General features: G+C 48.6%; 52 protein-coding genes across 52 annotated transcripts; 25 read left to right on the top strand and 27 right to left on the bottom strand.

The window, feature by feature from the left end:
- Positions 1 to 972: 972 nt before the first annotated feature.
- FTJAE_1783 (c6 zinc finger) lies at positions 973 to 2375 on the top strand (the record flags this gene model as incomplete). Its single annotated transcript, XM_037347908.1, has 3 exons — positions 973 to 1332; positions 1392 to 1529; positions 1584 to 2375. The coding sequence occupies 3 exons, from the start codon at positions 973 to 975 to the stop codon at positions 2373 to 2375; spliced, it is 1290 nt and encodes a 429-aa protein (XP_037210992.1).
- Positions 2376 to 2500: 125 nt separating this feature from the next.
- FTJAE_1784 (BAHD acyltransferase DCR) lies at positions 2501 to 4113 on the bottom strand (the record flags this gene model as incomplete). The annotated part of the gene is made up of 5 exons (XM_037347909.1): positions 2501 to 2772; positions 2899 to 3602; positions 3662 to 3735; positions 3792 to 3858; positions 3908 to 4113. 5 exons carry the CDS (start codon positions 4111 to 4113, stop codon positions 2501 to 2503), a joined length of 1323 nt encoding a protein of 440 aa, XP_037210993.1.
- Positions 4114 to 4700: 587 nt separating this feature from the next.
- On the top strand, positions 4701 to 6276 carry FTJAE_1785 (uncharacterized protein; the record flags this gene model as incomplete). Its single annotated transcript, XM_037347910.1, has 3 exons — positions 4701 to 5647; positions 5706 to 5756; positions 5814 to 6276. 3 exons carry the CDS (start codon positions 4701 to 4703, stop codon positions 6274 to 6276), a joined length of 1461 nt encoding a protein of 486 aa, XP_037210994.1.
- A 39-nt stretch (positions 6277 to 6315) lies between these two features.
- On the bottom strand, positions 6316 to 7567 carry FTJAE_1786 (benzoate 4-monooxygenase cytochrome P450; the record flags this gene model as incomplete). The annotated part of the gene is made up of 5 exons (XM_037347911.1): positions 6316 to 6506; positions 6560 to 6661; positions 6708 to 7006; positions 7058 to 7182; positions 7235 to 7567. The coding sequence occupies 5 exons, from the start codon at positions 7565 to 7567 to the stop codon at positions 6316 to 6318; spliced, it is 1050 nt and encodes a 349-aa protein (XP_037210995.1).
- Positions 7568 to 8904: 1337 nt separating this feature from the next.
- FTJAE_1787 (n-terminal binuclear Zn cluster-containing protein) lies at positions 8905 to 11302 on the bottom strand (the record flags this gene model as incomplete). Its single annotated transcript, XM_037347912.1, has 6 exons — positions 8905 to 9511; positions 9572 to 9748; positions 9801 to 10417; positions 10468 to 10548; positions 10597 to 11074; positions 11139 to 11302. 6 exons carry the CDS (start codon positions 11300 to 11302, stop codon positions 8905 to 8907), a joined length of 2124 nt encoding a protein of 707 aa, XP_037210996.1.
- A 1137-nt stretch (positions 11303 to 12439) lies between these two features.
- FTJAE_1788 (acid phosphatase) lies at positions 12440 to 13967 on the top strand (the record flags this gene model as incomplete). Its single annotated transcript, XM_037347913.1, has 2 exons — positions 12440 to 12557; positions 12604 to 13967. 2 exons carry the CDS (start codon positions 12440 to 12442, stop codon positions 13965 to 13967), a joined length of 1482 nt encoding a protein of 493 aa, XP_037210997.1.
- A 124-nt stretch (positions 13968 to 14091) lies between these two features.
- FTJAE_1789 (heterokaryon incompatibility 6 OR allele) lies at positions 14092 to 16059 on the bottom strand (the record flags this gene model as incomplete). The annotated part of the gene is made up of 4 exons (XM_037347914.1): positions 14092 to 14631; positions 14675 to 14920; positions 14967 to 15089; positions 15136 to 16059. 4 exons carry the CDS (start codon positions 16057 to 16059, stop codon positions 14092 to 14094), a joined length of 1833 nt encoding a protein of 610 aa, XP_037210998.1.
- Positions 16060 to 16996: 937 nt separating this feature from the next.
- On the top strand, positions 16997 to 21626 carry FTJAE_1790 (major facilitator superfamily transporter; the record flags this gene model as incomplete). The annotated part of the gene is made up of 12 exons (XM_037347916.1): positions 16997 to 17678; positions 17735 to 18000; positions 18054 to 18302; positions 18358 to 18474; positions 18522 to 18682; positions 18872 to 18897; positions 19285 to 19415; positions 19481 to 19548; positions 19601 to 19769; positions 20036 to 20487; positions 20598 to 20641; positions 20707 to 21626. The coding sequence occupies 12 exons, from the start codon at positions 16997 to 16999 to the stop codon at positions 21624 to 21626; spliced, it is 3285 nt and encodes a 1094-aa protein (XP_037210999.1).
- Positions 21627 to 21712: 86 nt separating this feature from the next.
- On the bottom strand, positions 21713 to 22568 carry FTJAE_1791 (enoyl hydratase; the record flags this gene model as incomplete). The annotated part of the gene is made up of 2 exons (XM_037347917.1): positions 21713 to 22328; positions 22387 to 22568. The coding sequence occupies 2 exons, from the start codon at positions 22566 to 22568 to the stop codon at positions 21713 to 21715; spliced, it is 798 nt and encodes a 265-aa protein (XP_037211000.1).
- Positions 22569 to 22771: 203 nt separating this feature from the next.
- On the top strand, positions 22772 to 24861 carry FTJAE_1792 (Malonate ligase; the record flags this gene model as incomplete). The annotated part of the gene is made up of 4 exons (XM_037347918.1): positions 22772 to 22854; positions 22927 to 23384; positions 23457 to 24282; positions 24354 to 24861. The coding sequence occupies 4 exons, from the start codon at positions 22772 to 22774 to the stop codon at positions 24859 to 24861; spliced, it is 1875 nt and encodes a 624-aa protein (XP_037211001.1).
- A 546-nt stretch (positions 24862 to 25407) lies between these two features.
- FTJAE_1793 (alpha beta hydrolase fold family) lies at positions 25408 to 26202 on the top strand (the record flags this gene model as incomplete). The annotated part of the gene is made up of 1 exon (XM_037347919.1): positions 25408 to 26202. One exon carries the CDS (start codon positions 25408 to 25410, stop codon positions 26200 to 26202), a length of 795 nt encoding a protein of 264 aa, XP_037211002.1.
- A 691-nt stretch (positions 26203 to 26893) lies between these two features.
- On the top strand, positions 26894 to 27747 carry FTJAE_1794 (carnitinyl dehydratase; the record flags this gene model as incomplete). The annotated part of the gene is made up of 3 exons (XM_037347920.1): positions 26894 to 27088; positions 27148 to 27207; positions 27283 to 27747. The coding sequence occupies 3 exons, from the start codon at positions 26894 to 26896 to the stop codon at positions 27745 to 27747; spliced, it is 720 nt and encodes a 239-aa protein (XP_037211003.1).
- Positions 27748 to 28048: 301 nt separating this feature from the next.
- FTJAE_1795 (short-chain dehydrogenase) lies at positions 28049 to 28992 on the bottom strand (the record flags this gene model as incomplete). The annotated part of the gene is made up of 3 exons (XM_037347921.1): positions 28049 to 28416; positions 28509 to 28733; positions 28827 to 28992. 3 exons carry the CDS (start codon positions 28990 to 28992, stop codon positions 28049 to 28051), a joined length of 759 nt encoding a protein of 252 aa, XP_037211004.1.
- A 448-nt stretch (positions 28993 to 29440) lies between these two features.
- Positions 29441 to 32355, top strand: FTJAE_1796 (cutinase transcription factor 1 beta; the record flags this gene model as incomplete). Its single annotated transcript, XM_037347922.1, has 6 exons — positions 29441 to 29484; positions 29778 to 30234; positions 30285 to 30365; positions 30424 to 31106; positions 31178 to 31378; positions 31443 to 32355. The coding sequence occupies 6 exons, from the start codon at positions 29441 to 29443 to the stop codon at positions 32353 to 32355; spliced, it is 2379 nt and encodes a 792-aa protein (XP_037211005.1).
- A 1207-nt stretch (positions 32356 to 33562) lies between these two features.
- Positions 33563 to 35817, top strand: FTJAE_1797 (uncharacterized protein; the record flags this gene model as incomplete). Its single annotated transcript, XM_037347923.1, has 3 exons — positions 33563 to 33813; positions 33863 to 34765; positions 34818 to 35817. 3 exons carry the CDS (start codon positions 33563 to 33565, stop codon positions 35815 to 35817), a joined length of 2154 nt encoding a protein of 717 aa, XP_037211006.1.
- Positions 35818 to 36512: 695 nt separating this feature from the next.
- On the top strand, positions 36513 to 38137 carry FTJAE_1798 (transporter; the record flags this gene model as incomplete). The annotated part of the gene is made up of 4 exons (XM_037347924.1): positions 36513 to 36685; positions 36738 to 37192; positions 37246 to 37441; positions 37495 to 38137. The coding sequence occupies 4 exons, from the start codon at positions 36513 to 36515 to the stop codon at positions 38135 to 38137; spliced, it is 1467 nt and encodes a 488-aa protein (XP_037211007.1).
- A 166-nt stretch (positions 38138 to 38303) lies between these two features.
- FTJAE_1799 (benzoate 4-monooxygenase) lies at positions 38304 to 43296 on the bottom strand (the record flags this gene model as incomplete). Its single annotated transcript, XM_037347925.1, has 14 exons — positions 38304 to 38769; positions 39118 to 39501; positions 39560 to 40537; positions 40591 to 40788; positions 41347 to 41481; positions 41532 to 41695; positions 41747 to 41878; positions 41933 to 42071; positions 42139 to 42281; positions 42337 to 42426; positions 42477 to 42574; positions 42632 to 42819; positions 42876 to 42919; positions 42970 to 43296. The coding sequence occupies 14 exons, from the start codon at positions 43294 to 43296 to the stop codon at positions 38304 to 38306; spliced, it is 3486 nt and encodes a 1161-aa protein (XP_037211008.1).
- A 1867-nt stretch (positions 43297 to 45163) lies between these two features.
- On the top strand, positions 45164 to 46699 carry FTJAE_1800 (carboxylesterase 2; the record flags this gene model as incomplete). The annotated part of the gene is made up of 1 exon (XM_037347928.1): positions 45164 to 46699. One exon carries the CDS (start codon positions 45164 to 45166, stop codon positions 46697 to 46699), a length of 1536 nt encoding a protein of 511 aa, XP_037211009.1.
- Positions 46700 to 47078: 379 nt separating this feature from the next.
- Positions 47079 to 48104, bottom strand: FTJAE_1801 (heme-containing protein; the record flags this gene model as incomplete). The annotated part of the gene is made up of 1 exon (XM_037347929.1): positions 47079 to 48104. One exon carries the CDS (start codon positions 48102 to 48104, stop codon positions 47079 to 47081), a length of 1026 nt encoding a protein of 341 aa, XP_037211010.1.
- Positions 48105 to 48967: 863 nt separating this feature from the next.
- FTJAE_1802 (cyanide hydratase) lies at positions 48968 to 50033 on the top strand (the record flags this gene model as incomplete). Its single annotated transcript, XM_037347930.1, has 3 exons — positions 48968 to 49125; positions 49182 to 49311; positions 49413 to 50033. 3 exons carry the CDS (start codon positions 48968 to 48970, stop codon positions 50031 to 50033), a joined length of 909 nt encoding a protein of 302 aa, XP_037211011.1.
- A 335-nt stretch (positions 50034 to 50368) lies between these two features.
- On the bottom strand, positions 50369 to 53551 carry FTJAE_1803 (uncharacterized protein; the record flags this gene model as incomplete). The annotated part of the gene is made up of 9 exons (XM_037347931.1): positions 50369 to 50602; positions 50658 to 51118; positions 51328 to 51450; positions 51507 to 51543; positions 52195 to 52217; positions 52270 to 52485; positions 52552 to 52847; positions 52894 to 53383; positions 53446 to 53551. The coding sequence occupies 9 exons, from the start codon at positions 53549 to 53551 to the stop codon at positions 50369 to 50371; spliced, it is 1986 nt and encodes a 661-aa protein (XP_037211012.1).
- A 746-nt stretch (positions 53552 to 54297) lies between these two features.
- Positions 54298 to 55407, top strand: FTJAE_1804 (uncharacterized protein; the record flags this gene model as incomplete). The annotated part of the gene is made up of 4 exons (XM_037347932.1): positions 54298 to 54451; positions 54510 to 54660; positions 54717 to 54792; positions 54853 to 55407. The coding sequence occupies 4 exons, from the start codon at positions 54298 to 54300 to the stop codon at positions 55405 to 55407; spliced, it is 936 nt and encodes a 311-aa protein (XP_037211013.1).
- Positions 55408 to 55712: 305 nt separating this feature from the next.
- Positions 55713 to 57275, bottom strand: FTJAE_1805 (Purine-cytosine permease FCY21; the record flags this gene model as incomplete). Its single annotated transcript, XM_037347933.1, has 1 exon — positions 55713 to 57275. The coding sequence occupies one exon, from the start codon at positions 57273 to 57275 to the stop codon at positions 55713 to 55715; it is 1563 nt and encodes a 520-aa protein (XP_037211014.1).
- Positions 57276 to 58653: 1378 nt separating this feature from the next.
- Positions 58654 to 60212, top strand: FTJAE_1806 (l-sorbosone dehydrogenase; the record flags this gene model as incomplete). The annotated part of the gene is made up of 3 exons (XM_037347934.1): positions 58654 to 58947; positions 59012 to 59783; positions 59836 to 60212. 3 exons carry the CDS (start codon positions 58654 to 58656, stop codon positions 60210 to 60212), a joined length of 1443 nt encoding a protein of 480 aa, XP_037211015.1.
- Positions 60213 to 60355: 143 nt separating this feature from the next.
- Positions 60356 to 62028, bottom strand: FTJAE_1807 (uncharacterized protein; the record flags this gene model as incomplete). The annotated part of the gene is made up of 2 exons (XM_037347935.1): positions 60356 to 60676; positions 60730 to 62028. The coding sequence occupies 2 exons, from the start codon at positions 62026 to 62028 to the stop codon at positions 60356 to 60358; spliced, it is 1620 nt and encodes a 539-aa protein (XP_037211016.1).
- Positions 62029 to 63596: 1568 nt separating this feature from the next.
- On the bottom strand, positions 63597 to 64091 carry FTJAE_1808 (uncharacterized protein; the record flags this gene model as incomplete). The annotated part of the gene is made up of 1 exon (XM_037347936.1): positions 63597 to 64091. One exon carries the CDS (start codon positions 64089 to 64091, stop codon positions 63597 to 63599), a length of 495 nt encoding a protein of 164 aa, XP_037211017.1.
- Positions 64092 to 65035: 944 nt separating this feature from the next.
- On the top strand, positions 65036 to 65941 carry FTJAE_1809 (uncharacterized protein; the record flags this gene model as incomplete). Its single annotated transcript, XM_037347937.1, has 5 exons — positions 65036 to 65086; positions 65152 to 65262; positions 65323 to 65436; positions 65500 to 65682; positions 65735 to 65941. 5 exons carry the CDS (start codon positions 65036 to 65038, stop codon positions 65939 to 65941), a joined length of 666 nt encoding a protein of 221 aa, XP_037211018.1.
- Positions 65942 to 66723: 782 nt separating this feature from the next.
- On the bottom strand, positions 66724 to 68715 carry FTJAE_1810 (cutinase transcription factor 1 beta; the record flags this gene model as incomplete). Its single annotated transcript, XM_037347939.1, has 4 exons — positions 66724 to 67219; positions 67279 to 67464; positions 67530 to 68056; positions 68425 to 68715. 4 exons carry the CDS (start codon positions 68713 to 68715, stop codon positions 66724 to 66726), a joined length of 1500 nt encoding a protein of 499 aa, XP_037211019.1.
- Positions 68716 to 69794: 1079 nt separating this feature from the next.
- Positions 69795 to 70751, bottom strand: FTJAE_1811 (uncharacterized protein; the record flags this gene model as incomplete). The annotated part of the gene is made up of 2 exons (XM_037347940.1): positions 69795 to 70586; positions 70644 to 70751. The coding sequence occupies 2 exons, from the start codon at positions 70749 to 70751 to the stop codon at positions 69795 to 69797; spliced, it is 900 nt and encodes a 299-aa protein (XP_037211020.1).
- A 739-nt stretch (positions 70752 to 71490) lies between these two features.
- On the top strand, positions 71491 to 74807 carry FTJAE_1812 (tyrosinase central domain protein; the record flags this gene model as incomplete). The annotated part of the gene is made up of 6 exons (XM_037347941.1): positions 71491 to 71644; positions 71744 to 72137; positions 72200 to 72322; positions 73444 to 73535; positions 73965 to 74106; positions 74204 to 74807. 6 exons carry the CDS (start codon positions 71491 to 71493, stop codon positions 74805 to 74807), a joined length of 1509 nt encoding a protein of 502 aa, XP_037211021.1.
- A 745-nt stretch (positions 74808 to 75552) lies between these two features.
- FTJAE_1813 (pantothenate transporter liz1) lies at positions 75553 to 77646 on the top strand (the record flags this gene model as incomplete). Its single annotated transcript, XM_037347942.1, has 10 exons — positions 75553 to 75630; positions 75701 to 75776; positions 75827 to 75904; positions 75954 to 75964; positions 76023 to 76119; positions 76205 to 76239; positions 76278 to 76446; positions 76497 to 76891; positions 77166 to 77562; positions 77615 to 77646. 10 exons carry the CDS (start codon positions 75553 to 75555, stop codon positions 77644 to 77646), a joined length of 1368 nt encoding a protein of 455 aa, XP_037211022.1.
- Positions 77647 to 78208: 562 nt separating this feature from the next.
- On the bottom strand, positions 78209 to 79778 carry FTJAE_1814 (cytochrome p450 3a17; the record flags this gene model as incomplete). Its single annotated transcript, XM_037347943.1, has 3 exons — positions 78209 to 78464; positions 78516 to 79135; positions 79185 to 79778. 3 exons carry the CDS (start codon positions 79776 to 79778, stop codon positions 78209 to 78211), a joined length of 1470 nt encoding a protein of 489 aa, XP_037211023.1.
- A 735-nt stretch (positions 79779 to 80513) lies between these two features.
- FTJAE_1815 (TKL kinase) lies at positions 80514 to 81377 on the bottom strand (the record flags this gene model as incomplete). The annotated part of the gene is made up of 1 exon (XM_037347944.1): positions 80514 to 81377. One exon carries the CDS (start codon positions 81375 to 81377, stop codon positions 80514 to 80516), a length of 864 nt encoding a protein of 287 aa, XP_037211024.1.
- A 1065-nt stretch (positions 81378 to 82442) lies between these two features.
- Positions 82443 to 83643, bottom strand: FTJAE_1816 (platelet-activating factor acetylhydrolase; the record flags this gene model as incomplete). Its single annotated transcript, XM_037347945.1, has 2 exons — positions 82443 to 83021; positions 83077 to 83643. 2 exons carry the CDS (start codon positions 83641 to 83643, stop codon positions 82443 to 82445), a joined length of 1146 nt encoding a protein of 381 aa, XP_037211025.1.
- A 995-nt stretch (positions 83644 to 84638) lies between these two features.
- On the top strand, positions 84639 to 85376 carry FTJAE_1817 (uncharacterized protein; the record flags this gene model as incomplete). Its single annotated transcript, XM_037347946.1, has 1 exon — positions 84639 to 85376. One exon carries the CDS (start codon positions 84639 to 84641, stop codon positions 85374 to 85376), a length of 738 nt encoding a protein of 245 aa, XP_037211026.1.
- Positions 85377 to 85696: 320 nt separating this feature from the next.
- FTJAE_1818 (uncharacterized protein) lies at positions 85697 to 87310 on the bottom strand (the record flags this gene model as incomplete). The annotated part of the gene is made up of 3 exons (XM_037347947.1): positions 85697 to 85892; positions 85948 to 85981; positions 86740 to 87310. The coding sequence occupies 3 exons, from the start codon at positions 87308 to 87310 to the stop codon at positions 85697 to 85699; spliced, it is 801 nt and encodes a 266-aa protein (XP_037211027.1).
- A 1201-nt stretch (positions 87311 to 88511) lies between these two features.
- Positions 88512 to 89292, top strand: FTJAE_1819 (dehydrogenase; the record flags this gene model as incomplete). Its single annotated transcript, XM_037347948.1, has 2 exons — positions 88512 to 88942; positions 89004 to 89292. 2 exons carry the CDS (start codon positions 88512 to 88514, stop codon positions 89290 to 89292), a joined length of 720 nt encoding a protein of 239 aa, XP_037211028.1.
- Positions 89293 to 89527: 235 nt separating this feature from the next.
- Positions 89528 to 89791, bottom strand: FTJAE_1820 (uncharacterized protein; the record flags this gene model as incomplete). Its single annotated transcript, XM_037347950.1, has 2 exons — positions 89528 to 89712; positions 89767 to 89791. The coding sequence occupies 2 exons, from the start codon at positions 89789 to 89791 to the stop codon at positions 89528 to 89530; spliced, it is 210 nt and encodes a 69-aa protein (XP_037211029.1).
- A 315-nt stretch (positions 89792 to 90106) lies between these two features.
- On the bottom strand, positions 90107 to 91760 carry FTJAE_1821 (transcriptional regulatory GAL4; the record flags this gene model as incomplete). Its single annotated transcript, XM_037347951.1, has 5 exons — positions 90107 to 90551; positions 90612 to 90890; positions 90956 to 91280; positions 91354 to 91669; positions 91740 to 91760. 5 exons carry the CDS (start codon positions 91758 to 91760, stop codon positions 90107 to 90109), a joined length of 1386 nt encoding a protein of 461 aa, XP_037211030.1.
- A 502-nt stretch (positions 91761 to 92262) lies between these two features.
- On the top strand, positions 92263 to 93228 carry FTJAE_1822 (cyclase; the record flags this gene model as incomplete). Its single annotated transcript, XM_037347952.1, has 2 exons — positions 92263 to 92386; positions 92918 to 93228. 2 exons carry the CDS (start codon positions 92263 to 92265, stop codon positions 93226 to 93228), a joined length of 435 nt encoding a protein of 144 aa, XP_037211031.1.
- A 905-nt stretch (positions 93229 to 94133) lies between these two features.
- Positions 94134 to 95214, top strand: FTJAE_1823 (retinol dehydrogenase 12; the record flags this gene model as incomplete). The annotated part of the gene is made up of 3 exons (XM_037347953.1): positions 94134 to 94631; positions 94691 to 94912; positions 94963 to 95214. 3 exons carry the CDS (start codon positions 94134 to 94136, stop codon positions 95212 to 95214), a joined length of 972 nt encoding a protein of 323 aa, XP_037211032.1.
- Positions 95215 to 95454: 240 nt separating this feature from the next.
- On the bottom strand, positions 95455 to 97086 carry FTJAE_1824 (general substrate transporter; the record flags this gene model as incomplete). The annotated part of the gene is made up of 1 exon (XM_037347954.1): positions 95455 to 97086. The coding sequence occupies one exon, from the start codon at positions 97084 to 97086 to the stop codon at positions 95455 to 95457; it is 1632 nt and encodes a 543-aa protein (XP_037211033.1).
- A 493-nt stretch (positions 97087 to 97579) lies between these two features.
- On the top strand, positions 97580 to 98464 carry FTJAE_1825 (uncharacterized protein; the record flags this gene model as incomplete). The annotated part of the gene is made up of 3 exons (XM_037347955.1): positions 97580 to 97655; positions 97708 to 97775; positions 97832 to 98464. 3 exons carry the CDS (start codon positions 97580 to 97582, stop codon positions 98462 to 98464), a joined length of 777 nt encoding a protein of 258 aa, XP_037211034.1.
- A 707-nt stretch (positions 98465 to 99171) lies between these two features.
- Positions 99172 to 100943, top strand: FTJAE_1826 (cytochrome P450 monooxygenase oxidoreductase; the record flags this gene model as incomplete). Its single annotated transcript, XM_037347956.1, has 6 exons — positions 99172 to 99373; positions 99422 to 99513; positions 99568 to 99831; positions 99883 to 100503; positions 100556 to 100690; positions 100749 to 100943. 6 exons carry the CDS (start codon positions 99172 to 99174, stop codon positions 100941 to 100943), a joined length of 1509 nt encoding a protein of 502 aa, XP_037211035.1.
- A 50-nt stretch (positions 100944 to 100993) lies between these two features.
- On the bottom strand, positions 100994 to 104615 carry FTJAE_1827 (uncharacterized protein; the record flags this gene model as incomplete). The annotated part of the gene is made up of 10 exons (XM_037347957.1): positions 100994 to 101132; positions 101183 to 101898; positions 101949 to 102206; positions 102257 to 102571; positions 102737 to 102759; positions 102809 to 103203; positions 103283 to 103295; positions 103346 to 103460; positions 104113 to 104343; positions 104418 to 104615. 10 exons carry the CDS (start codon positions 104613 to 104615, stop codon positions 100994 to 100996), a joined length of 2403 nt encoding a protein of 800 aa, XP_037211036.1.
- Positions 104616 to 105883: 1268 nt separating this feature from the next.
- Positions 105884 to 107113, bottom strand: FTJAE_1828 (ankyrin repeat domain protein; the record flags this gene model as incomplete). Its single annotated transcript, XM_037347958.1, has 1 exon — positions 105884 to 107113. One exon carries the CDS (start codon positions 107111 to 107113, stop codon positions 105884 to 105886), a length of 1230 nt encoding a protein of 409 aa, XP_037211037.1.
- Positions 107114 to 107645: 532 nt separating this feature from the next.
- FTJAE_1829 (uncharacterized protein) lies at positions 107646 to 108524 on the bottom strand (the record flags this gene model as incomplete). The annotated part of the gene is made up of 2 exons (XM_037347959.1): positions 107646 to 108162; positions 108220 to 108524. 2 exons carry the CDS (start codon positions 108522 to 108524, stop codon positions 107646 to 107648), a joined length of 822 nt encoding a protein of 273 aa, XP_037211038.1.
- A 945-nt stretch (positions 108525 to 109469) lies between these two features.
- FTJAE_1830 (alcohol dehydrogenase) lies at positions 109470 to 110702 on the bottom strand (the record flags this gene model as incomplete). The annotated part of the gene is made up of 4 exons (XM_037347961.1): positions 109470 to 110227; positions 110276 to 110401; positions 110454 to 110530; positions 110575 to 110702. The coding sequence occupies 4 exons, from the start codon at positions 110700 to 110702 to the stop codon at positions 109470 to 109472; spliced, it is 1089 nt and encodes a 362-aa protein (XP_037211039.1).
- A 240-nt stretch (positions 110703 to 110942) lies between these two features.
- FTJAE_1831 (amidohydrolase 2) lies at positions 110943 to 112118 on the bottom strand (the record flags this gene model as incomplete). Its single annotated transcript, XM_037347962.1, has 4 exons — positions 110943 to 111070; positions 111121 to 111314; positions 111364 to 111418; positions 111470 to 112118. The coding sequence occupies 4 exons, from the start codon at positions 112116 to 112118 to the stop codon at positions 110943 to 110945; spliced, it is 1026 nt and encodes a 341-aa protein (XP_037211040.1).
- A 580-nt stretch (positions 112119 to 112698) lies between these two features.
- FTJAE_1832 (beta-carotene 15 15 monooxygenase) lies at positions 112699 to 114387 on the top strand (the record flags this gene model as incomplete). The annotated part of the gene is made up of 1 exon (XM_037347963.1): positions 112699 to 114387. The coding sequence occupies one exon, from the start codon at positions 112699 to 112701 to the stop codon at positions 114385 to 114387; it is 1689 nt and encodes a 562-aa protein (XP_037211041.1).
- Positions 114388 to 115114: 727 nt separating this feature from the next.
- FTJAE_1833 (aldehyde dehydrogenase n-terminal) lies at positions 115115 to 116731 on the top strand (the record flags this gene model as incomplete). The annotated part of the gene is made up of 4 exons (XM_037347964.1): positions 115115 to 115171; positions 115225 to 115294; positions 115345 to 115778; positions 115832 to 116731. The coding sequence occupies 4 exons, from the start codon at positions 115115 to 115117 to the stop codon at positions 116729 to 116731; spliced, it is 1461 nt and encodes a 486-aa protein (XP_037211042.1).
- Positions 116732 to 117122: 391 nt separating this feature from the next.
- FTJAE_1834 (benzoate 4-monooxygenase cytochrome P450) lies at positions 117123 to 118791 on the bottom strand (the record flags this gene model as incomplete). Its single annotated transcript, XM_037347965.1, has 6 exons — positions 117123 to 117281; positions 117369 to 117630; positions 117691 to 117932; positions 117986 to 118109; positions 118165 to 118519; positions 118566 to 118791. 6 exons carry the CDS (start codon positions 118789 to 118791, stop codon positions 117123 to 117125), a joined length of 1368 nt encoding a protein of 455 aa, XP_037211043.1.
- Positions 118792 to 120431: the final 1640 nt, after the last annotated feature.

A 120431-nucleotide genomic window follows, 5' to 3' on the forward strand; every position in this document is an offset into this window, starting at 1 on the left:
AATTTATAGGCTATTTTATTCAAGCCTTAACAGTTTATTAATTTCTATCTTACGGTCTAAGTAACTGCTAACCTCTAATTAAAGTAAAAAGACATACTAGGCTAGTTTTACTATAGGGTAGCTAATATTATATTGCTATTCTAAGGAGGGTAGCCTTAGGTAAACTTATAGAGCCTTAATTTTATCTAAAAATAAAAACCAGGGTTATATATTAGCCCTCTGCTTTTCCCTAACTATTTAGTAATTTATTAGCGCGTTTTTATATACTATATTTTCAAGCTCAGCACCTATTAGCGGAATATAGGAGATAAGCAGGGCTTAGTTATCGTTCTAAAAGGGCAGTATTTTGTTGATACTGGTTTTGCTGATGTTTTTAGGGTTTTTCAAAGTCATCTGCCGTAACAGGACTGTCTGTAAAGTGCCATGGAGTTGAAGAGGAATGCAGGGTAGTTTGTGGATTCGCTTCATAGATAAGATAAGATAAAGATAAAAGGTAGATCCACTACCCCTTTTTACTTCTGGAGTCCGAGAGAGACCTTTGTTCTCAATCCAATTTAGCACGCTTCCATGTGCCTTGAGCTCTCACTGTCTAGCAACAGGCTCGCTACTACAATGGTGTACCGCGGTATACCGAGCAAAGCCTGTGAAGACTGCAGGTAAGCTTGACTATGGTCAATTCGTCCCCTGTACAAAAGTACAGGATCTCACAAGATTCACATAGGAAAGCACATAAAAAGGCAGGCAACATAGGCAGTGCCTGTTCAAGCAGATACTAACAGCGTCAAGTGCGATGAAAAACGTCCACAGTGTTCGCGATGCTTGGATCTAGGCAAGATCTGCTCTGGTTATAGAGATCAATTAACCCTATTGTTTCGAGATGAAACATCCAAGACAAAAGACAAAATCCGGCAGCGCAGGACATTAAAACATGGTCGGGAAATCAAGTGGTTGAAGAACGCCGATTCGTTAGTTATGGAGACATCTTTCAAGTACGGCACCCTTCATCCTCCATTGCTCCCCTCTAAGGAAGACATCGCCATATGTCACTTTTATCACTCTACAGTCGAGATTCTATCGATCCATGATCCAACACTTTCTCTCCAGGAGCAGCTACCGCGCCTTCATGCTGCATGTAGGCAGGATTCGGCTTTGCGCTTGGCATTGGAGGCAGTGTCGCTTGTCGCTTCTGCGAAAATCATACCCCAAGCTGTCCAACTGGGATTGAAAAGATACCTCAAGGCTGTTCGAGCCCTGAGGGAAGCAATGCAGAGCGAGGAACGAGACCCATATTACCAAGCGTTGTATAGTGTTCTGCTCCTTTGTGGGTATGAGGTCAGACTCTGAGCCTTCATTGTTCACCAATCTCTGGGTTCTGTACTGACACGTCTTAGACCATGACTGGCCATTTGTGTATGCCTTCGGCATGGGGTACCCATGTGGACGGGGCGCTAGCTCTTCTTAAGCTCCAGACAACTCACGTTGACTCTCCCCTATTCCGCGGCATGTACTTCTTTGTCCAGAAGAACGTGGTAAGAGACAGTTTTCCTATGCTTGCACCAGAAGCTTTATACTTACTCCAGTAGGTTATGAGCCAGATGCAGATCTGTCAACCTGTTGATGAAATCTTCACTCAAGGGCTTACCTCTTCATTTCATGACCCAGAGACCCGCCTGCTTTCAATAGCAGCTGGCATACCACGGCTTCAACACCAAAGTATCGATCTTACACAACTCAGGGCGAACGATATAGAAAGAATAGTCTACGATGCTAATGCGTTGGATTTCCTTCTGTCCACTTGGGGTAAAGGGCTCCCAACTGCTTGGTCTTACGCCACTGCACTGAATATCAACAGTGATGCATGCTCAGAATACTCTCCGCAAAGCGTCCACAGATATGCCCACTTTTACACGGCTCGCGTATGGAACTTTTGCCGTGTCTCGCAGCTTATCCTTCTTTCAATTCAACTTCGCGCATCCTCTATCCTAACTGCATCATTAGATACCAGCCAGATCAGAAAGCGAATGGCTGCATTGGTGGATGATATATGCGCAACTGTGCCTTATCTTCTGGGCAAGGATCTCTGCAAGATAAACCACCATTTCGTCACCAGCCACCGAACGCCGGACGCCTCTTTGCTGACCTCAGGTTCTACTGTTAAGAAAGTTGGGAATGTACAAAATGGGAAGTTTTCTCTCGTCTGGCCTTTATATGTCGCTTGCAGTGCTTCGGAAGTACCACAGGGACAAAGGAATTGGATACGCAAGCAGCTTCAATATCTTGCACAAGGCGGTGTCCCTATTGCCCAGACGCTCTGCAACACGGAGAGCCAGATACTCCTTGGTAGACCTGAGGTGTTTCGTTTTGACTGCGTATGAAGCTATGGGCTACACTTAAAGGAACGGACGATCTTGAACGCTTAAGATTTAAAAGAACATAAGAGATAGTATGATTGATAGATGCTATACTCGCAGAAGAATGCTAGTACATAGTCATTCGTCATTTAAAAGTCTGCAAATGAAGCGAATTCTTCATCCTTGAGGAGCTTCTCCATTGCTGCTGTCGACAACCCAACAACAACATCCAAACCGCCATCCTTCAATCTGGGCAATATCATCATAGTACCGTCTGAGCCTTCACCTGGTGTACGAACTGCGTCCAGTGTGCCAACAGCATTGCCCCATTGGTGCCCATAAACGCCAAGGTCTGCCCATGAAGACTCAACAACGTCTGGTCCTAAGAAACCATTGAATGACAGCTTGAAGTCGGTAGGGTCTGGTCGCGACTTCAATAGCCCAATAGTTCAAGCAACTCGTCTGGGTCTGTTGAAATCGTTCAAGGACCTTCGTATCGTGGCCGAAGCTTGCTTCAACCCATTGTTCGATATAATAGAAGCCACACTGATTTTCTCAGTAACGCAGCCCATGGAAGCATTGCCCATATAAGAAGGTGGCAGCGGAGGGCTCATTCGACTGCGAACATTCACAGCAAAGCAGAAGCGCGATGTTGAGTCCCTTCCAAGGGGATCACTAAACACTCCGGAATGCATTCGTGCCAAGGTCATGCGCTGCCATGTGAAAGCACAGAGAGCATCATGAGATGAGAATGCCCCTGCCTCTTCTTTGAGCCTCGTAAGAGACTCTGACGAGAAGTGGAAAAGGTGACTCGAGAGGGGAGGCAGCTGGAATCCAGACATGCTTGACAGATCACCCTCCGTAGAGTGAGGAGTAGGCATCAGAACGTACTCAGGAAAAGCAGCCACGTCGACGTTGTCGAGATCGCCTTCCATCAAGGGGCTGCGGTCGTTAGATGGCACATCAAGCGTGGAAAAGGACCCAGAACCACCGCTAGCTACGGCAGTATTGTGTGACCATGTGCTCAGGATAGCGTCCAAGGCCGATGCGTCACATGCAGAGTGATGAACTCCTACCGTTAGCAGAAGGCCAGCTTCGACAAAGTTAGCTTGAGCTGCAAAGACAGGCTGGTCTGGTCCCTGTGGCATGACATCAATCGGGCCGACCTGGGCTGTAGTGAACTCTGCCAAGGGAAAGTTTCTCTCGCGCAATTCTGCATAAGATGGCAGTGTATCGGTAAGATCCTTGTACCTACATAGCGTATCAGTTAGTGAGCGTTTTTATGATTTTTCTATGAAGTTAACACGTACGGGAACCTGAATCCACCTGGCGAGTCGAGAATCTGCACCTTTCGGGCCTTGGGATCTTGTGCTTCTTCTGGACCCTGATCAAGACAATGAAATTAGCAACTATAACACTAAATATTATTTCAATACTTACAATAAGTCCCGATATCCAAGGAATTGAAGTGACAGTGTGAGCTAAGCCCTTCTTTAAGTTCTCATATCTGTTTCCGTCAGTCTTTCGTTTGGCACTATGACATACCCAAGACTTACATCTGCTGCTTTTCCACGCCAGGTTTTGTCGCAAAGCAAAGAATCAAGCGGATTCCATACAGCCTGGGCATATTCATGTCCAAAGGCGTAAGCTTTTGTTTTGCAGAGAGTGGCTGCAGGCCATAATGCTCCAAGGTTACAAGAGAATGATCTTGATCACCCAGAACAGCAGATGTCTCTGACTGGAAATTGAAAGCGGAAGGCATTTTGATGACAGTTAAAGATGAGAGGACGATAGACAAAGAAGGGAAAAACAGGTAGAAAGATGACCCCTTAAGTAGATAATTCGACGACACTATGGTGATTGTTTAAGCTTGTCCATGCAGCTGGGTTTGGAGTTTCTCGATGATGATTGGACAGCTCAGTGTATACTACATTTGGTTAGTATGCTCATTCGCGAGCCGTATCCCTTTCTAATTTGGACCAGGACCAGTAGACACCCTTGGAATCAGCCGCTGTGGGGACTACCAGATCCCATGGGTATTGCTCCCTCAACGCGACAGAGCCGATAACCTCGCATTTCTGAGGTGACTGCTTCTGATTGAATCATTTTCTCTTCAATCAGGGAGCACCGACCATCAATAGAACGTACTAATAAGAGTCCCTACAACGATTCTGTATTAGATGAATATTTAACGTTTAATATGAAACTCTATTGTGTGAGGACTAAGCCCAATCAAGAAATGCCGGCGAGCCAGCCCCTCATTACCCCAGACACAGACCCGAGGCATAAGATGGGCCGACTTCCCTGGACTCCTTAGCCAGTGGAACCCAAACCATTTCAAATTCCGCCATGTCCGCAAACACCCCTGCCACCTGTAGACAGGCTCGGTCGCCCACTGTCGACTCCCAAAGGCTCAAGAAGAGGGAGTCTGACCGCAAGGCCCAGCGCGTCTCGCGCGAGAGGACCAAGAGTCGCATTGCATATCTCGAGGACCTTGTACAGAAGCTGAGTAGCGGAGATGATCACGATAAAACCTTGTCCTTGATGGCTCAGCTGTCCGAGGTGACCAAACAGCGTGACTCCCTGGTTCGCTTTCTCGATTCTACGTCTCTGTCCTTTACTAGGCGCCTCTCCGAAGCTAAAAAGTGGGAGAGTAGCACTACACCCCAAGAACAACCTCAAGAAAAGCAAACAAGCGTGTCGGGTTCTGTCTGCAGGGAATCTCCGGCATTGCTGCCGGACTTGCTGGAGACACCTCCGGCTGGCAATGAGCTTAGTTTGTTTTCGCCCGACTTCACCGGGATCCTCCCGGGTGATATGGCATTGGAAGGCGGTCAGGCCTGTATGAATCTTGACTCTGCAACGTACAGTGCATCGTATGGTCACGCCGCCGATGAGAAGACTTCAGCAACGTCGTCGCCCTGCGATTGCACTTCTTCAGAGACAAGGCGCCTCTCGGACGGTTCGGTAGTCAGCCGTAATATATGGCAAGCGGGCAATCAGGTCTTGAAAGGACCCCCTGGTAACCTATCAACCTCGATGCTTGATTTAGAGTACGAAGCTAGCGAAGACATTCCAGTACGCGTTGTACTTTATGGTTGGGACCATCTGGAGAAATCAGGGAGGATGACACCACTTTGGAGGAGGATTCGGCACCTCGATGAGATTTGCTTTTCTGCTTGCGGCCAGGTCGAGCGTCTTGCCGTGATCCACATGGTTCACCGGTACATGCGCGCCTACGCTAACCCAACATCGGCCAATATCAGTACCATTCTACCACGATGGTATATGAAATCGTGAGTCTTTGTGTCTCTTTCAGCTTAAATTGCTTCTTGACTAACTGGCCTACTCAAGTACGTCATCACAGGATGTCTCTGGCCATCCAGCTGTTGACTACTTTGCCTGGTAAGATCGAATTACCCTTCGTTAAACCCATCTTCGAGAGCTTACGTCTCTTAACAGGCCGTCTTTTCGGCAGCAATTTTCGCGATACCCGCATCGATACTGTAGCAACTTGTTCTGGCACATGTTCAAAGAACATCTTCGTATCACTTGGCCATACGAGTTCCGCGATGTGTATTCCCTCAACGTAGGGCTGGGCAGGTATGGCCTTTCATCCTTATTCAGGGATACGATCTCCAATCTCGGCTGCTGGACCATGCATTCCGATTTCTTCTATCATTTTCCTGCACTCGTACATGACGTGCCCAAGTCTCCGCAAACCAGTTTGCCTGTCACAGTTCATCCTTTGCCCCTTCAGACCAACTCATTAGGTTACCTATCTCGAAGCCGAACTCCATCTCATGACCACAGCAGGTTCACGGAGGGCACGATCTCTGTCCCTTCACAAGGTGGCGAGGATGATCAAAGGTGGAGCTACGATGCTACTGTTGGGGAGTATAACTGGGATTTGGATAACATTTAAACTCATAATTATAAAATGGTGTTCGACTCATCCTCCAAATTAACTGACCCGTGCTTCAAAAACCATTTCCAACTTGGGGCAGAGAAGTGTGAACCCGTCTGCTAGCCCTTCTTGGAACGCCTCAACTGTTTGGTTGGGTGCAAGGCGAATATCAAACTTGGAAACAATTTGGGTCAGAACATGCCGAACTTCAAGAAGCCCAAGCTGCTTCCCAGCACAGGAATAACGGCCTTCGAATAATGTTAGAGAATCTATGATCCGGTCAGGTAGGTGCCGGACTTACCGATTGAGAAAGGGGCAAATGCTGAAGCATCTCGGACAAGGTCGGGTTGTGTTGTCCACCGCTCAGGAATGAAGTCGTTGGGTCGCACAAAGCATCGTTCGTCTATTCTGGTCAGTTATATCTTTAGGCATTTTGGGGCACAGCTTACCCCGGTTCAATGTATATGTCGGTGTCTGAATAATCGTGTTCCCCGGGATAAATGTTCCGTCGATTTGCAGACCCTGCGGGGGTGTGATTCTCTGCAGGCCTGATGGAATAGCTGGGTACAGCCGCATAGTCTCATCGATGATAGCTTGAAGGTATTTGAGTTTGGCAAGAGCACTGTGGCTATGAGGCGATTCCCCTTGTTTCATGAACTCGTCGACTTCATTCTGTAACTTCTGATAGACCTGAGGATGGCGGGCCAGCTCAAACAGGGCACATGTCATGGTCGTGGAAGTAGTGTCGCTATGCAAATAAATCAGTCAACTATTATCATAGCCGAATTTAAAGTCATACCTCCCTGCAACCACAATAAGGTGGGCATCACCCAAGAGGTTGAGATCGTCTTGCTTGGTATGGACTGATTGTTCTTTGTAGGCACCAAGGAGCCAAGAGAACAAGTCTGGGATGTGCGGCTCGTTCTGCCATCTAGTTAGAAGAGACAGGACGGATACGAATTGGCAGTAGCCCTACCTTGGTCCTCTGGTTCACATGTTTTCGTAGCCATTTTAGGAACTGTACAATCTGGCGATTCAGGATAGGTATATCCTTCACAAGCAAATAGAGCCAAGAGGCTCGGCCAATCGGGCTGCCCCATAGAGTAGACATCTGTGTCAGCTCCATGTAGTAATGCTTGACACCATCATTCAGCATATTGAAGCTCTTGCCAAATGCGAGGTCGCCCATGACATCGAAACCATAAAAGCCGCACCAGTCCGTGATATCGACAGGCTTACCGCATCTCTGTTGCAACTGATTCATCAACAAACCCGTGTATTTCTCGATCCTTGGCTCGTAATCTCGCATGGCTTTTGGAATAGTTAGCCTTGCTTTCTAATAATTAAGAGATGAACTTTTCTATACCTTTAGCATTAAGGCCTCTATCCCATACCTTTCTTCGGAGTGTATGCTCCTGCCTATCCCTTGTTGCATGCAGAGATATAGTAGGCACAAAAACATTATACCAAGGACCCTTTTGACAAGGAGATGAATTTTGGTAGATTGTGGCCACGGCACTTGGTGATGCAACCGAAATCTCAGATGGACCTTTGACGTGGTTAGTGTTGGGTCGATATGGGGCAGAGAGGTAAGGAAATAAGTCAGTACCCAGCCTGATGAAATCGCCGTAGGTCTTATGTAGTTTCTGCACTTCCGAAAACATATGAAACTTCTTCATGGACATCGATATCGCGCACAAAGCAGACAGGGGAGCAAAAGTTGGACCAGGGAATCGGCGCAAGGGGTGAAAGAAAAATCTGTAGATAACCATGCTGCCATATAGCCCTGCTATGAAGGCTGCCAGGAGCTCAGAAGCAATGTACCAGGCATCGAGAAGGCTTCGGCGTTCCAGATCACCATGATAAGCCAAAAGGCCAAAGAGCGTTGCATAGATAAGACTAAAGGAAGCAATGATGCGATGAACGGCAACGTCCCACTCGCCAATCCGAAATATAGCGAGGTGGGTGGCGACGCCACATAAAGCTACACAACAGAGTGCAGAAAGGCTGTCAAGTTGTATATTGGAAAGAGAAATCATGATGAAGATCGGGGGTTGGCAGTCCAAAGAGAGTGAGTGCTATTGTTATCACGCACCGACTTAAATAATATAGACTGTCTCTATACTATGACTATTTAACTATACGCAGTATGCTGACATCTGACATATTGACTCAGGGACAAGATCATTACCCCGCACGATCTACAAAGGCAATTGCTCACTTATGCAAGTGTACTATGCAAGACACATGAGACTTTCTTGCCCTACCCCAGACATTTGATGATCCTGAGTCAGTTGGCCCTGAGTAAGCCGGCTGGCTGGGAGAATACACAGAGATCGTTTGAGAGGTAATGTTGCTCCGGAAAGCGGGTGAAATAGAGTCATTGGATTATGGTACCTAGGCTGGGTGATAACGTGACGCCATATTTGAGGTTTATGGTAAAGTTCATATATGTTTAGAAGATAATTCCATAGACCTGACATCGCTCCCATTCTCTCGGTGTGAAATGCTGACCTATTATCAGGTTATCACAACAGCCTGTGCTATTTTACAGAGTTATGCACCAGCAGCTGATATTCACTTCTTCCCAATCCCCTCATCCTTTATTCCATGTATACCGGATACGCTGACTGTCCAGTACTACTACTACAGGTCATTCAATATCTCATCTAGGAGGTCCACTCTGTCTTCACTCCTGTCCGGCTCTTCGTCTTCAATGTCCATGCTGGAGAACGGGTCCCAGTCAAGGCTACATAAGTCAAATAACTCTTGCTCAGACAGCGAGGCCTTGGATCCGTCCATCTCCATTACGAAATCAAGAGAAGCAAGAGAGTGAATACTTTCAAGACCCTCAACAGCGTCGGAAACACTGGATGGGATCCCGAGCTCAGGGCGACAGTATTCTATCATAGCAGACCAGCTACTGCTCGGCATGGAACCGCCTTTCAATTCTTGTGAAGAACACAGAGCTCGTTCCATGACTGACGTACAGTTCAGATATTGGTATGGCTGGTAGGCTATAACGTCTGTCCAGCTTCGTAGGCAGCCCTTCCGCTGACTCACCAGACCACTCTCGACTGAGGTGACAGTTTGGCGAACAAGAAGGCTCAGGGGTTCGATTCCCTCAAATCGTGGCTGATGTGCCTCCAACATTTCAATTAGTATCCGAAGCCTCCTCTGGTTCGCAGTGGTTTGACCACCGAGCCTGGCTTCAAACACATGCATCGCCATTGGGACAGCGGCATAAACAGCCCTAAAACGATAGATCATTATTATCTATTCCGTCTTCACTCACTAAAAGGGTTGCACTCACACGCTGATGGGTAGAAATCGTGCAAGACCAAGTCGGACAGGCTCTGACAGATGGTCGATAAAACGAAAGGTGGAAGAACGAACCTCGTCGATGAGTGCACAGGGAAGAGATTTATTCGAATCACACACACCAACATCAGCGATGAGCTTCTGATGATGGAGTAGCAATTTCGCTGTACTTGAGTCTTGTTAGTTTCCATGGCTTTAGTTAAATTTCCAAGTTAACTTACTAGTATTGTATGTATACAAAGTTCGTGTAGACAATAACAGACGGATGCCGTTGCTGACTTCCGTGACCCAGTGTAAGGAATTCTTCTCCGGTGGCACTGAACCAAGTCGAAAGATCCTCTCTGCATGTAGATAGAATTGCGTGGTCGTCAGCACATACAGTCTCCAGCTGATGTGAAGCATTGCGATGCCGAGCCATAAGCTGAAGCAAGTCTCCTACTGTGTAGCTTAATGCCACCAGTCGACGGAATATTCTGAATAGCTGGACTTTAGTGTGTGGCGTATAAACCAAAGACCCGTTAAACTCGGAGCTGAAGACATCTTCCGCTGGTAGCGGGTATTGCCCAGCGATTTGTACACATCGCCTTTGACCAAGAGAGATACTGCGGTCGCGGAGGATACAACACCACCAGAGCCGCTTCAGTGAGCCTGTGTCAGCCCCACCGATATATTCCGCATGGCTGGCACCAAGGCTTTCGGCGTATTTGATCGCTCGGGTCAACCATACTGAGTTGGGTGTTGGGTGATCGCTGCCCAACGAGACGGGTAAAAATGTGAGCAGCAAAGCTCCCCGCGCTAGGTCGACGGTAGAGGGTTCGATGTCGAAGACATAAAGAAGCTTGCTCAGGTCAGCTATTATCCTCAGTTATTGGGACAGAGTAAAAGTACCTTGGCTCGTTGATAAAACCTAGCAGCGGCAAGGCGAGGACTTTCAAACCCCAGTTCTTTGGTTGCAGATTCAGACACGAACTAAAGCAATGTCAGCAACATCTCCAAAGCGCAGTCAAGTTCACCCACGCTGCAAGCAGCAAAGAGCATTGCCTGAACCAAAAAGAGCGACAGCTTATTCGTTTGCTGTCTGTAATTTTCCCAAAACACAGACTCATCCATCAAGGGGAGCATCGGGTGAACGTGTAAGAAGTATTCTCGAATAAATTCGTCGAGTATAGGTCTGGGCGGGACGCTCAAGCATCCTTGTTGTCGTAAGAAGCCGACATCATCTGGAGGAAGTTTACTTAGGTCTGGGTCATTGATGAAAGCAAGACAGTTTTCTGCCGGCTCCAACTCGCCTTTGGACCCAGCATCAGTCGACTCTATTTGCACGTTATCGAGATGACATGGCGAGGGATTTGAGGAAGAGAATTGGTAGACTCCCAATGACGAGTTGTTGTCAGCTGTAAACATACCATCCTGGAGCCAAATGTTGTCGGGAGTAGTGGTCGTGGAGCCAGCGTTGGTCTTGATCGTGACTCTCGCGTTTTTTGTGTCGAGCCTTCTGCTATCAAAGGAGTAAGCTTCACTGGTGTTATTGATTACCTGCCGGTCGATGGATGACTTACCGCTTCGGCTTCCGGCCCCTGACCTCACAGTGGACCTCATCCAAACGGCAGTTTAGGCAGGGTGAACCTCCAAAGGCTAGGTCGCAGCGGATCTTTCTGGCCCTACAATGGAGGCATGCTTGCTTGGCGCGACGTGTTGGCATACCGAGGTTGATGAAGCGCATCGGGAACCTTTTTCAACAGATCCACAACAGGTAACTGAGTTTACAGTTGTTGAGAGATGTGAGAAGCTGAGACTACAGCCGGGAACTGAACAGCTTGTGTTTCCCCAGATCACATTACCCCATACCCCACAATCAGCTAATGCATCTTGACTCAGGAAACGCTGCCTCAGCGTTTTCCCCAGAATACGGGTCTTACCAGGTGCGCACAGGACGCACTGACCCTCGGAGATGACATTAGTCAGAATTTTATGACGCAGGCTATTTCTGGGGGTTGCGATGTTAGCCGAAGATCAGCCGAAAGATTAGATTAGACCTTAGCCCTTCCTGTTTTTCACACTGGGTTTGTTTTAGATGCTTGCTATACAACTTATTTTTCCGTCCATTGCACTCAAGACAGCAGCAGTAGTAGGAACAAGATCCCAATTAAAACAGCATATATATAATTTTTTTATTATTTTATTTTCAGACATTACTAGTATTATAACAAGCTTCCTTGAACTGATGAGAATAATTTGTTTAGGTAACTATGCTGCGCCGTGAAGCGCGTTACCCTGCACTCCTGGGTCGTTCTTCTACCAATCACAGCGGCTCCTGCGACTGACCACAAAACGGAAATAGACGCAGCCTAGGCCAAGCGGGACACCGATTGCTTAGGCTCTCAACTCAGAGAATATACAGGCCAGACTGACCCAAAATATTTGACTTTACATAAACACCAAGAGACAGATTGGGCAGCTGGAACTTTTGCCGATAAATACATCAGGCGCCTCGGCCGAAGCAGTGGAGTTGCATAATGATAGACATTTGCCTGCCGTTTTGGGTGACCGACTAAACCAAGGTGCCCAACCAATGAGATGCTGCTGAATAACCACGCGCTGATTGGTATTCACAAGTAAAGATCAAATCGCAACAGACCTCGTGCATATGGCCTCGGAGCACATTCTTAATCAGGATCCTCACAGAAGCTAAGGTATCCAGTCGGCTATGCGGCACAATTATCTGAAATGCAGACAAGGAGAATAAGTATAAATTCCAAGATGAAGGACCTTAGTTGCGTCAATGGCGACCGTTCGCATTGGCAAGTTTGAGTGGAAGACTTCAGATTGATTTGACGACAAGGCGACATCATCTCAAGATATGATTGCTGGTCTATTTCTTTTTGCGGCCGGCGCTCTAGCCAAGGTCAGCTTCCCGCCTATCCCATCCGATCTCTCAACTCCGGTACAACAAAGACTGTCGCTGGATGGACCAAACAGTAAGTTCAACTTCAAAGTACAAGTTTTATCACTCAACTCTGTTAGGTGTAACTATTGGCTGGAATACCTATGCCAAGCAATCTAAACCTTGCGTGCAGTATGGCTTGTCAAAAGACAAGCTTGAAAAGCAAGCATGCTCGGATATATCATTGACATATCCGACTTCTCGCACCTGGGCCAACGCCGTGACTATTGACAATCTGTCCCCAGCAACGAAATACTACTACAAGATTGTGTCTAAAAGTTCGGTTGTTGACCAGTTCCTCAGCCCTCGGGCAGCTGGAGACACAACCCCATTCGCCATCAACGCCATCATTGACCTTGGTGTGTACGGAGAGGATGGTTTCACTATCAAGATGGATCAAACTAAACGAGATGTTATCCCCAACGTTCAGCCTGCTTTGAACCACACGACCATCGGTCGTCTTGCAACGACAGCCGATGACTACGAATTTATCATCCATCCTGGAGATCTCGCATACGCTGACGATTGGTTCCTGAAACCCAAGAATCTGCTTCACGGCGAGGAGGCCTATCAGGCCATTCTCGAGACATTCTACAATCAGTTGGCCCCTATCTCTGGTCGAAAGCCTTACATGGTCAGCCCAGGAAACCATGAAGCAGCGTGTGAAGAGATCCCCATCCTCAACAATCTCTGTCCTGAGGGCCAGAAAAACTTCACCGATTTCATGTATAGATTCGGCCAAGTGATGCCTCTCGCCTTTCCTTCGACCTCTTCTAGTGACGCGGCAAGAGTGAGCGCAAACAAGGCTAAGCAACTGGCAAACCCGCCATTCTGGTTCTCCTTCGAATACGGCATGGCACATGTCGTCATGATTGATACTGAAACCGACTTCCCCAATGCACCAGACGCACCAGGTGGCTCAGCAAACCTGAATAGCGGACCCTTTGGCAGTCCCAATCAGCAAATCCAATTTCTTGAAGCCGATCTTGCATCAGTTGACCGTACAGTCACACCCTGGGTCATTGTTGCGGGTCACCGCCCTTGGTACACTACTGGCGATGAAGGTTGCAAGCCTTGCCAACAGGCATTTGAAGGGTTGTTCTACAAGTATGGCGTCGACTTGGCTGTCTTTGGGCACGTACATAACTCACAGCGCTTCTACCCCATCTACAACGGGACTGTTGATGCTGCGGGAATGAAAGACCCCAAGGCGCCTATGTACATTGTGTCTGGAGGTACAGGAAACATCGAGGGACTGAGTGCTGTGGGGAAGAATGCTACTGGCAACGCATTTGCGTATGCGGATGATTTTAGTTACGCGACTATTCGGTTCCAGGATGCCCAGAACTTACAAGTCGACTTCTTTCAGTCATCGACAGGGAAACTGCTGGATCAGTCCAAGCTTTTCAAGTCCCACAACAAACAATTTGTGAGGCAGAACTAGAGAAAAAGCGGAAATGTTATTGCGTTTGACACCTTTCTTAAGTAGCATGATTTCTATAGTCCCTTGTTGAAAGTCCGGGACAGATACTTTAAGATGGACGACAGGACAATTGAAATTTATGCCCTTATCGCGGTACATAGTCATCCACTTTCCTCCCCCTCTTCCTAAGGCCTTCCAGTGAGACTCTTGGATCAAAATTGGTCCAGCGATCTTCTGTAGCAATGTACCAGAACGGGGTACCATTATCTCTCCAGCGTAGTTCCCATCCCTCTGAGATCGGGATGCCATTCAGTCGTGGGTCTATATGATGTCGCTTTCCATCTGGATCCTCAAGGATAGGCTTTTCACCACGTTTGGGATAGCTCAGGCGCCAACCGTTGGGCAACTCGCCGAGAATAGCTTCGCCGCCCAAGAGTGATGGGTGAACACATGGCCCTCTGAGTTTGAACTCGTCATCTTCTATCGACCGAAGCACCATAGGCAGATGGCAGCCAAGAAAGATAACGACTGGGTCGTCAGGCTGGCAGCCTCGAGGACCTAGTACGATGTAACCCATCTTGGTTAGATATATAGAGCGATTGTGCATGTAGTAAGTCAAGTGTGCAAGTTGACCACCAAGCGTCTTGCTATGGGCGCTGATTTGCTCAGCCAACTGCTCCTGCATCTTGTTGATGAAAGGTAGGTCGGTGGATGAAGAAGTCGCTTACATGTAACATGAGGAAGAACTGCTGAACCTTTTGGAAATCCCAAGTCTCTGGTTCTGGGCCCAGATAGCGTCGTGCTGCGTCTAATACAGTGGCCTGGAGCTCGGCTTGTGAGTTTTGACTGTCCTGGGGCCCGACTAGCTCCGTAATGTACTCGCAGCGTATACCTTGCAGTAACAGTTGCTCTTTGGTGAACGCATGTCCATTCTCGGCAGAACAAAGAGCAGCTCGACCGTAAGTTATGGGCCGCTGGAGCTGTATCCGCTCCAAGTCAGGGATCCATGTTGGCTCAGACGCCGGACAGCGACATCAACTTGAGATCCTGGTGATACGTCGACGCTCGAACCAAAGCATCGCGATGGACATCCTTGACGTCCTTTTCACCAATCAACCACATTTTCGCTGGTGAAGCCACCCTCTGCGAGACCCAATAGGGCGAAGACTCTAACCCTCCGCGCCGTTACCTCGCAGGCGTGTGTGTAAGCTACGAGAGAGAAAAAGCCCTTCAAGTGTCGAAGGGGTGAAAAGCTGCGTGCATTGGAGAATTCGACCATGGTATGGATGTCTACCGTGCCAGCTAATGCCTCTCTTTTTGAGGTAATCATTTCGATAGCGCTCCTAAAGTGCAGCCAAGGCATGCTATCGTCTCCTACCAGGATAATCGTGTCTTTGCTCGCCAGTAGGATTCCTTGACGTACCCAGAGTCGGCGGAACCAGGACCGCGATATCAAGGATATCAAGGCCTTCCGTTGGTGGTCAGAGAACGGCATTGGCTTGGACCAGTCGTGTGAGTTGTCCGGGTATCTTCTCATGATAAAGTCATACTTGTCTGGTTTAAATGTTATTCGGTTATCCAAGATGTCATTCTCTTTGTTGATAAAGTTAACGCAGTTGGCTAGTTCTTCCAGTATAGCGATAGCGATAGGTCTGTGCTTGTCTGCAGGGCCAAGCCAGGCAATAACACGCTGAGCGTGCTTGTATATTTCGCGCATTCGCAACACCTGCGCGGCGCGTTCATCCAGATCCTTTTGATTGATACAGATAGAATCGGCCCAGAGGATCTGGTTGTTGCTTTGGTGACGGATCTTTCGCAACGCCGAGGCAAGATTGCGACCGATGGCGAGCGTCCCCAAAGACTCCTTGTCGCAAGTGTATGATATATCATGACCAATCGGTCTTGGGTGCCTGAGATCTACGTAGTCTGGATCTGACTGGTCACCCCAAATGTACGACATTGCATCGTACCGTGTGACGTGATCGCCTGGCATATGCTTCACAACGACGAGAGCGCCCGAGAGAGTGTCTCTTTCTTGAGCTGCTGCATCCAGCACCAACACCCTGATCTCATTCTCCTGCAAACTGTTGTATTTGAAGTTGCCGGTGACCATCTTGAGTCTACGCGCTGAAACAAATGAAGATAAGTACCAACTATTAACGAAATGAGGTATCTATGTAATATTTAAGGCCGAACTAAAGCTCTGCACGTGCCCCACAATATTCATCTTTATCAGGGGACAGCCCGTTGTGGGCTTAAAATGTCAGAGCCTCAAACCGCATCGCATCCCGAATACGCGTATATTACAAACACTTCAGATCTACAGGTTATTTCTGTAATCTGTGAACCCTCCAAGAAGTCAAGAGTGCTGAATCTATGCTACGAATCAGTAGACCTAATATCACTAATATAATAAAAGACTATCGCTCATGCATAGGATAAATAAGTAAAACTTAACGCGGAAAAAACTATTTTCTTCTTCTTTATCTTCTTATCTCTTGCTTTCCGGTCTTCTGTATCTTTGCCCGGTAGGACGGCAAGATATACATCATGCATTCCCTAGCATAAGTAAGCATTCTTTGCAGTCGACACAAGCTTACCGTGTTCTATTCGGCACTGTGTTTGCTATAACGCAGAGTTTCTCAGGTGTATGTTATGCTCTGACCTAACTACGTTCTAGATTGTAGCACGAGCGGGTTATGTCCGTAACCTGCATTGGCGTTGGTTTAGAATGACCGAAGTTCCGAAACGCCGACCCCAAGTCTCCCCACGCTAGATAAGCCAAGTTTAAACTTTCTGGGGTAAACGCGGGGAAGTCAGGGTCTAGCTACTGGATAACAAGTTCCTGCGAATCACTGTGACATCCTCGACGCCTGGTTGGACTGTTGACAGTCTGTTCAGAGTTACTGAGCCCCAGCACGCAGCCATCTTGATTCACCTATAAAGCAGTCTGACCCTGCGGCAATAGTGATGGGCACACAATCTCCTTCATCAATCGCATCTACTAGCAAGTATATCAAGAAGGTGACCAGCAATCAACAGGAGAAAGAATGGCTGTACAACGCACGACATCCCACGACAGCTCTACGGAGAAAGAATATGCCACCCATGTCGAGGGAGAGGCAGATATGGAAGAGTATGTCTCCCTCTTTCCCCTCTTGGCCAACAAAAGCCTCGAGGAACGTCAGCAGATCGAAACGAAGCTCAAGCGAAAACTTGATTGGGCTTTCTTGCCGGTTGTGACGCTCATGTTGCTGATGGGCTACCTCGACCGCATCAACGTGGCAAATGCTCGGTTGGCCGGTATGCAGGATGACCTGCACATGTCTGACACCATGTGGTCTGCTGGAATCTCGCTGTTCTATGTTGGTTACATCGTCACTCAGCTTCCTGCCACTGTCTACCTCGCCAAAGGCCTGCCGCGATGGCAGATGCCCGCCTATGTCATTGCATGGTCTGTTATCACAGCATGCATGGCCGCAATGACTTCCGGATGGTCGTTCTTGGTATGCCGCTTCATGGTCGGCGTGGCTGAGGGCCCTTTCCTTCCCATGGTCAGCTTGATGACCTCCTCATGGTACACAAAGGAGGAGGCCCCTCTGAGAATGGCCATCTGGCATGCGGGCAATATCGCTTCCAACATCTTCTCTGGGCTGCTTGCTGCTGGTATTTTGGAGAACATGAACGGTCTTGCCGGCATGCGTGCGTGGCAGTGGTTTGTCATCATTGAGGGTAAGTCAGCCCTAGCTTTGGCCGTGAAGATGTATGGATCCCTCTGACTCTCCCAGGTATCGTCGGACTGTTCGTCGCTATCATGGGATTCTGGTGCATCCCCAACTTCCCTCACAACACGGGAACGTACTTCATGACCGCCGAGATGTCAGAGATGGCCCAATATCGAATGGTCGTCTCGGCAGGTGGGCGGTCGGAGGATGACGAAGGTGGTGCTTGGGAAGGAGTCAAGCTTGCCTGCAAAGACCCATTCACCTGGATTTATACGGTGCTTCACTTTGGCCTCATTGTCGCCCTTTCATTCAAGGATTTCTTCCCATCAGTAAGTCATGCCCGCAAGTCACTGCAAATCCCCAAGATGTCTGACCAGTCTAGATCGTGAAAACTCTCGGTTACTCGAACCTAATGACCTATCTCATCCAAGCTCCGCCGTACATCTTCGCCTACCTCGCCACTTGTGTAATCTCCTGGTCCTGGGGAAGACACATGGAGCATTGCTGGCATATAATTGGAAGCACAGTTGCATGCATCGTCGGCGTTGTCATCATGATCTCCACCCTAAATGCAGGTGCCCGATACTTTGGCATGTTCCTTTTGTGTGCAGGACCTTTTGTTGGCTTGAATGTACGTACCGAATGTCTCCAATTGGGTATAGTTTGATCCATGCTAACGAGAGCAGATTCACATACCTTGGGAAACAACTAACGTGGCTCGCCCTCGCACAAAGCGTGGTGCTCTGGTTGCCATTACGAACTGCATCGCGTCAGTCTCTCACTGGTTCACGCCATACTTCTTCGTAAGTCTCTCACCCTCGGTGTCCCAGATTCCTGCTGACCAGCCAAGCTTCGCTCCCAAGAACCCCGCTATCAGAATGGTGGCATTTTGATCATTGCAGGCTGTGTCATGGGCATTGCCGGTTGCCTTGTTTGCAAATGGTATGTCAAGAGACTCAACAAGAAAATGGATGAACACGAAGCGGCCAACAACCTGCCAAAGAGGTGGCGGTATGTTGAGTAAGCCATGGGGATTGTGATGGGGACAATTGTGTTGTTACTAGTTTTGTTCTAGTTTTGAGACGTGGCGGTTGTGGAGTCGACTGTAATGATTTATGCAAGAGTTATGCTTCACGAGATCAATTTCATAAATACTGTTGCCGAGATCTATTAACTACTCGCCGCAAAGTGCTACGCAAGGCAACCAGATGTGTTTGCTGGGATAGGTTAGTATTAAGAACAAACCCCACACAGATCGTGTGAAGTCATTGCATAAATCAACAGCATCAATATTATACAGCTACAGAAAGAAACACATTTACCTTATCTTCCACGCCAAGTCTTCCGCCTGTAGCCCCTACCCTATTCCACTAATAAAGATCTGTCAATAATACTGTTAGTTGTAACTGGCTCGTAGACAATGTTTTAGGTTTGAGCTGACCAGATTGGGATTCAGGCATATTGGCAAAATTCTTTGACCTGAGGGTGCTGATATGGAATATCGGTAAGTCGGCGAAAGACCGACTCAGTCACTGAGGATCGAGACCCGTCGCGGCTTGTCATCCCCGCATTCCCTGACTCGCCCCATTCTGCGCTTTTCTGTTTTTGGATAGGCTTGGTCGGCATTTCGGTCTTTCAAGACCATCTCCTTCCTCGCGAGGATTTTGCCCGCCGGCACAATCCTCGCCTTGTCAACGAACGCCGATCGAGAATGCTTGCCTGTACACTCTGCCACAATCGCAAGGTCAGTAGCTGAGTCCAGTCCCGAGCTCAAACAAACCCTAACCCAGGTCTGCTGACTTCCTCCAGGTCCGCTGCGAAGTGGACGCCGAATCAAACACTTGCATAACATGCAAGGCTGCGGGAGTAGAGTGCATGTAGGCTACCATGGTCCAAGCCCGTCAGACGTAGGCTTACCTGATGCTTCAGTCCGCGCACTAGAAAGCGTCGTCGTGGGGGAGCTGCTCCCATGACTCAACAGCTCAGCAACAATGAAAGCCACAATTACAGCAATCAACAAACTCAGCACGTTTCGCAGTCATCTGGGGCAGGCATAGTAATGCCGATGGAGCATGCCTCATATCAGACCCCATCTACGGTAAGTCACGCGTGCTCTGTTATCTCCTTTGCCTTGATCAAGGTTACTTGTGTATTGCACTGAAGTTGCGCATCTTGGCCTTCGAGTATGGATGACAAGTCCAGATCTCTATGCTATGACATGCCCAATGAACAAGCCCGGGCCTCGTTATCTTTTATGACCTGTATGAACTTCCCGAATAGCTTCGTACTACAATGATTTCTGGTTCCTCATCATCCCTTTCCCAAGGATTCTTGACCTAATCAATGCTGACATGCAACTGCAAGACCCAATCGACAACGTATATAGGTAGAGGCCATTATGTCACAGATGACGATGAGATAGATGAGACGAGTGCTCGTGCCTTTGCGCCAGCAAAGATAAAGGTCGGACCTCATGCAAGCACTCAAAGGGAAACGTTAGTTCTGTGGAAAGCTCTAGATATACCTCCTCTTGCAGCCCGTCAAAGCCTGCTGAGTGCATTCTTAGACTACTGCAACTTATGGACGCCTGTTCTGGAACAAAAAGATATCCATGAGCTTTCGCATTTCGAACAAGAACCAACTTCATTGCTGCTGGCACAATCATTATGGCTGGCCGGTAGTCGAGTCACAAGTTCACCTTCTGTGGTTGCCTTCGCATCTTCAGACGACTTTTATCACAGAGCCAAAACAGTCTTCTGGTCTGGAGTAGAGACGGATGGGTTGTCTGCCATAAAGGCCTCGCTGATGCTTCAATGGTACAACCCACAGGCCCCTGAGCATATTTCATTTGACAATAGTGGTTTCTGGCTCAAGATCGGGGTCGGAATCGCCCATCAGATTGGCCTACACAGAGAATCTCCTCCAGGACCATCGAGGGCAATACGACGAAGGCTGTGGTGAAGTTTGGTGGTAAGTTGAAACGCGTACACTCGGCCAAGTTGGCTCATGCTGACTGAGAATTATACAGGTTCGAGATTCACTCATCTCCGTCGCTCATGGCCGACCGCGAGTCATCAATCTCGATGACAGCGATGTGCAGCCTCCAATACCAAGCGACTTCCCAGACTCGCAGTTCGCGTTTCAGCTGTTCTCGGCCTGGGTCGACATCTGCCAAGTACTTGGAGACATATCATCTTGCTGTATAAGACGACACATGTCACGGACAAAAAGACTCTACATTGAGAGCTCATTGTACCGCTGGGCAACGAGTCTGCCCCAAGATCTCCAAGTTGCTCCCAGCAACCAGTCAACGCATGGCTATCTTGCAACCAGTCAAAACCTACCGGCACGTCAGCTGTATCTACCATATTTCACTAGCTTGATAGTGTTTTCTCGTATGCAGCCTGCGCACTCGGGGGGATCAGCAACTGCGACGTTGGCTGCATCGTTCGTAGCCCGCATTTTTGAGGACTTTCTGGCCAGAGACGAGATCAAAGTCTTAGCACCGATAAGCACTCGGTACTGCCTTATTTCGAGCATGGCGCTTGTCTCGGTCATGCCTAATAAGAGACTGTGGGATGCTGTACAGCCGGATCTGGAGATACTTCAGCTTGCACTTGCGGAGCTATCGAAACGCTGGCGATCAGCGATTGGGGCTTCGAGGGCTCTCCAGAATGCTATCAACAAGAGGCAACAACGTGCCCCAAGTTCTACGGCCCACTTTCGAGTGGACTATAAGGGTTCCCTTGAGTACTTCAAGATGATAGACCTCGGCTATTGCCGTATATGGAGCACTATAAGCCAACAGATGTCCTCTGGCTCCAGTCCGATGGCTGCACAAGAGCAAATTCCAGAGCCTGTACCGCTCCCCGGCAGCAATGCGTTGGCGACCGACACGTTCATGGACCCCGGGGAAGCCCTGGATATGGGGGCATTTCAATTTGAGCATGTGTAGAATTGGATTCTTAATGATGGCTTTTTATTCGAACCGTAAATTGTGTTATTCGACACTTGCACTAGACTTCAGTCACAGCTTCAGGCTCACAGCTTATGTTTCTTCTGCCCCTTCCTCAGTTTCTCAAACTCCTGCTGCGGAATTCCTTGGACGTTTCTCTCGAGAGCTCCAAACACTTCATCAACATTCTGAGCATCCAGCTCCCGTCTTGATAGATTTCTAATCATCTTCTTGATCTGCAACATACTTGATGCATTCAGACCATCATGGAACCTTTCCTTGACTTCTTTGAGTACCTCGCCCCGGAACGACTCGGCGGGGCAATCAAATATTTGGTTTACGAATCCTGCCTCAAGTAATTCCTTGCTAGTTATCCGCTTCGCCAGAATGAGGGCTTCGTTTGCTTTGGAGATGCCCAGGCGCTCTGCGAAAGCTATCGACGACACGCCTTCGCTTATCAAGCCCAAGCTAGCGAACGGCGTCAAGAGATAGGTTTCTCGTGTGCAGTAAATGAAATCGGCGAAAGCAATCAGCGCAGCAGCCATGCCGACTACAGGACCGTTGAGGGCTACTACCAAGATCTTGGGATGGGTATAGAATGCCCGCGCAAGATTCATGTTGCTGGCTACGGTGACCGTCAGGTTATGACGATACAAATCTGTACCCTCGGGTACCTGCCTAGAGACAGACACGTCGGCACCGCTGTACACATACGTCAGTCTCAGTAACAATAGATAAGATAGGTAGAGAAGCTCCTCACGCTGAAAAGAATCTCCCGTTGCCTGTCAACACAGTGGCCACAACTTCATCGTGATTGGCAACCTCCTGGAGTGTGCGCGCCAGCTGGTAGAATTCATCTTTGGTCAAAGCGTTGAGCTTGTTGGGTTTGTTGAGTACTATAACCGCGACGGGGCCATTGTACTCAACCTCGATGACTGCCATTCTTTCGATTGACTAAGTTAGATAGGTAGATAGATGCAGGTGTTGCGTGCTGTCGCTAGCTGAATCTTCTGTGGCGAGCTGTTAAATGGAACCGAACGACACGGGCTACACACTTGCCCGGCCCTTCACTCCAGCGAGTAGCCGACGGACGGACACTCCAGGGGAAGCAGAGTCCGCCAAGTAGTCAACTGACTCAACTCACCATGACCCCTCTCACCACCGAGACACCGCTTAGTCTCCGTAACAGGACCCCACTCGGAGTTTCGGTCCTTGCCCTGCAAGGTCGGTATGTCTAAACGCCGGATTTGGGGAAACATGCTTGAGTGAGTGAGGCAGCCAGATGCTACATACTACGCAGAAAACGCGCTCTAAATAGGTCCGGTGTTCAGAGGTCAGAATGTGTTTGTTGGTATTCTCTCATACCAAAGACAATGATTGATCCTCTCAACATGGCTCTGACTCCCACTACTATCACCAGCACTTTTGCGGACTTGGACCGGACGCAGATCGTGCCGTCGCATCAAGGTCCACATGTATTGCCAAACGATCCCTTGTTCACCAGGCTACTGCGGCACGCCCATCGAGACCACGTCGCCATTGTAGACCAGGTTCTTGGAGTGTCCAAGACGTATGGGGAGCTGCTCGATGCTGTTCTATGGTACAGGGAGGTTGTACGAGCAGCGTTGGCATCCGAGGTGCAGCACCAGCTGAGTAGCGGCAGTGAGGTGTATTTCGGAGTGCTAGCTGCAGGTGGCTATGAGTTTACTGTAGCCGTGCTGACGGTGCTGGCGCTCGGAGGAGCAGTCGTGCCTATGTGTATGTATATTCTTCCATGCCACGCCATCCGCCGACCAAGGAGTGAGTGACTGACTCATATCATCGTCATAGTCCCCACGGCTCCGGCAGACGAGATCTTCTACTACGCCACAAAGTCACAGCAGGTGGCCATTCTTTCCAGCTCAGCGACGACCCAGCTTGCAAAAGAGTCAGCGCAGCGCTGTGGCATTCTGCACCTTGACATTTTACCCAACCTACCTCGCACGACCCGCTTGAAGCCGTTCAACATTTCGTTATCATCCAACTCACCACGAGACCCCAGCGCACCCGGCGTAGTTATCTTCACTTCTGGCACAACCGGCAAGCCCAAGGGCGTAGTGCTGCGACGGACCTATACACATGAGGGCGCTATCACTGTCGGCGACAGCTACGGCATCACTCACACAGACGTTCTTCTCCACACGCTTCCCGTCCATCACACCACTGGTCTGGGTACTTCGTTCTTCCCCTTCCTCAACGCAGGAGCCTGTATTGAGTTCCATGAGAAGTTCGACGCTGGCACCGTGCTCCAGCGCTGGCTGCAGGGTGGCCTGACCATCTTCTCTGCTGTACCTACGATTTACATGCGTCTCAAGTGGTTCATCGAACAGCTCCCGACACATGAGCAGATGCCTTATAAGCAGGCAGCACGCCAATTCCGTGCATTTCTATGTGGATCTAGCGCTCTGCAGGAGCACGTACAGGATTTCTGGACCGCCACAAGGGGCCAGCCAATCCTTATCCGCTACGGCGCTACCGAGATTCCTGGCTGCATTCGTGTGCCTCTCGAATTTCGGGACATTCCCAAGGGAAGCGTAGGCCAGCCTTTGCCAGGAGTAGAGATTAACATCTCTCCTGAAGGTGAGTTGTTGGTCAAGACGCCTAATATGTTCGCCAAGTGAGTATTATGTTTATCTCGAGAGTCTTGTTCCGTATCACCGATGTACTTGCCGCTGACGAATAACAAAGGTACCTCATGGAACCGGAAACAACCAAGAACGCACTTGATGCTGATGGCTGGTACAAGACGGGTGACATCGCACGACGTGAGGGGAACTTCTACTTCATCGAGGGCCGCGCCTCAGTGGACATCATCAAGTCTGGTGGTTACAAAATCTCAGCGCTGGATGTTGAGCGCGCGTGTTTGACACTGCCATACGTGAACGAGGCCATGGTAGTGGGTGTAGAGGACGACGAGTTTGGGCAGCGGGTTGCTGCGGTGCTGGCTATGAAGAACAAAAATGCATCGGATATCACCCTTGACACAGTCAGGAATACTCTAAGGGATCAGCTGGCCGGGTATAAGCTCCCCACTGTGCTGAGGGTGATGGAAGGGGAGATCCCCAAAGGTGCTACAGGCAAGGTACAGAAGAAGATACTGGGACCGAAACTCATTCCGACTCCCGGATACGAGGAGATACCTCAGGTTCAAGTGTGGAAGAAGAAGCAGCAAAGGCCGCTACAGGCAAGACTGTGAAATTGCAGTAACATTTAAGATAAGCTTGGAGTTAGCTCTTTGTGGTATTTGAGTCGATACTAAAACTGCCTATATAAACTGCAATTCAGAACTTACCCTAGCAATAACACAAGGACTTGCGAGGATCCTTGAAAGCTAAATCTAATTTGGAGAATCTTTAAAAAAGAAATTTCCTATCCACGGCGTCATTCCGTGGGGAATCGCCGAGAGCCCGGTCAGGATCCCCGCCCCCCATCCTGATCTGGACCCACGCCCGGTCTTCTGCATTACCCAGCCGGTATTATCGGTTTCGGGTGGGCGTATCTTACATCGCTCCGACCCGTTGCAGTTAGTAAACATGATAATAGTAGATACTACACAAGTCATCTACTCCAGGACCTCGGCCTCCTCCAATCACAAAAACCCAATGGGGTAGCACAAAGGACATTACCTACAAAACCAGAGCGCGAGTGAAGCAATAACTATCTCGAGACTCTTCTTGATTAAACCAGTGTATATATGCACAAATCTTGACAGCACCGTTACATATCTTCCAAAACAGCCAGCATGACCACTACGACTTCATTTACGGTCACTAAAGGACCCATTACAATTGAGGCTCTCGATCAAGGCACAGGTCCTGTCATCGTCATTCTTCCCTCGCTGGCCCGTGGAGCAAACGACTACGACACTGTGGCCCCATACATTGTTGAAGCTGGCTACCGTGTTATCCGCCCTCAGCCTCGCGGCATTGGCAAAAGCAATGGTCCCATGGACAAGCTGACGATGCACGACTTCGCCGCCGATGTGGCCATGATCCTAGATCACATCGAGTGCGGCCCGTCTGTTATCGTAGGCCATGCTTGGGGCAGCCAGCCAGCACGCATGCTGACCGCCGACCGTCCAGACCTCGTCCGTGGCGTCGTCATGGCAGCCGCCTCAGCAGGCAAGATCCCCCCTGGCTCGACAGAGAAGCCCTTTAGTCGGCTGCGCACTGAGATTGACGGGTCTGGCGATATGTCCCTCCCCGAGTCTAAGCGTCTCGAGTACCTGCAAACAGCCTTCTTCGGGCCCAATGGCAACCCGCGTCTGTGGCTGGACGGGTGGAACGAAGCCGCGCACAAGGCTCAGGCGCATGCGCGCATCCATACACCTGTCGACGAGTACTTTTCTGCCGGAAAGACTGTTCCGATATTGGATCTACAGGCCGAGCACGACGCCGTTGTCGTAAAAGATGTGATGAAGCCGCATCTGGGCGACCGTGTTGAGGTACAGGTTATCAAGGATGCTGGCCATGCTATGGCGCCAGAACACCCAGAGGCTATGGCCAATGCTATCATAAACTTTGCCAAGAATATCTAGGAGGGACGCAGACAGCGTTTTGTTTACATGTAGACTATTATTTGCTCCCTGGTATTTCTCATTGATTGATACCAAAAGCTTTTGACATCTCAATGAGACATATCAAGCCAACACACTTAAGAATCATGGTGATTTCAAATGTCAAATGTCAAAATTCCATAAGCCATAAAGTTGTGCAAAGGATAAAGACTTTCGTTGCTACATTTCTCATGATCGACGAAATTGAGCACAGCTAGCGGCGGTTGAAAAGTTGCAGCTTGTCCTCACCTACAACCTTGGGATCAGGCAGCCACTGTAAAGCTGGTTCGCTGTTCCGTAGCTTCACCAGATCAGCCCCATTCAATGGATGGATCTTAGACAGTAAAATGCACGCCATTCGACATTGATGGACCCATGATTCTGCCAAGAGTCGCCGAGACTCTGACATGTCTTTCATGGAGCTTCGGCAAATCGATGCGGCGTTTCATTTACCAGGGGGCTTTTCGTTTCGCCGAGGACACACTCGGATGGCACGCACTTTACGGAGTAACCGGCGCCGAGACCGACCCATGAAGTTTTCCATCCTTAGGAAAAGCTCCACCTACGAATGAATCATTAAACGCTCGAGTGATCAAGTGAATGACGGCCTCTGAATCACCTTGAGCATCAGAGCAGAGCTTTAGCATTTTTTTTTCTGCGTGTACGAGTAATCATGTACCAAAATCTTGGGCTCGAGCGACGCGGAGATGTCTTCATCCTCACTCTACAGAAGCCGCCAGAGAACCGCATGACTTCGCAATTCTGCCAAGAGATCATCCGGGCTTTGAACGATGTTCGGAAGGCGCTGGGGCCCGACGCGCCTGGGGCTGTCATCATTCGAGGCAATGATACCAAGTTCTTCTGCACAGTAAGTTCTCCCCCCGCTAAAGGTTATTCATGACGGACACATTGCTTACACATGCATAGGGTCTAGATCTCTATGAACGAGACACAAACCCATATGCCAGCTCGGAGGGATTTTATCCGGTAAGCACCTGCTGTAGTCGCCTATGATAGACTTGGTGAGCCTTCATTAACGTGTCCATTCTTCGGCTGTAACAGCTTGTTGCAACTCTCCTAGACTTTCCATTCCCAACCATTTGTCTTATTACTGGACACACTTTTGGAGGCGCCTCAGTGATGACACTGGCCCACGACTATCGCGTCATGAATGCTACCCGTGGGTACTGGTGCATGCCAGTGGCAGAGCTCGGCCTGCATTTCGATGGGATGGGTGCTCTTCTGAGAGCCAAGCTGCCACCACAGACAGCCAGGAAGGTCATCCTACAGGGCCATAAGTTCACGTCAAGCGAGGCATTGGCGGATGGCATAGTGGACGAGATCACCCCACCGGAAGAGATGCTTGATCGTGCCTTGGACCTTGCTAACAGGGTCAAATCCAAGGCAAAGATGGGGGTCTACGGATTGTTGAGAGGAGAACTGTATGGTGAGGCGCTGAGGGCGTTCCAACAGATCAGTTATGTTCATTCTCGACTCAATTCCCGTCAGGCAAAGGTCAAGCTATAGTGATAGATTGGTACAATGATTGCTTTTTGATCCCAATGAACACAAAGCTCATACACATTGATCATGACTGAAATGTTGTCTTTTTCTCGGACCCTTATAATATCCCTGTCCGGTAGCCAAGCCTGGATTTTGCTTTGATGACATTGATGTTTTGGGCAGATTCAGCTGGCAGCTGATACTTGCAGCGCGCGGTTTGGCCAATGCTGAGGACTGCTATGTGGATTGGGCTTTCATGTTGGGTTACATCAGTGATTCTGTCTAAGACTACTGGACTATAATGTGGCCTCTTACTACTCATCCTTCACATATTTCTCCCTCCAGTTACAGAGATCACCTGTCCAGTGACATAGCTGAAAAGGGGACTGCATACAGCCAGGATAACCTTGGCAGCGTCATGTGCCGAACCTGGCCTGCGAAGTGGAATATCCTCGAAGGAGGATTTGCCATTGCGTCCAGGAACTCCGAGCTGGATCTCCTCACCACCTGGCCCTGTGATAAAGGTCCCTATCTCTTTCGCCTGCGTTAAGCGCGTCTCGATATACCCAAAGGCCACTGTGTTGGCTCGGACATTGAACGCTGGCCCCCATTCCTTTGCAACCGTCTTCATTAGGCCAGACACACCAGCTTTGAAGAAGGCGTAGTTAGACTGGCCGATGTTTCCGTGAAGACCTGAAGTTGATGATATGCCGACAATGTTTCGCTGCTTGCCATGACGGGGAAGTATGGTGCTGCGGCACGAATCAGCCGAAAGGGAGCAGTACCATGGATATTCTCCATGGCAACCCATTGCTTATCAGTCATCTTATGCACTACACCATCCCAGGTGAAGCCAGCATTGTTCACGATGATATGGATCTCTCCACCTCCAAACTGGGCAGCCCGCTGCACGAGCTGGCTGATGTAGTCTCTGTCTGTAATATCACCAGAGACTGCTATTGCCTGGCCCCCAGAGGCGACAATCTCATTCACCACGCTTTGCGCCATGTCTGTATTGTGGTAAAAATGGAGTATTAGTCTTGTTCCTATCAATATCAAGTCATACAGCCTTCACCCCAGAGGGTTCGGCAGTCAACACTTACCTGAATCGACATCACAAACAACCACTTTGGCACCCTCCTGAGCAAAGAGGCGCGCTGCTTCCGCACCAATGCCCTGTCCACTTCCCGTGATTATTGCGGTTTGTCCCGCCAGTAGACCTTTCGGGTCACTGATGTGAGAGGCAATTTGAGCAACACGTTCAGCCATGATTGAATAAGTTTGGGATGAGTAGCTAAGGGATAGCTTGTTGGGGTCGAGCACCAGCCTTCAACTCTTTAAAACATCCGTCGTAGTTGTCGATGCTGTGAATCAAATCATAGACCTTCAGCCACTGACAGATTGCCAAGCCTCGGTCGGCGTTGTAGAGCTCCAGTTTCGGCGTTACAGCAACTTCGGCGTTATAGAGCCAGCCACCTTGTGGTGATGCCGAAGATTCCCCAGAAGGAAATTCACAAAGCACACGCAACATTTCATTACAGCCGCTGTTCGGTCTATATGGAGGTCTTGATGAAAGATGCTGCATTGCATTTATGATAGCATTTTAGTGATCCAATCACACAAACACAGCTCGCTTCCTTTCCCCTTTCCAGTCCAGGCCGAGGCCCAAGCTTTAACGATACCGACAATGACTAGGGAACACCAAGGCACACTCGCCATGCCGAGACCCAAGCGGCAGGATACTCGAAAAAGGTCACCAAAGTAAGTAGTCCATTGCGCAGCAGAGAACATCAAGCCGTCGTATCGTTATCAAGGCTCGGCTAACAAGGTGGCTGTGCTCTCAACTACAGAGCATGCTTGTCCTGCCGATCACGAAAGGTCCGCTGCGATGTGGCATTCAGGCCTAATGCCTGCACAAACTGTTTGCTTGACAATAAGCAATGCGTCGTCAGTTATCGACGTCGCTACAACGACAGGTATGAGTAACTGAGAGATTCCTGATGTACAAAGTTTAGATCTCGCATGCCGATCATGAACTAACATGTATGCATTAGAAATCACAACAAGGTAACCGAACTGTCAGAGACAGAGACTGTGACCAAGCTTATACCAGCACTTCAGCAAGACAAAACCTTGCCCACAGCCTTGACCGATGAGTATTCGGGGACGCCCAAATTGGGGGAAGCAACAGCTCGTCAAAGTCCGGGTCACCGCCTGAGCCAAGCTCGGGTAGAGATCACATTCGCATATTATCCTTTCCTCTACATCAACAATCTTAGCTCTTTGCATCCGGATGACCTCAATTATCTGGATTCTCAAGGCTGTTTCAAGTTACCAGAAAGTAGCTGTTTGGACCATCTGGTCCGGGCGTTCTTTCAACACGCTCATCCAATTTTACCTGTTGTCAATGAAGCCGAGTTCTGGTCAATTTACGATCCATTGACCTCGGGCGACAAGACGGGTCGAATCCCTGTCATCCTCCTTTCAGCAATGTTGTTCGTGGCGTGCAAGGTAAGTCCCTATTGATGACTCAAATGCTCTCCCCTAATTCCGTCTTACAGTATGTCGATTGTACTGTGCTTCAAGGTATGCAATATAGTACGGCACACGAGGCGCAGGACAGTTATTCTCGCAAGACCCAGGTAAGTTCAAGACTCAACGTTGCGGGGACTTGATTGATATGCTAACTGCTTCTTTCAGCTTCTCTACCACCAAGAGACTGAGTCATCGCCACTGATACTTGCTCAAGTCTCTCTTCTGCTTGCACACTGGATCTCGCAAAAAAGCTCAACAACGAATAGACTGAGCACTCAATGGCTTGGTCGGGCAATTCAGCATTCTCAGGACGCTATCTACCAGGCCAAGGTCTCGACATCAGACAAAAGTCACTTCAACCGAAGCAACCTTAGACGATTATTGGGGTGCTGCATAATCAGCGACTGTATTCACAGCTTGTACACACGACGGCCGCCCATGTCGCCTTTTGGTATGGTTGAAGCAGAAAGAGATTCCCTCGTGCTCTCTCGTGCCGATTTGTCACGTGAGATAGGACGGTCTCGAGTCTATGACGCCGAAGCAAAGCAGCGTTTTATCGAGGCACAGGAGCAGATGTCTGCTCTCATCAGTATCTTGAGAAGGGTTCTGCCTCTGGTCTACCCACAGGGAGGCATGCCAATGTGCGGAACCGCGTCGACGCTCAGAGAAGAGGAATATGAGGCTCTTGATTGCAAGGGTCGCCTGAAAACATGGTATAATGACAAGTTGATGCCCCTCATCTCCGGACGTGACTCCGCGTTGGGCTCCCCTGTGAGCCCCGACGGAGGAACGGATTCACAGAACGACCCTGTAGAGCTGCTAGTAAGCATGATGCACCTCCACTACGAGTAAGTACCCCTTGTAGATGGGTCAGGCCAGGTCTTTTGTACGTTTTCTGGTAACTAATCTGTGACAATAGGATGGCCATGTTGGCGATCTGTGAACTGGGGCTCTCGCACCTCGCGGCGAACTCACAAGCAACATACTCATCCTACAGACGGTACGAGCGGGTTTCCCTCCGAAGACAAAAAGACGATCTTGCGAATTGTACTCTCAGATTGACGGATCAGCTTTCGGAAGCCTTGGGGCAGCAACACCTATCCAAGTTTCCACCGATCATGTAAGCGGGATTGTAACTGATTGAAGACAACTTTGAGTAGGTGGGCTGACGTACCTATCTACAGGATATTCTGCACAGCACCTCCACTTTTTGCGCATCTCCTTAACACAGCCGGCCATCTGTACAATAGTCCATGGTCTCCCGTGTCTTTGATACCGTCGAGAATTCAAGACGTCGGGGCACGATGCTCTCGTGACCCACAATGGGCTAGAGAGATCATAAAGTGCTTAGGACTGCACTTTCGAGACGAGCTCGAATACATTCTACAGGCTGTTGGAGTAGTAAACAGCAGCCTTGCTCAAGGCCTCCAAGAAAGCCAAGAGCCGCCAATTCTCCTTATTCAGGAAGACGAAACAAAGCCCAGAAATTGGCGTGAACTGTTAGACGCAAGACCAAGACTCTATATTCGCCTCATCGAAAGGCTTAACAGTCTCATCTCCTGGGGAGGACCTTTGGCTGAAGTTGACGTGGCCGCTCCATACAGCGAATACCAAATACCTTCTGATTCGACTCAGGAACTGCAACAGAGAAAGCCATCGTGGAAATGGATCCCGCCTGTATCTTCAGCTCCTGCTCGACGAAGCGTCAAACAGATGACACCGTTGATGGCCACCGGGAATGAGCCGGAGGTACAGCTACAAGTTAGCAAAAGCGACCCGGGCTGCCTGCAACTAGAAGCGGTGCATGACATATTCAGCGATATTATAATGCAGCAGATGGACCTTCCCCAATCCTGCAATGATGAGGAGCCTGGCGAGGTATACTCACCGACATCATTAGAAACTTCTGGCAGTCTTTGGGTAGAAGAGATTACTGGCAGTAATGGAGACGTCCCTGACCATATTGGGTCCCGCGAAGAGATTAAAACTACAGCGATTGAATTCACCGACAGAGACGACATGATAATAGTGGACGGACTAAGTGATGGGTGGATAGATACATTATTGCAGAGTGATAGCCCTGGCTTAAATGCTTGAGCTGTAGATATAGATACTGTTCGATCCTTGCCTACCATGACCATGAGCTTACTGACTATGAAGTCGGCTATAATAAAACGTGATTTATTAAGGCATTGTATATTAAGAAAATAATTCCAGATTATATATAAGGAAGGAAACCTTTTATTAAGTAACAATTAATGTTGGAATTCGGAACATGGCCACGAGAGTGTTGGATAAAAGTGGCGTAAGGGAGGGTAGATCATTTCAGGCCGAGACACCTGTCCCAAGACCTTGGCACATTACTTATGCAATCTCAATCAGGGGGGGAAAGACATTAAACTGGCTGGCCAGATCACATGTTTATGTTCTAGCTGTCAATTGCGGGATGAAAAATGTGATAATTAGTTGGCGCTTCTCTCTGAATACGTATATGTGCTCACAAAAGCCGATTTCGTATAATATACTTCAATGTTACAATATGCGCTCCTGCCCACTTGATCGACAGGAATAGATAAAATCTTAACATTCTTTTCCCATGTGAATGGGTCTAGTTAGCTACCTAAGCTTAATCTAGGGTATCCGCCCCGTACAACCTCGATGCATCGGCGATTAACATTTTTAGCGTCTTACAAGGTGTCAGCTCTCCCTTTGCTGAGCTTCCGTGAAGCTGGAGGTCAGACACCAAGGGATGAGTGCTAAGATGACACTCTGCCGTACTTGCCGACGAATTGTCGCAGCATTTGGCGCATAAGAAATGTAACCAGCAGAAGATTCTTATTGGGCTGGAGTGAACACGGATATGCCATCTCCCTTTGAGATGTTGCAGGTGCCGCGTTGGGAATGTAGGGGCATACATATTATGATCTCGATACAATGCTGTAAGGCAAACAACGCCTGCTTCAGCTTCTACAGCTGAGCGCACTCAAGAAATATGGCTTAGCCGTCTTTTCTTCTTGAAAACACTATTCCGTTTTTGGTTACCATTCTATGCTATTACAATAGCCCAGAGGTCAAACTGATTGAATTACAGTGGACACGGATGTAATACCTTGGCGGATGTCTTGGGCGTTCACCCAAAAATGATGGGAGATTGGGTATCTTGGCATAAATCAAGCCACCTGAATTATTCCCTTACTGCCCAATGCATATAAATGTTTAACACGCTTACTATTCTCCATCTGATATCATCAGTCTATCATTCATTTCCCACCGTAGGCCATTATTTGGCAGCCACTCGTTCAACATGCGTTTGTCCTCGTTCCTCCTCGCGGCATGTGCCTCGAGCGCATTCGGGCAGTTCAACCACAATTTCAAGAGATTCACAAACTCCAGTATTCCTGCCACGACGACTTCTGGCTCTGTTCCCAGTTCAATTGATACCAGTGCTTCTACGACTAGTAGCACTGCCCCATCCTCTGCGCCGATCTCTCTTGGAACAGCCCAGCTTGGTGCAGGTGCTAGCTACACCACTGCACTCGACGGTTCTGCGGCAGTGTGAGTATATCTTCGCAACTACGCAGCACGAGGCACTGACACACTCTAGCTCTCTCTTCATCCGAAATGGGGTTGCTACATTCAGACTCGTGCCCTTCCTAGCCAGCTTCGCAGGCCTTCGTGTCTTCGTCGTCTTCAGCATCCTCGTCAGGCCTCCTCCTAGAGGTCTTAAGCGTCAAGTGTTCGAAGGATGCAGTCTCGAAGTTCAGTTGGACGGCCAAAGCATCTACCAGCAAGTCATGACCGACACGGGCGGATCAGAGGTTGGACAGAGAAGCAACCCCGTCAGGATCAACGCCGAAGGTCGCCCTGACCTCCAATACTTCCTGACTTGCGGCTCCGATGCTGTTGAGGTCGTTGTTTCTCATCTCTCTTTCGACCAAGCTGGCGATGATGCAGAGACCACACCTATTGCTCCCCTTCCAACGGGAACTGAGACGCCAGGTGTTACTGACACTAACTCTGAGGGTTTTACTACCAATTCTAATGGAGAGACTGTTTTCCCTCCTAGTACCAACTCTGAGGGATTCACCACGAACTCGAATGGTCAAACTACCTTCCCCACCAACACCAACTCTGCTGGTTTCACGACAAACTCCAACGGCGAGACCATCTTCCCTCCTAGCACGAACTCGGCTGGTTTCACCACGAATTCGAATGGAGAGACTATTTTCCCCACTGGAACTAACTCGGCTGGTTTCACTACCAACTCGAACGGAGAGACCATCTTCCCCACTGAGACCGCAACTGGCACTGAGGATCAAACTTCCGCTCCAACTGCTACCTCTCCCGCCGGCTTCCCTGACTCCATTGATGCTTTCGCCCTCTTTGGCTGTGTCGGATCTGTTGATGGCTTCCCAACTTTCGAACTCGCTGAATCGGATACCTCTATGGATTTGGATCAGTGCGCTAGTCTCTGCCAAGGCCGAGCCTACTTTGGTGTCTATGATACGTAGGTCGCACGTTCCCGTTCTTCCCTTGTCTACATTACTGATAATTCTCAGTGACTGCTACTGTGGTGATGAGATTGATGGCGAGGAAACTGCCCGCACTGAGCTAGATTCCTGCGACATTGAGTGCCCCGGAGATCTCACTCAATTCTGCGGTGGTGATTCTCAGCGCCGCAGGATGCACCGTCGCCAGACCATTCCTTCTGATCGCCTCCTCACGGTTTATGTCGCTGCTGGTGGACAAGCTGAAATTGTCACTGACGAAGTCACTCGAACCATCACTGATCAGTCAACCTTCGTCACTACCATCGCCACTACGGTCGCTGGACCCGTCACCACCGCTATCGAGCGAGTAGTGTACATCTTTGTTGAGGCCGACTGCGGCGCTTGCAACGGGCAATGGGTCTATATCCCTGAGGTTTGTGACTGCCAGGGCGGTTTCCAATATGTTCCCTACTTCTGCTTCGGAGGCAGCTGCTCTGGAAAGACTGTGTACAAGTCTGAGGAATGTCACGATTGGTGGAACCACAAGGACTTCTACGTCCCAGCAGACTGTGAGGAATGCTCCGGTGGAGAGAGCATCTACAAGCCTTGGGAGAACTCATGGGGTACACCTGAGAACTGCAAGCCAGAGGAGATTCCTGCCTGTGAGGGACATAGGTGCCCTGCTGTCTACCCCAGCAACAACAAGGGTCAGAACGGTGGGGGTAGCGGGGATCACGGTAGCAGCTACCAGCCTGGCAAGCAACATGGAGGTTCCGACAGTGGCTCCAGCTACGACGACCACAGCAAGGGCTCGGACAACAAGGGGTCAGACGACAATGGCTCAAAGGGCGATGCCCCTGAGTGCATTGGAGATCACTGCACTGGACCATACGGTGGCGAATCCAACTCCAAGCCCGGGGATTCCCATGAGCCCAGCGGCGGTGACTCTCACGGTGAGCCCGCACCTGGCGGCAAGCCAAGTGACGTCCCCATGGTTGTTAGCGGCGCGGGCAAGCAGGTTACTAGTTTGTTTGCCCTACTGGCTGCCATTGTCCCTGCTCTTCTGTAGACATGAATCATGTCTTTTATTCTTCTTCTGATAGTTGTTAAACTTATCTCGTAGTAAGGAAAGTTTAGTTACTCTCATATATATACCTTTAATGCTTATGTTATAATTTAATCTGCTCCTGTCCTTTCGCTATCAATCTGATTTAGTTGTAAGTTAACCTGAAACGGCCTTTAGTACCAGACCTGAGTATATACATGCTTCTAGCCACTGGTCTCAAGTGCAAGCAACGCGTGCCATGGCTGCTATACATCAATCGAGGCTGCGAAAATGCAATCGCCTGCCAGAGTTTCTGTGATGGCTATCTGATGGTTTCAATTACCAGAGCAGATAACAATTGTATTGACCTGTGCTCATCTTCCGACCGGCTGTGGAAGTAAGCGGCTTGTCGGGTGCGTCCCAATAGTCCTAGCTTCCGTCGGGGTGATTGATCTGGGGTTTTCGGAACCAGAACGCCACACGGGGAGATAAGATCAATTATCGGCAAGGACTCCATAGTCGGGATAATGTGACACCACAGCCATCAGTCTTGCAGGGCCCATAAGAGTACGAAATAGTCTGTAGAAGACCACTAAACTGGGATACATGGTCTTGTCTGGTCTGACTCTATCATTGCCCGTTATTTCAATTTTCAGAGCTCTCCCCCAATCACTGTTCATATTTTGATTGTTTTGGCACTGACGGCTAAAGACCTTATTATGGATGCAACTAACAAAACCATTGAAGGCGAAACCTGCCACTTTGAAAAGGCGGTCACTGAGTCTGGAACAGCCGAGATCGATCATTTGCAGGAGAAGAAACTACTACGAAAGATCGACCTCCATCTTATCCCAATACTTAGCCTGCTCTTGCTCTGTGCTTTTGTCGACCGGTATGTCCAAGCTCGAGAGATTAGCATTTTGCAGTAGCTCACAATATCATAGTATCAATATTGGAAATGCTCGAATCCAAGGTCTTGAAGCTGATCTCAACATGTCTGGAAATGACTATAACATTGTTGTCTTTACTTTCTTTATCACGTATATCCTGTTCGAGGTGCCGTGCAACATACTCCTCAAAAAGACCAAGCCATCAGCATTTCTGAGTCTCATCATTGGAGCTTGTGGCATCATTACCATTGGGCAAGGCGTTACAAGGTCCTTTGGTGGCTTAGTCGCTTGCCGTGTACTAATCGGGCTATTTGAAGCAGGATTTGTCCCTGGTTGTGTCTACCTGATCTCCATGTTCTATAAGCGCCACGAACTACAATGGCGGATAAACCTCTTCTACGCAGCATCTATCTTGGCGGGTGCTTTCTCGGGCCTTTTAGCGTACGCAATCGCTCACATGTCAGGCGTCGCCGGCTACAGTGGTTGGAGGTGGATCTTCATACTGGAAGGTGAGCAACGTCTTGGATATACACCTGTCCTGGCAGCTAATAATCTTTTCCAGGAGCTGCAACCGTTCTCATTGCGACATTTGCGTACTTCTATACTCCAGACTGGCCACAGACTGCAAGGTTTCTCAATGATAGGGAAAGAAGCCAACTCCTAGCTCGAGGAGCTGAAGAAAGCCCAGATGCTACGATGAACCACTGGGATAAGAAGGCTGCCCAACGTGTTTTCGGAGATATCAAGATATGGCTTGGGTAAGCGGAGAAGACAGCGTTTTGATTGAAGTGACTCTGACTTTCTGTCCTAGTGCTTTGATGTATCTTGGTATCGTCACCACGACATACAGTACCTCGTTTTTCATCCCTACCATCTTGAGACAACTAGGGTGGACATCCCTGCGGGCGCAAGTGATGTCCATCCCTATCTATATCGCAGCAGCCGTCGTTACATTGACTGGAGCCATACTTTCCGATCGACTGAAGCATCGCTTTGGCTTCATTCTGGTTGGTTGCGCTCTATCCACTACTGGCTATGGCATTCTTCTTGCATCGCCTCACGTCCATGTTGGAGTGCAATACTTTGCTCTGTATCTCGTTACATGCGGTTGCTGGCTTGCACAACCTATCACAGTCGTCTGGCTCAACAACAATCTCGGAGGGCACTACAAACGTGGTGTTGGTGCTGCCATACAGCTATCGATTGGTAACTGTTCCGGGTTTGTCGCATCGAACATTTTCAGTCCACAAGATCAGCCAAGATTTCTTCTCGGGTATGGGGTCGGACTTGGATTTGTATGGCTTTGCGTAGCTGCAGCTTGTGCGTTTGACTTTTGGATCCGGAGGGAGAACAAGCTACGTGACGAGGGGAAGCGAGATTATCGTCTCAACGCGCCCGAGGAGGAACTGAACAATCTTGGGGATGATCATCCCAGCTTCAGATTCACCCGTTAAATAATCTGTGTCGTCGTTGGTATGATAGGGCCTTGTTATCTGGGCTGGTTTATAGTTTCGAGCTAATGACAGCTTGGGGATGTGTCAAGTTGTCTTGGTTGTCGTTGAGGCTGTTGAAGAGGTTACTTTCTGGAAGTAATGTAAAGATGGTAACGAATTGAGACTCCTATAGAAACCCTCCCCAGATACCTGAACTCAAGCTGCTCTGGCTAGTGTGATTGGTGACGTTGTAACTAGAGGATTCACACTGAAGCAGATCATCCAAGAGCGCCCATGTAGAACCAAAGTCGATCTCTGGAAGATCACCCACAAGCTCACCTGAGTCCAATTGCCGCTGGTTATCATCCACAAAATCATCTCCTTGCTCTGCCATAGCGTCTTGCTCTCCAGTGTGTATCTGTGTTTCGGGGGGGAATTTGTTGATTCCAGGTCCGAATTTTGGAAGTCGCGCTTCTAATACTTCCAATATCTTTATTGCGTGAGATGCCGCAGGAGAGTGTAGCTTGTATTTATCAAATACTCGCATACACTGCGACCATGAAGCTTGGATCGAAGCCTTGTCGATGTCTCCGTTCAACACTGTGCAAAGACGTGCAGCAGCCAGTACCACAACGCAGGCAAACGCATCTGCTCTCTTGTCAGCACGTCAATAGAGTATCACATGGCAAGTCTCGTCTCACAATGTATCTTGTGGGAAATGGATGTCCAGTAAGAGGTGCCCATATTGTCATGCATATGTGCTACCAGCTCTTGGGCTGTGGAAATACAAAGATTGGATGCTTTCAAGGCCAGGTGTTGATCAAGACTATCTCGACTCTTTATCCTATTTCCGGCCCTGGTTTCACTTGATCCCTGAGCTAACAGGAGTACAACGGGCCTGAGGAGGAATATGCGTATGTATAATAATCTGATATCAGCTCAAGGTTAGCTAACAGACAAGAAGCCTGGTCTGGCACTGAAGAGGCAAGTGGCATAGTTACCTGGAATGCAATATTCGAGAGCCCAGAGCATCTCCAGATTCATCCGTACTGTCAGAAGTAGCCAAAGAGCCTGGGAGTGATTCTTGAAACTTATTTAACTCCCGATGGTAACCCATGATAACTTGTATCTCGTCTCCCAACCAGGAATCTGTGCTCCGGTTGTGAGGGTTGGGCTTCTTTTTGACGTAGAATTCAACCAAGATCTGATGCAGGATGTCAAACAAGTCGCAGGAGTAGACGAAACAGCCCATCTGTGGATAGGCATTCGTCGGTTGAACGCCTTGGCGAGTTTCCGATAAATATTCATCATTGATCATCTCAGGCTTGGGCACACTCGATGAGTCTAGAACCATCGGTGGCCGGCCAAAGGTACAAGCGAGCTGGCTGTAGTAGGTACGATTTGTTTAGTTTAGGAGCAGATCTATGACAAACTAGTACTCACCGATCGAGGAATACACACGTATGCCATACTCTCCTTTCCATTTCTCGCTCGAGCTGATTTATGGAACCGCGTTTTCGATCAAGATGAAGACCAATGCTTTGCGCCGACCGAATGGCTAAACCGACAGTGTTCCAGCATCTATTAGCATATTCTGTAGACTGCAGGTACACGCCTGTGAGTAGCAAAAGCTGTACAAGAGCTAAGGTTGGATGATCCAAAACTTCGTCTGTTAACAGAGCTTTTGACCGCTGGTAGAACTTGCTCGCCATGCTCGACTTTCGGGTCGGTTCGATTTGTTCGCTAAATTGACATCCGATTGCCAGGACTATATTGACAGTCGAGAGGAAAACCGCGTCGTCGACGTTGCAGATTTGATCTGACCCTTTGGCATCGTCTACCATCCATAACTTATCGTAGCTTCCCGTGAAAGTCGGCCTATGTAAAATGGGCAGTATTGGGTGCAAGAATCTCCAGTAGGCTTGTACAAAGCCGTCGGCTACTCTCCGTGGCGGAAGAAACAATGCTTCTTCATCGAGGGTTTGGAGGAACGGATATGAATTCTTAGCCGGATGATGAGAGACCTTAAAGACTGAATGATCCCGGGTCACAGTTCGCAGCATTGACTGAATAAATGATATTGATGATGACTGACCAAGATCTTTATCATTGCTGCATTCGGGATATGGAACTACTACCATGGCGTCGCTACTGACAGACTCGGTTCTTGGAGGGGATAGGAGCCTGTCATCTGACTGGAAGCTTTCGAAAGAAATCGATGGAGGATCGTCTGGGATCGCCATACCGGGTTGTTGTTGTATTTGGGGATACCGGTTATCCTTCCTTTGGCCCAGGAAAGTGTCCTGAGCTGGAGAAGAGTTTCGGTCCGTGGTTGTTTCAGATGTGACGCTGGGCATTAGGAAAGTTGTTTGGGACCGGCGCTCATACTCTTGTACTCGAGCCTCAAGATCCGAAACATATCTATATTTAACCAGGTTTAGAATATTCCTCTTAAGGTGCCGATGCATCTTTACCTTTTTGTTGTGAGAGAACTCTGTTCATAGAGACAAGTAGCACTCAGACCCTTAGCTTCGCACGCTGAACAAGCAGGTTGCCTGCCGTCACATCGTGTCTTGCGCTTCCGGCAATACTCGCATGCGAGTGCGATCTTACGGCGTTTGACAACCTTTCGTCCACTTTGATCATGTACCTTGGTTGCGTTCATGGCCAGTCTTGGGGTGAGTATAGCTGGTAATCTTGCTTATATTGACGAGTTGACCTCCCGCTTTCTCCGGTGGACTTGCTGGTGCGGCGTAGTGGGCTTTTCTGCATAGAAAATGCGCCAAACCCAACTACGTTAATCACTGTTACCCCGCCTTTTGGTTTCCTTGGCGGACTGTCTGCCGACTGTGACTCTAGAGTCTAGACTGAGAACGGGCCGGTGAACTCACCCCGCTTCCGACGCTGGGCCACATTTGCCGACGCGTACCAGTAAGTTCAATTAAGCAATCATACTTCGATATCGCCATCATAGCACAACTAAGGTTTTCAAACGGGTGACGGTCAGGATGATAACATGGGGGATATATATTATAAGAGAGTTAGGGTTAGGGTTAGTGTTTTTCTGTAAATATAGAAGCTTTAGTAGAATAATAAAATAAATACAGAAGTAAAGGCTTCGATGTCTGGCAATACTAAATCTACTGCTATTCAACTTCCCATTGAATTCGAACTCTTGCTTCATCTCGAACGAGGTCTCCCTTTCTTATACTTCCCGCATGTGTACTAACAACCTCGCACCAGCCGGACCAGCATTGAACGTGTCATACATTCTCATATCTTCCTCGGTCATGGTCTCATCAACCCTTGCATCAAATCTCAAAAAGAAAGCCGCAGTCAGCTTGGAAAGCTCCATTTGAGCGAGACTATTATCTTAGCTGATGCAGCTGCAGTGAATGGAGTTTTTACAACTTACTTGATGCCGATGCACCTCCTGGAACCAACAGAAAAAGGTGTCCAAGATGCCTTGCGAGTTTCGCTGCCATCAGCGGTCAACCATCTCTCAGGAATAAATTCCTCAGGTAATGGAAATGCATCCTCATTGCGGTGTATGGTGAAGTTCTGAGTTCCCACAATAGTCTAGAAATTCTGAGTACAGAGTATACAATGCATGCGTCAGTTTTGACTTACCCCTTTAGGTACTGGGATTCCATCAATTACAGTATCGTTATTTGCGGTGCGTGGCAAGGTCGCCACGATAGTGGGATACCTTCGAAGAGTCTCATTGATAACAGCCTGAAGGTAGGGTAACTTGCTGCAGGTCTTGCGTTATGTCAATTAGTAAACATCACAACCATCCTGGAAAGGTGCAATTACTTGATAGTCGGGGACCAAACCTGGCTCTGGGAATGCTTGGAGGAGCTCTGACCTCAGCTTTTCTACCACCTTGGGATGTTTCAAACACGCCCAGAGTATGTATACGAACGTATTTGCGGTAGTTCCGCTTCCGCCGAACCTAGTCAAATAATCATCAGCTCGGCCGAATTATGCTAAGACCTGTCTATCCTCGCGTCTGAACTTACATGCCTCCCATACATTCCTCCGCAAGCTCCGAGTTCGTTAAAGGCTGCGCCGTGTTTTCGCTCTTCTCTGCACTGAGGACATTTCGGAGGAAGGGTGTATGCGAGTCTTTCTGGCGGATTCCTTCGACAAGCGTGAGTGCATACTACACAAGATCAGTTGGTGTCGAATGAAGCAGTGTATATTCCAAGGTTATTCACATTTTTCCATGTGCGAACATCCCTGAAATATCCGCCGATGGTTCCAGGGACGTAGACTCCGTATTGTTCCATCTGAGGTAGGAATTCTTTCTATAATCAGTCAGTTTCCATCAGCAGCTCGTCCAGTGGATGGAATTTACATAGATATACGTGGGTTTCCAAGCCTTGATGTATTTCATGACCTGGTGCGGCTGGCCCCGCTGCACAGACCCAGGATCCTCATCGAACATGAGATGGTCTGGATTTCAATCAATCTCCTGTGTACAAAAGCAGTTTCATCGTCTGTTTCACTCACAAATGACGTCAAATCCCAGCCAGTGACACCAAGGATACACGTCAATGGGTCCGTCGTTAGCTCTCGTCGCCCACTGGTTCAGAAGCGTCTTGATCTTTGAAGAGACGTGGGGTTCAAAATCGAGCATTGAAGATTGAGAAAACCCTCTGGAGAAATTTTTTCGGCGAGTTTTATGGGCTTCAGCGTCTCTATATCAGGTCAGTTCAGGCATGGAAGGATTATCGGAATATGCGAAAAGACTCACCTGAAACTAAACAAGTGGTTTTCATGGAATATTCGTTTCGCGCGCTGCTTTAAGTTGGCTGCTGAAAATTATATCTGTTAAATTAAGTACTTACATAGAAGCTCTGTTCTTTAGTAAAGTCATTGGAAGTGTAGATTGCCTGCACGGCAGTGGGTGTTGAAAAGGAAAGTTCATTTGGTCCAACTCGAACCACAGAGCCATACCTAACATGTGCTTCGTGGATTCTTTCTGACTTTCGCCCTTGGAAGTTGCCGATTCGGCTCCATAATCTTGAGATTCGTGCAAGCGGTGGCCCGGGATACTTGGAAAGCGGATGGAAAAAGAAGTTGTATATAATATAGACAGCTACTTTGAGTACTAATAGAGCACAAAGTGTCAATACAGCTGTCTTGAAAATTGAGGTATGAATGTCGAGCAACATGATTGAATTGAAATGACTTGTCGTGCCAGGCTTTTGTATTTATGACTTGTGATAGATGCTAAGAAAGAGTTTAGAAAGGGTATTTAAATCAATGTATTACACTTTTACTCTCGTTCTTTTATTTTAACATTCGCTCCAGAATGACATTCACTTTGAGAGAGTCTCTCAGATCGGGGAGTTAAGTATGGTGACCCCACAATTGTCGGGGAGATAACATGCAGTCCATGATTTGTCGGTGACGGTTCCGTTCTCGGGCTCATTCCCGGTTAAGAAGGTCATCCAGTCTAGCTAGTTACAGAATAGCGTAACACGACGCGACACGGTCACTCAAGATCTTATCGCAGTGCGCTGGGCCCGGGCTTATCTTATCTCGAGGCTTGGGGCTTTCGGCCGCTTCAGGGTATGTCGCATTATTTCCGAGGATAGTCAATACGATGGACAAGGTAGCAACTCTCGCTTGCAGATCGTGGTAGTATAAGTATCTCGAATATGCAGGGAAACACTGCCAAACATTCCGTACCTTACATCAGAGTTATCTTGTCCCTCTCGTGCCTACTGCTCGTATCCACTACTACGTTTACTGTTAAGAGTTTCACCGATTCAGCTGAAGCTCATGATGTCCTTCAAACCCTGAAGGCAGACGGCATCGTTGTTGTTGAAGGCGCAGCCAAGACGGAAACTTTAGACCCCGCTCCCCGAGAGATTAGAGAGCTGGGCTGATGGTCAAACGTTTGGTCTAATCGGCAAGAGTCGAACCTTTGCCACTGAGCTTTTGATGAATGATCTCTTCATTGACCTTTCTATCGTGTTGTCATTCATTATCTGTGTTCGCAGCCTAAAGCTTAACCTTATAGGCCGCTGTCATCCATAGTTAGCTACTGATGTGACTCAAATCGAGTGGAAGAAAGGGGATGCTATTCTTTGGTGAGCTTATTCTTAACTTTCACATATCCTCGAGGTTGAATCTAACCGTCTATAGTCTAGGGTCTATCTTCTACGGCCAGAAGCCAAACACCACCAATGAGGCTAGCATATTGCTCAGCGCTTTCACGACACCAGGGTGGTGCCGCCAGGAGGAGAATCAGTATTTGGCCGTACCATACGAGATTATTAAAACACTCCCCAAAAGATACAACGCTTTCTAGGATACTATGTCAGTCTCCCTTATGGAGGCGCAGTGGAACACATGGAGCCGCTTGACTTTCTTGCAGCGGAGGGGTTTTGGACCAAGTACATTCCTGTGGATTTAGCTTAAAGTAGATACCAGTAGTTCTCGCGGTGGTAAGGCTTAGAGAGGTACACGACTTGCCTTTTCCACTTTGCAGCAGATTGTCACCACACAGGAATAAACAGCAGACTATAAACGGCTGGGGAATCAGCCTACGCAAATGCTTACTGATGGTGTATCGTTTATCAGCCATCCAATAATTCGGATCTCATACAATCCGCAAATGGGCATAACATGTTACCTTGTGTCGACAAATGACCGCCAAAAGATATCATTTCAGCCACATGATCTGATAAACGAATGATTCGTAACCACCTCGAGTGGCTATGGGCATACCCATGCTTCTAGGCACAGGTCTCAATGGCAAACATTGCGTGCCATGGCCCCACTACTGTTTTGTGGCTGCCACACATCACACCATTAATCAAGACCGTGAACACGTAAGCCATCACCCACCAGAGATTCCAAGATGACTATTTTAAGCGTCCCAGTACCGCGGGGTCCCTGACAGCGACTGTCTTGTCCTATGCTCGCAAATATATTCAAGCTTGCCATCCAAGTTCTCTATCCTGATTCAAGCTCTCAGCCCAATCTTAACCGCAAATAGCCGTACCATTCTCAAGGAACAACGACAGCGTTATGACGGAGCAACTTACATCACCGCAAGGTCTTCTTGACAATCAGTCCTCATACCCGATCGTCAAAACGGAGTCGGGCGACGTTCGGGGCAACACTGTTGACAATGTTCATGTGTTTAAAGGGGTGCCATTTGCTGCACCGCCTTTCGGGCCAAACTACCTCCGTCCTCCACAGCCGCCAGAATATTGGGAAGGCGTGCGTGGCGCGCTAGAGTTCGGACCCAAGCCGCCTCAGGTCCCCTATCCGCCGGGGATCGCTGAAGGCCTCGCAGAGCTAGTTGGTAGTGGTGAAGACTGCCTGACCCTCAACGTCTGGACACCTAGCTTCGGCACCTCGGAACTACCAGTAATGGTATGGATTCCCGGTGGTATGTTCGAATTCCATGCCACTGGGGCTACAGCCTACTACGATGGTGGTAGGTTTGCGCGCGACGGCGTTGTGTGCGTTTCCATCAATTACCGCGTGGGTGCACAAGGATTTCTCTACCTAGACGATGTCACCCCCAACCTTGGCCTCCTTGACCAAATCGCCGCCCTAGAATGGGTGCAGAAGAACATAAGCGCATTCGGAGGAGACCCCAGCAAGGTCACTATCTTTGGGGAGTCTGCTGGTGCCATGAGTGTCGCCACACTACTGGCTGTCCCCAAGGCTAAGGGGCTGTTTCACCGAGCGATTGTGCAAAGCGGGAGTAACCCAAAGCTCAATTCAGCGGCAACAGCGAAGCGGATTGGACAGCGATTGGCAGAGATCCTAGGCGTCGAGGCTACATTGGAGGCCATCAAGGCTACTCCATCTGATCAGATCCTCCACGCTCAGGCCCAGCTGCGAGACGAACTGACCGCACGCCCTGACCCAGCTCTCTGGGGCGAGGTCGCGCTCAGTTTTATTCCGTGGGCACCCACTATCGACGGGGATATTATCCCGGTACATCCAATGGATGCTATCCGTGCTAGCGCTTCAACGGATATTGACTTGCTGATTGGCTCCAACACTGAGGAAACACGTCTTTTCTTAGTCCCAGACGGTTCCATCGATCGTATTACGGAAGAGATGTTATCCACGATAGCTGGAGTATACGGTTTGTCGCCAGAGGACCTCGACGCGTACCGTGACTTACATCCGGGAGCCAGTCCTGGTGAGCTATTCTCTGCGATCCAGACCGACTGGTTCTGGCGAATTCCCGCCATTCGTTTTGCAGACGAACATGCAAACGCGGCTCAAGCCTCGACCTATATGTATGAATTTGCCTGGCAATCACCTCAGATGGGCGGTCGCCTCGGCGCGTCACATTCCTTGGAGATACCCTTCGTTTTCGACGCGCTGGGCCTCGGAACGGAACCCCTTCTTGGCCCAACGCCCGCGCAAGAGCTCGCTGACACCATGCATCGGGCCTGGGTCGCATTCGCCACGACAGGAGATCCCGAGTGGCCGAAGTATGATGCTAGTCGCAGGTCAACGATGCATTTTGATGAGGTCTCGAGAGCAGTGGACAATCCTCTCGACAAAAAGATTAAGCTTTGGGATAGCGCGCATTAACTTCCTGGCTACAATGGGCAGCAAGAATATAGTAGCGTGGATATCATTGTCTGTACGTCTGCCGAATTTGCGCACGCTAAATATGACCAAAAGACCAACACTTGGTATTGTATCTGGAAAAGCAGAGGCTTGATCAGCCCTTGTCGCCCCTGTACCACCCCCTTAACCTGGATAAGGAACAAGTTGCCATCAAAACTTTATTTTTTTACTCGATGAAATTGCAAGAACGCAAAAGACTAGTCAAGGGGATAAATCTCATACCATTCATTCTACTCCTCAACTCAGCAATGTATACTATCAGCTCAAGGATATAATAGCAGTTGAGACTCTTATAATACTGTGTTACCAAGAGTTAGACACTCAAGATGCCGCATTCGAATTAAGCTGCTTGCTGACTATGAATTATTCCTAACTCATCGAATGCCATGAAACCAGTACCCTCTCTGCACCCGACATATTCAGCCACGATATCTGAGCCCCTCAAGATAGAAGTTTCCTCCCATAGGTTTATCTGACCTTTACCGTCACCCATCTCTCCACCAGGCCCATAAACCTCCATCCACCGCTTTCGAAGCTTGACGTGGCCTCTGTGAATTCTCCCTACCCGCTCAAACTTGCTCATGTCCTGCCAGTAAAACATCTCGATCTTCCTGTTATGGTTCAAATTGATCGGTGCACCAGTTTTGAACGTTCCACAGGCTGAGACATGACCCATTCGTATATCAAAGAGCCCGTTGGCAGTGGTATCCTTTGCTAGGTAGCCCATCCAGCCACTAACTAGCTCGTCAAACTCCTCGAACCACAACGCCTTCTCTTCATCAGACATGCCCGAGTGATCTTGGCCTTCAACTAGGAAGCAGATATTGTCTGGTAGGTCGGTCACAATCGTTCTGCCAGGGCGAATGGTTGTTGTCTCTGGAACCCGCGCCGGCATCTCCTCCAACGAAGAGGCCAACTTATCACCCAAGCTCACGTCTGGTATACGATGACGAACACAGCCCCAATATCCAATCTTATCACCGAATGGCTCCATCTCTCCAACGCCATTCATCCCATTCTTCAACTCAGCAGTGCATGCATTTTGCACTCGATTGGCAGTGGCTGTGAGGATCTCTCTCCACATGCCTGCGTCTTCTGGCAGCTCATCCCAAAACTGTTTCACGGCAGGTGATGACCACCACTTTGCGTGGGACTCCGGCCACCAATACGAGAGCCAGATCTGGGTGCTCATCTCATTAGTACCTGGGACCGTGATGCGGTCAAGATGAGCCTGTCCGGTGATGAGCTTGTCGAACCTCTGAATGAGATCCAGCTGCTGACGGTTTGGACTTTGGCCCTGGTACTGGATGCCATATATGCCGTAAATGAACTTGTCTCCTGGTTGGAATTTGGCGCGGTAGAACATGTTGGTGGATTTGACAACCAATGATTTCGTGACCTTTTAGAAAGTAAGATGTCTCATGACAAAGAACGGAATATCGACTTTTATTAGAACAGCGACGAAACATCTACTTGTATTTATAGTATGGAGGCAGCACAAATAGATATGTGTGGCCATCTCGCAGCTAGCTACAGTCTCACAATTGCTCTCACCAGCTATTTTGACCGCATCTATTCGCTCAATATCTAGGACAAGTCAAGCAACATAGCCCGATGCCACTAGGTAACCCGGATATTGATTACCCAGGCTACGGCAAACACCTCATTCCGACAGCAATGGTTTCGATCAACATTTAGCTATCTAGACCAGCTATAGCGCTGATCTGATTCCGAATAACAGACCGGCGAGACAAAGAACCGAGACACTGACCTTGTCTTTTGTCTCGCTTTTTGACTATGACACGTGACGACGACGCTGTAGATAACAATCTCTCACCACGGTATTGACCCCGGATTTATTGTGGGGTAAGGGTCGACTCGACTTAGTCGAGTCAGGGTAGGAAAGCTTGTTCTGAAGCTAAACTGGCTTTGGGTTTCGCGATTACATCCCCCAAGATTGTGATTGGAGGAGAACTGTCGGAATGAGATAAGAAATTTCCGTATCGTACTCTGTAGTTGAATCCGAGATCAGCGTCAAATCGTGTGGGGTAAAGATGAGTTGATTCCGACATCTGTTGCAGCTGACAGATCTCCGGGGCAATTTGTAATTGATAGCTTATCGTATGCAGGCCAAGAGAGGGGTCTTGCACATAAATACGACCATATACAGTCAAAACTCAATCAATGTACAAGCATGAACAACTCCAATCCTCTGATCTATCTTTCACCATGCCTTCCAAATGCAAAGTCGCTGCCATCCAGGCCGAACCATGCTGGAACGACTTGAAAGGGAGCATGGCCAAAACTATCGGCTTGATCCAAGAGGCTGCTAGTAAAGGAGCCAACGTCATTGGTTTCCCCGAGATCTTTATCCCAGGTTACCCATGGTAAGTGCAGACAGATCTTGTGGAGTAACAATGTCCAGCTAATGAGATCATTTTAGGACAATTTGGGCAAACTCGCCAGTCAGCAATGCTGCATTTATGAGCGAGTATTTTGCCAATTCCCTTGAGAAGGAGTCTGAGGAAATGGAACAAATCAAAACAGCTGTCCGCGATGCTGGTGTATTCATTGTACTTGGCTACAGTGAGAGATATCAAGGTACCCTCTATATCTCACAGGCAAGTCATCTGTTGCTGTGTCCGCTAGCCGCAGAACACTAACCCATGCTCAGTCTTTTATCGATGAGACCGGTACCATTGTTCTCCACCGGCGTAAGATCAAGCCAACCCACGTTGAGAGAGCATACTGGGGCGACGGGCAAGCCGATTCCGTCAAGGCTGTTGTCCCCTCTTCGTTTGGTAACATCGGCGGTCTGAACTGCTGGGAACACACCCAGCCTCTGCTACGCTACTACCAGTACTCGCAAAATCTAGACATTCAAGTATCCAGCTGGCCTCTTTGCTGGGATGCCCTGGAGGGCCAACCGTGGCCGTATCACTTGACACCGCCAGCCTGCAACAGATTCTCGCAGGTCATGGCGATGGAAGGCGCCTGCTTTGTCTTGGTCTGCTCTCAGATATTAACAGAAGACAGCAAGGCAAAGACAGGATTGGAAAAGTTTGACTATGCCAGAGCCCCAGGTGGCGGTTTCAGCATGATCTACGGGCCAGACGGCTCTGAGCTCTGCAAGCCATTGGGGCCAGGAGAAGAGGGCATTCTCTATACTGATGTTGATCTTTCATTCCGGGCCATGATGCAGCAGAATCTCGATCTGGTGGGGCATTACTCACGGCCCGATCTGCTGAGTCTTAATGTGACGACTGAGACTGCAGTCCCGATTCGTCACAGGTAGCAATTCTAACAGTGCCGACAAAGATGGAGGAGGAGAAAGTGTAATGATCGAGATACCTGATAGTATGAGCTATGTAGTTTAGAATGTATTTTCGTCGATTTATTAAAAAGGAATGACTAGAAGAACGTAAAGCTCTCGCAGTTCCCAAGAATCTGGCTTAGGTTGTTAAACATTGACGGGTCAGTGTCCGCCCAGGTAGTGTCAGCAGGCTCCATGTCAAATAGACCGTGAGGCTATACCACAAAATGACACCATCTCTTTAAGATAAGCTAATGAATGGCTGCTTTCGTTCTGTGCTATGGTTCAGTTTATGTTCAAAGTAATTGCCATTGGGGTCATACCGTTGGCAACGACGGCCGGTTGATCTCTGCGTCCTGAACTGCAAACGGTAGACCAGTACCAAAGCTCCATCTTCGGTCCAAGGTATATAGAGACCAGAAGAATGTGTCCGAAATTTTCTCAAGAGCGGCCTCTTCCTCTTGGGAGCTTTGCTCATGTACCAATCTCATGATGGTGCCAATCAATCTCCAAGCTTCTTTTTCTCTATCATTAAGAAAGAAGAAAATACACTGTAAAAGTACATCAGACTAATGGACGCACGATGAAGAGACCGAATCCACTTACAATCAGAGCCAACAATGTCAAGTCACCCAAGTTAGGGGATTGTAGGTGTATCTTGGGGATGGTTGAAACGAAAGACTTTTCGACAACAGGACTCACGATTTCTACAGCCTTGGAAGCTTCGAAACTTGAGACAATCGCCAGTACAAGAAAGGCGATATCTCCAACAACGTCGCCATAGAAACCGCTAGAGCGGGGGTAATCGAAACCGGACCACGTTTTTCTGTCGAGTATCTCATGTCTCAACTGGCTGATTTCGAGAAATGGATACATCATGTCAACTTCCTCTTCATAGACCTCTAGAACTTGACACCAAAAGGTGTGATCGAGAGTTTCGAGTGCTCCTTCCGGAGAAACACCTCCATGCACAAACAGCCTGTCCAACTCTCTGGAGACGAAGCCCACTAAGCCAGGATTTGCGCTCGAGTTATCGCTTTGATGGTCGGCTTGAAACAGCTGTCGCTCTGTAAAACGTATGAAGTCATCGAAATTGTCATATGCTAATTCCGAACCCGGAGCTTCGAGTGGCCAGCTGTGCGAGAGTGAGGCTAGGCTTTCTGAACCATCCTCCAGGCTTTCTTTCTCTGATTGAACATTCTCTGATTCTTGAAGAGGTGCCCTTGCCCTACGTGACGTAAGCTTCCAGACTCCAAGGTTCTAGAGTGACACTCACGATGCACAACGCGAAGATCGATAACGCGTTGCCCGTGGATAGAGGCATCTCGTGCAAGCTTTACTACATCCATTGCATGGTTGCTCGCCGCTGCATCTGGTCTTGCGCTGCTGGCATCTCTCACTGTGGTGCATTTCGTCAGCCGAAGCACATATCGATGACGTGTATGAGATACGTACCAAGCAACGGACGTGTACCGAGAACGTCGCTTTTTCTCTGTTACCATTGCGTACAGGTCATTAATGGAGAATACTCATTAGTGGGTGATGTAACCAAATCATACTTGCAGGAAGAGAATAAAACCTTGCAATCGCAAATAATTAAAGTCTAGAAGTCACATTAAAACTGTTAATTAAGCGCGACCTCTGATTGGTTATGCTACGGGGCATTGGGTTGTTGATCTTGAACACAATTAACATCTCTAGCGCCGAGTATCGCGATAGTAACCAAAGGGAGAAGACTCTTCAGAACCAGTAAATAGCAAGTCAAGCAAAAAGGGCGCATGCTAGTCCTGTAAACATGTGCCTTACAAGGCATGTAGGTGCCGTCATGTGAAGAGTTGGCCGCCACGCGGTATTAATTAATAAAGTGACTAAAGACAAAAATACCCAATGCAACAAAAATACAAACCCCATACCCAGCAACAAACTGAACCTTTTCACTAAACTGGTAGACTTCTGCGCCGATGGATGCATCAATATCCCCGTTGTGTGTCGACATCGCAAGTGAAATCGTCGAAATCACAACATCTTGTAGGTATTTCTCAATACTTGCCGCAGAAATGTTGAAATGAGCATTATATCTGTCGACTAATCCAATATACGGGCTCCCCAGTACTTGTGATGCATTGCCTTAAAAGAAAATAACCCCCAGTCCGGGGCCATCTCTGTCTGTAGGGCTTTTAGCTTTTGGAGGCAACTTGAAGTGGAGGAATGTACTCACGCATCTCTACCTCGCCTTGTAAAGCATGCACAGCAGCGCGGCTGATGGCGTATGACTGGGCATTGGTAAAATTTGCTTTCAAGGTGTCGTTGGCTAGACGAGGCGTAATGCCACCGCCATAGAAGAAGTAATAGAAGAATTGTGTTTGGATCCAAGCCTTTTCCGACCAGACCTCCCTTTTATTTTCAATCTGCACATCGATGGACTGAGAGGAGTCTAGTGAGTTATTGATATGAAGATTGTAAGTCGCTAACTTCATAGAGCAGTCCAGCGTCTTCTTACTCAGTGATGTGCAATTCACTGGTCTCGGGTCAGTGTACCAGCTTATCTTAAAAGAGTTATTAGTACGGCTGTATGGTTCATCAGGACTGCTGTCTTTTTCATCTGCCGCTCTGTATATGACAGAACAGCCATCCGACAGAACATCGTGACGACTAAGTTCCTGGCAGTTGAACAGAGGCCCCTCAATAGAGATGTCGTAAACACACGAAGCACCACAAGGCGAGTCAATCTTGACTGGTCTGCCAGACGATAGCACCTGAGCTGCCAATGCATTCAGACTCGGTCTCAATTGGTTCCTAGAATCGTCAGTTGAGGAATGTCCAACTTGGTGCAGATACTGACATATAACTGAGGTCGGCATTCATTTCAAAGAACGACTTCTCCACGAAGTCTTGGTAAGTGCCATTTCCGTAATCGCTGATATTGATTGTTGGTACAGCATTCATAGTCAAAGGCACAGAATTCTCGAATTTGACAGTCAGGGCGCCAGGAGGAAATACAGCTGCAAAAGGAATCCCAGCACAAAGGAATCCTACAAGCCACAGCCTCTTGATATGTAGGATATGAGCTAGTACCCTGGGCCGAAACAGATTCCATGGGCTGGAAGCAAGGGTATGGAGCTTAGTGTCCTGACTGTAGAAGGACTTCTGTCCAAGAAACCTCGCCAAGATCTGGTTGTATGCCAATCCGAGACCTCCAAGCAGGGAGACTTCAACAAAAATTGCTAGTATATTGGCCAGAGCCGTTGAGAGGCCCTGGCCGATCGTTGTATTAACTGGACGATTATTCAATACCGCGAAAAAAGCGGCATGGATGCCGATAAAGCAAATGGCTGCGACGTGTTAAGTAATGTTCAGTGACTGACCAGGAAGTCAGCGGAGGAATGGTACTAACCAACAAAATAGGAAATGGAGATTTTCCCCACGGCTCCGGACGGCTTCTTGCGTGTTGCCGGATTGTGTCCTCGCAAAAGTCTACCTGCTGGTGCCTGGGCTGCCATTTTCTGGACAGTATCCAATTAATTCTCTGTGGAGGATTGTATCCTTTACTGATCCTAGGGGGAGCTTGCAAAACGAGAAGTGGGATGGATTTAGTTGAAATCAGTGGCTACTTCAGTTGGTGAGATGGGTGGGATTTTGACGCCTTATTAAAGACGCCGGTCTGGACGAGCAATGTCTCAAATCTGAAAATCCTTCCTGAGCGCGCCTATAAGGCCTATAGGGAGGAAGGAAAGTGAGTTAAAAGCCAGCCGACAGCAGCTGAACAAGGCCACCAACCCTAGAACGTGCAGCTGCAGATATGGCTTACAGCCTCTTAATATTGGCCGATTACCCCAGCCAATATCAGCGATCATAGTGGAGGCTGCTGACATAACTGGGCGTCAATCTGAACCAGGCTGGCGCTTACAAGCTGTTGTGTCAATCTCCTCTTTAGGCTCTTTGCAGGAGGGCTGAGATTGGCGACAGGTTGTAAATGGTGTACCACTCTCTCAGCCGCAGACTAGAGGAGCGACATCCTCATACCATTGGATAAAACCTATGAGTTATTTTCAACCCCCAAGAAAGAAGGGATATTCTAGGGAGCACTGCCTCTTCTGCTGTCTTACAGTTTCATCTGCCTCAATCTGCTAAAAAAGAAATCCAGTTTGCTTTACCCCCTTAAATGTTTCTCCGCATTGAGTAAAGGACGATTTGGTTTAGACCAACAGTCCATCGATCATTTGGCGGTCAGAAATCTTTTGCAACTATGACTGATGTTCAGCCTATAAATGTTCCAGCTGCGCCTGCGTTTGATGCGGCTGGCCTGGCTGTGACTGCTCCGGGAACGATTTATCAGCGCGATCTGTCCGGTCGCCAAAACAACTACGGTTCCTATGGCTACTTTTCTCTCTTGGGCAGTGGTATTGACTTTTGCTAATCATTATCTTGAGCCTCCAATGATCTAACACAATCCCATAGATTGGGCTACCTGGAAATACGGCGAAGCGAATGCCTGGACTACGACCTGCAAGACCATTGGCTCACACTTTGGTTGCTTCGAGAATATCTTCACGACATGCTATCCCCGTGCATCTATCTGCAATAATGCAGATTCAGGTGCCCTTTGCTGGTTCGTCTGATTGGTACCCAAATGGTTGCAAGACGTCGGCTAATGACTGACTTCAGCACCGGGGATGTTAACGTGAACTATCCGTATTGTGCGACAGGCATCAAGGCCCTAGAAGACGACGACGAGCTATCTGTATACCTTTGTGGTAAAAGCGAGCAACAGGTTCCCTTCTACTAATCAACCATTATCAAGGTAACAACGGGTAGTACGACTAGAGAGCAGACACTTACCAGTATCGATACCACCAAGGGCGTCCCCATTGTCACCAAGACGGCCGAGCCCTCACGTGAACCAAGTAACCCTACCCCAGTCGGGGCCATCGTCGGTAGTGTTATCGGCGGTGTCTCGCTGATCGCCATCTTGGGACTGGCATTTTGGTTCCTTCGAAGCAAGAAGCCGCAGAGCAAGGAGGTGACGCCTACGCCTGCAGTCGCACCTGTTGTTCCCTCTCAACAATACCAAAAACAAATGTACCAGCAAGATGTGCCTCCTCCGGTTGTCTACGACTACAACAATTACGCCGGCTATTCCACTCAGGGCTCGCCGCCTCCCCCCAGCGATCCAAGATACAGCCAAATGTTCGTGGAGGGCACAAGCTCTCCGCATCAGAGTCCTCCCATCGAGCCCTACAAGACAGTTGCATCGCCTGTTTCCGAACTTCCCATCGCTTCTTCCCCTCACGGCAACACGCCCGTATCTGAGCTGCCCTCTCACACGGGGAATTTGAACCCACCACGAGGGAACTAGGAACAGTAGGAAAGGACTGGACATTTAGAAAAACGTACATAAGGTTGGGCCTATAAGGAGCTTGTTCGAGACGAGCGCCAAATACCGTTGTAATAACGGGAGGAAACGTCGGATCAAGATAATATTCTCAGGTTCAGGGCGGATTAACGATATACGAGTCAGATAATTGTATCAGCTTTATGCTGTAGCCATTAGTCAGTCATCGTGGTATCGACATCTAAGTTGTGGGCTAGAAGTNNTCCGGCAGAGAGAACCTAGAGTCAGATAATTGTATTCTACTCCTTACGGATGTTAATAACTATAACCTACTTGCCAAAGTACTTTAGTTCCAAGTATCGAGCAATTGGGTACACGATCGCGGTGACCACAAAGGTCAGCTCATTTGCAACATCGCCTCCATATGTTCCAATCAACTTGCCTAGTGGTCCGGTGAACCAAGTCTCAACCATTCCCATGCACCACGCAACAACGCCTAAAAGGAAAGCAACAGAGGCAGCAATACCATGTGGCAGCCTCTCTCTGGTGTTCCAGCCCTCAAGATCGTAATTGTCGAAGTTACGCTTGCGGAAGATGGTGTGTTCCTCGAAAAGGATGACGAAGTAGCTAGTACACCAATAACCCAGCAGACTCAGAAAATCTTGCAGATAGGTGTTGAGCTTTTGGCGGCCAACGATAGCTAGAATGATGACGATTACGAAATTTCCAAGGGTCCAGATGAAGCGAGGAACTTTGGCACACGGAGTGGCCATTTGCTGGAACGAGATGGCTGATGAGTAGAGGGACATGATGTTGGTGTTGATGCCGCTGAATGATAGCAGAACGAGAAGCAACTTGGCGAAACCTCGTGGATGCAGCATATCTCTGATGAGAAAACCAAGACCTTGGTGGGGATCTTCGTATGCCGTCTTCCAAGCTTCGACATTGTTGAGTGAACTGGCAACCGTAGCTCCAGCAGTCATGCCGATCGCTGTAGGGATACCAATACCAGCAGTAGTCAAGAGCCAGACTTTCAGCCGTGATGTGTTGGCCGGGTAGTGCGCATAGTAATCCGAAGCCATAGTCGCCCACGATGCGGAGCTACCATAAACGATGGCAATTAAAGAAAGCACGTTGCCCGAGAGATCAATGCCTGAACTAGAGGCAGGGGTCTTGTTGTCGGCGTACGGTCCAACCATGCCGAAGATGATCATGAACACGATGAAATAGATACACCAGGCATAACGCTCGTAGATCAGGATGTACTTGAGACCCAAAAAGCTGATGGCGAGCGAAACAATGGCGATGATGATAACGCCGACAACAAGGGATATATGACCGTCCGCGACGGCAGTAAGAGCCAGGCCGCCACTGATCGTAGCAACGGAAGCCCAACCCAGCTGTTCAATACCATTGAGGAAAGCAATGATCTTGTTGGGATACCATCCGAAGCTGTAACGAGAGACAGATACCTGACGTAGACCCGTTGCTGCACCAAAGGTAGCGCAGTACGAGGACACTGAACCACCAAGGATAGAAGCAAAAATGTAAATCAGCAGACTCTGCTTCAAGCTCAGACCGAACTCCCAGCCCAAGAACCCGGTGGCGAAACAGCTGATGCCCATAGTACCCGAGGCCCAAATCAGGGCCATGTTGAGTTCCTCATGCCATGGTACAGGTCGCTTGTCCTCTTCTGTCTTGCGTACGATGGCTTCAGACTCGACGCCGAGAGCCTTGTCCATGCGAGCCTCGAAGCGGCGGAGGCTTGCCAAGACGCCGCGTCCATAGTCGGCTGATGAAGTGTAGTCTTCGGCCGCCGGAATGTCGCCGCTGCCTGACTCTAGGGATAACTCGTGGTCGCCGCCCTTGAGCTTCTCATTGTAGGTTGCCATGCCTGCCTGAGTCCTTGGTTGCAGGAGTTGTGATTGACCAGAGATAGGCGACAGCTGAGGACGCGGATAAAGTGAAAGGACCGAGGTCACACAATAGAACAGACATCAAGAGAGACAGAGTGAGCAGGCTGTAACACTGTATTTCTAGATCCTAGAAACCCCACATCGGTTCGCTCAATCGAATATTCGACCGATAGCAGTTGCCGCTTCTCCCGTGCCCACCTAGCTATCGCACTCGTTCATGGGGTACGATACCACTAACCTTCCCATTTCGCTGTCACATCGCGCCTATTATTGGTCACTGTCAGACCCTCAGCGGCGATAAGCGATACTTATCACTACCATACCAGGATGTTCTGTGCGATGCGCGTGTAACCCACGAGCAGTGTGTCCGAGACGTCGTACGCGCTAGAAACCCAGGACCGTCGGCATTGGCTGCAGCCACTTAGATGCCTGTCAGATCCATTGCCCGATGGGGCTACTTATCAATGACCCGCTGAGAATCCGGCTACCACGGCATCGGAATATGTGCCGTGGGGAAGAGACTTTTTATCCTGCTTCCTGATACGGGATGGTAAACTCCACATGGACTAGATGCTGGAATAAATTTCTGTATCATTTTGTTTATAGCCACTCGTGCCAGGAAATTGAGTTGCTCGGGGCCAAGGTCAGATAGCGGAGATGGCCGCTAAGGTCTAGAACCAGTGCGGAACAACCCCAGAGTCTTGAATCAACTGACTAAAAGTCTGTCAGCTCGATTTAGAAAGCTCAACCAGTCAGAAGGTTTAAATAAAATGCCTAGTCATATCATTGACGTTAGTTTGTGTCAAAGTTATGAAAGTTATGGCCTTGATAGAGCTCAACGTTGGAATGTCAGTGCTGTAAATTTTGCGGTTTTTAACTCCTTGTTGCTAATTCAGTGAATGAATTTTCCTAGATGCTGTGAGTATAGAAGTGGTTGGAAGTGAAGCTACAGATACTTGCGCCTGTGTTTATATAATAGATTAAAACCCTGCTAACTCATCCTTTTTGCTATTCCCTAACTTTTATATAAACGCGATGTAGGGTAAGCTCGTCAAGTCGACTTCGCCAGCATTGGCCTGCTTTAGCCTAAAATGTCTCAACCCCTGTCCTCTGTTTCATTGGGCAACAAAGTCGTGTGACTTGCCTTGCCAAGAGTTGTCAATGACGACTTCTGACTTTGATCATGTATTCGAGATATTTCCTCCATGATCCTGTTATCCCTTATTTTCGACAGCATTGCTCGTTTTAATACCCAAACTCAGGGCCTGGTAGCATCTCTATAGTTCTGTTACATTCATCAACACTGGCCATCCACCTCTTGATCCCGACGTCATCGATACCCCGCAGTTTTGCGATGGCGTCCATCCGCCTCCTCGCCACCGTAACGCTACTCATCGTCATCGCTTCAGCCCAGCAATGCAACCTCAAGACCTTGAAGTCCTCTTATCCAGCGCCTGCTACTGCCGATGGCTGGAACTACAGTATCATCGCCAATGAGCTTAGACGACCCCGAGGTATACTATTCGACAGCGAAGGTGCTCTCATTGTGATAGACTCTGGAAATGGCATAATACATTTCGAACTCGATGATGAAGGTGGAACCTGCTTGCAAGTCAAGAAGAAGACCACTCTACTAAAGAAGAATAACGTGAGCTACCCAGATCCAGGAAACCCCATCGTTTGACCATCAGCTAAGTTATTCACCGTGCTAGCTCAACCATGGCATCGCCCTCTCTAAAGATGGACGTACAATCTATGCTTCATCATCCGATGAAGTCTTTGCTTGGTCCTATGACCCATCCAAACTCACCCTCAGCGAATCTTCTGCCCAGACTTTAGTTAACAATATGACTAACGGAGGTCATACCTCTCGAACCCTGCTCATCTCACAGAAACATCCAGACATGCTGCTCGTGTCCCGGGGTAGCGATGGGAACGATGACGCAGGTGCTGAAGATCGTGACTCTGGTCGCTCTCAGATCCGCGCCTTCAACATCTCGTCTTTCAGCGGCAATTCCGATAAAAAGCCTTACGATTATCTTGACGGCGAGATCCTCGGCTGGGGTCTTCGCAATTCCGTCGGCGTGGCAGAGCATCCAGAGACAGGTGGCATTTTCAGCGTTGAGAATTCCGCCGACGAACTACATCGTAATGGTAAAGACATCCACAAGGACAACCCAGGCGAGGAGATGAATTTCCACGGGTATCTTAATGGCTCTGATGATCAGGGTGGCAACTACGGCTACCCTCTTTGCTATACCCTCTGGTCTACAGAAGGCTTCCCTAATCTCGGCGACCTGAAGATAGGCGATCAATTTCCAGCTGATCGCCAGGCTGACGGCGATAATGCTACCGCCCTTACTGATGAGGAATGCAAATCCGACTACGTTGCTCCAGTCCTAGCGTTCCAAGCCCATATGGCGCCTCTTGACCTGAAGTTTGACGAGAATGGAACAAGAGCCTATGTATCTTTTCACGGTAGCTGTAAGCTCCCCTTTCCCCAACTTCGGACCCCGTACACTTCTAACAACTCCAGGGAACCGCAATCCACCAGTTGGATACAAAGTCTCGTACGTAGATTTCCAAGATGGTAAACCTGCATCTTCTTCACGAAGCACGAACGCTACTACACCCATAATCTACAACAAAGATCTCTCCAAATGTCCGGATGACTGCTTCCGCCCCGTCGGTCTGGCCTGGGATTCTAAGGGTAGACTGTGGTTCAGTTCTGACAAGACTGGCGAGATCTTTGTGTTGAGTCACGAGGGCGGCTCGGGTTCAACTGGAGGGAATGGATCTGAATCCAGCTCTGGCAGTGGTGATGATGATAACGATTCCGCGTCTCTACAGCCAGGATCGGCTGCTTTCATTATCACCATTGCGGCTTTCATCGTAGGAGGTTTACTTGCGTAATGCTCCTAGCAAAGTGCTTTATAAAATTGAAAATTGATACTAGCTGAAATCTATAAAACACATATACACAATAATGTTACATCCTCTAATCTATACGGTATATCAGACAAAAAATCTAGTTGTTGATCTTGAACCAGGTCCCCTCATTCAAACTCAATGGTAATCTCAGGTGCGCCCTCAAAATCAGCAGGCATGGTGTGAACAAACGTCCAATGATTGTGGTCGTAAATCGGACTTCCCGAGCCACCATATCGACCAGCAAATGTGATCTGTGGCTCCGGGTTTGCGTTTCCAGAGACAGATATCGAGGCGCCTTGGATGTCGGCCCACGACTGAACATCCCTCTTCGCAAGTGAGGGAGAGGCCACAAAAGTGAAAATTGAACTGCTAGTCCCTTCAGGATATGTCACTTTGAGCTTCTTTGGTGATACTTCCATCAGGACATGGGCCTCAGTGGGTCGGAGCTGTGAGGTGCGTCAGTAAAAGCAGGAGTGAGTTTTGAAGCGGTATAACTTACGCTGAGCCATCCAATCTCATCATCTCCGTAAGACCAATGTGCAACCGCAGGGTGGAACTGGGCCTTATTATTCGACGGCCCGTTTGCACTTTTCGTTCGATACGACTGAGCCCCAATCATGAGCGACTCGCTAAGCCACGTGGTGATATTTCGGGTATCAAGATCGTACGGCGGATAGTAAGCCTTCCCCTCATACGTCCTCTCTCCATTAAATGTCTTCAGCGACTCCTTAAGATCATCCGAAAGCAACGAATTGTGGAATTCCGAGTGAACAGCAATGAGAGGTGCCCAAGCCCAGTCACGCGCATGGCTCATGACTTCCGGGTACTCCCATAACCCTGACTCCTTCCTCCCGATAATAGGCGCAAGAAAGTGAGATAGAATGCCCAGAGACTTGGTCATGTCGAATGTATATGCCCGGTCCCACGGACCGGCGAGATTGCGCATGCTCGGATTCCACAGTTGCGAAGTGTAATTCCAGACACCGCGTAGGAGATCTGGGCCTCTCTCCGAGAGAATACTATCCTTATCACCATACTTGCACCATAGCGTAAGACCAAAGAGCGAAATTCCGGTGTATGTCGCAGAGTTGAATTCCGAAAGCGTATCATGCAAGTCAAAGAGGTTGATAATCTCCTTGGCATAATCCTCTCCAGCCTGTGTCATATTGTCATCGCCTACTTGTCGGCCAGTCCAGCTCGTCCCGATTGCACGCATGATTGCAGGGTTGCTGTAAGATGGATAGAGGTTATCTCCGTTGACACCACCCACACGGTACGAGTCGCCAACGCTGCAGTTATACAAACTGTCCAGCATAAGCCCCTTCAAATCGTCAGACAACAGATCGCCGAACTCTTCGTATATAGTGATGAAGCTGAGACCAACGAAGCCACGCCAGTTGGGGTCCCACGATCCGTACATTTTGGCAGGGTACCATGCTGTTCCAACAGTTGGCTCCTCGGGTTCTCGCGTATAGTCGCCATACCACAAATCTTTGGGATTGTCGTGCTGGTCGTTGATAACGTATCTGATGACATCTTCAGCCTTTGAGGCATCACCATCGCCGTTCCGTGCAAGAAGGCCGACCGCGTACCATGTAGAGGCTAGTGTCTCGTGATTCATCGCGGCATTAGAGTTGAGGTCGTATAGCTGTGAGATCTTGGGGTCGTAGAACCTATCCATCCACTCCATAGAGTCTTCAACCATTGCTTTGGCCTCTCCTGATAGTGCCCATGATTGTGCAACATGCTGTGTAAGAACTCCAAGGAGGCATGCGTGCAGCCTAGTGAAGACTTTCATGTTGGCTTCAAAGATTGGAAAGGATAAGAATATCTCTTTTGTCTGATCTGTTAAGAGCCTGACAAATCTTAGTGATGCTAATGTAATAGAGCAAAGGGTATCTGAATAGGCGCTTAGGATTGAAGGAAACATTGCGTATTTGTATTAAATGTTCTTGCTGTATAATTACAGCGCGTATCTTGTGGTTCTATGTCTTTGTCTCCTAATCCACATCTCCTATCCGAATTCTGTCTGAAAAGCAAAGCCGGCTGCTATTCATTTCACGTGAGCCAATAAGGGGTTGTGACGCTGTAGGGTGAGTTCATGCAGGTAAAACAGCAGTCAGGAGATTTCGACCTGGCCCTCATAACTCCTGACCAGTGCATTCAGTGTCAGTCCCTAAGAAAATGAGCTTCCACTCAAAGCGAAACCTGTTGGTTAATGATGGAAGATGACTGGTAGATAGCCGGCCCAATGAAACCGGCTTTGTTTCTGATATTCCCCAGAGCCCACGATAAGATCTGATAGGCCAGCACAACAGATAGATCCTTACTTATCGCAATACAACCCTGGAGCTTGTGATGCTCGGACGGTCCCTGGCTGATCTCCCGAGGCACGTGGCGAATAGCAGCAGGCGCTCTTCTCCTTCACGCGGAGGAGATCTTATCTGGAAAAATATAGTCATTTAGTATTTGTTTCATGTCACCTAGTTTGGATACCCACGGGGCGCGTAACTGGTTCTTTTGCTCGGGCCGCATGAAATTCGGAAATAAATAGTTTCGATAAATGCATGGTTCAATCACGGAGCGCCTAACCCCTGAGTAGATGCGGGGACTTTGTCGATCGAGATTTGAGCGCAACGTTGCATTTTCATCAGACTTGCAAATGTGATCTGCAAAAGGAGAATGTGACACGAGGTGCACATGCGCATTCAACTTTTGATAACTTCACTGTAGCCATTAACTACAGCATGCATTGTCTGGGCCGCAGTCTCGTCGCTCAGGCATGTCCAAGTATCTGCAGCGATGCCTTTGGTGTTGAACTAATGGGGAAAGGAACGGTAGCGACAGTCTGACTCACCTGTAACTCTGAAGAGGATAGGATGCCGTGATCTGATCATGAGCAGGAGTGTCTTTGGAGATGATATCTTGATTGTCATCAGAATGATATGTAGTGTCCGTCCGAAACGTCATACCTTAGCTGGAGGGCCTATCTGCTCTATCACGAGTCACAGCCGTACCGCAGCTGAAGTCGAGAGTTGAACATTTTAATATCGAAGAAAGAGAAAAGTGCTTTTACTCGCTGAAATAAGTTAGGTGTTTGACCTGATGATTTTAACAAGAAGTCGTTAATATCCTCATGGTAGCGACGTGGGCCGATCCAAAGCTTGGCGTCCCTCCACATCCCGACAGGCATTGAAGATCAGGTTTCAGCCACAGCAAGTGGCCAAGAAGCCCAGCCCAAATGTGGTTTAGATTGCTTTATTAAGCAACTTCGCCTCTGCGACTGGTTAATATTTTTATATAATAATAAGGAGTGAAGATAACTGGCTAGAATGGTAGGCTCTAAGTATTTAAAAAATCCTGCATCTAAATCTTAGTCGACGGTGGATTAAATGTGTCAATGAATTGCTTCTGGAAATCCCCAAACTTCAGCTCGTAATGCACGGTGCCGACCACGTCCTGCTCAGTGATGTTGGCCATAGCACTGGTAATGACCTTCTTCCGGGCATCAGGGAACGTAATGCGACGCACTTCAACAGTCGTGCCATAGTCATTGAACCACTGACGAGCCTCGTATGCTTCATTCTTGCACTTCACAAAGGCTCCGGGCTTGGTGCATGGTTCACCGCACAGCTCCCCGTTCTGCACGCCCTTGCAGAAGGTTGAAAAGTCGCCTGGGTGGGGTACGGCGTTGTGGCCCTCAAGAGTGAACTGCCAATGGATCATCTGATCCTTGCCGCGGGTTCCGGTGTAGTCATTGCTGTGCCAGTCGTTGATGAGATCTTTTGGGTTTGTGACGACGTAGGGTGATGCCCATGCATTGCATGCAACTGTGACGAGGAGGACGGCTTTGGCGAGCATAATTGATGGATGACTGCTGCATTGTTAGTACGGGATTCCTCTTGCTTCTATCGCTAGATTGAACTAGTCGAATTACCTTGGCTGTCTCAGATTCTGTGGACAGAGCAAGCGCTTGCTTGTGGAATTGTCTTCAATGCTTTTTGAACCAACAATGTCAAAACTGAAGGCAGGATCGCTTTCTATTTATCCTTCTTGCGCGAGAAGGTTTGTATCCCTGTAACACGAGAAGCTTGTTTTGTACAGCCTTGTACATTATATCATTTAATTTTATTTACCATGTCACACTAAAGTTTAGAACATCGGCAGTTCAATTTAGCGTGCCGTAGATCCGATCGCTGCTCTCTACAAATAGCCCGAAGACAAGCCTCTTAACTTAACACTGCGTTTTAAATAGAAAAGATCGCAAGAGAGAAATTCCGAACCTGCATTATCTGGTGTTCAACTGGGTCGAACGCTGATTGGTGGCATGAATTCTCCGTTTGCACAATGCATTTATTATCAGTCACGAATTCGCCTATGATGATCCACTGGGCAAGCAGCCTGTTCAGGGCATAACTTTCAAATCATAAATAATATACCCTTTTCTGTCAAGAAAGCAGACTCTTTCCATTTAGCCTGTTGTCTGATTAATTTATCCAGGTACAACACTTGAAGAATATGCCCAAAATGGATAACAAAATGAAAATGCAATGGGACAAGCTAGAGAAATATCGTAAGATCTCTAAGGAAGGATTCTCTGTGCTGCCATCAACACACGACTATGGGCGCGAGACATCGCATATGGAACAAAGCTTGTCAAGCCTGCATAATTACCCAGCCAGTATTGGATATATAAACTGGAAGCCAATGTCTGAATCGACTAGAAGTTTTACCTCCCCATCATTACAACATCATTCCATCGCCATTGACATTTAGTCAAAACATTCAGTGTCACCTACTTCATCATGAAAGCGTCTATCATGACCCCGCTTATGTCCCTCGTGGGCCTGACGATGGTGTCTGCTATGGCACGTTTATGCACATCAGATGTTTATCATCCCTCATGCTAATCGACTCTCAGGCCGTTGATATCCGCTCAGATATCCCTGAGGGCTACACTATTGTGCCTATGACGTGGGTCGGCCCCATCGAGGAGGGCGGCAAAAACCACACCTTCAAGGGCACAGCTGAGGTAATTCAACAGCTAAATATGTATCTCATAAAGACGCAGCTGACCGAAAATCACTCACAGGAGGTGCTGGCTCAGATCGAAAAGCTCAACCCCAACTTTGCCGAGTTCGCTGACAGCAAGAAGAAAGACGACAGCACGAAGGTGTCTATACGTGCCCTGGAAGCTCGCCAGCCGGTACGTTCCTCCTTCAGCTTCTCTTTTCTTCCTGATCCATGGTTCTGATATTAAACTGCTCAGACTCGCGTCGCTTGTGATGGAGGAGGCCCAAACGGAGGCCAAAGCATGCGCACCAAAGTCAGTGACGCGCGCCAAGGAATCGATCATCTCAGAAGGCTTGGAGACTTTGGATGCGGTGCCCCTGCAAGATCATGCGCACGCATGACGTGCAATTGGCAGTCTGCCATTTGGTTCTGCAACGATGTAAGTTAAAATTTTCTCCAACAATGCTGCCCGGCTGACTGTACATATGCAGAATGACTACGAGGTCAGCGACCGTTGCGATTGGCAGGGTTACTTGGCTGAGCTGGTGATTGAGAAATGTCAGCGGCATGTCAAGGCTGACTGCTGGGTTCCCAATCCTGTTTGTACCAATTGCTGTCAGGCTATTGACACATGGCTTGTCATGGGCGCACAGTACGACGTACGGAATTGGAACGTCATGATTAATGGAGGCTGCTAGGATGTTTTAAACCTTTCAGACCGGCGTCATCAACAATTCGTGTATCGATACACATCTTTGATGCGGAAGACCTTTGCTTCACATATAACATAAAGTCATAGTTTTCGACAAGCGGACCAAATGTCTCCAATCTGACCTTAAATTGATCCAAAGACAAGGCACTAGCTTACCATTTCTTCTAAAGCTTGAAGAGCTGGTTAGGGCTACCATGATAACTATAAGTAAGGATTCTTCCAGTAGGATTTCATACCTCAAGATCCGAAACATAATCAGCATGGCTTGCGCTGTAAACTCTATCAGATATGTGAAACCAAAGCTACAAAACTTGGTGATGCTATTCGGACTTACGGCAAAGACGCGCCGTTGTCCAGGTTGTCGATATCGCCGCCCTGAAAACGCCATTGAGCGCGTTAATCATTCTAGTGTATATGTTCTGTGCGTTCTGTGCGAACTGGGTTATAACGCCCCGGAATTTTTCTCAGCGTACTCAATCATACTTTGAAGAATGAGACATACCAGAAAAATATAGCCACACCCCGTCTGCCTCGCTCTTGAGAGTTAGCAGGTCCTTGGGAATTCTATGACCGTCGATGCTGACGTACGATCTGACTATCCACTGCTATTACAGTTGATAACAATCTTCTATCATATGTATAAATCCCATGCATTAAGCTCCGATGCAAACATTAGTCTGAGCCAGTATGTATATATGCATTTTATACATAGCCCATTCCATTGCGCCACGTGCGTTGTCATAGCCCTCTTCTACAACGAGATATAGTTCATTCTCCAAGTTCTGCCATTTGAGACAATAATAGCCCTCCCAAAGTTGGAGAAAACCCCTGTAGAGTTGTTTCCTGCAATGTATCCAGGAAGGCGCCCGGGCTGTTGACTTTGTCCCGACACAACAGCCACTCAGGCAAGTCTTGGTCATCTGCAACTCTTCCCTTATTAATACATATATCAATCAAAAGAACTATTCTGAGGTATGAGCTCGGGTTGTTTAGCAGAATTTCCGTCCAGGTTGAGCTTAGGGCCCACATGTCGTGCGTTTGGGATACAGTCTCGACCTGGTCTGCTGCTTGTCTGACGGCTGCCTTTATCAGCTCGACGTCGTCGTATTGGGGATAGAAGGAGCTCAAGGCTTCGGTGAAAGCAATCAGACTGTGATTATCCGAGCCGGTGCCCGAAGAGTGAATTGGCGAAGAGGGAGCATTGGTCGTTCCCAATTTCGCTGTCACAACGCTCAGTGCAAGTGGTATTGCCATACATCCAATTCTGCATTGAAATACATCAGCAAGCGTCGAAATGCTGAGAGTACATCAATCCTGACTTACGCGCTGACAGGTAACCACCGTACGATTCGAAGCCTGTTCAGGTTGCTGAATAACTGCGACATGCTTGCTATTGCATCTTGCAGATTGTCTCGAATCTCGAGCAGGGCAGTTGGCTCTACTGTCTGATCGGTGGCAGACCTCAGGTAGGAAGATAGTTTGCAGTGCTGCAAGGCGATTCTTGCATGGCTGTCTCAGCGTCAGGAGCAGCCAAAAGGAATACACAGCCACTGGTAAGAGGAGGGGATACCTACTGGTAATAAATATATAGAATACCAATGTGTAGGCCGACAGATTTGTGAAGAGTTGGCCTTCTCTCAGTGTAAGAATTTGGCTGCTCGAAGGGCGGAAATATCATTGAGGCATGACTGAACCACCGATTCATAGCACTCTCACATTTTGCGATTGTGATAGGCTCTTCAAAATCCATGTTTTTCTTAGCCACAGAGAGATCCCTCAACGGGAAGGTGATTTCAAGAACGTCGGTTAGCATCACCATGAAATCAGTCGATACCCCCAAGAGACAATTCAGACTCTTCTTGCTCACAGGATTATAGACGCTCGATCGATGAACCTCATCCTGGAGATCTGAGGCTTGAAGAGCCGTGCTGCTCCCGAAATTGAATGTAGAGTGACTGATCAACAGTCGGCAACGGGCAGAGAGCGACATGATGCGGTCTGCGATAATACAGCACCACCAGAGACGGCGGAGGCTCCCTTGGCCCTTGGTTGACGCATCTGGTCTCGCAGCAAGTTTGTCGGCGCCCAAACATCGGGCGTGCTGCACGGCACGGCTTAACCAGGTCTGACAGGGAACCAACACCATATGTAATGGAGGGTACCATAGCATGAGTAGGATTGACGCCTGAGCGAGCGGCAAATGATCACATTCTGCGTGTAACTCGTACAGAAGCTGGGCATACCGATCAGCATCACGTCCCTTGATATATCACCCCGACTTGGTTCCCTTACCTTTGCTTGCCTGTAGAACTCCGCTCTGGCCTGGCGGAGAGTTGCGTATCCAAGCTTTCTTATACAGTCGAAGGGAACAAACTGGTAAAAAGGCGATGTATTAGTAACGTTTCTCGTTAAACTCATGACCTCATGTGACGGTTGTGACCCAGTATTACAAGTGCATGGAATACACACCGTGCAGCTACTGAAGAGCATCGCCTGGAAAAGAACAAGGGATACAGTATCCAGCCTTATTTCGCCTTTATCTGTGAGGTTCTGCGCATACATGTCCCAGAAGTTACCCTCGTCGATGATGGGGGCCATTGGGTGAACGTGGAGAAAATACTGCTCGACAAAATCATCCAGCACTGGCCGCGTAGGAACATGAAGGCAACCTTGGGACTCGAGATAGTTGACATCTGATGCCGATATGTTGTGAAGGTTGCTTAGGGTGAGAAAGCGAAAGTGAGAGTACGTGACCACCATGGTCGCTGACGGCGCTTGGGACCCATTCTGATTTACCGATGGGTTGCTGCTTCTTGGCGATTCCTGACCCGTATCACTGGACACATGATCAGGTTGTGAGATGACAGGGCCCCAGGATTGAGATGGGCCGAGTAGGCTTTCGGGACGAATCGCCTCGTGAGTAGGGACAACACTGGAGGGTTCTTCTGTGCTGTTCTGTGATTCAGAGCCTAGTTCTACCACCGCCGGCTGCAGGTCTTGCTTCTCTGAGTTGTCAATCGGTACTCGGCGGCTGTGACGTCCCCCTCTCGTTGCCCTGCTCGTCGATACTGTAGTCAGCAACCTATGAGGTGATATTGGACGGAATCGGCGGTTCTCTTTACTAACAGACGCGTAGCCCTCCCGACAACCAGGCAGTTCTTTCCCAGATACCGACAGTTGGTGCACGGCTGAGCAACAATCGAGACGTCGCATCGAACCTTGCGTGATCGACAGGCCAGGCACGCCTTTATTGCCCTCTTACGATGCGAGTTGGAACTTGGCATGTCAATTGAAGCTGAGGCTCTGCAGGAAGCATCTTCCATGGCAGGATGTCTATTTGCGGGGGGATTCAAGAATTACTCGTGATTCTGTAAGAGGACTGAAGTTTGAGGGGAAATGGATGCCAACAGCTTTGTCTGATTCCGGGATCCACAAAGTTACTGAGGCTCCGGGCCCCATAGCATTTAAACTTTAACTCCAAAGCAGTAAGTGAGTCAATGTAGTTAGTAGTAGCTGTAACTTATTTAGTGCGGAGTTCGACCCGCAGATCTGAGGCCTCATTTTAGTTACATCCTTTGGCAAGGTTTTGCTGTCACGCGCTGTCACTTTCCCACGATTATTGCACATATTCTGAGCATTAATTACCTGCTTTCCTCTCCCGCAAACTGGTTAATAAAGTACATAGTCCGATACGCGCAATCAACGGAACGCCCATACCGCTTACAAGAACGATTTCACAATTTCAGCTCTAATGCCCTTGGAAGGAATGCCTCTTGTATTTATTTGATCTACTGATTCAATACCTTGGGTGTTCCATAGCGTAGCCTTAATAGCTGTCATCAAACGGTCAACGTCTCTTTTAAGAAGTCGATCTGTCCGGCTATGTTCCTCTCAAAGGCATCCCCGAAATAGACACTGAAATGGTCTTCGCCCTTCATGATAAGGAGCTTCTTAGGCTGAACCGCCTTTTCGAATGCTTCAAGTTGAGACCGCGTGTCAGTGATGGTGTCGTCATCTGCCACAATCATGAGCAACGGATTGGGAGAGATTCGGTGAATATAAGCAAGCGGCTCGGAAAGGCTGCAATTTGCCACACTTTGAGCCGTCACAGTCTCAGCCCAGGAATACCCGCGGCGAACCATTTCCTCGATGAACTTGACCGCTGATGGGCCAGCAAGAACCGCACCGGGATTATCATGCACAGCGCCATCCCGCAGCTCGGGGTACGTAGGGATCATGGTAGGGTTTCCCGTAGCCACAGCATTTCCGCGTTCCATGACCAAGGTCGCAGGTGGTTGCCGGCTAGCTCGGGACAGCCCGTCGCCCGAAACAAAGGGAACTTGAGCGATGACTGCAGCGATGTTGCTGTTGAGAGCTGCAGCCTTGATGACATTTCCACCAGACATGCTCGAGCCCCAATACACGATCCGACTGGGATCAACCTCAGCAAGTGTAGTGGCATAATTAAATGCGTCAAAGTAGTCCCTTGCCTGCATATCAGGGTCAACCTCGTTACGGGGAACACCCTCACTTTCGCCAAAGTTCCGATTGTCGTACAGCAGCACACCAAAACCGGCGGCCTGAAATCGCCGGGCAAAGTCTGGCAGGTACTGGAACCTTTCCCCACTGAACTAAAACGATGGTCCTTAGTCAATCAATAAACAGGAAGCAGAAATTAAAAGACTCACGCCGGTCGTCATGATAATACAAGGCCGTCTTTCTCCAGCAGCATAAAATGTGCCTTGAAGCTTGAGGCCATCATAAGTCTTGAACTCGACAACTCGTTCGGATGACATGTTTGATAGATAGTATGTATAGCTGGTTTAGATAAGCGCGGTGACTCTGAGTAACAATTGAACTTAACTCGAAACAAAATGAGACGAGGGACATTAGGCATTTATAATGGGGGAGACATGACACTTGATATGGGCTACACCGAGGCATCCGGCAAAGTCTTAGGTAGGCATAGGTCTAACCCAAGGACAGAGTCAGTCAACCTCGTGGCTATCACATCCGAGGACATATGTAACAGTGGCCAAGCAGCGGTGTCTATTTCCTACAAACATAACAAACAAACAGCTATTCACCTCGGATTTGATACTTGGTGGACCCAGAATGGGTGATCCCACTTACATGATTGGTTCGGCTAGATTGTCCCCCTTAGCCGCTTTCCCAAGCCGACGGCACAGGGGCCTCAAAGTGCCGACACTTTAGCTCATGCCTGCCTGGAGAAGTCCCGGCAGTAGCGGTATCTGGGGTATGGGTTGTACCCACGCTCTAATAAGTATAAAAGTCCACGACTGAAAGAGTTACATAGAGACCTTCCAGAATCCTCTCACTCTAATTCAACACGCTCTACTTATACCATCAGTCAAGCTATCAGCATGGAATCTATCTCGCGACTCCCGCAGCATCTGCCACCGTTCTTTACCAACTTGTCCAAGTCGCAAAGAGCACAAGGTGTAGCGACTGTCGTCGGTATTCTTGCCTTGCTCTCACCCTTGAACAGGTGGCTATCTTGGAGAAGCGCCAACCATGGCGACACCCTCAACAGATGGAATCCCGCCACTGAACTTTGTCGTGGTCACCGGCGGTAGCAGCGGCATAGGCGCCAAAATTGTCCAGATGTTAGAGGCCAAGAACATCAAAGTCATCATTCTGGACATAAATCCGCCGCCTGTCAAGAATGGTAAGTAGCTTGGAGTTCTCTGCGAGGCTACAATCTCTCAGGCCCTTTTGTAATTCCGTCCCTGTATCATAGGAAATAGCTGACTGGTGGTTGGGATAGGTACAAGAACTCCCTTTTACAAGGTTGATCTCTCAGACGCAGACGCAATTGCTTCAGTAGCAGAACGCATCCGATCTGACCATGGCCACCCGACAGCTTTGGTAAACAACGCCGGCATTGCACATGGTGAGACGATTCTATCAGTAACACCAGAGAAGCTTCAGAGGCTCGTCAGCGTTAACCTGGAGGCACCTTTCCTCCTGACGCAGCAGTTTCTTCCCGACATGATCAAAAATAACCACGGGCATATCGTCAACATCGCCAGTTTGGCTTCATTCTTGACCCAGGCTGCTAACGTTGACTATGGCGCCACCAAGGTCGGTCTGCTCGCCTTCCATGAGGGTCTGAAACAAGAGCTCAGGCATATCTACAATGCCCCTGGAGTACGCGCGACGTAGGTTGAATTTCCCAGCTACCTTCAGTCTGAGGAGTAGACTTGCTGACAAAGGAACATAGCGTCATTCATCCGACTTGGGTCAACACTCCAATGATTGAGCCAATTCTCAAGGCTGGCACCCTTGGCCGCTACGTTGAACCAAAAGACGTTGCGGGTGCTGTTGTTAGACAACTCACATCAGGGTACGGAGCGCAGGTGCCCGTTCCACACTCTCTGGGCTGGACATCAATGGTCCGTGGTTTGCCTGTGTGGATGCAGGAGAGGGTTCGTGATAGTATCACGGTAGGCTTTCTACAAGCCTTGACGGTGAATAAGGGAAAGTTGTAGCAATATGTTGACCCGTTTACTTCTTTTTGACAGTGTCTACGGTGCCCGAAGAGTTGGAAGAGAGAGTTGCAGTGGGAATAAGAAAGAAGAATAGATAAAAGACAATGCACGGTAACAGCAATGATGTATCTATAGGAAAAGTTGACAATTCTACTCGCATCTAATCTATAAATAAAAACTGTGACGCGAATCTTACCCAGTTCCCTATTTAAAGAGGCCTCACTTTGCTCAGGCTAGACATACCTTGCGCTATATTACCTGGCGGTGTTGCAATAGATAAATACCCCATAGGAGCTTAATGCTAGACGTGACGAGTCTGTGGAGTAGCTACTGTAGTGGCCTGAAGTTCTAAGTCGATCAGGATCTCAATACACAATAGACTAGTGACTGGTCGACTTGTGCCCATTCACGCAAGGATAGGTATCCATCTTATTAAACTAGAACTTACAATGAGACCAAGATCATTACGTGAAAGGTGGCTATGGGTGGCGGCGGCCTATAAGGTTAAGCTTTAGGCTGCAAACACAGATAATGAATGACAACACGATTTTTTTTTTTTTCCCGATATAAGCTTTTACCCAGAACGTGAAAGGTGGAAAGCGCCGCCAACTTAATATTGTCTCGGAATATGGTATTAAGGCTTGCTGATAATGTGATAACTTATGCAACGGCAAATTGTTGCCGGGTAATTTAGCGAACACGGAGAGGAGACTTTCCAATCCAACTCGGACCTCCTGGGTAGGTGTTGAGCCGACTTGACAACGAACGTCAGCCCCTCCAATGAAAGTATAGTGGTCCGGTCGCTCTGCAGATACTTACAGTTATATAACATCGAGTCCCTGAATATTTCTCAAGATCAAAACTCCAAGCTCTCGAGACAACTAAACCAGTTACAATATCTCCATTATCCTATACGTGTTGATCGTTCTTTCTAAGCGATTGCGCTTTGCGTGGTGGCTACTACCCAAGGTAGTAGTAACCTTGCCAGCAACTTCAAGCGTGAGACTACAGTTCCGTCGAGCTTCAACCTCAAGAACGCGACGCTGGTTGAGTTCAACGCGCATGCTCGTGAGGTAGCCCTTTCGCGAATCGACAATTCCACTGCTTGCAATAAGGATAACGTCAGGGTTCGAAAGCGTTTGAAAACCTCACCACCGATGAGATGATTTCTTATACTGGCGCCCTGAAGTGCCTAATAAAATTGCCAGCCAAGACCGACAGGCCTTGCCCCTATTGCCAAGTTGCCACACGATGACTGCGTCGTCAACCGTATCAACCAGATTCTAACTATCCACTTGAATGCTAACTTCCTTGGGTGGTATCGATGGCATATCTATGAGACAGAGCAGGCCCTTCGTAACAATTACGGCAACAATAGCCCCCTTCCCTTGCTATACATATATTTCCCATGCAAGGCAGGCTCTTTCAAGTCTTCAATCACTTTAGTGTAGTTATCGAGAATTTGATAGATCAAGCTTACTAACTATACGTGATCAGGGGACTGGACAAAGATAGAGAAGGAGACCTTCGAAAAGTCAGAGGTCTTTAACAGGTCCGCAACCTCACTATGCAGAAAAGGCGCGCCACTCAACTACACAGACTCTGATGTGATTATTATCAACTCTCAATATCCCAACATGTAAGTCGGTGCGCCAAACGAACGAGCGCCTTGCGTGATATCTCCATATCGAGCGACAAGCTTAAAACATAGAATGGACACTAACATTGGTTGTCAGTTTTCCTCACTGTACAGGCGGAGGCTGTGTTGCCAGCAGGCCCTTTGCCTACATCACCGTCAACCTCGGCCCTGTAGGACTCGCTCTCGTAGGCAACAAGACCGACACATCCGGCGCAGGCTGCAAATACAACCCCCGCTGCCTTAAGCGCGACTTGACCGACGAGATCCTTTACTGCTACGTCAACAAGACGAGCTTCCTCACACTCCTCCGCGACACGGACGATATATGGTGGTTCCAGACAATAATGTCAGGTCCCTGGGGATCTCGCGACATCGGAATCCATCCCGGCGCCCACAACTCACTTGGCGGTGATCCCGGTCGCGATTTCTGGGTCAGTCCCGGAGAGCCGGCGTTCTGGGCACACCATGCGAACATCGATCGGGTCTGGTGGATATGGCAGATGCGGGACCCGGAGGTGCGTGCAGCGAATGTGTCGACCGCTGTGAATGGGCCGATCACCATGTATGACTTGTACGAGCCGCATAAGAATGCTACTATCTTTGACCTTCAGAATCTAGGTTGGGTCGCTGAAGCACAGGAAGTGGCACTGGGTGAGCTCATGTCGACAACAGAGGGAATGTTTTGTTATATCTATGAGTAGGAGGGAAAAGGGAGTGTTGCAGGCAGCTGTTCCAGACTTTGCTATATCTCCACTAAGCCTGGTTACAGCGTGAGGGCGGCGAGTCATGGTCACTTTGCATGACATGTTGCTATTTCTACAAACTTCATTTCGTATTTATCTCTACTACAGAAGACCTTAGGGCCCACCTTTATTACAATAGCCTACCTATTTATTAAAACAAGTTAAGGTGCTTAAACCATAGACTTCCCGCATTAGTATATCCAATCTTCTGTATACCTTCCCACTGTGTCACTCCCGACCAAGGCTCACTGATGGCAGTGTTTCTTGATGAACCAAGTTCTCTCTGCTGATTTAAGCTCTCGGCCATAAGTGAGGCATGCGACTGAGGGTCTGTAATCACTCTGCAGGACATAGACGGCACATAAACCCTCATTTTGCCCTTTTGTGTAAGACCTTGAAAAGACAAAAGTTGCGTTATAGTCCTTGATGATGTCGCAATAGATAAGTCCACTGGAACTTCCCCGCCTTTCCACATAGGACCATCGGCGATTGGATGAATAGCGGTAGTAGCCCAAGTGGAGAGATGTCGCCATCCGATCGTCGAGACGATTTACCCCATCATCTACGAGAGCTCCATTGGCAGGCATTGTCTACACTATCGTAAAGCTATGTTTATCTGCTATAGGATATATATACCCATGTTGATTACCCATTCTGCTTATCCGGTACCTAAATCAGTCTCCGCGTACCAAAGCATACCGCGATGGGCACCAACCCTGCAAAATACTACGTCTCGGCGAACAAGCTCGCCATACTTGCAGATCAATGCAAATATGCATATGTGAGAGTATAAGACTATGCTCGGGGCCATATCTCGCCGCTGCTCCTGATTAGCATACTACTCCCGTCAGTCAAAGATGGGTGTCATCGCAGCCTTGAAGGGCAATAAAGTTGGAGCCGTGGTAGTCTCCGTCTTTGACTGGTACCGTGCGTTCTTCATATCCGACCTTGCAGGATACAAGCTGACAATCTTGCAGCGTCGGAATACCCGAAAGAGGAGAGGAAGCTTCTCCGCAAGCTTGACCTAGCCATCCTGGTCTTTGGATCTCTAAGCTGTAAGTCTCACATTCTATTAACACCTGGTAGTATACTAACTTCTGCCAGTCTTTTGCCGCGTCAGTCTCTCTTGATACCTTCAAAACGATGGTACCTAGTACTGACTCTTTATTAAAGTTCCTCGGACAACAAAACATCACCAACGCATATGTCTCCGGCATGAGAGAGGACCTCAATGCCTTCGGAAATGAGTTGAACTACTACGTCGTTGCTTGTAGGTCTTTGTTAAGGGGTATGAAAGAAACAGCACTGACATAGAGGTGCCTTATGCAGATAATACGGCTTATGTCTTGGGCCAGATCCCACTTATGACGCTACAAACAAAAGGCAAACTGTAAGCCAAAGTCAACTGACATGCTACTCATTAGCAAGGGCGCAGTTAACCATGACAGGGCACCGTTCCTCCTCCCTTCGCTACAGATCCTTTGGGCCGTCATCGCATTTTGTCAGTCTGAGATCAAACATAGCTGGCAACTCTATATCTTGAGAGCCTTGACTGGGTTCCTCGAGGCCAGCTCATTTGGTGGCACTCATCTAATCCGTAAGTCTTCAAACATTAGACCCTGCTAGGTGCTGACATTGTCGGTGTAGTTGGCTCGTGGTTCAAGAACGAAGAACTCTTCAAACGAGCGGGCGTCTGGTTCATGGGCAATTCACTTGGCTCCATGTTCTCCGGATATCTCCAAGCTGCTGCGTACCGAAACCTCAATGGCGTTTTTGGGCGTGCTGGTTGGCGATGGCTGTTCATTGTACAAGGCATCATCACATTACCTCTCGCTTTTCTGGGATTCGTCGTTTGGCCTGGACTGCCTACATCGCCCAGAAGGTGGTATATGACTGAGGAGGAGCATGCTCTCGCTCTCAGACGTATCCCTACTGTCGAGAAGGAGGGGATCACATGGAAGACATTCAAGTACACCTTGAGCCGTCCCATGTGGTGGATCTGTGTCTCATGCTACATCTTCTTGTGCCAGGCGCATTATTGGGTGAGTCTTATAACCGCAACCATAAAGACTCGACGCTTAACTGACCTCCAATCGGACTGGCTACATGGCTCTCTGGCTTCGCCACGCTGGCTACTCAATCGAACTCGTCAATATCCTCCCAACATTTATCGACTTGCTCCGCGCCATCTCCTCCTGGCTTGGCACAACATTGGCAGGATGTCTGAGTCTTCGAGGACTGTGGACGTTCCAAGCATCATTCGTATTCTTCGCCTGCATTGTGTTATCTATATGGACTGTGCCCGATGGTCTAAAGTTTGTCGCCTTTTACTTCGGTGGCTTTTCAGGCATGGCATCGCCCATTCTGTACTCGTGGGTCAACTCCACCCTGAAGGAGAACTACGGCGAGCGTGGGCTCATCATTTCATCTATGATGACACTGGGCTTTTGCAACCAGATCTGGATCCCACTCTTCACATTTCCAACAGTTGAGGCCCCGCGCTTCCCAAATGGATACCCAGCGGCGACAGTGTTTGAGTTCACCATGTGGGCAATCTTAATGGGAGGAGTCTGGTATATGAAGAGGTGGAAGATCAAGCACCCTGATCTCGAGATGCGTCTGGCTGAGCCTGAGAGTCTTGGCGCAGCGAGTGAGTCTGAGTCTGGCGACGCAGGCGGGGCGGACACCAAGGGCACCAATGAACACGTCAGAAGTATATGATATTTGGTAGCGTAGAGTGTGAGAACACTTACAAGACAATGCAGTGAGACTCTGGGAGGTATCTTCCATCATGTAATGATTGTAGCTAGAGGTATATATCCATCAACTATATGCAAAGAACATGTGACCCGTGATACGGTAAATGCGCGCGCCCAAAACGATAATCAATTTCCTGGCCATCCAATAAGGCGTAGCCCACTCTCAGAGCTTAGCCAAGGAGCAACTTCTACTGTGAGTGAATTACTCCAGTTTGAAGTAGACAATATAGTTGTTATGATAAGCTGGGTCACTATTTCCGTAGAACCTCGAGACGCTCTCCTTCCAGTACCAAACAATAGGGGTTGGGCCATCTTCAAACGCACTAGGTTCTCTCTGCCGGAATAAGCTCTCAGCCACATTTCGTGTTTAGCATAGCTCATTGGGAAGTTCAGGGTCTTATCTTACGAATCAGGCCATAAAGTTTAATGGTAATTTCATTATTCCAGTGGCACAGTGCTTTCCATGTAGGTACAACAGTAGCTTAACCCTCTGATCCTTGATCATAAGTAGCACGTCAGCAACCCGGACCGGCTATTTCACAGTTACTGAGATATTCACTCAAATCTGAGACCACTATCTATTCTCTTCTTATCCCTTCATCAAAGCTTCACAATGCACTTGTGCCCTTTCGGGGCAATCAAGAACCTATTCTCCATCCCCATCATTTCATCTGTCATCTCAGGGCTTAGTGAAGCGCCACGACACTCACGGAAGAATAGCGCGGCACCAAGTCGAAGCTCCATCCAGGCCAAGTGTAGACCAATGCAGATTCGTGACCCAGCGCCGAAAGGAGAAAAGGCGGCCTTTTGTGCTGCCGTGAGTGTGGACCTGTCTATGAAACGATGGCCATTGAACCTTGTTGCTATGTCAGCGTGGGGTTATACAAAAGAACAGGGATGATATTACCTCTGTGCATCTTCAAAAATGTTTTCGTTTCGGTGCAGCGTAAAAGCTTGAGTACTGACGACAGTACCAGGGGGGATATAATGACCGCAAACATCAAGGCCCTTTCCAGGCACGACACGCGGAAGAGCACCAGGAGCTGCACCATACAGACGAAGTGTCTCTTCAATCACACTGTTAAGGAGCGGAGCATTCTTGAGCTCCTCAAAGGTCAGCTCATCACTGAGCTCTGATATCTCGCGCTCCAGTTCAGCCTGAAGCTGGGGCTGCTTGAGAACAGCCCAGATAAGATACGTCAAGGTCACAGCCGTAGTGTCCGATCCAGCGACGATGAGATTGCTTGCTTCCGCCTGCACGCTGGACGTTGAGAGACTAGTCTTTTCCTGACTGTCAGACTCAGCCAGCATTTGGCTGAACAAATTCGCTTTGCTGAGGCCATCTCCTGCGCTTTGCATGTTTCGGACGGCGATGGAGCCATGCTCGAACACGATGCTGTCGGCATTCAGCAACCTTTTCAAGCCCTGGAGTGGCAGACGCTTGAGGAGTGGATAGATCCATGATAGTTCGGCGCGGAGACCGCTCATGAGAAGAGAGGACTGGATTGCGTCGATATATGGGGTTTGCTAGAGTAGCAAGATTAGTGTAGTTCAAAACGTCTGCGCAATGACATACCTTGCCCAGCTCCAGCATTCGGAACGACTCTCCAAAGGAAAGATGAGCGATCACGTCCGTTGCCATAAGAGTCCACCACTTAAACACATCCGCCCCAGTACTCTGAGCATCTCGCTTTATGTTGTTCACCGCAAGCTCAGTCTTTTGCCGGATTTCGGACTCCCAATTCGTCCACAACGAGCTGACACTGAAGGCACGCGCAAACAAACGTCTTCGAGCAGCATGCTGGTGAGGATCTCTCATGACAAAGATGCCAGGTTCTCGATCGGGAGTCACGGCATCGTACCAAGCAGACTTGAGAAAGCCAGAACCGATCTTGTGGATTTTGGAGAATGCTTCGAGGTCACTGACATCAACTTCTCCTGGCGAAACCCGTACGACTGGGCCGTAGCACTGGTGCAGCGAGTGTATATAGTGAACGCGGTTGCCAGTGAGAATATGATATTTAAGGGTGAGGTGAGTGAAATGGGTGTACCATGGTCCAGGCAAGCCTCGGAGAGGAGACTTGAAGGCGTTGATCAAGGCATAGATGACTATGCCGACGAGAAAGACGCCGGTCAATAATGGTACACTGAGATAATTCGCGATATACATAGCTGCGTCTGTCCACCGGAGATACGTCTAGGCTCCTGCCCAGCCGTTGGAGATGTCAACTTCTTATAGCACCAGCATCTCATCAAGTCCTTCCCCGTGGGGTCCGGGGTCTAGTGGAGCGGGGCATCGTCGGAAGATAAAAAGAGTTAGACCATCGGAATAGTGGGGGTCACTTTGCCGACGGATTTCTTTAAGATACCGAGACAGGTCCGTCAGTGCTCCGGAATATCATTCTGTTGATTGGATGCTTGATTGTAAGGTGGCTTCCATTACCCCAGAGGACCTTGCAGTAGTGTTGTTCTGGTTGGATAAATTGAGTGGAACAATAACTAGTGTAAACACCTTTGTCCACAACCCGATCACCCTAGCCTCTCAGCTCAAACCGGCCAAGGTGGTGAGAGTCCAGTCTTTAAGCAATGATACAATCTAAATCTACACTGAATTTCAGTCAACATCTATCTCGCTCGCTCACAGACTAAGTTCTCTCTGCTGATTCAACTCAGCCATAAGTCTCAACTGCAAATAATACATTTACTTTCTCACAAACAAGACAGTCTCCGCGATGTAGATCTGCAGCCCCAGATTGTAGTCTATTGACAACCAGTAACACCGAACTCTTGCTACTTACCCAAGAAAACATGGAGGTTTATTGGGTAAAAGCTAGTATTACAGAAGAAACAGTTTGTGCTCATCATGTGGTTGGCTGTATAAAGTCATCTTATCGCCAACAATCACCTATGCAGTAGGTATGAGTCTGCGAAGCGCATCGGCAACCTCCTGAACAGAACTGTAGTCCAGATTCCACAGACCTTGAATGATATCCCGTGCCGGGTTGTCCTCACGTACATGGGGATACTCTCCACGCATTAACTTCTCCTGCAACTCTTCAATCTCAATCTCGCCATATGGTACCTCCCATTCAGTAATCTCACAGATACCAGTGCCAAGTGCGAACAATTCCTTCTCAAAAATACTTCTCTGTGGGCCTGGAGAATAAATCGTAGGTATCCAATAGCGAGGCTCATATGCAAAGAGCAGGTCTGGATATACATCGCGTAGACTGGAACCAGCAAAGTCGCTAAGTTTGATGTGGTGGTCGTCAAAGAGAAGGATGTTCCGTGTCGAGATATCACCCCAAATCACGCCTCGGGTATGCACATACTGCAAGGTGTCTGCAAGGTCCAATGCCATTCTCAAGCGCTCAGCCATAGGTAGTGCATCACCCTGAAGGATGCGCTGACGGAGGTTGCCGTGCGGGGCTCTCTCGAGTTTCAAGGCCCAGGCTTCTCTCTCCTCGTCACCTTTGGGATCCGATCCTTCGTCCTCGATGGCGGGGAGATATGCAGCACCGAATGATTTAAGGATATGTGGATGAGCGCCTAGCGCATCGTATATGGCGGCTTCGCGCTTGAACGTCTCGCTGGTATCCTCAGCAAGAGCTGCGTGGTCATACATCTCCCCATCTAGCCAGAAGCCGGTGGCTTTTATAGCCACTTGGGGTTCGGTTTTGTCGGCATAAATGATGCTGAGAGCTGTCCGGCCCAAGGGCTCGAGTCTTGCTCGAATGGCTGGGCCAGCCTCCCTATCACTCATTCGCATGGTAGCTAAGATAGGGCGGGTAATGGGAAAAGCAAATTGCTTGGGCTCGCTTAAAATAAAATAAAAGCGCTATGAAATGAGCTTCCGTGAGATTTGACCGTTGTGATTTGAGGCTCACTTATCGTCGCGTGTCTAAATATCAAAGGATAAGAATAATATACCTACGAAAGTGTGAGTGGGGAGGATGTTATCACCGGGCGGAATATTGAGCCAGCTCCGTCAATGCTCTGGAATATGATTATGTTGATTGGGCGGATGATTCTAAAGTGGTTTCCATCACCCCAGAGGGCCAGAGGGCTTTGGAGTAGCAGTGCTCTGGTTGGACGATGTAAGTTGTACAGACCCTAGTTCAAACAACTTTTTCCACAACACGATAGCCCGGATCTCCCAGCTCAATTCGCTAAAGCTGAAGAGGAGCCCAGTTGTCTTCTCCTTGTGATGGGATCATCTCATAAGATAATGATGATAAAGATGGCTTGTGTGCATCCGTAAATAGATGTGCTTCTACCCCGCTCTTGGTCATGTGTACCTCCATCTGGGGGGCCTCAATCTGAGACTCAATCTCTATATAGCTGGCTTGAACCCCTCAACCTTCTATGACAAGATATATCCAGCAATTCCTACAAGTCTTTGCCTAAAACACATTTTAAAATTTACAAGATGGCCATAGCATGCGAGGAGTGTAAAGGTTCGGGGCTCAAAGGAACGTTGATTTGTGCAGCATGCAATGGGACCGGTGAGGAACATTAACTCCCAGGTTGGTAAGGACTCTCGGATTGAAATGTTTACTTCTAACAAGGCTATTCAATAGGAAGACCCCAGCATCCTCCTGGAAACGTCTTTTTGTCCGGTCACTACTTTCTACACAATATAATGGCCTTGGTCTTTCAGCTCGATTGAAGAGCATATCAAACATTTTTTTCAAGCGGTTGAAGTGCCAGACACAATTGACGATCTCAATTATAGTTGGAGCGCAATGCTACCTAGCTTGATTTTATACAGCATAGACTCAATCATGCCGCCCCGAGACCCCATTTATACTTAATAAACCATGGCTCTCATTGCTTATGCAAGATCACGCTGCAGAACGTGGATTCCATTCTTCTTACCAACAGCCTTAAACTTCTTGTCATCCTTCTTAAACACCAAGTCCAAGAACCCAACCATAATCTCATTCGCCGCCTTCTCGACCTTCCTCCCATCAAGCGTTCCAAATACCTCATGAACCATAGCTTCTGACTCAGCGGGGATCTTAAACTCCGTCAAGAGTAACGGGACATCTGTGAATGCATAGTGACGTGTGTGCTTGACCACCATTTCCATCTTGGCAGCATCGATCTTGTCGTAGAATGCATTCCAGCCAGGGACCGGATCAGACGTCATGTTTGTTCCGACGAGTATGTAAGGCGTGTTCTTCAGGCCTTCTTCAACGACGGAACCATACATGGGACCATCGAAGTTGAGACCTCCAATGACACGGCGATCGCGTTGGGCTGTGACGGCGGCAGTTGAACCGCCAAAAGAATGGCCGTACACTGCAACTTTGTGAGGGTCAAAGGTACCGGGGAAGTCGCCAAAGACCTGCTCCACGAGCGTACTATTGCAAAGTTGTGAGATGACAAAGGACTCGTCTTTAGTTCGGACCTGATGGTTCAAGTTATTATTGTCCATCCGACTCGCAGCTTAATGAACAACTAACCTCGAGCTGTCGATATGTCGAGTTCATGTTATCCGGAAACTCAGCAGCAGTTGCAGCCGTCCCATCAGGGAACTCAACCACAAATGCTTCATAAGTATGGTCCACAGTAAGAATGATATACCCAAGACTTGCAAGGGACCTCGCCATAACCCCATAGACAAGCCTTGAACCTTGGTAACCAGGTGAGAAAAGCGCGACAGGGTATTCTTTCTTCGGCTTATGAAACCTCTTTGGCTTGACGGTCGAGATATTGCAGACCTTCATCTCAAAGTCTTTGACTATGTTGTCAGGCAGGCCAAGAGCTCCGGCTACCTTGCCATACGCCTCTGCAGTAAGGGTAGGCAGATACGGAATAACTTCATCTTTGCAGCCATATTGGGAGTCGATGGGGAAGTAGGCCGAGACCATGAGACGACGTTTGGTATTGAGCTCGGGGGCAAATGTGTCGATACGGTTTGTGTCGATCAGCTCAAAGTTCTTGACCGCGACATTATACGGGCCAGGTGGATAAGGAACAAGCAGGGCTCGCGAAGTCTTGAGAAAGGCAAGAAGAGCGAGAAGACGCATTTTGGGTGGTTGATTGATTGAAGTGATTGGTGATTAGTAGGATGAGATAGAAAAATAAACGCGGTCGCCCTGAGGATATTTATGCAGTTCAAACTGACTGTTTTGAGCTCGTGTTGTCAGTGAAGCTAATGACCGAGATCAACTCGGGCTTATGGTTCAGTAAAACACATCTGAGCCATGTCAGATAACTCAGCCACGATGAAAACCCGTAACTAAGGCACATTGGAATACTTTCACTTATTAAAAGCTATGGAGTAGCTTTGATGACGAATGATCCAAGACCGAATAATTAAAAACGGCACCGATCAGTAGATGCAGCTCGGTCTTTGAGTTCAGGGTAACATAGCGCGATCCTTATCGATAGCAAAGCAGGGTTAAAGACCGAGCTCCAAGAACTGACCAATGACAATTCCTCGATTAGAGTAAGCTTACTTCCCCTTTCAGTACGTACCTACCGCTCAGCTTCGTCTGAGCCTCCCAGCGCCACGTTTACAGCAGATGAGAAATGACATCACGAGCCGATTAATTGTCGTGAATTTTGATCAGGCAATTGCTCGTATTCTGTCGCGGGTTTCGCAACGCATAAGCACGGCGGAATTCGTTGCGCCCTGTGGATACCGTCTTCTGACTCCCGAGTGGTCGATTCAGGCTTGGCAGCAATAAAAGCCATGTTAAAGCCAAGCGATCCAGTCAATTTAAACACCTCAATGCCTGAAGTAGATATAACTGTGATTTTAGATGATCACAGGGCGTACCAAAATTTTGAGACCCATAGACGCGTTGTGCTGTTCTGGTCATAATATCGCGAAAGAACAACAATCCACCAGTAGCGAGGTTTGCCAAGAGCGCCTCACCGTCATGAGCCTAGGCACATGTTCAGCTTCGGAATTTATCGTGAATTCAACAAAGATCGCCAGAGGAAGAGTATAAAACTGCATGTTGCAACGTGAATCTGTAGCCAACGGCCCAAAACTACCTTTCTACTCTCAATCAACATGCCTCTCCCCAACGAACCTGTCAAAGTCACCGGTGGCTGCTCCTGTGGCGCCATCCGCTATCGTATTGACGTCCCTGCACTGGAAGACCGTCCATTGAACCCTTTTGCCCCTCCAGCCATGGGTATTAAACTCCCAGGTGCCATGACATGCCACTGCAATGACTGCCGTAGATCAACTGGCTCGTTCCTTGCAGTTGGCATAGCTGACATCCCGGCGCCTATGCTCACCGTCTCCGCCATGGCACCCTCATCGGAATCAGACATAGTCTCTGGTCGAATCCTAGATGTCCTTGCAGCTGATTACGACGCTGCAAAAACAGATGCGGATCGTCCTCCATACATCCCAGCCATGGAAGCCCTCCGCGCAACAGGCGAGACCAAAACTTGGCTGCGCTTCTTCCACTCCATCAAATGCAGCTCCGACGTATCCCGCAGCTTCTGTGGCCGTTGCGGAACCCAGCTGTGCTACCACTTCAAACTGGAGCCTGAATTTTGCGCTGATGGAAAATTGCCTGATGGATGGCGGGACACTTTTCATTTGTACCTTGGAACACTGGATCGCAAGTTTCTCGAGAAGGACTGGTTTAATCCTAGTAGTGAGGGAATGTTCAAGTATGGAACACCTCTGAGTCAGTGTGTTTCTGCGACGGCCAAGGGATTGAAGGACTTGCCTAAGATGCAGGAATTTGATGGCCAGGTTACTGAGGAAGAGTTGGCAACATTGAGTTCTTATTAGGGCGGAGAAATAATTCCAGCTGTTTTATCTGTAAGATCGACTTTCTGTAAGGCCATGCTTATATCCGGTATAGTGACACACTGACTGATATATATATATCTTATCCCTAGCTTGATACTCGAAATCTAGAGATAGTATTTAAATAGCATTAGAATGCTTAAGAATATTGAGTCAGGCAGTGAAGAGTGAACTATCGCTATCAAGAAGCGGTTAATAAAGTGAGACAATCTCATTTCTTTTGCAGTGTCTTGTCAGCCTAACCCTGCTACGGTACGTTCGATGAAGGATATCCACATCCACCATGCCTGGAAGGGAGATTCTCAAGGCATATGCATGCCATCCTTCATAGGCTGATAGCCAGCGGTCTCGCAGCACGCAAGTTGTCGGGACTTGACCTCCTTTTCCTGCTGGATTAGCGCACAGCAAAGACACCAGAATGAAGCACAGCAGTCTCCCATGCCGCTACCCTCGATACCATATGCCTCGCGGATCTCTCCACGCTTCATCACGTTGAAACTGTTGACAAGTTAGATTGCTTCCACAAATATAAAGCAGAAGAATAGATATTTACTAATATCCAGTCGCAGCTAGTGAGTGACTGTATGCTATAGAATAATGTATAGTCCGAGTTGACACTTTCGGGTTCGGCAGAAGGATTCTGCAAGCGATGGGATGTACGCCCAAAGACTTTATCGCGATTGGTTAGCTGATGCTTGCCAGGTTAAAGGAGGGAGACGTACGGATGCATGGAAGGAAAGTGCTCGATAAGCAAGAGTCGCAAGGCGAACAATCGAGCAGGCTCTCAACAGACCTGCTCTGGGTAATTGCTACTTTAATGGAGATAGAAGCGCCCACGGGCAGTATGGAGTAGACCTGGCTGCAGGATTGTTATTTTACACGCCCGGATACTATTCTTGTTTTATAACAGGTTTAAGCGATGTTTCTAGTATAATAGATTGATTACTTTACTTAGTTTGTTAAGTAGGTTCAGACGTCGATTGGCCGCTAAGAATAAAGAGAGAGGGCTGTAGAAGTTAAAGAAACCTATAATATAATAAAGTAAAAAGATATCTTCTAGTAGGTCTCTTATATGGAGAAGTATTAGCCTGAAGATTGAGTTATATTTATTTGTAGGGGAAAACCTCAACGCGGCAAAAAACCCCTTTTTATCTTGAGCCCAATCCCATATTGTATAATACAAGCCATGCCTTAACTAAGAACCCATTTAATATCGAGTTCCAAGTGCCCAATTGTCTCTCTTCCCATATATCTATAGCTAGGAAAGTATTCGCCTACTTCGGCTGATGCTTGCATTGACCATTGCATGAACCCGAAGCACAGCACTTGCCTTCATTATCTGTACCTCTACCGCAGCACATATCATTAAAGCTCCCAGAGTCACACTTTTCAGGGTTTGTGGCGCATCCTTCTCCTGCACCAGTAGGGCAGAAACATCTGCCATCCTGGCCTCTCACGCCAGGGGCACAGCATGCGCGGTTGTTGGGGAACTCGCCACACGGAGCGCACTCAGCAGCCTTGCACCTCCCATCGATACAACTCAGATCCCGATCGAAGTCTTTGAGATCACAACCAGCGAGACAGTCGCAGGGGGATTCCTTCTTGTTCGAGATATGGCGGCAGAAGCCGTCAATGCAAGACCCAGGCAGAGGGAAAATGTATTTCCGGTCTGTTCTTTCCTTGTGGCACTCGGCAGCTGGGGGACGTGTGCAGTCGCTGGAGGATTTACAGCTCTCTCCAACCTTGACACACGGGTATACCGTTTTGCCAAAAAAATCACGTGCTGGGAGGTCGCGAATCTCGGGGGTGACGCTGGGTGTTTTGCAGTTTGCAGGAAAGTAGGGTGGATCTGCATGGCTGATTGCTTGAGCAATGCCGGCAAATGCAACAACGAGGACACTTTTGTTGATAAGCATTGTAAAAAGGAAGACTAGACGTATCAGGCTTATGAAATCCTAATTAGAGTAATTTTCAGAAGGGAATAAGAGGTTATATTGCTATAGTAAGATATAAATTACAAAATCATAAAGGTTAGAGTAGTCAAAGACTTACATATTATAATGTTTTTATCAACATTGCAGTTAATATATACTCTATATTTCTCCTAAGCCGTGTCTCTCTTCAGCTTTTAATATTTCCTGCCAACCACACACTATATTCGCACGGTTGAAATGTGACAGTAGCGGCATTAAATGATTAACTGAGACATATTCCCTCTAGGCGTCCTACTAAGACACGGCTCAAGTCGGCCCTACTCTGCTTCTTTTCCGTCCCGCCTTGACAGGTTGTCGGTTTTCCACTTGCCACCGCCCTCTAGATAACCGCCCTGCATACTTCCAGGTTAGGCTCCATACAGAAATCTAATTAAATCAGCACGTAGACCTTAAATTGTCCCGGAGGTCGGCACTTATCTGCGACTGGTAAAGACTGACCCTGTGGCTGCAACCTTGACGGCTGAGTGTGGGGAGCCGGGGGATCATCACTAGGGATCATCGCCCTGAGAATTTGTATGTCACTATGTCTCGGAGGCACTCCAGGTTCTGTCTGCCGGAATCAGCCCTCAGCCATAAGTCTCAACTGTAAATAACACGTATTCTCGGATACACTCTGTAAGCTGCAGGCAGAAGCACCCCTACTTTAGCTGTGTCATACTGTATATCATAGTTATGACGACCTTACTCATCAACTGAGATTAAGGAAAGACTGATGTACTTCCGATGCTTGTACGCTAAAGGGAAATGGCGTATAGCTATAGCTTGTTTATATCTATCTTGCAGATTCTGTAATCTCCGGATCTTTGCGGACCTTCTGCTGCAAAGCCATATTCCATTAATATCAACCTGTACTACGAATTTTTATTGATTGGCTCCTCTATCCTGGACGTATAGGTATCCTGCTTAGGAATAGTCGATGTTGAGAGAGACTACTTGGAAGACCTGGGCAAGTTATAGAGTTGGCCAGGGACAGCAAGGATAGACTATAGACAGTCAAGAGGTAGTATATAAAGACATTTTATAAGGAGGGAAATACGGGTTTTATACTCAGGAGCTTAAACTATACCTTATAACAGTATAGCTATCACCATTTCAGCTTTTCCAACCCATTCATCTACCCAAAATGGTCTACTCCCTTAAAACCCCCGGCTACGCCCTCATCACAGGCGGTGGCTCCGGCATTGGCCGTTGCACCGCTCTTTTGCTCGCCAGAGACGGCGCCGCTGGTATTTCCCTGGCGGATCTTGTGCAAGAGAATATGCAGACTGTCAAGGCGGAAGTCGAGGCTGCGGCTACAAATAACAAGTTCTCTTGCATAGCTATCGCCGTCGACTTCAGCGACCCTTTATCCGTCAAGGCCATGGTCAAGGCTACTGTCGAGGTCTTTGGCCGTCTTGATTATGCGGTTAATAGTGTTGGATTGGCTTTCAAGTCCCTCGGTGTGAACACTGAGTCGGAGGATTGGGACAGGGTCATCGGCGCCAATCTTACGGGCACTTATCATTCGATGAAGGAGGAGGCTCGTCAGATGCTTCGTCAAGAGCCACTTGGTACGTGAGTTGAGAGTCTCTCTGGCTAGCCCATGTGAACGAGCGACTACTGACCTCTGTGATAGTAACGCCCCCGCACAATCGCAGCGGGGAGCCATTGTCAACATCCCTTCAATTGCAGGTCTTATCGGTATAAGATACTACACCGCTTATGTCGCCTCCAAGCATGGCGTGACTGGTATCACTAAGAATTTTTCCCTAGACTATCCTGAGATCAAGATCAATGCCGTTGCGCCAGGCTACATCGTCACTCCCATGACCTCTGCACCTGGGGAGATGAGCAGAGACGCCCGTGAGAAGGTCGCCAACTGGGTCCCAATCAAGCGTTTTGGACTGCCAGAGGAAGTCGCCTAGACTATTGTCTGGTTGCTGAGCGGGCGAAGCAAATTCGTTCATGGAACTCTTATCGCTATCGATGTTGGTTATACAGCACAATAACTGTTTCTATACATAAGTGATAGATAGGTTTTTGAGAGTTCAGATTAAGGTAAAACGAGAATAAACTACACAAGTGTATTCTCCTCTTTGTACATGTCTCGGCTATACCTAGAACGGCTTTGGGGGTATATCCCGTAGCCACATCTGGCCGTTATCGGGGAAGGCCACCAAGCGAATTACCGTACATTGAAACGAAGTTACCAGCCCCATTCACCGCGACCTGAATAGACTGTCCGTCTCTTTCAAGGCCAGTTGCAGAATCACCTTCACCACCAAGGGCTCGCATTGTGACATCACCTTCGGAACCGGAACCAAAGATAGGAGCACTACGAAAAGCTATACACAATGTCAGTCAGATCCGTCCAAAGGAATAAAATGGCCATATATTACCTTCTTGCACAGAGAGCATCCCCATGTTGAAGTCTGTGAATTCAAATGGATCTTATGTTTGGCTGTCAGGCATCAGCAAAGACCCATCAGGCTGACAGTATTCAAGGCCTTGAGGATCGTGGCTTGGGGTCGAAACAACAATTTCATCATTTGAGCGTGGACTTTGAATCTGCGCTCGGATAGAATCTGGAAACGGCAAAGGCTGACGACTTCCAAGTATCATATGGTTCAGTTGAGAGTGCTGTGAGTCCAAAATGAGAGCCGTCATCTCCTCGGTCATTATTAGTAATAGTAGCCTCTCCATTATGGTAGCGCCCTAGGCTGAAAGCACCGTGTGAGGTCAAAATCCCTTCATAAGCCGGATGATGCAACCGATGGCCCTCTTTGCCTCTTGGGCTTTTTTAGACACAAGCTGGGACATTGCAACAGCGCTCAACATCACACAAACCGTGAACAGATGCATCCCAGTGTATGAAGCGGCATGGGTTGCTTTCATTTGCCGTAAAACGTCCAGGTGCTGGATGATGCTCGATGTGCGCATAGCCGATTCCCAACATTGATTCCTACTTGTAGCATTGGCCTTCTGCATGGCTGAAGTAGTCCTTAGCTCACTACGTGATGCTCCGTCACGTCCATTCTCCGTGTGCGGTACTGAGAAGTCTTCTGGCTCGGATAGGAGGAGTTGGCGATGCAGAATAACCATGATATTATCATAGGCCAGTTGCAGTGCCAGAGCCTGCATCTTGAAAGTAGACTGCACTGCTCCAGAAGAAATGTTGTTGTTGCTGGATATCCGACTTAGGAGAAGCTCCTCCGGAAGAGAGGCGTGCCATTCAACGAGCTACTGGTGAGTCTTGTTGATGTTATCACTAAGCTGCACTCTGTTTTGGGAAGGGCCAATGAAGTGCATGTTCTCCAATACTGGTGACATGATTTTATATAGCCTTGACTTCAGCCACTGATAGGTATAGAGGGTAACGGGGACCATCTTGCCCTCCTCGGTGATCTCGGTTGACTGGTAGTCGGGATGTTGGGGCGAGAAACAATTTAGCACCGCAGATACTTCGACTTTGCAGTCAGACACTCTAATGGAACAAGGCTTTCCAAAGACAATAGAGGCGAATCTGGGATTCATGTGTCAGCAGCGTAAAGTCAGAATCTCCTCACAGGGCTGTATGTGGGTTAATACCTGTCAAACACAAACAGCTCCCACCACGTACGTCTCTGCATTTCTCGCACATTTTCGGATTGGGTCTTCCATGAGGATGCCAAGTGCAATCCCATTGCCTGTGCGCACTTGATACCCGCCCCCAGTATGGCAAACGCAAGGTTGGGCTTTGCGTTGTAAAGGTAGAAGGATCCCAGAAGGATGGTGACCTGGACCGCCTCGAGACACGCATCGTCGAAGAGATCGTATATGTGCTGCTTCACTTTGCTCAGCAACAGGGTCTGGAGGGAGTCCATGTCGAAATCAGGACAGCAATCTCGTATCTCCTTCATTCTCGCATAGCGTGCTTCAAATCATCGTCAGTACTCTTCGTGTCGCGGCTTATGGAGCAACAGGCTAGAAACCAGCTCAATCCTTACATGCAATTGCCAGCACCATCATCAGCAACGTGACAAACGGAAGCTCAGACTGACACGCAACTCCAGAGGAAATGATGCGTTCATAATTTTGGCGAAATGAAGGCTCGTCTAGTACCATCATGAACCAATGGACTGACTTGAAATAGGTATTGATCAAGAAATCAGCGACGTGTCTTGGGGGCAGCTCCAGCCCTACGAGATCACGCAGAGGTGCTGCTCGAGCCTGGTAAGGACTACCTGCTGCTGACCCAGAGCCACCTGGTAGAGCAAATGTGTCATTGTCACAACTGAGGCCGGGCTGATGCTGATTGAATATCTGTAGCGAGGAGCACACATGCTGTGTCAGTGTGTGTCTCTTTACAACAAGGGCATAAACAACTGCTTACCTTGAGTGTGAGATCCACCATTGAGGAGCCCTGGGTATAAGGTGAATATCCATTTTTGGCATCCCCCAGTTGCTCTCCTGCAGTTACGGACCCGTCCGTTGTTGCTGAGCTTTGGGCTTCAGGCGAGGAGTGTCTCGATTCTGAAGGATCTTGAGGAGCAACGCTCACTTGTTCATACTGTTTACAGCCTAGGCTCAAAAGTCTTTTTTTGTATAATCCGGTGGATGTTCAGTTTTCATCCGTCGGAACGCTGATCTGGGGCTCTTGCAAGCTTGCTCATCAAATGGCAATAGGTACCTTTTCACGTCGCGATTGGCCAAACAAGGGCAAAAGGAAGAAGAGGAGGGACGTGTGAAAGCCAAAAGGATTGCTACTGTTGTCAGCTAAATATATTGCCCATCTCCAGAAGGTATGTCATTATTGATCTCAGTCGATATTATGCAAGGCTTACTCCGTATTCCTTAAGTAATTTATTTTCATCTGCTCCAAGAGTCACCATAAACACGCATCTCTTCTCTAAATCATGAGCCTTACTACAGGGAGATCTGTGGATACTCTTCCTACCCTGGAGGAAGTCAAGGCGTCAATCAAGGACCGCAACGTTCCTTTGGAAGCAGCTTGGATTTGGGGCCAGGACGATGAGGTAAGTAGGCACGATGATTGGCATAATTCTCGGTGTAATTTAATGACCAGATAACCGCATCTTGGTCGACTTAACCTCTTGACACCAGAAAGAATACTCTCTGCCAAAAGCACAGAAATCCTTGATGGTCAATGTGTCTCTCTGAGGTAAGTTAGAATGAACCTATACCCATCCTCCGCCGCAACACAAGAGAAAGAAGAAGAAGCAAGAGGGAAAAAAACGCACTGGCTAATTAGTGGTACCTGAAAGTTGGCCCATTACTCTCCCTGCTAAGCCCGCGTTCTGTCGTGATCCCTGCAAATACAAGCTTGCGAACCATCCAGACGGCCACATGGTATTTGATGATTGGATTTAAATGAACGTGCAATCCGGTAGCCAATGGGATGGCTTTCGTCATTTCGGGCACCTCGGCCATGGTGTGCTTTATAACAACCTGACCCCAGAGGAGGTTATGTCGGGTATGCATCACCCCTGAAACCGCATCACGTCAAACATGCCGATCACAGCATCAATTGACTGTTTACTCCTTGGATAGGTACCCGATGCGGTATGCAGGCATGGTCTGACCATGGGGTTGTTGGAAGGGGCGTACTGCTGGACTACTATCGCTGGAAGGCGGAAGTCAAGAATGAACCATACGATGCCTTTACCTCTCATGCGATCCACCTGGATGAGCTGAAAGCTGTAGCAGCCTATCAGAACGTCGAGTTTCAGGTCGGAGACATTCTTCTGGTCCGGAGTGGCTACACAGCTACCTACTACAAGTACGAGAAATCGGCTCCCGAGAGGCTCGTGGAAGCGGGCACCCACAAGCCTAACCTAACAGGCCTTGCGCAGACGGAATAGATGAAGACTTGGCTTCATGATAGGTGACTTGTATTATAAATTGAGACAGAAGGTAACTACTGACATCATGTCGTAGATATTTCAGTGCTGTGGCCAGTGATGCACCTTCATTTGAGTGCTGGCCCACAACCCAAAAGTGGCATCTTGTAAGAAGCCTCGATTAGCAACCTAATCATCTGACTGACACTTGACAGCATGAATATCTACTTGCTTGTTGGGGCGTCCCAATCGGTGAAATGTTTGATCTCGAGGTAAGCAGCCAGCGTTAATCAACGACACAAAGAGAGACGTACTGAGTTGTTCTAGGCTCTGTCTGTACAATGTATGCAGAAGAAACGGTGGTCCTTCTTCTTTGTCAGCACGCCACTGAATAGTCCTGGGGGTGTTGCAAGCTTGGCAAATGCTATGGCAATCTTTTGACGGAAGTTTGCATGAATTCTGCCGACGGGGCAAATATCATGCCGTGTCGGGAGATAAAAACTCAAGAACTTACCACAAAGAGCTAGCCTTAAAACTCTGTTCTAGGACCAAGTATAATTGCATAATAACACGCGTGCAAACTCCGTCTCCTATCTCGTCGCGAACGTATTGTCAATGTTACTCCATTCGCAAGGCTGAAGTCTGGACTCCTTATGTGTTGAGCCCGGTCTTTTGATGGCATTTGTAATCAGAAATTGAAACCAGCTGCAGCGACCATCGCTGTCTAGGCTAGTCCCCGAGCCTCATAGGATGTTAATTCGGTGGTTCGGGTTACTTAGCATTCCGGTTACAATTCTTTAAATATATAAAGACGAGTAATCCATTGCTTGAGATTATACCGCAAAACACAGGAGAGCCGTAAACAAAGCCCTTTAAACATTTCCCCCCTCTATTCGGTCCTATTCACAATCGCTGTTACATCAGTCATGGACGCCTTCCGCGGACAGCTAGAACACATTCCTATCCCCACCACGTCATTCCAAGGCCAGACCATTATCGTTACAGGGTCAAACACTGGTTTGGGCCTGGAAGCCGCCAGGCATTTTGTGCGACTTGATGCAGACATTGTCATTCTCGCGGTCAGGTCGTTAGAAAGAGGCGAAGCAGCGAAAGCCTCGATTGAGGCTTCCACGAAGCGAAAGAACGTTGTGCAAGTATGGCAACTGGAAATGGATAAGTATGACTCAATCAAGTCCTTTGCTTCAAGATGCAATACACTCGAAAGGCTCGATGTCGTGGTGGAAAACGCCGGCATTTTGAGGAATACCTATGAAGAGAGTGAGGGGATTGAGATCACCATCAAAGTCAATGTCATCGGAACATTTCTCCTGGCATTGAATCTGTTTCCAATCCTTCGAAGGTCATACGAAAAGACCAGGCGAGTACCAAGGCTTGTCATTACTAGCTCTGCAGTTCATTACAACGTGGGTTCTCCTTTTCGCTCGACCGCCTGCTTCAAGGAGGCACTTCTGACAACGCATAGGCGAAATTTCGAGAAAGATTTGGGCCTTCAATCTTTGATGCTTTGAACGAGAACAGACCAGAATGGCTCAATGATCGATACAATGTATCGAAGTTACTCGTGGTGATGCTTGTGCGTTCAATCGCTGCAGCAATGAAAGACGGTCCCCATAGCGCGCAGCCAATTATCTTGAATAACGTGCACCCCGGGCTATGCGAGTCGGAGCTGGACAAGGATGTAAAGGTATGATTCAAGCTGCCTTCTGGAATCAATGGACACTAACTCGACACCAGGGACTCCCTCGCTACCTTCTTTCCATCGCCAAAACACTCGTTGCACGCAAGACGGAAGAAGGGTCGCGAACACTCGTACATAGTGCTGCTGCTGGAGATGAAACCCACGGAAAGTATATGAGTGAGTGCAGGGTTAGAGAACCGAGCACCTTTGTTAGAAGTAAGGAGGGTGCAGAGACCCAGGCACGTGTGCATAGGGAACTAATGGCTATACTGGAGAACATCCAACCTGGAATTACAAACAACATTTGAGACTGCGTTTCTGCTATTATGCTAGATCTAGGGAAGCTGATATGAGGATAAGGTAGAATTCAGCATAAGAATAACAATTAGTGGCGGTGTCCAAGTTTAAATGCCCGGATTAGCTTAGTGGTGAGAACTCAGTATGGCAAATGATAGATAGTGCAAGCTGGCTTCAAATTTTGCAAAGTAAATGACATTACAAAGAGACATTAAGATAGCTACTTTAACTTATCCTGAGTTACCCGACCACTAGTTCTCCTTATGTTCCACCTGAACTATACCCGCCTTCTCATTCGCGTCCATTCGACCAACGTAATTATCTGTATCAGCCTGCTGCAGATCGGTGACATAACGTTTGAACTTCCAGGCAGAGATCCTCTTCTCAAACAGCTCATCCAGCTGCTCCAAGCTTCGGCCCTTAGTTTCCGGAATGAAGAAATATGTAAAGACAGCCAGGATAAAATTGCTGCCTGCCCAGATGTAACAATACTTAGGTCCCCAGTTGAGTGACTCTGGGTTGATGAAGTATGGCGTACAATACGAGCACAGCCAGGAAGCCAGGAAGCTTGTGCCTTGTGAGAAGCCAACTGTCTGCGCTCGAAGTCGCTGAGAGGGTATCTCAGTCTGCAGGGCCCATAGCACAGGACCTTGGCCGATGCCATATACCCAGGTAAAGACGATGCTCAACCCGACAAGAACCTTTCCAACAGTTGGAGAGCCCACGGGAGAAACAGTGTAGGCAATTGCCATACCCAACATCAAGCCTCCGTTAAGGAGAGATGTGCCAAGAAGAAGATGCCGACGGTTGAAGAAGCGTATGGCAGGGAAAGAGAGCATATTTCCCGTGAGGGCGATGGCGAGAGATACCATGACCCACTTGAAAGGTGAGCCAATTCGAGCCTGAACAAAGAAGTAGACCGAGAAGGCTGAGATAAAGTAGATACCAGTGCTAGCCTGGCCAACAGCTGTCGCAATGCTAAGGAGAGTGCGTCGCAAGTCGGTGCCACGGAAAGCGTCAAGGAGCCGAGTAGTAGAACGCATCTCAGTCTCTTCCAACCACGCATTCCTCATGATCATAATGTCCTCGCGAATTCTCTCATCATCGGTTATACCCCGTAGCTTTCTAATCGCAGCCTCGGCCTTGTCGTCCTGACCCTTGGAGATGTAATACCGAGGAGTCTCTGGTAGGAATATAAGGCCTACAGACATCATGACTGGAACGACAAACATGACCGCAAGTGGTATCTGGTATGACAGACGACTGAGCATGGTCTGAGTTCCGTTGTCGACAGCAATACCGACAAGAGCACCGATATTAATCTGCATGACCACCAAGCCAATAGCCGCACCTCGGAGATACGCTGGTGTCGATTCTCCGATATAAATCGCCGAGAAGGTACTGTAGAAGCCGTTGGAGAATCCAAGCATGACACGGCCGAAGTACAACGCAGCAAGGTGCGTGCTTCCCATTTGTGCAGCGATTGAGACTACGCCGAAAAGCGATGCAATCCAGAGCCCGACTCGAGGGCTGATGAACCGGCCGAAATTGAAGATGAGGATGCATGCGGCGAGGGCGCCGAGACTGATGAGACTCTGCAGGAGGGTTTGGACTTTGGTGGTGATGTTGTAGCCGATTGGATTAGTGGGCTGTTCAGAGAAACGGTCAGAGAAATCCATGTAGAGGATTGGCGGGAGATTACTCACATCAGCATAACCAAAGACAATGAGAAAGCCTGGCATGGACTGAAAGCCAGAAACAGCAGCGGAATCAAATCCATACTGGAACTGAGCCAAGGCAATAAAGAAGCAAATGGCGATCAGGCGCTTCTCGCTCCATAACGAATTGAGCTGACTTCTTGCAGAGACCTGTTGTGCCTCCATGTCGATGGTGATTTCTTAGAGAACAGATGAAGATGTGCAATCAAAGAGAGGACTTTGCATCTGCGAGCTTGTCCTTGCATCAGAAGTGGAGAGGAAGGATCAGCGATATATCCTTTTATCACCAACGCTGCACGTTCTAGGCCCTGTTAGACGCGTCGCTTCGCTTCCCCAGATCTCTACCCCGCGATCTAGCACTCGGCGCGATAACAAAAATTGGCTTGGCTTGAGAGTTGAATTCCCCTGCTTCACAAGGGTTAGTGATGAATTTAGTGGCATCGGCGGTATGCATCCGACAGAACTCAAGAGCCGAAGCGTCGAGGACCCCTCACTGAAGGCTGACAGCCACTCCCGATGTAGCTAGTCTACAGGTATAAGACCTCCTGGAGATCCAATGGGCTTCAGCAGGTACCTCTCAGTAGAGTGCTATCGTTTACTGTACATTGAGTTCCCTGTTCTTCAGCATACCAACTTGACACGTCGCTAGAGTAGCGAAATGACTGGCAGCATGGATACCGAAAGTGTCATGAAACAGCTTCAGGCTATGGAAGCCAAGATCGAAAAGCTAACAGGTAATGAACACTCTGTTAAGTCATTTGCTATGTCTAACCTTATGTGTCATAGCTGAGGCAGATGTACGAAAACTGCAGCATATTTACGGATACTATCTTGACAAATGCCTTTACAAGGAGGTATGCACCGGCTCCAACCAATGTGACCCCAGCTTCCATATGACTAACACGATAAGGTGGTGGATCTGTTCTCAGACTCACCAGATGCATACGTGCAGTTCCTGAATGGACGCTTCAGAGGCAAAGACTCCATCCGTCGACTTTTCATCGACCGCTGGTCCAATTACTTCGTCGGTGGCCGCAACGGCCCCATCCACGGCTGGCTTCTAGACCACTTCATCGGCCAAGACGTCGTCGACTTCCAGCCCGGCACCAACACCGCCAAATACCGTGGCAGAACCCTCATGAGCGCCGGCACCCACAAGACCCTCAACCCCGAGTACCCCGGCGGCCAGCGTCAATGGTGGGAGGGCGGCGTCTACGAGAACGAGTACATCAAAGAAGACGGTGTGTGGAAGATCTTCCGTCTACGATATCACCCTTTCTGGCATGGGAGTGTTGAGAAGGGCTGGCAGGATGCTGATAAGTTTGTGCCCTTGTTTAAGGAGACGTATCCGGCGAATCCGCAGGGGCCGGATGAGCTTTGGGATGGGGGTGATTTGTGGCCTGATACTAGGGTTGTGCCGTTTCATTATGTGCATCCTGTTACGGGGAAGCAGGTGGCGGATGAGGATTTGCAGGCGCCTAAGTGGAGGGAGCCGGCGAGTAGTGCTCCGCCTGCGAGGGTCATTGATGACTGGACTGTTTGATAGGCATGCGCTGTGCACATGTGGCTATAGTAGTAGACAATATTACACTTCATTGGAACGTTTGTGCAATCACATGTCTGATGCAATGACTGCTAAATTGAATCCCGTTTTCGTAACGATAGCATCCATAAAGCACAAGTTCATTGTCACCAGATCCATGAGCAGAAAGCCATGCAGCTGTTTGACTTTCTTCCTATGTGATGGTCATTGCCTACCCCATCGGATCTATAGGACATCACACGCTTATCATCCTCAAGGACGTTATTGCCAATGACTTAGTTCCATTCGCTACCGAAATGAGTATTCGGCGGCTTGAATAGCGATAAGCAGGGTGATGCCCGGGCATCTACATTCCGAAATCGAATGAGAGGCTGGGACTCGTGATCTCGGCTTGATGACCATCGGGGGTATGGGTCCGAAGTGCAATAGCCAGCCACATCATTTCGCGGGACAAGGGTAGATGACGCGGGGAAGAGGTACGAGACAGCCACGAGGAACTGATCGGCAGAGCCCCCCCGAATGGTAGGAAGCGATCGGCTAATGTTACGCTGACCTAACGACCATTCGTGGTACATCCCATTGCCGCTGGGATGGAACATGTCAAGCAACATGAGAGGGAGGAATGCCGATAGAATAGTAATATCATATCTGACCCTGGTTACTTGATGCAATCGACGATAATCATCAATATTTGACACTTTCCAACAATGAAACCATTCTCGCTTTATGTTTTGCTGGCGTTTTGTTTGACTTTGGGATGGGTCATTTTGACCCTTGTCAAGTTCATTCGCTCCCCTTTGAGACGAGTGCCTGGACCTTTTCTTGCAAGATTTACGAGGCTATGGCTCCTCAAACAAGCTTACTTTGGGACATACCCCAAGACCAGTATCGAGCTCCATAAGAAATATGGTTAGTTGGTTCATCGGAAGTGTCAACTCAATCTGACAGGTAACCCAGGACCCGTCGTCCGCATAGCACCCAACGAGTATAGCATCGACGATCCTGCGGCGGCCAAGATCATCTATGGCAGTGGCCGAGGCTTCACAAAGGTCTGTGACAAAGGACATGATACTATTAGAAGCTCAGCTGACCGCCTTGAGTAGTCTCCATGGTATTATGCCAGCGGCAATCCCATCAGTCCACTCCCCAACATCTTCGTCGAGCCGAATCCGCATATCCATGCCCAAGCCAGACGCAAGGTCGCGGCAGCTTACTCGATGACCAACTTGGTACAACTTGAGCCTTTCATCGATAAATGTTCCGCTGTTCTTCGGGAACGACTGGAAGAGTTTGCCCGGTCTGGCGCCTCCGTGGAGATATCACACTGGATGCAGTGCTATGCCTTTGATGTAATAGGCATGATGACGGTAAGAAACACAGCTGTTACTAGCTCTGATACAGGTGACTAAGTCTGGTAGCTCGGCAAACGATTCGGCTTCTTAGACTCCGGCGAGGATATACAAGGGATCATGTCGTCGTTGAGCCAGTACCTGGTTTACTGCGCCAATGTCGGGGTGTTCCCAGAGTGGCACAAGACTCTCTTTCGCAGACAGATGCGTTCAAAGACCGTATCTGGCCTGAGCCATGTCAGGGAGTTTGCCAACGCACAGCTCGAAGAAAAGCGCGAGAAGGTCAAGACAGAGGAAGATATCAGTGGCTATGCAGCAGAGGACTTTGTCACCAAGTTTCTACGCCTCCAATCCCAGGATCCAGGCAAGGTCACCGACGCCGACATCAGTTCTGTGTGCAACATGAACATTGGCGCTGGGTCTGACACCACGTCAATCAGCTTGACCTCAATCATCTTCAACTTGATCAAGTACCCGAGGGTTCTTCAGCAGCTCCGAGCCGAGATTCAGGATCACGAGAGTCGAGGTACTGTATCTGACCCAATCACATTCGCTGAAGCCAACAAGCTCCCTTATCTACAAGCGGTGATCAAAGAAGGCCTACGGATGCACCCTGCCACTGGACTCAGCCTCGGTCGGGTCGTTCCGCCAGATGGTGCAACTTTGGCAGGACAATACTTTCCTCCAGGAGTATGTACTTCTTCATGTACATACATTCGGCTGTTTGAACTGACTTCGATAGACCGTCGTTGGCATCAATGCTTGGGTAGCCCATGCCAACACAAAGGTATTTGGCCATGATGCCCACCTATTCCGACCCGAAAGATGGCTCGATTATCCTGAGCTGGTCAAAGAGCGCGAATCGTACTTCATGACAGTAGGTAACACCTCAACCCCATCTAGCAGTGACATCTCCTAACACTTCACTTCAACAGTTCGGGCAGGGATCTCGTACATGTTTGGGCAAAAACATCAGCCTCATGGAGCTGTCCAAAGCTGTTCCGCAAATAGTTCGACAGTTTGACTTTGCTCCAGACACAGTGTCTGGCGAGCCCGAGTACGAGACGGAGAATGTTTGGTTTGTCAAGATTAGGGAGTTTCATTGCAAGGTCTACAGCAGAGATAAGTAGTGATAGTACAGAATTATTCTTGGAGGACAGTACGCCAAGCGTGATCATCGTCATGATGATCCAAAGGGGAAGATCGAAGAGATGTCCATCAGATTATCCAGAAATCCATTGTCAATAACGATATCTGCCATGTCGAGCTCGTTCAACCACGTCATCGCTAGTTGATCCGTGCTTTGATCGAGGGAAATCCTGTGCACCCATTAGTAAAGCTTGATGGAAGTTTGATAGCTAGTACGTACCGTTGCAGAGGTTCGGTCACCATCTGGGGATATCCTAGAGGTTCGGAGGCTTGTAGTGGAATACTTAATGTTTCCTCGACGCCTTCGGCAAGCCCACACTGCTGTAACTGGAATAGTGTTTCCGGAATGAGATGCTTTGGGTAGCCAGATACACTGATAGCGAGGAGGATTCGTAGACACTGCTTTGCTCGGGCTTGGTGTCCATCCATGTGATATAGCCCGCAAGCAGCAACGATGACTTGAAGTGCTTGCAAAGCGAACAAATAATCGGCCATCACCAGACTAGAGGCAACTTTATATAAGACCATGCTTTCCAGGATCTCGAATGATGACTCGGCGGCAGAGACACAGGTTTTGGCAAGTGTAGCGAACATTGGCTGCTTGACAGCCTCAACATGCTCGATGCCTTGTAACAGATTGCATAGAAGGAAGGGCTTGGTGACTAGCATCATAGTACTCCAGTATCGAAGGTGTAGGAGAGATATGGACCGCCTGTAGGATAATGATACCGAAGGTGATAAGTGGAGATGAGGCGATACATGATCTAGCCAGTCTTGCAGCGCACTAATAGAATCGTTGAAATGAGCCCTCGATAGCTTTTGTCCACCGTGAAGAGGTCCGTCATAGAGGTTCTGCCGTATACTCTGTGTTATCTGAGCCAGACGTATACACTGCTCGAGATATCCGTTCGGCGTGTGTGAGCCTGGGCTGACAACCTGAAACGTGTTAGAAAGACCCTGTAAGCTCATCTAAACTGAGTACATACGAATTCTGAAGGTAATGGCGGGTTCCAAGAGGTCTCGTTGGGTGGACTATTCATGCTGGGCTTTCCCAAAGCAAGAGAGAGGTCTTGATCAACGAGATACAACGTCCACCAAAGGCGGCGAGCATGTGCTTGACTTACTACTCCGCTCTTGGTGGAGTATTTGTCGAGATGAAGGCCGAGAGAGAAGGCGATTCGGACTGCGAGACCAATGTGAAGGTATGCAGAGTTAGTGAAGCCATTAGACTGGAATGCCAGAGACTAGGGTTTTCTTATCAGACCAGATACTATGGAGGCATGAGGATACTTACCAACACTATCAATGCCCTGATACTGTCCAGATCTGCCTCATCACAAACCCTCGTCACGAGAGACTTGGCCATCTCCAGTGAGTCATGCGCCCGCTGTCCATTGACTAAACCGTTAGGCGACGGCTCACACGAGGCGCATAACGCTACTATTCCATGAAGTGAGCAAAGCCAGGAAGCGGTGAGCTGTCCGGTATCTCCAGAGTACGTCGTCTCAAGCCGGGTGTAAAACGATTCGGCAGAGTATATCCAGTACAAACAATGAACCTGCTCAAAGAAGCAAGCTGCGCAAGCAGATAGTAGATCCTGCGACGGAAACTGGCATGGATTCCCAGGTGAAGATGCTGCATCCGTCAAAGGTGACTTGACTGATGGTGGACTGACTTTTAGCATTCCAGGTATTTTATCCTTGTCCTTCTCTTTACTCCTTGTCCCTGCTCCCATTCTCATCATCCACGACCTCACGGCGCTGTTAAAACTTACGCCTGACTCTGCTCCCATGTAGCCTGTATATGTTAGTAACAGTTGTGGTCCTTGTGTAGCGAGGAAGCTTACGATACTCCCCGTGACTGTCGGCAAGCAGACAGCCCAGGTCTTGGTGCAGATTGACAATCTCTGGCAATAATATTTCTTCTTCTTGAGCTTGAGTCTCCTCTACAGCATCCAGTGAAGCCTGCCCTTGATCGATTGGTTCATCTCCACAGCCTATGAGGGGTGCATCTGCCGATACTTCAATCAGGGACATTGTCGGCGTTGCGATATCAGTCTGTGTCTTGAACGTTGGCTTTTGGTTTTCGTCAATCAATCGTCGTAGATTCGGTATCGTCAATTCCTCATCTGGGAAGCATTTACTGCAAAGCTCACGTAAGAGACGATATTCCTCTTCGGAGACAAAGTAGAAGGGCTTTTGCCGCCGTTTCTCCATGTCTACGGAGCAGACCTCATCGATGCTGCGGCAATAGTCGCATGGGCCATCGGCATCTTCAATGAGAGTCAGAATTCTCCCTCTTACCGTTGCTGTCGACATACCAGGTTTGTTGCACTGTAGATTGCTTAGTAAATGCCTGAGTATGACTGGGTCGCAAGCCTCACCTTTGTCTTCCTCGACTTGCAGCGGTCGCAGCTGATGGCCGTCCGACTCAGCCTCGATTTCTTTGTGACTTTCGAGCTTCGCGTCGACATAATGTCTTACGGTATCCCAGCCTAGCTACAGGACAGTGATCAAAGGTAGATGCTGTCGAGAACAGTCGCGACTTGGGAGAGAGGAGGTTCGCCGGGGTCCCCACTACCCCAGACTCTAGATCGCCACGAGTTTGCGGGGGTCATGAACTGAACTGCAACGTGTATTGGCTAATCCGTTAGGCTTAATTGAGCCCCTTATCAACTGACCAGGGCTTCCCCGCACCTGGGTTTATTTCACCCAGATTTCCTTCATTTTGGCTAACAGCGCCACAAGCAAAACAGCTTATCGCTTTGGGAATGGTCAAAAACGCGGGGAAGCTTGATCTCGGCATAAGGTAGCGGCAATTGCACGCGATTCACTAACTTCAACTCCAACTTTGAGAACCAGGAAGCTCTATTCTGGAACGGCTTTAGTAAGTACGTCGATTTCCCTTTATACTACTTGGCAATATCATCCTTAACACCGAGTGCGAATCACAAGCTGGTGCTGTTAGACGAACCTTAGCCTGCCTGGCTCTATCTCTATCTGGAGATTACGAGTACATCCTCCTCCAATGCAACTTGGGGCTATCTACATTAGTTGTCAAGGCAATCTTCCCAACCTCCGATTCAGGCCTCACATCGCAAACTCGTACCCTCACGTCCTTCACCTCAAGAATCCTATCGCAACTGCTTACGCCACTCCCACCCGGTGAATCGACTTGAATATATGGCGAGTCCCTCGTCATCCCAGTGACGTTGCCGAGGAAGTCTGGCGCCCTGATGAAGCACCGGATAGCGACGTTGGCAACAGCGCAGCCAAGAAGCACCACCGTCGACAGCATCGCCATGGTTCGCAAGGTACTATCTACCAGGAGCACCCGGCCTCGCCGTAAATGAACCTCGTGTCCTTTCCAGTCCCAGTCTTGCTATGGTACTTAAAGCAGTACTTCGTCGACTGTCCCTTGTACTTGAAGTGTGCCCTTTTATTAGGTATATCCACACAGCACTCCCCGATCGCCCCCCGGTTATACTTGCAGCCGTCAATAGGCACAAAGTCCTTGATTGCGTGCTCGGTTCCATCATTGGAGTAGATATACACGTCGTTGCCCGAGAACAACTTGACGGGTGTGATTACAAGACGTCTAGCGAGGACAGAGCTGGCAGCGGCGACCAAGAGAAGGGCATACGAGAGCTGCATTTTGTCTGTCCGTCCAAGAAACCAAGGGATATTAGCGGACCGACCCATCGACGTTCGTTGCCGGATGACTTGAACTTACACGGTTTGGGGACGATTGGCACGAGGGCAGCGGTGGGATTGAGAGTGGGAGTAATAGAAGGTAGTGTGGCGATGAGTGACAAAACAATACTCGAGGTAAATAATGGGATGGGGGCCTTCTTATAGACGCAAATTGAGGTCAAGTGCATCGCACCACCGAGAGATGAGTCTTGCAAACAGGCATGTCGTCCAGCCACTTCACACATTAGAGCTTTGGCGCATCTATACTACCTGCCTATTCAGGCTCCGGCGGCAGCAGCCAAACGAAATCCTCAGTTATCAACTTGATTGGCGGGGGTGCAATCAATGCACACGCGCACCGCCCCATTCTTCTTGGCAACGTAGACTACGCAGTGTTGTTGGTCCATGGCTGTGGGTGTCCGCGCTGTCATGCGGCACGCACAATAGCTTCTCTGATGAGCAGCCTAATAAAGTGGCCTGGTAACCGGTTTTGGTCAAATATACGGAAAGCTCTGAGAGGAAATCGTACGAGGATATCGGAATACAAATACTCGCTCTGACGCCCAGTGACAGTGACTCGGCCCTGTCAGGCGGCCCAATTGAGTTTTTTGTTTGGAAAGCAAGCCAGTGGTGTCAGATATTATCCTTTCGGGGAGGAATGAGTAGTTATTGTCCTTAACCTGATAGTGAATATATCACCTTGAGAGTTTAAGCAGCTCGTTAATCTATTCTAATGTTCATAATGCTCGAGATGTAAAACAATCTCGCAATACTATTGTTATCAAAAGTGGGTGATCAGTCTGAGTCGAGGCTGGATTGAAGTGACTCTTCCTCTGACATATCTATTCAGACTTCAGACCGTCTAAGAACCCTGCCGCGTCTTCTCGGACCCGCTGTCCGACTGGTTGCCGGACTTCATATCATCACTGGCACTGTCCCTATTGGCAACATTGTTCTCATACCCTTAGGGGACTCTCTACCAGTCATCTTCGCCTTGATATTCGCGGCTATATGTACTCGGGCTATATTGAGCTTCGAATTGAACGGCTTGGCACTAAGCGCAAACCCCGAGGCGGCGAAGGTAAACAAGAAAAGGACAGCGAGTACAGACCAGGACGACACTCAGTGTGAGACAGGTGGTCTTAAATCACAAGAGTACACCAGCCTAAGTCAGGTTGACTCCAGTGTGAAAACAGCTTCGGGTCGATTGGGTTAGGTACTGGACTAGACTAGTTGCCGCCATGTTCGCTCGTTGCGTCAGGTTCAAAGTAAGGTCTCAACAGCTCCAACGAGTCACCAAACTGAGACTTTTGTACCCATTCCCACTTTCTCTGCTTCTCTGTCTCATTCATATCATAATGCTTCATCAAGCTCGCCAGAATGACACCCTCCTCTTCCTCAGCAGCGACTGTAATGGCATTCCATATATGCTCTTGCCGGACACTCCTGGACGAGTAACTTGCCTCCAAAAACATGTTGACAGTATTGCAACGACCTTGTCTGGCAGCGATGACAAGGGGTCGCTCATCTGACCAGCCATCCATGAACACATCCGCGCCGTGCTTGATGAGCAATTCTATCAGTACATCGCTATCCTCTATATCGTCTGGTTCACACCCACTCATCGCACAGAGAAGAACGCGATCATCCAAGTTTGGATCCGCTCCTCGCTTAAGCAGCAGCTTCACAACATCTGTACGGCCACTCTCCGCTGCCCAACTTATCGCAGTCAAGCTCTCCGCCTCGTCTTGTGCATTCGGATCTGCCCCGGCATCGAGAAGGCGTTGTACGATGCCGAGATATCCAATCATAGCCGCATGTAGAAGCGCCGTAAACTCATTGTGATCCCTCGCATTTGGGTCAGCTCCGTGCTTCAGCAGCAGAGCCACAGCTTCGTCATGGCCCCGTTCGGCCGCGACCATCAGAGGAGTCCATCCCTCCTCATCGGCCAACTCAATATCTGCTCCACTAGCAAGTAAAAGCGACATGATCTTGACGTTTCCCGCGAGAGAAGCCCGGAAAAGCAGTGTTTCTCCCTTCACATCCTGTTTGTTCATTGAAACGTCCTTTTGTAAACGGCTTGCTACTATCTCCTCAAACCCTAGCTCGGTTGCCTGTAATAGTGATGTCTGTTCGTCACCGTCCCAGAGTTTCGCGCGAATAGCCTTTTCCATGAGTTCCTCAACGATGTCGAGGCGCGATTCTTTGAGGGCTTGCAGAAGAGCTATTTCTAGATAGAGCTTCCCATATGCGTTTGGCCAGTTCAACGTCAGATGCAACAAGGCATCTTCCAAGGGACTGAGTGTAGGCTTCCCCGAACCTTCCTTTGGCGGCATAGGCTGCATGAAAGGTACTTCCGGGGAGAGGTCCATGTATTGGTTTATGTCCAGTCTCAAACGGGCAATGGCATCCTCCAAAGACTTGAGGTCCAGCTGCTGTGTGTGTTCTGTGGGTGGCATGATGTTTGGGAGTATATTGGGAGAGTTGGATGCTTTTCTTAATTCTGTTGTAAGCAAAACCCTCTCTATTTAAAGTTTCTGAAGACCTGTTTAGACCATGCCTATCTTGCGGGTGCCTGGCTACGACCCACATGGTCGGATGTCGCTGGTGCTCACGGACGTCGTGCCTTACTACATTTGACAAGTTAGAGGAGCCGTACCCACAAGGTAAAAGACCATTATCGCGGAAACAAGAGAGAAATACGATGGTCTTTGAACTAACTGTCCTCTTCCTGAAGTTTGTTTTCATTGGTGTTTGCCGACAATACAATTATCTGTGTTTGCAGCCTAAAGCTTAACCTTAAAGGCCGCCGTCATCCATAGTAAAAGTCCTGATATGGCAAGTCGTTATTTAATCGAAGTTTATTTCATTTATCCTCCACTGCTATTGATATCTTTATAAGTAACTAGACCCGTTTGCCCTGACTGGAGCCAGCTCCTTGGTCAGGCGTATCACTCCCTAGCCATGATCTTCCTTGTGGACCTGAAGACCTCAAACCAACTCAGAGGTGCTATCTGTTTTAAGAACCCGTGCGCGAATAGTTGCAGCATCTTTACTGAACCAGCCAGCAACAATGATCATCCCAACTATAACCAGCTGCAAGGAAAAGGTGACGAATCGGATGGCAAAGGTGCCCGTGGTAGGATGCAGCATGGCGATTTGCGTAAATGAGTAAATGAGGTCGTAGTTCATGCGGATTAATTGAAGGACTGTTGCAGGTGCAGCAGCCATCATTAGTATCTCAGCGGACCGATAGCTTATATCTTGTCGAGCGTAGTAGATATGCTTCCCGGCAGGATATAGCCATCCCAGAGTACCAACCATCACGAGGAACATGATGATGTTCCCAGCCTTGTCAGCAGCCCCGTTCTTGATGTTGTCCGGCATCGATGTGTCTCTCATTCCACCGTATGCTGCCAGGATCGTGCCGATGTTGTAGATTATGTTCATCGCTATGACTGCTATGCGGTTTCGTTGCCGTTTGTATGGAAACAATGGGAGGTTCAGACTGGTGGAACATTAGTATCGCATAATGTGGATGCTAGGTGCATACAGGTTCACATACGCTTCGTATATTATGCCAATAATGGTCACTGATAAAGTCCCGGTGCTAGCAGCCGCGGCTATCATAGCATATGCAGTCGGAATATCAGGTTCGTTACGGCGGGAGAGGTAATAAATGTCCGATGTGATCCGAAAGATAAAAAAGATAATGAAAGGGGGAAACCATGCTTGGCCGGTTTTCCGGTGTTTATACGCCACATACAGTGCTGGGAATAGCAGGAAACTGAAAACAATAAGGGCTGTGGCGGATAGGCCGATGCATGCTGTTGTAGGAGGACTGGGAGGTTGTGAACTTGAGGTCGACATGATAAAGACTCTGTGAATGTGAAAACGGCTTAGTGTTCAGTTATCAACTTAATGGAAAGCCAGAACTAACCCGGATATTTATTATCTATCAGAGCCCTAAAGATCGACACCATAATCCCTCAACCCAACCCCCTATCACAGCAAAAAGGGCTGGAGTCAAAACAAAAACCCAAACCCCAGTGAAACCGAGTCAGTTTCTGTGCCAACAAACAGTAACCAGCCTCGCCTCACAAGCGTTTCCTAATTTTAAACGCTTCATCGTCAGCAAGCGTTTCACCACTGGCCTATCAGCTCTACCGACGTACTCTGGATACGACATGTAAAGAAACACAATGCGTAATCATGAGGCGCGGCGTCAACAAGGATAAGCGGAAGATAAATGCAGATCAGTGTTTCGTTTGCGGCTTGAGCCCGTGTGACTAAGCGGCAGTGTCCGTACTTCCGGCCGGCGCTCGGCAGATCTCACGGCAGAGCTCTCGCTTATAATAGATCTCGTCTCGTATTGGTAGATCCTGCCCTGGTTTCAACTGCAGAATAAAGTTTGATCCGGGGGACTATCGGTATTGGTCCCTTTTTACAAGTCTTTGGTTGCGGATTAATATAGCATCTGGCGCCCAACCTTGCTTATATGTGTTGTGATCTGCAAGCCTACCACTTCCATCGGGACGTAATACTTCACTTGTGAGGTCAGCCAGCCTTGGTAAAACAGACTCTGAAAGGGACTTTGGGCAGTATACGATGAGACGTTCTATGTAAGCAACAGCTGCCAGGTCGAACAACTCAAAATTTGGGCAGTGCACACCACTAACACAGTCTTCGTATCAACACTACTCCATTGATGTGAGATGTCTCTGATAAGTTTCATCTAGAATTCTGCCTTCTGCTGCTTCCCTGCCAGCTGAAGACTCCAGAACAAATAAACTTTGCTCCCAGACGGATCATGCATTAGCTCTGCAGATCCAAAACAGCCCTTCCCGCAAGCCTCCCACTTTCCATCTCCCTAAAGACCTCCGTCAACTCGCTCAGCCTCCTCGTCTGATAATGCACAGTAATCACCCCCCTCGCAGCCAAGTTCAGCACATCAATCGCGTCCTGTCGATTCCCTAATATCGACCCAGCAATTTTCAGCTGCTTCTGAACAATAGGTCCAGGCATGGCGCTTGCTATTGCGACGGGTTTGCCGCCGGGCATTCCAACACCGACTAATGTTCCACCGGGTCTCAGTAGCTCCAAGCCTTGAGAGTATGCTGCGTTGCTGGATGCACATACGACTACTGCGTTGGCGCCAAGGTTGTCGGTGAGCTTCTTTACCTGGGAGATTAATTCCTCACCAGGCGTCGCAGCATCGATAAATATCTCCGCTCCACTCTCCTTCACAACATCTTCCTTACTGGCTTGATCGATGCCAATAACACGATACCCAAAGGCTCTTGCTGCTATCTGCGTGACAAGGTGTCCCAAACCTCCTCCAGCCCCCGATACAACAACCCAATCGCCTGGGCTGGCCGTCACTTTACGCAGCGCCGCATACGAGGTCAACCCTGCGCAGAGCATCGGTGCAGCAACTTCAGAGCTTACACCATCGGGAATGGGTGTAAGATATCGAGCTGGTACAGTGAGGTACTGCTGGAATGTCCCTGGGTTGAACATGCCAGACACAGACTGCTTGGCACAGAGGCCATCCTCTCCAGCAATGCAGTAGACTTGGGATGGCGTTAGTTAATCGTGTAAGTGAAGAAGGCGTTACATACCACAGCTGCCGCAGATATCCCTTAGCCATTTGACTCCGACTCGATCTCCGATCGCGAAACCGTGTATATCTGCACCCTCTCCGATCTGAACAACAGTTCCGACACCTTCATGACCACCAATTTGAGCTACACCAACTGAATCAGCTGAGTCCGCCAGTCACTTCGGAACAAGACCTACTATCGGGAAGCGAAAAAGGCATCCCCCAAGAGTTCTTCATGATGGAAAGGTCTGAGTGGCAGACGCCAGAATGAGAACTGTTCTTATCAGCTCATGTCCATGACTAGACGCTGAGACTTACAGTTTCACCAACACCTCTCCTGCAGATGGGCTAGGAGTCTCAATGTCTACCACCTTGGTGCTGAGTTCGCCTGGCTTGTCATAGACAGCAGCCTGGTGGGATGACGGGGTGTTGGTAACGATTGCCATGGTAAGTTGTGAAGACTATGAACAATTCGGGATGAGATAGTCAGTCAGGTTGGCAGTTGACTGTTACTATAACGTTCATGTGTTATTGTATCTATCGATATATGATGCTGTCTTAATACCCCACAGATACTGCTTAGCTTCCCTTCGGCACCATCCGACAAAGCCGGGGGAGTCTCGCCGACTCGGAACCATTGAAGCGATAGCCCGAGAAACTGAATATCCCCGCTTCTCCTCAAGCCTTCAATACTCCAATGGAAGCTTGAACAGTTTAATAGCGTTAGTCCTTCCAACTTGCTCTTTCGCGCCAGTATCCAAGTCCACAGTCCTCCACCACGCCTGTGCTTCTTCAATGTCGTCGTATGGTGTATCTGCCAAGATTAGCTTCACTCTCCGGTCCCTCGGATTCAAGGATCGTTACCTATAGAGTACATGCATCTGTCGAGCCCGATTGTCTCAATGCAGAGCTTTAATCCAGGAGTGAAGAAGTTTCCTGAAGTCGTGATGTAGACATTGTGCTTGAAGTAATAATTGTAATCTTCCTTTGACGGGCGCGTGGCCTTTTTGCTTGGCTTGTTATACCAGTGACTAGCTCTCCAGAGATTCAGAGGGATGCTGTGCATCAGCGTTAGTAAACGATTACTGCCAGTGGACAGGTTCATACTTCTCTCCCAAATGCCCAGCGACGATCTTGGCGCCTGGAAATTTGTCAAAAACTCCTATCATCATGTCAGTCTCTGAAATAGTGCATATCAATCGTGATGACTCACCAGATGAGCAAAGTGCATAGATATGGTACGACAGATCCAAATGGAACTGTACAGCTGCACCTTGAAGATGAGGTCGGTCTCCATACAGCGACCCAGGCTGAAGATCCTTGATCGAGACGTATCTCGGATGCAAGTAAATCGGAACATCCAACTCTTCAACCTTCTTCCAAAACGGATCATACTTAGCGGTATCAAAGTACTCGCGTCCTGATCCTCCCTCGACGCTCTGATAGTCATTGACAAGTGCCCCAAAGAACCCCAATTGTTTAACTGCTCGTTCAAGCTCCTGCGCTGCTACTTCAGGGTCATGCATCGAGAGAGCTGCAAGTCCGCCGAATCTGTCTGGTCTTTTCGCGACCTCGCTTGCCAGCCAGTCGTTGGCTTCTTTGGCTGTTTTCTCTCCGAGTTGAGGATCCATTATGCCCTGGCATCCCGGGGCGGTTAATGACAAGAGCATGTACTCGACGCCTTCGGCATCCATGGTTGCGAGGCGCTTGTCGTGGATGTCGAGGAGCTTAGCCGCGTGGGCCTCGAGGGCCTTGTTACTGCTGTCGCCAGGGTTGAGAATTGAAAAGGTTTCTTCGAGGAGCCATTTTGTCGATGGCGTAATAATTGCTTCTTCTACTGCGATGGTACCTCGCTTTGACATGATGAATAAAGTTGGTTGTCAATAGAGGGTTTGACTGTATCGAAGAGATTGCGACGTGATGTACAGCGAATGCTCGCGGACAGTAACCAATTTAATTTAGACAACGTTCAGTAGGTTACGCTCTGATTGTGTGTATTAAATTAGCGATTTACTTTCTCTTCTAAATAAAAGGCCACCATCAAGGTAACATACATTTTGTAGACTTCCTCATTGGACCTTTGCTCATCTGCTCCAGCGCGTCTGCATAATTCATCACATAAAACTACCCTGTACTGAGCCGAAGACGCAGCCGGAATGGATGAAACGTGAGGGGCAATCGGCGAGATGCTTCCGATAAGGGGCTCCACTTCAAAGCCTACGAAACGGAGGCCCAGAAGTGGAGGCACCAGATCATGATCCAATGCTTTGCCTCAAAAATTCGGAGTCATCGATAGAGGTCAACACAAATAACTAGAAGATTTGACCTATGCTAGAGCTTGTATTTTAGATTGCTGTCAAAACATCTACCTGTCTTGCTTAGTCTATTGGTTTCTGTTATCTCTTATCTCTTATCTCATCAGTTATCTTATCTTAAACCACAATGGCCCACATTTTCGATGTCGCACCGCTTATCGATACCGGATATATCGACGGAAAAAAGGTCGGCAACCAAGTCAAGTATCCAGACACCGGAACCTTCAGCGGCTTCAACAAGCCATTTCGCTTGGAAGGCGATATCTTCGACCTCGAAGTATCGGGAACTATTCCATCCGAGATCAATGGTACTTTTTACAGAGTTCAGCCAGATCATCGCTTCCCTCCCGTTTTTGAAGATGACATCCACTTCAATGGAGACGGCAATATCACTGCCATTCGCATCCAAAATGGCCATGCAGATTATAAGCAGCGATATGTGAGAACAGACAGATTCTTGGCAGAGACAAAAGAGAGGAGAAGTCTATTTGGGAGGTATCGCAATCCCTTCACGGATTCAGAGTTGGTGAAATCTGTCATCAGAACTTCTGCCAACACCAACATCACCTTCTGGAGAGGAATGCTTCTGGCCTCCAAAGAAGACGGCCCGCCATATGCCATGGATCCAGTCACTCTGGAAACCATCGGACGATATGACTTTGAAGGACAGATCCAGTCTCCAACAATGACTGCTCATCCCAAGTTTGATCCTGAAACGGGTGAAATGATATGTTTTGCTTACGAGGCCGGCGGGAATGGCAATGATGGATCGCGCCAGATCGCTGTCTGGACAATCGATGCCAATGGCGTCAAGACCGAGGAAGCTTGGTACGAAGCTCCCTTCTGTGGCATGATTCACGATTGTGGCATCAGCAAGAACTACATCGTTCTTCCCATGACACCCCTAAAGTGCAACCCAGATCGTCTCGAAAAGGGCGGGAATCACTGGGCTTGGGATCCAAAAGAGGATCAGTGGTACGGTGTAGTCCCGCGGCGAAATGGAAAGCCCGAGGACATTATCTGGTTCCGGTCAGACAACGGTGAGTCGACTCGGCAATATGATAAGGTGCTTACTGACATGCAGTCAGCTTTCCACGGGCATGTTGCAGGGTGCTACGAAAATGATGATGGCAACATCGTGTTTGATCTTACGGTAGCAGATGGTAACGTGTTCTTCTTCTTCCCGCCTGAAGATACACCAGCTGGTACCGTGGCGAAGCGGAACCGCCTAAACAGCCCTACCAAGCGCTGGATCTTTGATCCCAAGAGTCCTTCGGGGACACGCGTACAGGCTAGCGAAGAGTGGGACACGAGCGGTGAATTCTCCCGTATCGATGATCGCTATGTCACCAAGAGGTACAATCACTTTTGGCAAGCCAAGATTGATGGGGCTCGAGAGTACAACGCTGCGAAATGCGGTTCACCAGCTGGCGGGCTCTTCAACTGTCTGGCTCACTATACATGGGATGAGAGAACAGAAGATATCTTCTGGGCCGGTCCCTGCGCTACATTCCAAGAACCATCGTTCATACCAAAGAAGGATGGTGGAGAGGGTGAAGGTTGGTTGATTGCGCTATTGAACCATCTTGACGTTCTGCGCAATGACGTGGTCATCTTTAACGCGCAGAACCTAGCTGCAGGACCTGTGGCTACGATTCATCTACCGATGAAGCTTCGTCTGGGGCTTCATGGTAACTTTGTGGATCAGTCGGATATAGAGGAGTGGCAGGCTAGAAGACAGCCAGGTGGGGATGTTGGTCCTGTGAGACCGGCTGAGAAGCCTTTGCCCTGGCAGTCGGAAGCTGACAGCATATGAGTGTTGACTGGTCATTATGAGAAGGACCGGATTGTTCGGTTAGGTTACGATTGTATTGCATGTTGGATTGATCACTTGACTTGTTCTTACAATTCATGGTTATTAGAGTTAAGCTTCCTTCTAATGAATGCGATGCATGTCAAAACTATAACCCCACATACGCAAGCAATATCACCACCATGTCCACTTGAACCGTAACACTAGGCGACGTAAAAGTCTAAGGCTAATAATCGCTCCAGATCGATGTCAAAAAGAGTAGCATTCCAAATAGACGCATCCCAGTCTCAGAGATATCCCATTTTCGTGTCATGCATTCAAGGACTTAGATCGTCCGCTCACACCTTAAACCCGACTTGACCCCAGTTGTGATATCAGCGGAGACTTCGGATAAGTCTGCAGGCCGCGATCAAAAGGCTCCGAATCTACAATGCCACTAGAATGTGTGATAACCTCCACGTCCTCGGATGGTTTAAACAAGAAGGATGCCAACCTCTCGCGCGTCGGAAGGAACGTCAACTGCGGGGGTGTCATCGGACTCATCCTTCCGATGGACGATGGATTATTCAGACGCCTCCAAGTGGGACACTTGACCTGTTATTGAAGTGGGGCGTCTTAATGCCGTTCATTGAGTTTATAAGTGTGTATGCCATTGTATGCAGCATTGGAAGTCCACCTGAGAGGAGAAAGAACACAATTTCACATTCCCAGATCAGCATACAATCTAAATATGCCTGCTGCAAAGACCCCACGTGATATTGAGACTCGTCTCTTCATCAATGGAGAGGTACGCGAGTGACATGATTAATAATGAGGAATATGACATTGACCAGTTTATAGTTTGTCGAGTCATCAGACAAGAAGACATTTGAGCTCAAGTCTCCTTCAACTCACCAAGTCGTAGCTGAAGGTATACCCCCCTACCATATACCACTACATCAGCATCTCATCTCTTCACAGTCCACGAAGCAAGTGAAAGCGACACCAACGCCGCCGTCGCCGCAGCAAAAGCCGCATTCCCAGCATGGTCCGAACTCTCCCCCAAAGACCGCGGCCAGTACTTCAAAAAACTTGCCTCGCTCATCCTCGAGTCACACCATGAACTAGCATACCTCGAAGCCATTTCCATGGGAAGGCCCGTCAAGGGATACTTTGATGCTTTTGCCGCTGCTGACACGTTTAATTACTATGCTGAAGCTGGAGCGGTGGTGCTTGGTACGAGTAGTCTGAACATGCCTGGTCATTTGAACTTTACGCTTCGACAGCCTTATGGAGTAGCTGCGGCGATTATTCCGTGGAATGTGCCGGTTTTGTTCCTCGCTCTCAAGGCAGCTCCTGCTCTGATGGCAGGCAACACCGTGGTTTTGAAGAGCAGCGAAAAGGCACCATTGACTGTAAGTATCTAGCCATACCGAACTACTCTGGATTCCTGGCTGACATTTATCAGTCTGCTAAAGTCGCGCAACTTGTTCAAAAGGCTGGCTTCCCACCAGGCGTCTTCAACATCATCTCCGGCCACGGCAAAACTTCAGGCGCCATTCTATCCAGCCACATGGATGTGAGAGTCCTCAGCTTCACTGGATCAGGTCCGACAGGTCGACTCATCCAAGCGGCTGCCGCAAAGTCCAACTTGAAGAACGTCATCTTAGAGCTTGGCGGGAAGTCTCCGGCCATCATCTTTGATGATGCTGATCTCGAAAAAGCAGCTGCTGAGACGGCGTACTCCATCCAATGGAACAGTGGTCAGGTCTGTATGGCCAACTCAAGGATCTACGTCCATGAGAGTATTGCAGAGACTTTTATTGAGTCGTTTAAGACAAAGTTCCAGATCATTACTGCTGGAGACCCGACTGATGAGAAGGTTAACCATGGGCCTCAAGCTGATGAGATCCAATACAACAATGTGCGATCATATATCGAAATGGGCAAATCATCCGGAAAGCGTATCCTCGGCATGGATCACGAGGCTACTCCAGATGGCTATCTCATCCACCCAACAATCTTCGTCGAGACCCAAGAAGATGCTCGAATCATGAAGGAAGAAATCTTTGGTCCAGTCGTGAATATCAACACCTTCAAGACTGAAGCTGAAGCAATAAGCAAAGCCAACGATACAGAGTTTGGTTTGTATGCGGCTGTGTATAGTAAGAATATTGACAGGGCAATGCGTGTTGCGAAGAGGTTGGAGGCGGGAACTGTTGGTGTCAACTGTACTAGTCCTACGCAGGCGAAAGATATGCCATTTGGTGGATATAAGACGAGTGGTGTTGGTAGGGAGGGTACGACGGTTAGTCTGAATAACTTCTTGGAAACCAAGACAGTGTTGGTCAAATTGGAAGAGTTTTAGTATAATGGACAGGTCTAGAATAGTTATTGATCATAAACCAGCAACCTCACCTCCATTAAACAATCTCACCACTGACACCTTCTGGGCGATTTAGTAGATAGTTGTGTAGCAGGGATGTAACACGACACAAACCATGCTAAACAACCTTTGAATAAGCATTTATCCACATCTTTGTTGATCTGGGCTTAGCAAGTGCTCCTCGCTCGATCAAGTCCATGTCATAGTCCGTCATCCCCTCCGCCAACTCAAACCTGTCGAATTCCTGCAAGATTCTTGCGGTGCACTTCATAATATGCATCCATGCTAGCCCTCTACCGATACATCTGGAGGCAAGTATGTTAGCCGTAACCCTTCTCACCCTTTACCCCACAGTCATGGAACATGCGAGCTCTCACCCTCTTTGACCAGCTGAGAATGGGACAAACGCTCGGTACATCCTGTCCTTCTTTTCAGGAGGCACATCGAGCCAGCGCTCGGGCCTGAATTCGTCTGGATCTTCGAACACTCCCTCATGACGGTGTATGGTATATGGCTGAGCTGAGATAACGGTCTGTTTGTGGCATGTCAGCGGCAAGTGGACTCGATAAGGTTCAAGTGCTCTGAGATCTATCAGGCACTATGAAGGAATCTCGCTTACGCCTGGAGGATAAGAGATGCCTTCGAATTCAAACCCCGACTTCGGCACGACTCGTGGCATTGGTGCCGGTGCAGGAGGATAGATACGAAGAGTCTCGCGGATCACAGCATCTAGATAAGGGAGGTTGGCTAAATCAGTACTCGAGTAGCCCTTGACGAGGGTGCTCAGCTCTTGTCGTAGACGTTGATCAACATCTGGACGTTTGATCAAAATCCAGATGATATATGTCAGGGTGATAGAAGTTGCTTCGGACCCAGCAACTCTAGTGACGGGACAGTCAGTATAGGCACCAGTATTACTGGGCTCCAGAGTATAGACTCACATGAAACCGTGGCCAGCAAGTGCGATAGACCAAGCTGAGTAGCCGTCTTTCGGATCCCCAGTCGCCGGGTCCAAGTAACCTGACATCAACGATCCCTGCTTCTTTGACACATCTTGCTTGAGATAATCCTCTACTCGCGCCTGGGAATAAGAAAAGACTCGCTGAAGTCCATAATAAGCGTCTTTCAGTTTCTTGAACGGCAGATATGGTATCAAGGGTATAATTGACGCAAACGTGTTTTGCTGTTGAGGTTAGCAACTCATTCAAAAGGGATGTGTGTTCTTGGACTACTCACAAGCCCTATAAGCATAAAAGCGTTGTTGAAGTCAACCACGTATTGATGCTCTTTGCCTGATGTCACTTGGCCAAAGCTCTTGTTAAGGGCTAGATCTCCGATGACGTCCAACATGAAAAACTTGCTATATGATGCGTCAGAAGAATGTAGTCTGGGAAGCAAGTGTCGAACGATCTTACAACAGTCCAAAGAGATCAACCTTCCTTCTCTGCTTAATGACCTCCATCAAGATATCAAGTTGCTCATCAAACCTTGCTTCATAGTGCTTCATGCTACCCGGTGAAAACAGGGGCTGTAGATCGCGACGCTCCGCCATCGCTTGTTTATGATTGACGTAGTTGAATAGACCGGCATATTTTGGCCCAATGCCCGGCTGGATAGTCGCGTAGAAATCCGTCTTCAGAAAGCTGCTGCACTTTGTGACGAACACGTGGTGGAAAGCTTCAGGTGAAGCTACAGAGACCTGATTTGGTCCGATGCGCACAACGTTGCCGTACTTCTCGTGCAGTTCATGAATAGCGCGAAATCGGTCATCTTGATGCAGATGTTAGAACAGCTTGGACGTCTACGAGTTACTCACTTGTTAATGAATGGTAGATCTCCCATGCATTGCTGGAGGCGGCGAGCCGAGGGCCAGAGAATTTGCGCAGGGGACTGAGATATAGACGATAAGCAACTCGGCAGAGGAAGTCGATCAACTTGAAAAGCACGATAGCTAGGGTCAAAGTTGCAAAGACTCTAAGCCACTTGTGCAGGTAATGGACGTAGACGTGCAAGTCAAGGCTTGGAATGGTAGAAGAATCCATTGTTCAAGATAATTTGGGAGAATTTCTGGAAGGCGGATATAGCAGACTTGAATTGTGTGAGAGGTCAACTCTTAAATGACATTTGAAATTATTTTATTAGTGCTCTACAAAAGTGGCCATGGTCATCTTGATCATTCATTCACTCCCCACTATACTCCGGGAACTAGATAGGAATTCGGTGCATCCCCCTCACTTCCGGACCGGCACGGAAGTGAGGGGAGGTGGACACCCCCACAAAGATCGGATAGGTGGGGGCTCTGTAAGTGGCCGGACATGGCGGATGTCCATGTGATATACCATGGTGCTCACAGTACGGATTTGGGTATTTAGAGGAAGACTGAAGGCCCTATATTAGGATCTCACAATCGCACCAAGACCAGGTATTCAGTACACACATACACACAAATCAGGGCATCAGTCAGGGTACTTGTAAGTCAGACCATAGACAAACAAATCGAGAACGAGAAGCCTGCTCCACTCAAGATTATTATCTGTAGAGGAGGGATCGCTGGTTTCGCAGCAGCACTACTCCTACATAAAGAACACAACGTTCTGGTCCTTGAGTCTTCATTATCCAACAAGGAGCTGGGTGCCGCCATTACCCTCTCCATTAATGCGACCAGGCTTCTTAGAAGAAGCTTCTTACGCGCAGGTTTCGATAAGGATCTCGCCCATTACGTTAAGGCTGAAAAGGTTAGAATAAAGTCTAGCCCTTCCGCTAAGTTACCGTTTAATCTACTAATGCCTCAAAGTTCCAGGAACTCCATTAAAAGGACCTCTCAGTCCTCCTAGAATGGCCAATCAGTGCAGTTACCAAGAAGTACGGCGAGCTATAGTGGTATTTCTCTCGCAAGGACATCCACGCCGAACTCAAACGTGCTGCTCTCTCCGAAGATGGCTTAGGCACGATACCTCGCTTAATGACAGGCGCCCACGTCGAAAGAGTCGACTTAAAAACGGGTTTAGTATTCCTTAAGTCCGGGGAGTCCTACAAGGCTGACTTGATTATCGGTGCGGATGGGATTCGGTCTGCGAGTGGAAATTCAGTGTTTGGCAAGCTCGAGACAACACCTGAAGGCCTGTCTGCATATCGTTACATGATCTGCACAGAGGAGCTGAGGAAGAACCCGCAGACTCAGGTCCTGACTGAGAGTGCAAAAGTGCTTATGGTGATTGGTCCTAATAGAAGAATCATTGTATATCCTTGCTCGAGCTAGGACTGGATAAACTTTGTGTACATTTACCTAGACAATAGCAAATGACGGCTTCAGTGGAGTAGTGAAGTCGAGGTGTAAGACATAGTGGAAAAGTTTAAGGACTTTCATCCCTCCATAGTCGCTGCCCTGTCAATGGCTTCTAGTGCGGGAGTCTAGCAGCTGCGCCAGCGCGTGCCACTGCCTACATTAGTCAAGGATTATTATGCCCTAGTAGGAGATGCAGTATATGTAATAGGTCTACGTATGCCTGCTTTATTCCCTGTAATCTTACCCCTCATATAAGCCACCACTAACATTCATTTCACAGATCAGGGCTAAGGCGCCTATTAAGCTATCGAGGATGCAGAAGCTCTTGGGATAGTCTTGAGTGGTGCCTTAAGTAAGGATGTTGTATCCTGACTTAAGATATACGATGAGTTATGC

The sequence above is a fragment of the Fusarium tjaetaba genome (genome assembly GCF_013396195.1).
Source record: "Fusarium tjaetaba strain NRRL 66243 chromosome Unknown NRRL66243_c0000033, whole genome shotgun sequence".
In the NCBI taxonomy this organism is placed as follows: domain Eukaryota; kingdom Fungi; phylum Ascomycota; class Sordariomycetes; order Hypocreales; family Nectriaceae; genus Fusarium; species Fusarium tjaetaba.